The sequence below is a fragment of the Moschus berezovskii genome, chromosome 1, assembly GCF_049115385.1.
Source record: "Moschus berezovskii isolate FMDL1 chromosome 1, NW_MosBer_1.0, whole genome shotgun sequence".
Lineage (NCBI taxonomy): Eukaryota > Metazoa > Chordata > Mammalia > Artiodactyla > Moschidae > Moschus > Moschus berezovskii.
Window position 1 is genome coordinate 87,690 of NC_142460.1, and position 143,478 is coordinate 231,167.

Genomic DNA, 143,478 nt, shown 5'->3' on the forward strand with positions numbered 1-143,478 from the left:
CAGAGGTCAAGAAGCATGATTGCGAACTTCCATGCCTAAAATACCACTCATCGAGTGTATGGCTGTGCAGTGAGAGATTTATTTTTGGCCAAAGAGATGAATAATGGGGGTAGGATGGGGGAGATGGGAGGGAGCATTTTAATGACATCAACTGTGTTTTTGTGTTAGTCACCAAAAAGGAGAGGTTGATCTTGGGCAGCATATGGAAGCCTTAGCTTTCACAGACCTTACCTTCCCATAGGCACATAATCTTAGTTCACAGCCAGTACCGGATCCCCATTTTATCTTCTCTTTGGCAAGTACTCACACACTGAAACAAGGCAGTGCTTATTCTGGGGCCTCTTGGGAAGATCAGGAGGCCATATCATTTTCCATATAACCTTGAAATCAACACTGAACTCCTTGAGACTAGCATGGCAAATAGTTTTCTCAAGCTTGCTCATGGCAAATGTAACTAACATTTTAAAAATAATTGGGATTTAAGATATATAAAGACAAGTTGAAACATATAACATGCTTATTGTTTTGAGGGGGAAAAAACCAAAATTGGGTAGAAAATGAGTCCCTTGGGCTCCTTCTGCCACCTTTCTTTCAACTTCCTATCAACTCCGGAGTCTCAGCTACAGGAAGTTCAGCAGGCTTGGTGACTAACAGTCCACACCAGTCTAGTAATAAAACACACCAATTTCATTTCTTTAATCACCTGCTTGCTTCACTTGACAAATATTTATGGAGTGTCTGCCGCAGGCTCAGTGTTGGCCTCCTGAACTGGGGAGCCAGAGCCCACAGGGCCCTGCAGAGCCAGCCCCCAGCTGCAAGTAGATGGAGCCAAAGATTTGGGTCAGGGCTGGCTGGACTGGCTCGGCTGCTCCTCCAGATGTACTGGGGTCCTCATGTCTGCCACTCATCCCTCTCTGAGGGTCAGGTTTTTCATCTGTGAAAGGAAAACAGTTTCCTTTACATGAATTGTGAAGACAGGTGGGTTCTAGACCTTTTGGGGATATAGGAGAGTAATCTTTATTTATGTTAATGGTATTTATGTTAATGGAAGGTAAGGCTGATATTTCCAAACATGAAAGTAACTTACAAGCAAAAACAGACTCATATATACAGAGAGAGACCCAACTAGTGCTTACCAGTAGGGAGAGAGGCAGTATGGGTTAGGTGATTAAGTGTTAGTCTCTCAGTTTTGTCCAACTCTTTGCGACCCCATGGGCTGTAGCCTGCCTGGCTCCTCTGTCCATGGAATTCTCCAGGCAAGAATACTGGAATGGGTAGCCACCTCCTTCTCCAGAGGATCTTCCTGACCCCGGGATCGAACCCAGGGATCAAAGCCAGGTCTCCTGCATTGCAGGCAGATTCTTTACTGTCTGAGCCACCAGTGAAGCCCCTGTATGAGTTAAGCATATACAATTGAAATGCAAAAATTTTAATGTTAGATTTAAAATACAATAAACCTTATTAGAATATTACATAAGAAATGCATACTGGAGTGAATCTTCCATCTTAAAAGAGCTGTAGCGAGTTTCTTAATAAACAGAGAAACCTTATCTGTATTTTGTAAGCATTCATATTCAAGGAAATGATTGAACTCACTCCAGCTTCAATACTTTTTATATTACTGGGAACTTGTAATCAAAGCATCAAAACTTTCACTTTTAATACATTTTAGGTAAAAGTAGAAGTGGATTCGGAGAAGGCAATGGCAAGCAACTCCAGTACTCTTGCCTAGAAAATCCCATGGATGGAGGAGCCTGGTGGGCTGTAGTCTGTGGGGTCGCTAAGGGTCAGACACAACTGAGCGACTTCACTTTCATTTTTCACTTTCACACATTGGAGAAGGAAATGGCAACCCACTCCAGTGTTCTTGCCTGGAGAATCCCAGGGAAGGGGGAGCCTGGTGGGCTTCTGTCTATGGGGTCACACAGAGTCGGACACGACTGAAGTGACTTAGCAGCAGCAGAAGTGGATTGATTTAAAGAAAAATATTAAGTGGATAACAGTGCAAGCCTTGCATCTCACACTTGGCAAGTGGTGATCGTGAGGGTCCCTGCCACCGCATCTTCGCAGTGCCAGGGTACCCGATGCGGTAGGGAATCAGTCAGCCCAGACGGTGGGCGCCCCACGAGGGCACTGTGCCGGGCACATGGCAGGGGCTCCAGGTGGGAAGTTTTTTGTTAGCAGAGCCCCGAGGGCTTGATGTTCAGATAAGAGACAGCTGACCCGTCTGGGAGCCCAGCACGGGTGAGCAGGGGAGGGGCAGTGAGGAGGAAACGCACAGGAATGCTGCTGGTCCTTCTCGCTAAGAATTCGTAAATCCGCTTTCTCCTCCTCGGGTCCTCAGCCAGTAATCTCAATAGGCGGTCCCTTAGATTGTGCCGGGCTGCGAGGAGATGTCCCCTTCTCCACGTGGCCATTTAGCGCAGCGCGCTGACCCTGCGGGCCAGCCTGGGGTTGGGAACTGCCTCTGTCCCACCGTGGGGACAGGCGACCCTGCAGGCAAAGGACAAGCAGCTGCGAAGATTCTCCCAGGGCAGGGTCCCAGCGCCGCTCCTGTGGATGAGTTTGCGGCTCCCTGAAGTGTGGGTCCCTGCCTCAGGTTGGCAACGGTCTCCAGGGAGCGCTCATGGCAGATACTCGGTTATGGATAAACTGTGTCGGTTGCTTGCTACTTCTCAGCCATGTGTCGGCTCCGAGAACATACACCTGTTTTTGTCCTCCTTAGGGTCCCCGGAGCAGCGTGCCCTCTGACACGGCCTTCCCAGGCAAACGGCTCACTCAGGTCCTGGAGCCAAGCTGGGACTCACCGTGGTCCCCGGGCCCAGAAGGAAGCCGGAGCCGCTGACATCCTCCCCCTGGACCGGCCCACAGGGAGAGGGAAGTGGAGCCCGGGCCAGGCAGCAGCATCCTCCACACCCCGTAGCCCCTTCCCCTCCCCTCCCCCTCCCCTCCCCTCCCCTCCCCCTCCCTCTCCCCTCTTCCCCATCCTCCCCGCCCTCCCAGGGGCTTCTCCCGGACCTGCCCCTTCTCTGCCCCGAAGGCTCCTCCCTAGGAAGGTGTCCTTGTTCACCTGGAGCTGCAACTCCTGCAGCAACCTGCATGGCCACTTTTGAGAATTCCCTGCATGATTTGAAAGCTATTTGCAAAGAGAAGGTAACTTGTTCGCTGCTGGCAATTCTGCCTCCCTGAATTCTGAAAAAAAGTGATTTGGAAGAACGGGGCACCAGGAGCCAGATTCCTGGCAAGGATTTCCACAGCCTCCCCAAGGGTTGGGGAAGAAAGGAAGGAGGGGGAACTGACTCCCAATTTCTAGCTTTTCTCAGGCTACTGTGTTCTTTTTACCCCAACTCCCTTTGCAGAGACCACCTCCTCTGACCCTAGAGGTCCTGTGTATGTCCTCCCTCGGGTCTTCCTGTGAGGTCAGGGTCAACACCCTGGTTGGCCCTCGGGTGGAGTGCAACATTAAGCTCTTGTTTGTTGAATAACACTTGTGATAATTATATTACCAGCTCTGCCTGATGGTATTTAAGTGGTGGGCTCCGTCAAGCCCCATCCAGGCTCTCTTCTCCCTCACTGGATATTCCTCTCTTTATCCCTAGTCATCCAGTCCTCAGTTTCCATCTACTCAACAAAGACTCCTGTATGTAAAACTTCAGGCCAGACCTCTCCTCTGAGCCTCAGACCCCCAAATCCAGCATGGCACCCACACTGGAATGTCTTTAAGCCACCTCAACACATTTGAGATGAGCCTATAATTTTCACCCTCAGACTGGTTTTTCCACCCATCTCTGTGAATAAAATGCCTTATGTTCTGAAGGCCAGGAACAAAGAAGTGTGTGAGAATCTTATGCACCCTCCATCCTACAAGACCCAGTCCATCGTCAATAGCCCCACCCTACCCATGGACCACAGAGTTGCTCCAAAGGGCTCCTGTCTGCCCTTCTTGGGCCAGGAGAGGCTCACCCATTGACATCAAGCTCTGGGCACCTGTGACCTGAGAAGTCCCAGCCCAAATGTCCCCATGCCCACCCATCAGCCCCTGCATGGGTCGGTCTTCCAGAGAATGACTCTGCTGCTGAGATTTGCCAGCTGGACTTGGGCGCTCCAGGGCCTTGTGAATGTGGGTTTTTCAAAGCAGAAGGACAGAATACATTTTTTAAAATTATTTTATTTTCTTTTTTCTGCACTGGGTCTTCACTGTTGTGCAGGTTTTTCTCTGGCTGCAACAAGTGAGGGTTGCTCTCTACTTGTGCTGCACGGGCTTCTTATTGTGGTGGCTTTTCTTATTGTGGAGCACCGCTCCAGGGCATAAGGGCTTCAGTAGTTGCAGCTCCCAGGCTCTAAAGCACAGGCTCAGTAGTTGTGGCACATGGGCTTTGTTGTCCCATGGCACGTGCGATCTTCCCAGACCAGGGATCAAACCCACATCTCCCACATTGCAAGGCAGATTCTTAACCTATTCAGGGAAGCCACAGGATACATTTTATTTAGTATTTTGGTAGCTTGATTTATCATCTTCACCAGTTTAGACAACTAGCATGTAGATTTCAATCTGAACCTGTCCCTCGAAGAAATGTCAGCGTAGTCTGATCACTGACAGTAGCTCTTCCCTCCTGAGAATCTCCCAAGAGAACTCCTTTTCCCATACCAGCCCCTGAGCTATTTGGTTATTTCCCAGCAGGGTCATTACAATCCCTTCCTATCTTCACACTGTAGCTGATGTTTTGAAAACACAAATCCAGGACTTCCCTGGCAGCCAGTGGTTAAAACCAAGCCTTCCAACCCAGGGGGTACAGGTTTGACCCTTGGCTGGGGACTAAGATCCCACATGCCTTGCAGTCAAAAATCCAAAACATAAAAAGCAAGGGAACCAATATTGTAGCAAATTCAACAAAGACTTTTAAAATAGTCCACATCAAAAAAAAAAAAATCTTCAAAATAAAACCCAAACCCCAATCTCACGGACTGAGGAAGGAAATGAGCCTGCCCTTCTAGCTTCACCCTCTAGTTCCCCTGCTCTTGAACTTGGTGGCCCCTCCCCGACCCGGCTGCACCCAGGTCCCCTGACCCAGTCTCCCCAGGGCCTTTGCACAAGCTGTCCTGTCTGTCTGGAAAGTTCAGCTAATGCCTGCTTCACTCCCACTCAGCACATCTCTCTGTTTTCCCCGAGTCCCAGACTCGGTCACATGCTTCTGTTACAAGCTCATGGGGCATGTGGCTGGGTGTATCATTGTGTTTATTGGGGGGCTGCTGATTAATACCTGGCTCCTCCACTCTGGGCCCCATGGGGAGGCCCGTGTCTAACGCCACCCCACCCACTTGTGTGGGTTCACACTGACCACCACCCCCTCTCTGTCATGGCCACTGGGCCATTGGCAGGGGGGGCTCCAGGTTCCAGGCTGCTCTGGCCCTGATCCTCAGTGGGCCTAACCTGCCTTCACCTCTTTCTGTTCAGTATCACCTCCCCACTGAGGCCTTCCTGTCCACGAAAGCGCTGACCCACTCTGCCTGGATGGCACACCCTCGGAGCCACGGGGGATGCTGCAGACTTTGTCATCTCTCTGCTGACACTTGCCCTTAATGAGTTCAGTTACTCAGGAGTGAGTCCTGCTTACCTGGCCCCAAGCCTCTAGTTCCTGGATGATACAGCTCCCTAAGTCAGAGGCTCCCAAACTTCTTAATATCTCAGCGAGCCCCAAAGAAATGCCCTAAAGTTTTGTGTATTAAGCTTGCATCAAACAACTTAAAAAGTATTTATGGGAAAACCATATAATCTAGGAACTTCACTCCTAGGTATATACGCATAAGATTTGAAGATAGGAATTGGAAGAAAACTTGTACACAAAGGATCCTAGCCAGGAGGAGGCCACCTCCTGTCTCCACCACCCCCTGCCACACACACACACACACCAGGAGGAGGCCGCCTCCTGCCTTCACCCTCCCCCGCCCCCCGCCACACACACACACACACACACTCTCTCTCTCTCCCCCCACCCCAGGGCCCATATCCCGCGTTTGCTTTGCACCAGGGGCTGCTCCAGATCAGACCTCACCAGTCAAGGCTTTCCTCTCCAAGATATCTCCGTGGAAAGGAATTCTCCTTGGGTCCTGCTTCTCACACACACCCAGGTGACTTAGCCAAGTTCTGCAGGGAGCGTCCCGCAAGGTGGACGTCTGCCACCTGTGGGCCGAGCGCGGGAACTGCAGCGGCGGCCGCTTGGGACATCCTCGCAGTGCGCTGCTTGTGCCGGGCGCCGCTGTGGGCACGGGTGGCCGCGGCATCGCTTTGGCCGTCTGGATCTCTCAGCCTGGGCTGCAGCGGGCCGCAAGGGCTGCCCCCTGGTGTCCAGGCCTGCCTCGCCACCTCCCAGCAGGTGACAGAGTTTCTCCCTCTATAGGAGGAAGATGGAACTGCGCCTCAGGACTGAGAATTCAATAGACGTGACCCCAGGACAGTGTCAGCAAGAGTGTGGGCCCTGATTGTCTTTTTCTTTCAGTCTGGGCGGCTTTCAAGGGCTTTCAGTGATGCACTGAAAACCGCTGCTGTTAATTCCATCTGGTGTGTCTTCCCATTGAGAATGCTGCTGCTGCTAAGTCACTTCAGTCGTGTCCAATTCTGTGTGACCCCATAGACGGCAGCCCACCAGGCTCCCCCGTCCCTAGGATTCTCCAGGCAAGAACACTGGAGTGGGTTGCCATTTCCTTCTCCAATGCATGAAAGTGAAAAGTGAAAGTGAAGTCTCTCAGTCGTGTCTGACCCTCAGTGACCCCATGGACTGCAGCCTTCCTGGCTCCTCTGTCCATGGGATTTTCCAGGCAGGAGTACTGGAGTGGGGTGCCATTGCCTTCTCCCCTACTGAGAATAGATTTCTGTTAAAATATGATACAATTTGCAAAAGCAAAACATTGGAAGCAACCCAAGTCCTCACTGTTGGGCACTGTGAATTACTGTCACTCATCCCCTTGGATGGGGCTCCCCTGGAGGCTCAAACAGTAAAGGATCTGTCTTCAATGCAGGGGACCTGGCTTCAATTCCTGGGTCTGGAAGATCCCAAAGAGAAGGGAAAGGCTACCCACTCCAGTATTCTTGGGTTCCCTGGTGGCTCAGACAGTAAAGAATCCACCTGCAATGTAGGGGACCTGGGTTCAATCCCTGGGTTAGGAAGGACTGAATCCCCGGAGAAGAGAATGGCAACCTACTCTACTACTCTTGCCTGAAAAAATCACATGGACAGAGGAGCCTGGCAGGTTATAGTCCTTGGGGTCACAAAAAGTCGGACACAACTGAGGGACTAACACAAACTGGTCATAGCAAAGACCCTCTTCCAACAACACAAGAGAAGACTCTACACATGGACATCACCAGATGGTCAACACCGAAATCAGACTGATTATATTCTTTGCAGCCAAAGATGGAGAAGCTCTATACAGTCAGCAAACATAAGATCGGGAGCTGACTGTGGCTCAGATCATGAAATCCTTATTGCCAAATTCAGACTTAAATTGAAGAAAGTAGGGAAAACCACTAGACCATTCAAATCAAATCCCTTATGATTATTATACAGCGGAAGTGAGAAATAGATTTAAGGGACTAGACCTGATAGAGTGTCTGATGAACTATGGGTGGAGGTTCGTGACATTGTACAGGAGACAGGGACCAAGACCATCCCCATGGAAAAGAAATGCAAAAAGCAAAATGGCTGTCTGAGGAGGCCTTACAAATAGCTGTGAAAAGAAGAGAAGCCAAAGCAAAGGAGAAAAGGAAAGATATACCCATTTGAATGCAGAGTTCCAAAGAATAGCAAGGAGAGATAAGAAAGCCTTCCTCAGTGATCAGTGCAAAGAAATAGAGGAAAACAATAGAATGGGAAAGACTAGAGATCTCTTCAAGAAAATTAGAGATACCAAGGGAAAATTTCATGCAAAGATGGGCTCGATAAAGGACAGAAATGGTATGGACCTAACAGAAGCAGAAGATATTTAGAAGTGGCAAGAATACACAGAAGAACTGTACAAAAAAGATCTTCACGACCCAGATAATCACGATGGTGTGATCACTCACCTAGAGTAGACATCCAAATGTGAAGTCAAGTGGGCCTTAGGAAGCATCACTACGAACAAAGCTAGTGGAGGTGATAGAATTCCAGTTGAGCTATTTCAAAGCCTGAAAGATGATGCTGTGAAAGTGCTGCACTCACTATTCCAGAAAATTTGAAAAACTCAGCAGTAGCCACAGGACTGGAAAAGGTCAGTCTTCATTCCAATCCCAAAGAAAGGCAATGCCAAAGAATGCTCAAACTATTGCACAATTGCACTCATCTCACACTCTAGTAAAGTCATGCTCAAAATTCTCCAAGCCAGGTTTCAGCAATATGTGAACCGTGAACTCCCGGATGTTCAAGCAGGTTTTAGAAAAGGCAGAGGAACGAGAGATCAAATTGCCAACATCCGCTGGATCATTGATAAAGCAAGAGAGTTCCAGAAAAACATCTACCTCTGCTTTATTGTCTATGCCAAAGCCTTTGACTGTGTGGATCACAATAAACTGTGGAAAATTCTGAAGGAGATGGAAAAACCAGACCACCTGACCTGCCTCTTGAGAAACCTGTATGCAGGTCAGGAAGCAATAGTTAGAACTGGACGTGGAACAACAGACTGGTTCCAAATAGGAAAAGGAGTACGTCAAGGCTGTATATTGTCACCCTGCTTATTTAACGTCTATGCAGAGTACATCATGAGGAGCGCTGGGCTGGAAGAAACAACCTGGAATCAAGATTGCTAGGAGAAATATCAATAGCCTCAGATATGCAGATGACAGAACCCTTATGGCAGAAAGTGAAGAATTTCTTGATGAAAGTGAAAGAGGAGAGTGAAAAAGTTGGCTTAAAGCTCAACATTCAGAAAACTAAGAACATGGCATCTGGTCCCATCACTTCATGGCAAATAGATGGGGAAACAGTGGCAAACTTTATTTTGGGGGGCTCCAAAATCACTGCAGATGGTGACTGCAGCCATGAAATTTAAAGACACTTACTCCTTGGAATGAAAGTTATGACCAACCTAGACAGCATATTAAAAAGCAGAGACATTACTTTCCTGGCAAAGGTCCATCTAGTCAAGGCTATGGTTTTTCCAGTAGTCATGTATGGATATGAGAGTTGGACTATAAAGAAAGCTGAGTACTGAAGAATTGATGCTTTTGAACTGTGGTGTTGGAGAAGACTCTTGAGCATCCGTTGGACAGCTAGGAGATCCAACCGGACCATCCAAAAGGAAATCAGTCCTGAATATTCATTGGAAGGACTGATGCTGAAGCTGAAACTCCAATACCTTGGCCACCTGATGCGAAGAGCTGACTCATTCGAAAAGACGACTCATTTGAAAAGACCCTGATGCTGGGAAAGATTGAAGACAGGGGGAGAAGGGGACGACAGAGGATGAGATGGTTGGATGGCATCACCGACTCAATGGATATGAGTTTGAGTAAACTCTAGGATTTGGTGATGGGACACGGAGCCTGGTGTGCTGCAGTCCATGGAGTTGCAAAGAGTTGGACACGACTGAGCAACTGAACTGAACTGAACACTTCCATATCCCTGTGGAGGAGCAGCAGGCAGTGGGGAAGGAGGAGGAAGTCAGTTCTGAGAGGTGGCCCTGGGGTGATCACAGAGATCTGTAAAGAACAAGGGGAAGGAGCTAACGAAGCCCAAAGTGTACATCACACTTTTTCCAGGACAGGTGGGGACAGGAAGGCAGCCAGCTATCATCACAATACCTGTCTATCATCATCATATTCAATATATTCTTCATATCTTTTGTTCAGTGGCTAAGTCATGTCCAACTCTTTGTGACCCCATGAACTGCAGCATGCCAGGCTTCTCTGCCCTTCACTACCTCCTTGAGTTTGCTCAAATTCACGTCCATTGAGTCGGTGAGGTCATCCAACCATCTTGTCATCTGTCGTCCCTTTTTCCTCTTGCCCTCAGTCTTCCCCAGCGTCAGGGTCTTTTCTGGTGAGTCAGCATTTTGCATCAAGTGACCAAAGTATTTCAGCTTCAGCTTCAGCATAAATCATATAATCATTTCATATAATCATAACCATTTCAATCAGCTATGTTGTTGTTAAGCTTTAAGTCATGTCCCACTCTTTATGACCCCATAGACTGTAGCCCAGCAGGTTCCTCTGTCCGTGGGATTTCCCAGGCAAGAATATTAGATTGGGTTGCCATTTCCTTCTCCAATCAATCAACTATGCCTCAATTATTTATCATCTACCCATCAAGATTTATCAACTAACAGCTCTCAGCTATATATCATACTCTGTCAAGTATTTATCAACTTGTTATTGATATTATTCTGGTGTTATTATTCTGGGACTGGTATATGTCAAGGGATAAAACAAATGAGATACTCAGATTCTGTCAATACCTGTGATGTGGAGGTTTAAGTTTTGTGAGGGTGGAAGTTAAGGAGCACTGAACTTAAAAAAAAGGAATATTAGCACAGAGTCATCAGGAAAATTAATCAAAATGAATAATGGAAACACGCTCTAAATCAGGCTGGTTAGCCATCATAAAGTAGTGTATTGGGGAATCATTCCTTCATATAGCAAAGGGCTCTCCTCCTCTGCTCCTTGTGTTAACTGTTTATATACACATAAGACTCCCATTACTACCAAAATGAGAGGCACTGTTTACTGCAGTGAAACTTCAGGACATCCTAAGAATAAAAGGTGAAATAGATTATTCAGAGTTTACTTACAGTCTCAAAATGCCAAAACCCTCCCCACCTGATCGGTTACTTCTATCCACGATCAGCGATGAGATTATCATAATTTTTAATTTTTCACTATTAATTGTAAAAGTCAGCAAAACATTCACTTTCTAGAATAACATAGCATTTGAAAGCTATCAAACAACAGTAGGTTACATGCAACCACTAAAATCATTCTGCAGAAATCAGGGTTTTCATGCTTTCAGTAACTGACTCCCCTTTGGATCCGAATTTCTGGGAGGGGACTGGGGTGAAATTCTGCTGCTGATCCGAGAAGGCGGGTCATGTCCCTTTCCCACATGCTTACCTAGGGTGACACGTGCCGTTGTGAAGCTGGAGTGAACTCAGATGAAGGTCATTAATGCCATCCTTAAGTGATTCTCAGACTTACCTCTGCTTTATGACAAGTCATTTCATTTGTGATTTAAAGATTAAACAAATGCTGCCTGATTTAGATGCTCCTTTTTGATTTGCAGAGAGAAAAGTCAATATTAATTATTAAAAATGTGGCTGAGATACAAGTCCTGTCTAGTGGAAAAGAGAAAACATCAGATGTGTGCCTGCAGCATACATGACAAAATTAGTTAACTTTTATAAAACTTTATCCTTAAACTGCATTCCTTCCTAAGGTCTAGAGCACCTGACTGCCTCTATGTGCGCACATGTGTGTTTGTGTGTGTGAAGCTGAACCAAAGTCTCCCTGCTCAGCTTCCCCAGGAACCCCTCCCCAGGACACTGTCACCCAGACATGCCCGCACACCCACTCCCATCACACAGATGACCCCACATTCTACACACAGCCCTTGGGGCCTCTGGGAAGGCACTAAGGGAAGAGGCCCAGCTCACACCCAAAGAACCTTCCAGACTGGCAGAGATTTGAGAAAAGCCTCCTACGTGAAAGCAGTGAACAATTTTAAAAAGGGAACTCGGAAGAAATTGTTCAGTGACAACTGTGTGAAGTCCGGGGTGGGGAGTGGGGGGCTGGCTTAAAACTGGAGACTTGCATGTAACCTTAGGGGAACAAGATGTTTGCACCCATGAAGTTAGAAGATGGGGGTGGTAAGTAGAAAGATGACTAGGGAACCAGAAAGCACTCTTAGAAATTAAAAGCATTTTTAAAAGTCAAGGAAATCTTCTAGATATTTCAACAAAAGGCAGAGATAAGAGGTTGAAGGAGAAAGTAGAGTAGGTCGGCAGAAGAGGTCCAGTGTCTCACAGGAATTCCAAAATAGGAGCAGAGAGAAATGGAAGGACTGAAAGGTCATCAGAGAAAGAAGACAGAGAACTGTGAGGACTCAGTGGATATGAATTTGAGTGAACTCTGGGAGACAGTGAGGGACAGGGAAGACGCATGCTGCAGTCCTCGGGGTCAGAAAGAGTCGGACACGACTTAGCAACTGAACAACAGCAACAGCCAATAAGTTAGTCTTAACTAACAATCTAAAACTAGCATTTAAATTAAGTGACTACTGTTATTAACTGCACATTGAAAATAGATTTTTTTCACTTTAGGATCCATTTTTAAGTATTTTCACTTACTGTGGAAATTGTTTTTTTCTGCAACCAGCTAGTCTCCATCTACAAGTCAATAGCATGCAGAAGGCAAAGAGATGGGTGCATGGATGGGGGCCAGGAGCACCTTAACTCAGTAAGTATTGACAGGCTGGTGCCTAGAGGAGACGGAGAGACTGGCTGCAATTCCCTGAGAGCCCTGATACACCCTAGGTTTACGGTTCAAGGACAGGTCCCTGCCTTTCATGCCAAAGGCATCTGTAAGCTCTCCTTGGAGATAATTTTGAGTGTATTACATTAAAAAATACTCATTTTTTTAAGGTGTCTGGCATTAACATATACATACTACAATATAAGATAGGCGCTTCCCAGCTGACTCAGTGGTAAAGAATCTGCCTGCCAATGCAGGAAATGCGGGTTTGATCCCTGGGTTGAAAAGATCCCCTGGAGAAGGAAATAGCAAACCACTTCACTATTCTTGCCTGGGAAATCCCATGGACAGAGGAACCCCATGGGCTACAGTCCATGGGGTCCCAAAAGAGTCAGACACAACTTAGCAGGTAAACGACAACAGCAACAATATATAAGATAGATCATCAACAAGGACCTGAGCACAGGAAATGAAGCTCAACATTTTTTACTAATCTATAAGGGAAACGAATCTCAAAGAGTGCCAACTTCTTATATGTAACTGAATCACTGTGCAGTACACCTGAAATTAACACCACATTGTAAATCAACTATACTCCAATACAAAATAAAAATTAAATTAAAAAAGGTATGGCATCTAAAATAAATCATCATTATGTATGTTAGTGGAGAAAACATTGAATCATGTAGCCTTTTGCCTTTCTCTCTCCTGTTGGTTTTGTTCCATATCAATGTTAGATGTTCAGCAAAAACTTGATATTTTATTAATTTAGATTCATATGGTCATTTTATTACTTTAAGATTGCACAGTATAAATCAGAAACACTTTTAAACCTTTCCATCATATCTGAAACTTGAAGTGCTGAAGATCATTCTTTCCTTCATTCAGTAAAGTCTTATTGAATTAAAAAAAAAAACTATCCCATTTACTTTTCTTCAAGCTGGTAAGAATTTGTGTTATAATTGAGCAGATAACACCTCCCACGTGTATGTTTTCCTGGCTTGCCACCCATGTTCCCTGAGTACGGACATGGGTGCTAAGTCACTTCAGTCGTGTCCAGCTCTGTGTGATTCCATGGACTGTAGCCCACCAGGCTCCTCTGTTCGTGGGATTCTCCAGGCAAGAATACTGGAGTGGTTTGCCCTGATCTCTTCCAGGGGATCGTCCCTACCCAGGAATCAAACTGGCATCTCTTTTGCCTAACGTGTATTGGCAGGCAGGTTCCTTACCACTGGCACCACCTGCGAAGCCCTCAGTTCCTTTTGTCCAATTGTCTTCTCCTTGACTCTGTCTCATCACAGAAAACAGAATTCAAGAGTCATTTGTCTTAGAGATGAGACATTGACACAAACCACAGTGCACAACAGTCAGCTTGAGTAGCTGATGAAAAGAAATCAGTAGGAAAGTTAAAACAATCCAGTTTATGTGAGTCAACACCTTAATTCTTCGATTTGCAAAACAAAGCAAAAGGCTTTGCAAGCACCCGCCATGATGTTTGCCTTACTTATTAAAAGGTAATTTGTTAGCAAAGATGTTTAAAATAATGTCAACTGTCTTGAATAAATATATGTTCTGTATCCAACAAACCCCAACTACTTGTAGGGCACTGTGGCATGTTTTATTGGAGAAGGAAATGGCAACCCACTCCAGTGTTCTTGCCTGGAGAATCCCAGGGATGGTGGAGCCTGGTGGGCTGCCGTCTATGGGGTCGCACAGTCAGATACGACTGAAGCGACTTAGCAGCAGCAGCAGCAGTGGCATGTTTTACAGCAGTGGTTTAAAATACTTTAACCTACAGCCCCCGTGGACCAGCATTTCCAAGACAGTCTCTTGAACAATGATCAGGGGTGGGCTTCATACCTCCCTCCTGCCCCCCACGACCCCATGCTGGCTTCCTGTTCCATTGCTGACATTGACAAGGGAAGGCTGGACAGGATAGGTCCTGCTAGCTGCCAGGGGCTCTCCCTGGCAACTCAAAGCTACAGGGAGAATGAAGAGTCCCACACATTGTAAGGGATTGCAGATGGTCAGAGGTAGGGATTGAAAGAAATTGTAGTTGCTACGGAAACCATACATTTTTCTATGCTAAACTACTCAGCATCAAATCATGGCCAAGTGCCCCAAAATGAAAATCACCAGAAAAAAACCTCATTACAAGGAAATTCAGAATATAAAAGTTCCACTTGTTTCCTTGTATTTTTAAAGATGAATTTGTCATATGAATCTCTAAGGATTCATCTCCATTTTTCTTTCCTCAGCTTGGGTAGATTCTAATTAATCAAACTCCCAAACTTGGTTTTTGATCCTTTTCAGAATAGACTAGTATGTAATTTAAAAACAACATATCTTTTTTAGTGTAAATTTAGAAATCTCCATAAAGTGATCTGTGCATTATAAGAAAAATATGAACAAAGCTAATGGAGGTGATGGAATTCCAGTTGAGCTATTTCAAATCCTAAAAGATGACGCTGTGAAAGTGCTTCACTCATTATGCCAACAAATTTGGAAAACTCAGCAGTGGCCACAGAACTGGAAAATGTCAGTTTTCATTTCAATCCCAAAGAAAGGCAATGCCAAAGAATGCTCAAACTACCACACAATTGCACTCATCTCACACGCTAGCAAAGTAATGCTCAAAATTCTCCAAGCTAGGCTTCAACAATACATGAACTGTGAACTTCCAGATGTTCAAGCTGGTTTTAGAAAAGGCAGAGGAACCAGAGATCAAATTGCCAACATCTGCTGGATCATGGAAAAAGCAAGAGAGTTCCAGAAAAACATCTACTTCTGCTTTATTGACTACTCCAAAGCCTTTGACCGTGTGGATCACAACAAACTGGAAAATTCTTCAAGAGATGGGAATACCAGACCACCACACCTGCCTCTTGAGAAATCTGTATGCAGGTCAAGAAGCAACAGTTAGAACTAGACATGGAACAATGGACTGGTTCCAAATTGGGAAAGGAGTACATCAAAGCGATATATTGTCACCTTGCTTATTTAACTTATGCAGAGTACATCATACGAAATGCCGGGCTAGATGAAGCCCAAGCTGGAATCAAGACTGCTGGGAGATATGTCAATAACTGCAGATATGCAAATGATACCACCCTTATGGCAGTAAGTGAAGAGGAACTAAAGAGCCTCTTGATGAAAGTGAAAAAGCTGTCTTAAAACTCAACATTCAAAAAACAAAGATCACAGCATCCAATCCCATCACTTCAGGGCAAATAGATGGGGAAACAATGGAAACAGTGACAGACTATTTTGGAGGGCTCCAAAATCACTGCAGATGATGACTGCAGCCATGAAATTAAAAGACACTTGCTCCTTAGAAGAAAAGCTATGACCAACCTAGACAGTATACTAAAAAGCAGAGATATTACTTTGCTGGCAAAGGTCCGTCTACTCAAGGCTAGGTTTTTTCAGTAATCATGTATGGATATGAGAGTTGGACCATAAAGAAAGTTGAGTGCCAAAGAACTGATGCTTTTAAACTGTGGTGTTGGAGAAGACTCTTGAGAGTCCCTTGGACTGCAAGGACATCCAACCAATCAATCCTAAAGGAAATCAGTCCTGAATATTCATTGGATGGACTGATGCTGAAGCTGAAGCCACAATCCTTTAGCCACCTGATGCAGAGAACTGACTCACTAGAAAAGACCCTGATGCTGGGAAAGATTGAAGACAGGAGGAGAAGGGGACGACAGAGGATAAGATGGTTGGATGGCATCACTGACTTGATGGACATGAGTTTGAGCAAGCTCCAGGAGTTGGTGATGAATGGGGAAACCTGGCATGCTGCAATCCATGGGGTCGCAAAGAGTAGGACACGACTGAATGCCTGAACTGAACTAGGCTTCCCAGGTGGCTCAGCAGTGAAGAACTCATCTGCCAATTCAGGAGACGAGGGTTCGATCCCTGAGTTGAGCAGATCCCCTGGAGAAGGGAATGGCAACCCATCCAGTATTCTTGCCTGGGAAATCCCATGGACAGAGGAGCCTGACAGGTGACTGTCCATGGGGTAGGAAAGAGTCAGATGTGACTTACGATTAAACAGCAACAAAGCACTCTAACCACACATTCTAACCTGGCTCCATACTGATATTGATAAATATATGCTTTTAAGTTAAACATAGGCTCACCAAAAATGAGCCATAAACTTATTAGTAGAGTATGGTTTAATAAGTGAAAGTGATAGTCACTCAGTCGTGTCCGACTCTTTGAGACTCCATGGACTATACAGTCCATGGAATCCTCCAGGCCAGAATACTGGAGTGGGTAGCCTTTCCCTTCATGAGGGAATCTTCCCAACCCAGGGATCAAACAAACATCTCCCGTATCGCATGTGGAATCTTTACCAACTGAGCTACAAGGAAAGCCCAAGAATATGGGAGTTGGTAGCCTATCCCTTCTCCAGCTATATCTTCCGGAACCAGGAATCAAACCAGGGTCTCCTGCATTGCAGGTGAATTCTTTACCAATTGAGCTATGAGGGAAGCCCATGGTTTAATAAAAGATTCTTTAAAAAGACAATTCATAATTCATATTTTTCCTGAAAAGCTACATGAAATGAAAGTAAATACTGATCAGCCCACACAGAAAGGAGAGTTGAGCATAGAGAGAAATAATTAAAATAAAATCACAATGAAAACATTTTAAATGTAAACTATAATAATGATCAGCAAATATAAATATTTCAGAAGACATTTCTACCTACACTCTAAAGTACTTTTAAACACTCATTTGCAAAAACTTGCTAAATGAATATGAAAAATAAAAATGTATTCTAAAATGCTAACTGAAAATCTTGAACATGACTTGCATATATGAAAGTGTGTGTGACAACAGAAGAAAATGTTTTCTTACCACAGCTGTCATTTCTTGCAAGAAAAGCTTCCTGTGAGCAAGGCCTCAAATTTTTAAAGCAGAACTATGCCAGCAACAGATTTTATTATGGGTCATGAGAGCCTAGCCATATATTGCTGATCTTGTAATGTGCTCCATATGCTTGTCTCCATTTGTTGTTGCTATTCATTCACCCAGTGTGTCCAACTCTTTGTGACCCCATAGACTGCAGCACGCCAGGCCTACCTGTCCCTCATCATCTCCTGGAGATTGCCCAAGTTCATGTTCATTGCATCGGTGATGCCATCCAGCCATCTCATCCTCTGACGCCCTCTTCTCCTTTTACCCTTGATCTTTCCCAGCATCAAAGACTTTTTCAGTGAGCTGTCTGTTCGCATCAGATGACCAAAATACTGGAGCTTCAGTTTCAGCATCAGTCCTTCCAGTGAATATTCAGGGTTAATCTCCCTTGAGATTGACTGATTTGATGTCCTGGTAGTCCAAGGGACTTCCCATTTAGAAGTGGACATATCAGGACACTCCAGGACACTCTAATTCAATAGAGATATTTGGGGCCCAAGCAGTTTACAAGGGCCTCAAGCTGCCCCAATCCATACAAAATCAAGAAGGAAGGTTCCTAAGAGCTAGTGATTTATTTATCTAATTTTTCTTTCTTTTTTTTTTTTTGGCCACTTGAGTGTGGCATGTGGGATCTTAGTTCCCCAAGGAGAAACGGAACCTGTGTCCCCTGCGGTGGAAGCTCAGAGTCTTAACCATTGGACCACCAGGGAGGTCCCAAGAGTTAATGCTTTAGAAAAGTACTAAATTCTTTTCTTGCCCTTGAACCCAGAGAGCCCAATATGACCCTGATCCCTTACTTAATCTGAGACTGCACCCATCATACGTTTAACCTCTGGATTGAATCTGACTTTTGGAAAATATAATATTTGGCAAGAATATTTACTTTGTTATCAGAAAAAACAGCCATGGACTTACTGTCTTCTGGAACCTGTGATTTCACAAGATCAAAAGTTTACATTTGGGAAGAACATACCTGGACGAGCAGGACACGCCAGAACTTCCTCCTGAGGGTGTGTTCTGAGTGCCTGCTGGATTGGTGCCTCCTGTTCTCCTGGGCCCCTGCCTTAAAGGTATGTCCTTGTAGGTTGTAAAGAGATCTCCTTCATCTGGGTCATGTGATAAAAGTAACATTATTTTTTGCAAGGCATTCTAAAAGTGGAAGGGAGATGATTAACTTAAGCAATATTTTCAGCCGTTGTCTAGGGGAGAGCTCTATTTACATCCACTTGGAAGAAAATTACAAAGCACACATACAAAGTAATGTGATTCAAGTTACGGATCCTGAAAGCTTTATTCCCCGTCTAGTCAAGATGGGACACAAGGAACTGGATTGTCACTACTAGTACACGCCCTTTCAGAGAACAAGAGACTAGGAAAAGTGTGTAGCCTAGGGGCACACCAACCCTCAGTGTGGGCCAGCTCAGTTTAAGACATGACTCGGAAATACATCCAGATGTAACCACAATGCTTAGGGATGAGGGGTACATTAAAAAGCTAAATTCCCCCGTAAAACTGAAAAATAGATCATCAATGAAATTAGGTTCAGGGACTTTCCTGGTGGCCCAGTCGTTAAGACTCTGCACTTCCTCTGCAGGGTCCATGGGTTCAATCCTGAATGCTGCACACCTCGGTTTGAAGAAGTTAAGTTCAAAGTTTATATGGAGTACATGTTTGGATGAAAACGAAACCACAGGGGACTTCCCTAGCAGTCCAGTAGTTAAGACTCGATGCTTCCAACTCAGGGGGCCTGGATTCGATCCCTGGTTGGGGGACAAGGATCCCACGTGCCACGGGGTGTGGCCAGAAAAAAAAAGAGAGCGATATTACAGAAAGCAAAACCACAGAAATGCACAATAATGAACTGCTTCTGTTCAAGAAATGAAAATCAGATTGTACAAAAATGAGCACAAGCTTGATGCCCATGAACAAACAGAGCAACAGGTAGATTTCTGCTTGGCTTTATCATTATCCTTTTTATTAAGAATCATGTAAGGACTCTATTTCTTATTTTATCTTACTTACAACATTGTGTTAAGGGATCTGTTTTTGAGCAACATTCTTTGTACAAGACCTTTCCAAGACCAGCTGGGCTCTCCCGACAGTTACTCCTTATCACCTGAGCTAGACCCAAGCCCCTGGGGAGGGTCAACATGTTCAGTTTTACTTCTTCAGGTCACAGAAAAGTGATCCAAACTCATCATTGTTTTCACCCCTGAGGAAAGTGAGGATTTAAAAAAGGCTATCATCTCAGGAATGTCCTGCAAATTTCATCACCAAAGACAGAATAACAGTCAATCAATTCTACAAACTATCTATGTATTTTGTCGTTGTTTAGTTGCTAAGTCGTGTCCGACTCTCTGTGACCCCTTGGACTGTAGCCAGCCAAGTTTCTCCATCTATGGGATTTCCCAGGCAAGAACAGTGGAGTGGGCTGCCATTTCGTTCTCCAGGGGATCTTCCCAACCCAGGGATGGAACCTGTGCCTCCCGCATCTGCTGAACTAGCAGGCGGATCCTTTACTGCTGAGTACTCAAGTCAGGTTTAACTGAAGTAAAATGATTCAGAGTTGCTAATTCACTAGATATAGCCCTTGTCAGGAAGACCCTTAACTAGAATATGCAAAATAATACTTTTGGATTTACAGTCAAAAGTATTTGGAACCCTTGAAAAGAATATAGGTAAAACATTCTCTGACATAAGTCGTACCAATGTTTTCTTAAGTCAGTCTCCCAAAACAATAGAAATAAAATAAAAATAAACAAATGGGACCCATTCAAACTTACAAGCTTTTGTACAGCAAAGGAAACCATAAGCAACATGAAAAGACAACCCACGGACTGGGAGAAAATATTTGCAAACTAAGTGACCAAAAAGGGCTTAATTTCCAAAATACACAAACAGCTCATACAACTCAACACCAAAAAAATAACCTAATCAAAAATGGGCAGAAGATCTAAACAGACATTTCTCCAAAGGAGACACACAGATGGCCAACAGGCACATGAAAAGATGCTCAACATGCCTAATTATTAGAAAAATGTAAATCAAAACTACATGGAAATATCACCTCACATCAGTCGGAATGGCCATCACGAAGAAGTCTACAAACAATAAATCCTGGAGAGAGTGTGTAGAAAAGGGAACCCTCCTACACTGTTGGTGAGAATGTAAGTTGGTGCAACCATTATGGTGAATAGTATGGAGGTTCCTTATAAAACCAGAAATAGAGTTACCATATGATCCTGCATTCCCACTCCTGGGCATATCCAGATGAAACTCTAATCCAAAAAGATACATACTTCCCTATTTTTGCAGCAATACTATTCACAATAGCCCAGACATGGAAGCAACCTAAATGTCTATCGACAGATGAATGGATAAAGAAGATGTGGTGTATATAGTATATATACCATGAAGCATTAGTGAAGTGAGTGAAGTCGCTCAGTCGTGTTTGACTCTTTGCAACCCCATGGACTGTAGCCCACCAGGCTCCTCCCTCCATGGGATTCTCCAAGCAAGAGTACTGGAGTGGGTTGCCATTTCCTTCTCCAGGGGATCTTCCCAACCCAGGGATCGAACCCGGGTCTCCTGCATTCCAGGCAGACGCTTTAACCTCTGAGCCACCAGGGAAGCCCATGAAGCATTACTCAGCCATAGAAAAGAACCAAACAATGCCATTTGTAGCAACGTGGATGGACCTCGAGATTATCCATGCTGGGGCTTCCCTGGTGGCTCAGAGGTTAAAGCGTCTGCCTGGAATGCAGGAGACCCGGGTTCGATCCCTGGGTTGGGAAGATCCTCTGGAGAAGGAAATGGCAACCCACTCCAGTACTCTTGCTTGGAGAATCCCATGGAGGGAGGAGTCTGGTTGGCTACAGTCCATGGGGTTGCAAAGAGTCGGACACGACTGAGCGACTTCACTCACTCACTCAAGTGAAATTAAGTCAGGAAGAGAAATACAAGTTATCAGATCATATCATTCATATGTGGATGAATGAAACTATGACACAAATAAACCTATCTATGAAACAGAACTGTGGAGAACAGACTGGTGGTTGCCAAGGGGAAGGAGGTTGGGCAAAGGTTGGAGGGGGAGGTTGAGGTTAGCAGATGAAAGCTTTATAAACACAAGGGACAAACACAAGATCCTGCTGTACAGCACAGAGAACTATATGCAGTGTCCTGTGATAAATCATAATAGAAAAGAATATATATTAAAAAAGAACGTGTATATTTTTATAACTGAATCACTTTGCTCTACAGCAGTAATCAACACATTGTAAATCAACTATACTTTAATTTAAAAAAAATTGGAACCCTTCAAGGTTCCAGGGTAAATCGAAGAGGAGAAAACATCAAGAGAAAAGTCTGAAGAGCTAGAGCAGGTTATGGAGTTAGTTTGTGGGTTTAAGAAGTGAAAGGTTATTGGACAAAAACCTGTAATTGGCTCTTCTTGATCTTTACCACAAACAGAACAAGGGGGCCTACCCTCAATTATCTGACACAAGGATTTTTTTGCACAGAAACAACTGCATTATGAAATCTCTTCCACTCGCCTCATTAGCAATAAAATAAATCACGTCTGGGGGAGTTTAGTTGTGTTTCTATTCTTGGTTTGAAATGATGGTGCTGAGCAGCAGCTCAGGGCTATTAAAATCTGGGTTGTTGCAAGCTGAGGAAAAGGCTCTCTGCTGGGTGTGAGTCACCAGAGCCAGGGAAGTTCTCACAGTGATTCACACGGCAAGCCAGAGGTGACGGTAAGCTCTGGAGCGTCCCAAGTCTGACTGCGGCTAGTGATTAAGCAGTTAAAACATTTAGGCTGTGACTCCACTTGAAGGCAGGTGTGGGGTAGGGGTGGGGGCTAATTACAGCCTGAGTGGGAAAGCTGAGCCCTGTCTGATAAACTGTCAGATGGGAGCCAGTAAAGTCATTTAACATTTTTGTTGTTGCCTTTGCAGTTAAAAAGGGAAAAACATAGTATGGAGGTTCCTCAAAAAACCAAAAATAATGTTGCCATATGATTCGGCAATCCCATTCTTGACAATGCTAGAATTTGAAAAGATATATCAGCCCAACATTCATAGCAGCACTATTCATAATAGCCAAGACACAAAAGTAAGCACGGAACCATTGACAGACGAATGGATTAAGATGTGGTACATATATACAGAGGGATATAAGCCTTAGAAAAGTGAAATAATGCCATCTGCAGAAATGTGGGTGGACCTGGAGATTATCATACTAAGCAAAGTCAGTCAGAAAGAGAAGGACAGGTATCATATGGTATTGCTTTTATGTGGAATCTAAGATACGACACAAATAAACCTATCTGTTCCAAATAGGAAAAGGAGTACGTCAAGGTTGTATATTGTCACCCTGTTTATTTAACTTATATGCAGAGTGCATCTTGAGGAAAGCTGGGCTGGAAGAAGCACAAGCTGGAATCAAGATTGCTGGGAGAAATATCAATAACCTCAGATATGCAGATGATACCACCGTTATGGCAGAAAATGAAGAGGAACTAAAAAGTCTCTTGATGAAAGTGAAAGAGGAGAGTGAAAAGGTTAGCTTGAAGCTCAACATTCAGAAAACAAAGATCATGGCATCTGGTCCCATCACTTCATGGGAAATACATGGGGAAACAGTGTCAGACTTTATTTTTCTGGGCTCCAAAATCACTGCGGATGCTGACTGCAGCCATGAAATTAAAGGACACTTACTCCTTGGAAGGAAAGTTATGGCCAACTAAGATAGTATATTAAAAAGCAGAGACATTATTTTGCCAACAAAGGTCCATCTAGTCAAGGTTATGGTTTTTCCCGTGGTCATGTATGGATGTGAGAGTTGGACTGTGAAGAAAGCTGAGTGCCAAAGAATTGATGCTTTTGAACTGTGGTGTTGGAGAAGACTCTTGAGAATCCCTTGTACTGCAAGGAGATCCAACCAGTCCATTCTAAAGGAGATCGATCCTGGGTGTTCATTGGAAGGACTGATGCTAAAGCTGAAACTCCAATACTTTGGCCACCTCATGTGAAGAGTTGACTCACTGGAAAAGACTCTGATGCTGGTAATGATTGGGGGTGGGAGGAGAAGGGGACGACAGAGAATGAGATGGCTGGATGGCATCACCGACTCGATGGACATGAGTTGGAGTGAACTCCGGGAGTTGGTGATGGACAGGGAGGCCTGGCGTGCTGCGCTTCATGGGGTCGCAGGAGTCGGACATGACTGAGTGACTGAACTGAACTGAACTGATGACACAGAGATAGACTATTAAATTAGTTAGTTATTAAGCAAAGTTGAAGAACTAATTAATCATCTCATCAATAAGATTGAGTCATTGGAGACTAAGATTTCCAAGTCTCTCAAAGACTCAGAAGCTTCAAGTAATAATTCCAACCAGATACAATAAATTTCTGTTTTGGGGGGTTAGTGCTTCAAAGCTTTGGTGCTCAAGGAAGTATATTGTCTCCCTTGATGCTTAGGAAAAACACTTGCCTATTAATCTCTCCTGTGGGTCAGGCTTACTGCATGGGGCTGGGGGTGGCTCAGAGAAAATGATGAAATGATGAGAAAAAGCAGTTTCCGACTGAGCAACTAAGCACACACACCCTTTTGGAGCTTACCGAATGGCAGGGAGGCTCAAACATGAACAAAGTCATCTAGTGAGTAAATAGTGTAATTGCCAACTGATCAGTGCTGTGCTTGATTTCAGACGTGCTATGAGGGTGACTCCAAGAGGCTTCTCTGAGGAGGTGGCGTCTGAGCCGAGATCTGAAGGACAAGCAGATTTAATCAGCTGAGGGTTGGGTGCTAGGTGGGTGGAGACCTTGGGAGCGGGTGGGGGTGGGGGAGGGAGGCAGGGCAGCCACTGCAGCCTCGAGGCCACAGAAATGACCAGGGTGTGTCCAGAGACCTCTCAGAGTCTGCTGGAGGACACAGCATTGATGCATGGGTGACACACAGCCAACACCTCTACAAGGGCCACTAAGGCCGCCGTGTGGAGCAGGGGAACGCGGGGGCTGACTGGCCCCATAGGCGCTGTCCCCTGGAAACTTGGAGGGGGACAGTCACGGAGATGGTGGCACCCAGCCAGATCCAGAGGCGTGGGGGCTCTAAATGCGGCTCTGGGTTCTTGCCTGTGTGAGTAGGTGGAGGGCCAGGCTATTGGCTGTGAGTGGTGACGGTGGAGGGGAGGTGCCAGGTTTGGGGTCGGAGGTCATGGATTCCAGGGTCAGACGTGCAAGCCTGACAACCCTCGGGGACATCCAGGTGGAGGTGAGTTGGTGGACTTTTCGGGAACAAAGGATGGCGATGCAGGAGCCACACAGCGCCGCTCTCCCAAAGGCAGCCAGCCCCCCGCCCCCACCCTAGATCGTCTAGGAAAAGCAGCTGATGCCTGAGGACTTCTAAAACGGCTCCTGCAATGCAGCGCCCACTCCCTCTTGAAAGAGAGAATTTCTGGAGTAGGAGGCAAGCTCCATGCAAGGGCGTGACACACTAGCGCCCAGGAAGAGTTGAAAGTCCCAAGTGGAACAGACAGGGATCCCCGGGCACTGAGTCCCAGGTCCTGCATCCTTGCTCTTCCAGGGAGGTGTGCTAGGCCAGGCTTCCTGCAAAGACTCTAGTAGGTCTGTGTCCCATTGACGGGCCATCTTCCCACAGACTGGGTCCGCCTCCCTCCTTATGGAGCACATGTGGGCAGACACACCTGTCAACGGGGAAGAGCAGACGGCTTAGATCCAAGGCAGTCCGCAGGCAGGTGCCAACCCTCAGGTGTTGTCTGGATGCCAGCTGCCTGAACCTGGGACCATGGGAAGGAAGGAAAGCCTCAGATCCTGGGGCACTGGGGCTTGGCGGGTGGGGTGATCCCAGTCAGCTGGTTGTGTGGGTAACCCAGAGCGGCTTTCAGACAATTCTGTCACCTCCACCATCACGCAAGTCAGATCATTCGCTGTCATTCCAGAACCAGGACACTTCTGATGCAGAGGCGCTCAAGCTGGATAAAAACAGTAACAAGAAGAGCAGCCAGAGGCCCAACTGTCTCTCCCTTTCTATTGGAATTTGTTGGACATACAAGAATGTGCTGACAGCCTGCTGGATGCTGAGCAGGTGAATCCCACTCGCTGGCAGGAGGGTTAGCTGCTATCAGCTGTCCCCTAAGACAGAACTGAAGCATCTAAAACAAGGTTCTCCTAATTCAAATCCTTAAAAGGTCTGATGGCACACCAGGTGTTTTGTAAGTTTAAAATGACTGCTCCTAACAAATCAGAACAATTTGATCAATACAATTTAAAGCATCGTTCCAGACCACCTGCCCAAAGAAACAACTTGCTCGTTAAGGTCTCCCTTCTCTGGCTACTCATCTTTTTTGGATTTATTCTCTCTGTTTGAACTGTGGTGCTGAAGACTCTTGAGAGTCCCTTGAATGGCAAGATAAAACCAGTCAATCTTAAAGGAAATCAGCCTTGAATATTCACTGGAAGGACTGATGCTGAAACTCTAATACTTTGGCCACCTGATGGGAAGAGCCGACTCACTGGAAAAGACCCTGATGCTGGGAAAGCTTGAAGGCAGGAGAGAAGGGGGTGACAGAGGATGAGATGGTTGGGTGGTATAACCAACTCAATGGATATGGGTTTGAGTAAGCTCCAGGAGTTGGTGATAGACAGGGAAGCCTAGCATGCTACAGTCCATGGGGTTGCAAAGAGTTGGACATGACTAAACAAATGAACTGAACTGACTCTTTCCATTTAAGGGCTTACCTTGGTGTCTCAGACCACAAAGAATCTGCCTGCAATGCAGGAGACCCAGCTTTGATCCCTGGGTGGGGAAGATCCCCTGGAGAAGAGAATGGCAACCCACTCCAGTGTTCTTGCCTAGAGAACTCAATGGACAGAGGAGCCTGGCAGGCTACAGTCCACGGGGTCACAAAGAGTCGGACACAACTAAGTGACTAATACACATGCCTCCGTCTAAGCTTTACAAAAATTGCTACTACCGCTTGCTTTGTTTTTCAAAAAATTGATGGCTGCACTGTGGGACATGCAGGATCTTAGTTCTCTGACCAGGGATTGAACCATGTCCTCTGCATCTGCTCTGTTCCTTAAAAAAAAAAAAAAAAAAAAACAGTGAAAGCTTCTAATATTTTAATATCTTGTTTATTTTCAACGTTTGGGTCATTTAAAATAATCCAAACATTTCACAGGGTCTCAACTACACAGGAATTACAATCAATCTCAAAATACACCAAGTGTGTCCACCACTCGGGACGAGTAGTCTGAGCAGACTGTGAGCCACGGAAAAGCACAGCTCCTGGCAAATCCTGTCTTTGAACGAATTGATGGGGTTTGAAGGACATGTGACTTCTCAGCCTTGACACCTTTCAAAACCCAACAGGAAAGTGACTCACACAGCCCTGAGTTGGGAGTCATGAACTCTGGGCACCATGGCAATCAGGCCCACACATCTGCCTCCAGAGCCTGGAATCCTCCAAGCGGGGGTCACCCTTGGTCACATGGTCACAGAGGAGCAGCACCTGGCATGGGAATACACCCCCTGGGGGCGCCCTCCCATCCTTGCCTCACAGTCCACATCAGGCAGCGGGTCCTGGAGGCCAGCTCTGCGAGGCTCACAGCGTTGGGTGGCACAGAACGGCACCACCTCATGGGCCTAGATCAAGCGTCTTCTGTTTACTGATTTAGCGTAACTCAGAGGGATTCACAGAGCTCAGAGACCACAGTGATTTCACCCATTTCCTCCTACAGTTGGGCACCTGGGATCAATTAAAACACTAAATCCTCTCGACCAGGAAACAGGGATAAAGGTGCACAGCAGTCTAGAGATGGGCTGAGTAGGTTTTTTTTTTGCTCCCCAGTTCTTTTATATGGAAATTCATAGCAACTGTTTTATGACAGCACAAATCTATTTTGCCTCAGACAGCGATCCTATTAGAACAAATATTTCTACAGAAAACTCAGGAGTAAATCTGATTTTTATTTCGAGTTTTTGCTTATTATAACAAGAAGTATTATTACACATCTGTGTATTTAAATGAACAGTGGTAAGTACACTGGGGCCACGCAACCTAAATTAGGTTCTTTAAAAACACACGATGCATCCTTATCCTAGGCACAAAAACAACTTTTCTTAAAAAAATAAAATTGTGATTTAAAAGGCCTTTATTTCATAGGGAAGAGGAATAAAAGATAAATGCTACCGGGTGTTCCATCACATCTGGGTTTTTTTTCCCTTGGTCATTCGTCCTTTATCTTCTGAAAATGCAAAAGGAAATGGTCAGCGATGTTTAAAAAAATACCTTAGGGACCTTGGCGCGCTCGATGAATCCAAAGACACCTGGACCACTTACATTTGGAGAACAGAGACAAGGCTTAGAAAATAGATCACCCCTAGCCCAAGTTCATTTGATGAAACTATTATGTATAAAGCAGTTAATTATATACATAAATAACATAAAAATAACTATCATAAATTAAAAGTCAAACAATTGCCCACGACAAATTCAACGGAGAGGTGCAAGCTGGGAGTTAGGGACGAGTTGGGTGTGGAGGGTGAATTCTGCAGCCCCCTTTCACATGCTGCATGGGTGATGAACTTAGTTCACAAAGGCCTGTATTGCACACATCAAAACCTAGCTCTCTGCTCAACATCTTGTGACTTAGAACTACGTGAAGTGCTGAGAACGCTGCCTTTTGCATGACAGATTGCCCACAGCCTCACTGGCAGCACCAGGTGAGTCTGTCTCATTTATTTTCTCTTTACTGAAGGTCTCCCAACACACACAGGATCACAAAGAGTGATCGAGACAAAGCAAAGCAACCGCAGCTTTTCATTTTGGACAGGACAAAGGCATCACTCAAGCTTCTTCACCTGTCTCTTTGTTGGACTGGCTGCTGGCCACTACCTCGGTGGCCCTGAGCCTCACCCACCACCCCTGGAATGGGTGCACCCGTGTGACAGAGCTGCTGTCACTCAGCACAGTCATTCATCCATTCGGGGCGCTGATGCTTCTACCGCTCAGCTAATGACCTTTTCTGCTTTCATACTACTTGGCAGGACATAGCACTTACCTCTGTATTTCAGAAAAAACCTACCCCTTTCCCCGTAAGGAGCAAAGTTCATTCAACATTTTTATAGAAAACTGGTCTTGAAACACATCAACCTTTGGAATTACAGTTTAAACAGAAAAAAAGACATGAATTTCTTCCCTGTTCTCCAGTTCAGGGGACTCTATCCGAGTCTCAGCCACAGTAAATACATTTGGATGGCAGAGTCCTGAGACGGCCCCAGGGAGCCTCCAGAAGGGCCAGCGGGAGGCCCTCTTGATGCACGTTAACAGCGACCCCTGCCCTGGGGCAGCTATGTAAGCTGGACATAAGCCTACAGTGCAAACGACATCGCGTGTCAAAGGAAAACAGAGAAGAACGTGGTCTCCGCAGTTTCGAACACGCGAGATATGCTCAAGATAAAAGTTTAAAAAAAGAACCATACTGAAAATCCATTCACGAACCTTATTACTAAGATGCCGTGCCAAGCAACCTCACGTGACCACTTGCCTGTGACCAACGGGAAGGCCAGAGGAGGAGCGTCACCCCACAGAGCAGCTTCCCACATGGCTTCAGCCAACGACTTTGACTCAACTGGAATTTCAAAGAAGAAAATGTGACTTGAACTTCTATCTGTTCAAAGTCCAGGAGCCGGGAGAAAACTCTGTTCCCGCCCAGCACATTGCTACATTTTAACACAGCAGCTGAGCCCTCAAGGGACAAAGGAAACAAACCACTTTCCTTTTCCAAACCTCCAGTCCCTCCAGTTCTGGGAGGGAAGCCTGGGGGGCCAGCCTTATCTGGCAGAATGTCAAGGGCTGCTCCTGGGGACAACTGGCCTGCCCAGGGTCACTTCTGAGTTCAGCTGACATACTGCCATGGTTCCGGGCGCATTTGGAGATAATTCTGCAAAAGCTAAGTCAACCTTACTTACACTGAAATAATGTGTTTTTCTCTGTTTGGTATCCAGCCAACAAATCTTACGTGGAAACAAACCCCCACCTGTGGTTCTCTCCCTGGTCTCTGCAAGCCACCTCAGTAGCTGTACATTTGCGGCTGCTGCTCGGCTGGCACTGAGGGCTGGGCGGCTGGTGGGGCAGGCGCCGGCGGCGGCGGGGGCTGCCCATCCGTCTGGGGCACCGCCCGCCAGGTGAGCGGGTGCTGCTCGCCCAGCTGGCTCCCCAGGGGCGTGATGGAGTTGACCAGGGTGGTCAGGTTGATAAAGTGGGCCACAGATTGCGGGTTCGAGGCTTCCGGCTGTGGGTGGATCTGGAGGTCGTTCTGGCGGTTGTGCAGCATGGCGGAGCCGCTGACAGTGTCAAAGGTCACAGTCAGGATGGAGTTGTCCAGCTGGAGCTGGCGCTCCGGAGTGGTCAGGTGCCCGACAGCCACCGGCTGGAGGTTGGTAAACTGGGTCCCAGCCGTGGTGGTGATGGGGGTCACGGTGATGTTGGTCAGGCCGACGGAGCTGGACGGGGTGGTTACGCTGGGGTCGCCCAGAGTCACCACCACCTGGAAGAGTCACGCACGACATGAGACCATCAGCTTCTGAAGAACTAAGAACAAGAGCAGCTTCCTGTGCTGTGCCTTGTGAGGATCCCCCGTGATGCGGGGGTTGTCTCACGCTCGGACCAAAGGGAGCAGGTGAAACACGTTCCGGTGAAAGACTAAACCACGCTAGCCTTTCCCGGAGAAAGAATTCCAGGGAAAAAGAGAAACGAGATACAGATGTGGTCACTGAGACCATCAGCTGGAACTGAGCAATACATGATTTCAGCGTCGAGAAAAAAACAGAACAGTAATCACAAGAGGAGCTAACTTGAGAAGAGGAACTCAAGAGCCTCTTGATGAGGGTGAAAGAGGAGAGTGAAAAAGCGGGCTTAAAACTCAGCATTCAAAATACTAAGATCATGGCATCTGATCCCAGCACTTAATGGCAAATAGATGGGGAAAAAGTGGAAGCAGCGACAGATTTTATTTTCTTGGGCTCCAAAATCACTGCAGGTGGTGACTGCAGAAGGTGAAATTAAAAGACGCTTGCTCCTTGGAAGAAAAGCCGTGACAAACCTAGACAGTGTGTTAAAAAGCAGAGACATCACTTTGCTGACAAAGATCCATCTAGTCAAAGCTATGGTTTTTCCAGTAGTCACGTATGGATGTGAGAGTTGGATCATAAAAAAGGCTGAGCACCGAAGAATTGATGCTTTTGAACTGCAGTGTTGGATATGACTCTTGAGAGTCCCTTGTACAGCAAGATCAAACCAGTCAATCCTAAAGGAAATCAACCCTGACTAGTCACTGGAAAGACTGATGCTAAAGCGGAAGCTTCAATATTTTGGCCATCTGATGCGAAGAGCTGACTCATTGGAAAAGACCCTGATGCTGGGAAAGATTGAGGGCAGGAGAAGGGGACGACAGAGGATGAGATGGTTGGATGGCATCACCAACTCAAGGAACGTGAGTTTGAGCAAGCTCTGGGAGACAGTGAAGAACAAGGAAGCCTGTCATGCTGCCATCCACAAGGCCGCAATGAATCAGACATGACTCAGCAACTGAACAACAATCATGAGACCAACAGAGAACATTCCTCGTCGTCTCTTAACACACCGCAAAGCTCAGAAGGACAACAAACCGAGTGCAGCGCCAAGAGCTAATGAACAAAAAGACAGCACCGCTCTCCCCAAGAAGAGGGACAGGAGGCCAGAGAAACACAGGAACACCTGCAACCAGGATGACCAGCGCCACTCAAGAGAGGTGTGGCGCCCAGCACATGCTGACAGAGCGGGGGCCTCGACACCCAAGCAGGGAACGGTCGGCAAAGGGGACATTCTGGCTAAAAGCAGAGGCTGGACACATGCCCTGCGGTGCAGGATCGGATCCCCCCGCCTGACCAGCACACTCAGGCCCCTGAGAACCTCCCCATCTGGTCCCGGCCAGTTCCCAACCATGGGGGGTATGGCTGCTTTTCACCACGATGGCGATGACCTCTGGGTCTGCACTGGGAAATGCTTATGGGGAAACAGGGCACAGGCTGACGGTGGTCAGGGTCCAAGTCCCCATGGGGAGAAGGGTAACAGGCCGGCTCCCCACACCCAGGCCGGACTCCGCACAAGTGTCACCTGCTGGATGCTCTGCACAGCCGAGTCCGTCTCATCCCCGACACTGCCCGAGAACGTGCCCTCCTTCTCTGAGAACTCGCTGAAGGTGGCGTCCTCAGGCCCCGTGGCCCCAGCCTCCTCCTCCGGCTTCTGCTTCCTCTTGGGAGCTCTCCTGGTGGCTTTCACGTGCTTCCCTTCGGCCAGCTCCTCCTGCTCCAGACTCAGCTCAGGCTGCACGAGCAGAGGGTGAGACAATGACAGGTCACTGCGTCATGTCCCTGAGGGGCCTGGCACCATTCCCAGACACCAGGTGACCAGGCCCATCTGCTGATGTGCACGTCTAAGGACGGCAGCAAGTTCCTGCCGGTCTCCGCTGCTTTTCTTTGAAGTGAAGGAAGTTGGATACAAGTCATGCTTTGTGCTGAAATAGAAATATCTCTGAAAACAGAGGTTTTGAACCTGTTTCAGCCCTGTTGAGCTCTGCCTGAGGCTGCAAAGGCTTTCACGTCGGGCTCTCTACCCCAGGTTGACACAGGTTGACTGTGGACATAATCTTGGATCAAGGATGAGTCTGACTGCAAGAACCGTGTGGTCATTGTTTTTAGGGACAGCAGATAAGGGCCCAGCGGTAATGCTGACCCCAGATGGGTGCCCGGCATACTTCTTTCCCTCCTGCTGACCCACAGCTGGCCCAGCCCAGGATCACAGAGGCCACTGGGCAGTGGTGGCCGCAAGGCTCTCCGCCCTGGTCACCCACCACCCCTCCTGTTCTTGGTGCCATCCCATGAGGTGTGGTCCCGCCCGGTGGCAGACAGACCCCAAGGAGGCCTGCCAGGACATGGCCACGAGGGGCTGCCCATGTCAGGGGTGGACGTGGTCCTGCGCCTCTGGGGCCTGGCTGTTCAGTGCAACCCAGCCACTGAGCCCTGCACTCAAAGCTCTGCTGCAAAACAGAGAGGAGTAAATGCAATTTTAAAGTAACTGAGCATGAAATGTTCCCTTTGAAAATAAGAGAAAAACTTTATATAAAGGCACTGACTACAAATTCCTTATGAAATTAAGTTTACCTAACACGTTTAAGGTTGTTTTGCTTATAACAGTCTAATCACACTAAGCTCTTCTGGGTGATACTTGTGATCGTTAACTAAAGTATCATCTTTGCTAGGTTGGAGCGCCCAGTCGTGTGGCCAAACACCAGTCCAGATGCTGTCCTGAAGGTGTTTTTCAGATGTGATTAACACTGAAGCCAGTAGGTGTTGAGTAAAACAGCACCTGCTGAAATGCGGGAGGGCCTGGACCAATCAGGTGAAGGCCTTGAGAGCCGACAAAGTTCCCAGAGGACAAGGGAATTCTGCCTCCAGCATCAGCTCCTCCTGGGTGTCCAGCCTCCGGCCCTCCCAGCAGATTCTGGACCTGCCAGACCCACAACTGAGTGAGCCAACTCCTTACAATAAATCTAATTCTCTCTGCCCATGCGTGCACACACACACACACTTTACTGTTTTCTCAGAAAACTGAGAAACTTTTTATCAAGAAAGTTCCCAGTTTATTAAGACTGCAAACTCAGTCTTAATAAACAATCTATTCTCTAAAAAGACACACATCTGTTTTCAGAGAACTGAAATTCTAGAAATGTTCACAGGAACTAGAAGGCTCCTGGGGTGACGACCGATTAACAAAGCAGAGGGAAGTGAGTCTGACACGTGGGGGTTTCCCCAAGGCTGCTCCTGACACCTGCTGGGCTCCTGGGGGGGAGGCCCTGCCCCGCGTGCTCCACGCTCACCTGGACGATGCCGATGGAGGAGGCGTCGATGGTGGTGGTCTCCGGGAGGTGGTCCAGGTCATCAATCCTCACGGCCAGGACCTAGGAGTGGGCGCGGGGCCGTGAGCCCGGGACACGGCACCTGAAGGTCAGCCCAGGGCAGGTGGGGCCAAGCACACGGCCGCCGGGCCGTCTCCCTCGAGGCCCCCGCGTGCCCACCGGCCCTGCTCGGCATTCAGAAGCCCGGGATCCAGAGTCCTGCCCGGCTCTCCTTCCCTCCTCCCAGGTCCCCTCTCAAGTGCCGCGATCCCACACACGCGGGGGTCACCCCGCCCGTCTGGGTGTCATCGCACTGTCCGCTGCCCCAGGCGGAGGCCCTGCTTCCCTTCCCTTCCTGTCCACGCTGTCCGCTCTCTCAGTGAGTGCGTCCTCACACGATCTCAGTATGTCTCACTAAGAGCAGAGCAGGACAAGACACAGGACAGCAAAGCCGTCACACAATGAGTCACCAAGAGTGAGACGCGGACACGTCACACACCTTACTTTCCTCCCTGCAACCCGCAGCCCCCGTGAGCCACTCCGGCCTGTCCTCAGCAGGAGGCAGACCCTCACACCGGGACACATGCTCGAGGTTCACGCGGCTCCTCCCTCACCCCGAACCGGGTCCACACACCGCTGACGCTGGCTCCACAGGTGACTGTGGTCACCGAAGTGAACAAGTCACAGGTGGTTCGGCGAGCATGTAGGACACCTGGGGAGGGAGGCTGTGATGGGGAGTCGCCAAGGGACAGAGACGGCAATGGCAAAACTAAACGGAACCAGGGATAGCACAGCAGTCTGTCCAAACGGCTCTGCAAGCATCTTTCCATTTTTGTTCCAAAATAAATAAATTAAGAACAAAACTATAGGCTATATATCATGGGTGTGGCTTATTTAAGAAAGATGACAGACCACTGTATTTCTGGGCTTAGGATCCAAGACCATCCAGGACGGGGCACCCTCTGAGAGGATGGCTAGCAAGGCGGTCATGTGTGTTTTAACAGAAACGCTGATGTGGTGGCGAGAACCCAAGTGTGACTGAGGCTGCAAAGCTGAGTCAGAGCAGCTGGAGGCTGCTGACTGTTCTCTCCCACCACACCACCTCCACCTGTTACCACGACCACCGCCACCTCTGTCACCACCACCCTATCGCTGCCACCACCACCTCCATCATCACCAACGACATCATCAGTGTCCTAGTCACACCATCCGGAAGCCACAGAGAACAACCACAGCAGCACTTGTTGACTTTACTCTCGTTAGGAGACTAGACAACACGTGAAAAGTGCTTTTTGTGTTCGAATTTTCCTCAAGGTAACATTCATTCAAAGCAGTGGGAAAGACGGTAAGCAGAAGTCACAAAACAGCATCAATTCTGAAAGATCCTGAATATGTGAAAGCAGTTTATGCTTAACACCCTAACATGCTGGCCAGCCTTCACCAGACCCCCACGCCTGAGTCTGCGCCCAGCACACCTGCACAGCCTGGCCGCGGGGGGTGCCCCCAGCGCAGCAGAGCCTCCCCTGCCTCACTCCTGCAGCCTGGAGACGTTTCCTCCATTCCCTCTGCTCTCCTCTGTGTGACGTGTCTGCATCCTTCCCCTCCTTCCATCTACCACCCTAGACCGTCAGGCCCAAGAGGACAGGGCACACCTGACCCAGCCGGTCACCAGCGCTCATCCCCGCAGGCACTTAACTATTTGTCTAAACGCACAGAAGGAAACAACAGAGAAACATCAAAGGATCCAAGGAAAGCAGCCCAGGGGAGAGAGGCTGAAAGTGCCCGAGACAGAAGGGACTGAGAACAGAGCCCCAAAAGAGGAGCCCAAGTCTGCTGAGGGCCCCTCCAGAGCACTCTGCAGCCCAGCGAGGTGGGCTTGAGAGGAAGAGGTGCCAAGAGGTGGCCGTGCAGATGGACCGAACAGGCAAGTGATCGTTAACCAGAGGAAAACGTCTGCTGAGCTGCTCCGTGTCTGCAAGGCCCCTGCACCACACATCACACATGCCATAAGCAAAAACCGCCATGCACACTCTTGGTGCATGGAGCTACAAACACCCGTGTGCCGAGAAATCACTCACTCCCACCCACCACGAGCCCCCGGGGGAGTCTGCAGCGCCTGCCCTGGGCCCCAAGACTTAGAGGGGGCCCCACTGACACTGGCAGCTGGATGGATGCTGACACACCAGGCTCCTGCTCCCAACTGTGTTTCTCTAGGTGGAGACACTAGCAGACCACTAGGTGAAAAAGGCTGAAGTGAAGGGAGCAAAGCTGGTGGAATCCCAGCTCCTCATGCTAAGCAGAAAGAACCTGAGGTCCATGCGTCAGGGACCTGTGCAGGCTGTGGAGGATACAGAGAGGTGATGGGAGAAAAAGACACACTTTTAGCCAAATGAAGCAGAAGGTACTTTTATAATTGCAAACATAACCCATGTTCATCAGAGGCAATTATTTGAAATAGAGAAAAATATAAAGATAAGAAATAGCCAAAACTTCAGTGCCAGAAGACCACAGAGCAGTGCTTTCACCCTTTGTTTTACCAGCTTGTTTATGTCACACAGGTGAGTATCCTGTAAATACACAATGTGAATGACACGCTGTGGGTACACCTGTAGTCTATGCAAGGTGTATACTGCTTTCTGACAATGAGCATTCACAATCTGACTCAGAACTGTCTGCAAATACGCTGGAGTCACGCACATCACTGAACCACCACTAATGTAGTGGCATTCCTTTTACTGGACACTCAGGGTCCAAACAGTCATTTATTAAAACACTGGGGAGATGGTCACACCACCCTCAGGAAGACATGCAATTGTGCATGTCCTGGAATCAGGTGCAATTCCAGTCATTTTGAATCTCAGACCCTCCCCTAATTCAATGGAGGAAGGATGACACCTTCTACTGTTAAGGGCTTTCTCTCATGTCTCAACCACATGTATTTCCTTTTGTGAATCTCCTCTCCCCAGACACAGTGGGTTCCCTGTTCTTCTCGCGGAAGGCGTGCTATCTTTACTATTAATGCCAGTATCTGTTACTGACACTGATGCATTTTTCAGTTTTCCCTTTGCGTGCTCTCTTGACCCACAGAAACTCTAAATGTTATGCTGTTTACTTAGTCAAATCGTTTGTTCAGAATTTTCACTGCTTCTGCGCTTATAAAGCCTCTAGGTTTGTTTTCAGTCTACTGCTTTTTCAAACACAATGACATATTCAATGCCCTGGACCTGCCTTTAGCTCCAGATTCTGGCTGTCAGGGTATACCTAACTTCCCTCGATACACGTTTTTCTCCATCTCAGTCCTCAGGGCCACTTTCTAAGCAGCCCCCAACACCGTGTGGAGCCCCTGGTTCTGCACATGTTTTAGCTACTCTAAAGGGAAGAATGGGGGAGAGGGAGGGGGCGCCCATGTCCTGCTGTGATTCCAGGGAGGGTGCAACTGATCACTTCAGCAAAAAGCCCATTTGGGTCTTTCCTGTTCACTCATCCATTAGGTGCCTCCTACCCGCAGGCAGAGGGAAGCATTGGATCCCAGGCCCTGGGAATCCCAGGGATGGTGACCCTGCGCGGTGGGTCTCGGAGCGGGGAGGCCAGCGGGCCGAGGACAGAGGCGCCGGCCGCCCGGGGGAGGGGGCGCGGGAGGGGGCAGCCCCGCCCCAGCACATGCTCACCTCAGGGTGCTTGCGCCGCATGTGTCTGCTCATGGAGGCCCTGGTGGATACCTTGGTCCCACACAGCTGGCAGCTCTGCGCCTCCACCTTGTCGTGGGTGAGCTGCACGTGCTTCTGTAGCATGTACTCGGTGACGTACTTCTTGTCGCACACGGAGCATGTCCACTGCTTGCCCACTGCCCGCGCGCACGGGTAGGGAGAGACGAGCGGGGTGGTGAGGGGGTCAGCCCCGAGGTTACGGACCCAGTCACCCACCCCGAGGTCAGGCCTCAGAAAGACCCTCCTCCCACCCAGGAATGCGTCAATCAACATCTGACAACGCGAGCATGAATATTTGAAGGTTTTGTGGCTGAATTTTAGGGGGCAAGGGGCCACCATTAAGGCTCAATAGTGCCAGATATTCTGAAAAAGTCCACATAAAGCCTCACAGCCAAGCTTTCCACACCCTGCACACCCAAACAGCCCCAGCAGAGACCACGGCGGCTGGCCGGACGGTCCCCAGGCACCCCCGGCTTACCCGTGTGGATGAGCTTGTGCGTCTCCATCGTATTTCTCTCACTGAACGTTTTCCCGCATAGTTCACACATGAAATCTTTAATCCCTGCAGGAAAAGGCACATTTAACTTCACGTTTCATGAGTGCTTTAACTGTACACCGCATCGGTCTTGTCCATGACACATTTCTGTATTTGTAAAGACTGTGGCGGCTGGTAAGTTACCCGGAGACGACAGACAGTAAAAGCCTTCATTCCCCTACTCAACCGGCAAACTGTGGCTTGAAAACCATCCTACGGCAGGTGTCTGAGTGTTCAGATCAGTGACTCGGTCTGGGGTGGTCACCCTGCCCGCCTGCAACCTGGTAATACGGAAGCATAGAGCCATCAGACTGTCGCACTCCCCAAGCTGACAAAAAAGGTGGGCCCTCTGCCTCTTAAATAAACATTTCCCCCAAATGTAAAGCAAGGCAAGTGACTTTCAAGGTCTGATTATCTCGGTCCTGTATTTGCTGGGGCCCTGGTACTCGGGACCCCATGTTCATGTGGCTCCTGGAGGTGAGAAGGACAGAGGCCACTACACCCCAGTGGGTGGAGTGTTATGAGACCCCCAAGAAGGCGGAGGACCCAGTCCCAGGAGGTGAGTGCTTCCCAGAAAAGGGCAAACAAGAAACGGATGGACTTCCCCAGGAAAAGGAGCTGCTGCTGCTGAGTCACTTCAGTTGTGTCCCACTGTGTGTGACCCCATGGACTGCAGCCCACCAGGCTCCTCTATCCATGGGATTTTCCAGACAAGAGTACTGGAGTGGGGTGCCATCGCCTTGTCCGCAGGAAAAGGAGAATGGCATGCTTTTGTGAAAGCCCAGTATCCTGGGGGCTGGCATGCCAGGGGGACCCAAAGCAGACCTATGTGGTGGCCTGGCCAGCCCTGGGGGCAGTGAGAGAGGTGGGCACACAGGTAAGCTGGGCCAGGCAGTGGCAAGACTCAAGTTCACTTTAGAGAGGATATGAACCAACCAGATGCTCCTGCTAGAAACTTCACACATAGCTCTACCACCCAGGGAGGACTGTCTCTCAATCTGCTGTTGATCTGATTCTGTATTATACACGTTTACCCATAGACAACCATTTATAAGAAATGAGCTCATGAATGTTGATGAAAGTTAACATGCATATCTCATCACTTGAAGAATGCACTGTCCTTTAAGGTGGACACACCACAATTCAGCCTCTGCCCTGCTGACAGACACTTAAGGTGGTCCAGTTTCCTGTCCAGACATGACGATCACTGTACACACACACCAGGTCTTTGTCTGATGGTTTACTCCTGGCTGAATGGGAAGGCAGCGCACTGAGGGCACTGAGGGCGGTGAATAGGACCCTGTGTGTCTGGGGGGACCCAGGGGGCTTGTTGCAGGGACGGGGGAGCTTCTGGGAAACTGGCTACTTATCCAGCTCCCTAAAGCTTGACCAGCAGAGAAGGCAACGGCAACCCACTCCAGTACTCTTGCCTGGAAAATCCCGTGGACGGAGGAGCCGGGTAGGCTGCAGTTCATTTGGTCGCACAGAGTCGGACACGACTAAGCGACTTCACTTTTACTTTTCACTTTCACACATTGGAGAAGGAAATGGCAACCCACTCCAGTGTTCTTGCCTGGAGAATCCCAGGGACGGGGGAGCCTGGTGGGCTGCCGTCTATGGGGTCGCACAGAGTCGGACACGACTGCAGCGACTTAGCAGCATCAAAGCTTGACCAGAGAGCCTGGGGCCTCTTGGGAGCTAAGCAGGCTGGCCCCTCTACGCCAGAGCGCTGCGGACCCACCCGTGTGCCTCTTGTAGTGCTTGAGCATGTTGACCTTCTGCGCGAACTTGCGGTGGCACTCTCTGCACTCGTACTCCTTGATGCCCTTGTGCAGCTTCATGTGGTGGCGCAGCGCGTGCTTGGTCTTCATGCCTGCGGGACACAGCGGGTTGGTGCCCCCCTGCCCCGAGGGTCCATGCCTCACCCCATCCCCATGGCCTGCCCTGCCCCCATGCCCCACCTCCAGTGCCCATGCCCACCCACAAGCACCATGCCCACCCCTCACACTGCCCTCCCCATGCCCATGCCCACCCTGAGGAAATGTATGCAGTACAAGATGGGAGAACAGACCCCAGCACCTGCCCTGGGCACCCCTCCCCATCCAGCCAGGCCCACTGGGCAGCACTCAGGGTCCAGCTGTGGTTGTCCCTGCCTACCTGGGGGCAGGGCCCACCACCTGTCCCCTCCAGCTCTCCCCACCTCTCTGCAGCTCCAGCCTGGTGGGAATGGGGCTGGAAGAACTGGGGCAAAGATGGGGCTGGGGCTGCACCCACTACGGCCAGGGCTAAGACACGGGTATAAACTTCTAGAAACGACTGTGTGCAACATTTACATGCTGCTTTTGAAGCATATAACTGAGTCCTGAGGTGGGAAAACTATTTTGCATAACTATTAGAGTTACTTAAAAATCAATTTTTTTGGTTAGGTGCTTGTGTTACTTTTTCAATAGAACAATCTACACTGCTGCACACAGTCACTCTGGAGAACAGACATGAAACTGTCACCTCTGGGGAGACGGACTGGGGCCAGCCAGGATGAGGAGCTTCTTAACTTTCTGCTCTTCTCTGGTTGGTTAACTCTTTTAGTCTTCTACATGTAATCTTATTTTACGAGGCTAATAGGGGTTGATCCAGTGAGTAGAATTATGGGACATTTGTGTTTGCTTTATACTTTCCTGTTTAATTTTAAAAATCAAGGAAAAATAAAAACTTCACGAAATATTACATTTTGAGTTGGACAGTGAAGAAGGCTGATCGCCGAAGAATCGATGCTTTTGAACAGTGGTGTTGGAGAAGACTCTTGAGAGTCCCTTATACTGCAAGGAGATCCAACCAGTCCATTCTAAAGGAGATCAACCCTGGATGTTCATTGGAAGGACTGATGCTAAAGCTGAAACTGCAATACTTTGGCCACCTCATGCGACGAGTTGACTCACTGGAAAAGACTGTGATGCTGGGAAAGGTTGGGGGCGGGAGAAGGGGACGACGGAGAATGAGATGGCTGGATGGCATCACCGACTCTGTGGACATGAGTTTGAGTGTACTCCGGGGGTTGGTGATGGACAGGGAGGCCTGGCATGCTGTGATTCATGGGGTCGCGGAGAGTCGGACACGACTGAGCAACTGAACTGAACTGAACTGAATGGCATCAAGACAAACTTTTAAATCAAGACAAACTTGATTTGTCCTGTATCTGAAGGAGGGTGGCCCTGCCACTCTTCCACCACACATAGCACTGGCAGCCGCTTGAAACCACCAAAGATCCACAGCTCCAAGCCTTCCTCACAGTTTTGGTTTGTTTTTAAACAGAAATGGGTTAAAATTTTACCATGGACTGGGATTATCTCCTTCTATCTGATTATACTTAAGCAATATGAGCTATTTTACTAAGAGGTTCATTTAACTAATTTCACCTGATTAAAATAAAGGTCATCGTCAACACCGGCCACAGAAAGTCAGTCTTAATACACAGCTGGTCCTTGTAAGCAGCTGAGGGTTCTGCACCTCCACTGAAGCCACATGGTGACTCTGAGCGTATTCTATACATCACACAGTCATGCAACACTATCTCTCTGCTCTTAAAACAGCTTACCTATGCCTTGGTTTTACCCCCCACCTTTGGACTGATTTTTCTTCTTGACCTGCAGTTAAATACTCCGGGTCTTATCTTTCTTGAGTAGATGACTCAGGTCTGGGCGACCCCCGACTCTCGCTCGGCCTGCTGCCCCTTCCGGACGGCGGCCAGGCCCCCACCTGCCCTCACCTTTCCCACACTCCGCACACAGGTACTCCCGGATGTTGTCATGGACACGCATGTGCTCTTTCAGCATGTCCTTCCTGGCAAAGGACTTCCCACACTGCTCACAGGCATGGCTTTTCACACCTACAAGCAAACATGGCAGGCTGTCACCACAGGGAATCCTGACCCAAGTCACTGCATGAGGGCAGCACCGGGAAGACGCACATCCTCCCCCACCCACCCCTTGCAGCTGGAGCCCTGACCACTGAGCCCTCCTTCCTCGGCCACTACAAGGACCCAGAGGGGGACTGGGCAAGGAGGGGCTGAGCTGGGAGGAGTAGCAAGTACGGAAGGAGAAGGTCCAGCCGGGAGATGAGGATGACCCCCCGGGGCAGGAAGCACACAGAGGGGCCTGGCCCACTCGGCACCGCATCCTCCCGGGCCCCGCTACCTGTGTGGATCAGTTTGTGCCGCTCCAGGTTCCCGATGCTGTTGAAGATCCGCCCGCAGATCTCGCAGGGGTGGATGTACCTGAAAGCAGACACAGGCTCAGGACGGCACTCAGCCTCGGCGGACCGGAGTACACTTGCATAAGCGCCTTTATCAGGTGGGGTAAAAAAAAAAAAAAAGGTGCTATGGGGGTGACAAGGGGTCCGAGACTTAGCCTCCATCTGGGCTGAGTTGTCCCCCTCGAAGTTCATATGCTGGCATCCTGACTCTGCACCTCAGAACGTGGCTTGCCTGGAGATGGGGGTCTCTGCAGAGGTCCTCAAATAAAAGATGAGGTCACTGGACAGGCCCTAACCCAGTAACTGGTGTCCTTTCAAGCAGTGACACAGAGACACGCACAGAGGAAAGGACACACACTGACGCCAAGAAGAGGGCTGGAACTGACACTCTCCCGTGGCCACAGGGGGACCCAGAGCTCCGGCCTCAGCATCAACATAACACATCACTGTTGTTCAAGGCTGCTACATCGGGGCCCCAGTGGAGGACTTGGCTTTAAACAAGGCTATAGCCTGATTCACCTGGACACGCAGTGTTGATTATTGGGGGAGCTGATGTTCACAAAAACTAATTACTCTGGGGAAAAGGGTCTCTGGTCGAATATTGGCAGGTTTGCAATGCCGCCCACTGCTGTGGGTCCCAGAGACTGTGGGAGCTGATAACCAAGCAAGGAGCAAGGCCAGCGCATCCCCCAGGCCAGCCCAGGGCTCTCTGAGGAGACAGGTTGCTCCGTGCTCACCAGCCCTCTGCGGAAAGCCAGCCCTCCCTCCGCACCACCCTAGAGTCCCAGGATCCTCACTTCTGCACGTTGGGGTCGGGCAGGTTCTCGCGGTGGATGACCATGTGGGCGTGGTAGGTGGCCTTTAGGGCAAAGCGCCGATGGCAGATGCTGCAGCCGTAGCCCTTCTCCTTGTGCACCTCCATGATGTGCTTCAGGTACTCCTTCCCGCGGCCGAAGGTGAGCTACGGACACACAGGCTGTTTACCTGCGCACGCAGCCCATGCCCGCGGCTAACGATGCGCCGCCTCCACGCAGGCGCCCGGGCCACAGGGGGAGAACCCGCCTCCACGCAGCAGAGCGGAACTCCAGGGGGCAGGGCAGCGCCGGGCAAAACCACGAAGCAGGGGGGGACCTAAGAGGCGGACCCCAGGTCCTGCTGTAACTCTCACAGCAGGTCCCGTCCCCCACCCCCCAAGGCAGCTTCTAGAACTCCTCTCCTCTACACTCAACCGACCCCATCTCTCCTGCACGCCCAAAGGTCCTGACAAGTGCAGGGCCAGGTGCGGGTGCCCAGCACACAGGTACCGATGCCCTGGAAGAACACACAGACCTACTTCGTGAAGCCACAGGGTCTACCAATTGCTGCAAGATGGAAACCTCCCCCTGACCCCCGCTCCCCAGCCTCTAAGCAAGGCCCTCTGCTGTGTGGGAGGGCACAGCCAAGGGGAGAAGCCCCAGCGCACAGGTCCACGCTGGTCAGCCACACAGGCACGGGTGGACCAGACTGGTTCGGAGACGGTGGTCCCTGTGATGGTGATAAGACCCATAACCATCATCCCTGAGAAGCATCGAGACCTGGGGTCTCTGCAGAGGTCTGCGAGGGCCCCCACCCATGCCTGAGCCTCTGTGGGCCAGCTGCCCCGCTACCCCATGCACTCGCAGCCGTGATCCGGTTACCTGACACCTTTTGCAGCTGTACTTGTGAGGCTCTGAGTCTGCACTCTCGTCTGAATGGTCATCGTTTTCTTCTGACGAGATCCCAATCTTGCCAATAAACTCCTCTCTCTGGTGGTCATCCATCAGCGCGATGTCCTGGAAGACAATCACCATGTTCTGCTTCTAACCTGCTTGGCAGAAGCTTTAACCGGTGGCCTGTACACTAGGTGCAGAAACTGTGTCCTCGGGTCCCCTGGAACACCCCACCCGCTGACGATGGTACCATCAGGTCCTGCTTGCGTTCAGACGACTCTGCACGCCAGGGCTAGAGCTCCCAGGAACAGTCCCTGAGTCGTGTTCTCCATCCTCACTTGGGCACCGACCACTCTTTCGATTTTCCTGGATCAGCACTTCTCCCCAGAGAGCAACCCCGAATCCTCACTACCCTGCACATTGGCAAGCTTTCATCTCACGTTCCTCAAAGGTAGGGAGAGAAGCAAAAGCCCCGGGCCTAACCCTAAGTCTTCTCCCAGGAGGTACCTAGCGGGGAGGGTTTTTAACGTGAGCCCTTCAGGTGGGCGTGAAACACAGCAAATACTCAAGAGAGTTCACGTGGAGAACAGCAAGATCCCTCAGACCCAGAGGGCTGGCCCCGCCCCTCCCCGCGCGCCCAGCCCCGCCCCGCCCCGCGCCAGGACCATGACTCACCTTGAAGTGGACGTGGATGTGGTCCCTGAGCACGTCCACACGGAAGAACTTGCGCCCGCAGATCTCACAGGTGTACTTCTTGTCGCCGTGGGTCAGCAGGTGCTTGTTCATGTTGCTCCTGCAGGAGAACACCTGCGGGCAGGAGAGCGGGGGCGGAGATGTCTGTTACCACGCATGTAGGGCCTCACTGAGAGATCATAATCCGGCACAAAAATGCAGTAGTTTCCTCCCAAAATATAAGTTGCAACAAATCCTCAGTGTTCGAGAGAAATAATCGCGTGGTGCTGCAATCATGATCGTTTAACCATTTACACTGGTGCTAAATTATAATACAGTAATAACCGTTCTCTAGTCTTCACCATAAACTGCTCACAATTTTACTCAAATATTTCACTAAAATGGGGCCTACCAAGAAGAGTAAGTCACACAAACAGCTGCAGTTTTCTCAAAGTGGGTATCAGAGTTAAAGTTTGTGTTCCCTATTTCATGCATAACTATTATCACCTCCCTCAATTTCTCTATTTCCTGTCTAAAGTGATGAGTGTGGGGACTCAGCCATTCACCCAATACATACTAATCCAGATGTGGCTGCAGAGACCACCCCCACGACCCCACTGATCTAAAGTCTCTGGCCACATGGCTTTCCCCCTAACGGTCAAGTAACCAGAGGAGCAGGTCTCCTTAGAGCTGTTCTCAGAAAGACACCAAAACCTGATGGTTCACAAGGAACAGAAGCAAATGTTTTTGAGGGACATTTCCATTCAAGATCTGCAGGTGACTTGGGGCTGACAGCCCTGAGACCACAGCCCACGGAGGCCGGGCGGGAAGTCAAGTCAGCAGAGCAGGAAGACGGGCACCTCTGGGGAGGGACAGAAGCCCTGGGTGTCCCCCAGCACCTGTCTTCTCCAGGCAGACAGGCCTGGAGACAAGGTATAGTTGGAGGCAGTGAAGAAGTCAGTTCTGGAGACATTCAGGTTCCTTTGTTGCCGGCGTCCCTCTGTGAGCATCCAGTGAACATCTCACAGAATAGAATGTGTCTAAGTGTGAGTCACATAGATGGCTGGTTCATGCACAGGGTCTCCCAAGGACACAGGAGGGACATGGTGTTGTCACTCCTCAAAGCCAGTGGTCAGTGGGCAGGATGAGCAGGATATGGGGACACAGGGCAGCCTCACCCACCCCTGCCTGGACACCTGGGCTCAGGTGTGCATTCTGTGGCACCAGCTTCCCCTGCCCCTCCAGCCCCTAAACCCACACTGAGTCAGGGCCTGCACCATGGGTCCACAGGCCACATAACCCAGCTGATCTGTTTGCTTTGTGGTTTGAAAAAAAAATCAGGAAATTTCCCATAAAAACATGGATTTCCGTTTTCTCTTGAAAAGGTCAAAAGATCTGGCGATGTGGCCACGTGCCAACAGGTTGGGCCACATCATAGCTGGCCGATGGCCTGGGGTTTCACTTTTCCACCGTCTGGACCTGATGTCTGCTGATGGTGCACCGACGCTCCAGGGCCACGTGGCTCCCACGGGATTGTGGGACTAAGAGCCTGGGCTTCCCGAGTGGTGGGCAAGTCGAAGGATGGAGCAACTGCGAGGGGAGCATGCAGAAAGACCACCACCATTTCCCGTGGTAAGCTGAGGTGGCCTGGACGGCAGCATATGGGCAGGGTTCCCCACACGGGGCTGATCAATGCCCTTGCTGGACGTGGCCCGGGGCTGTTCAGATGGTCAGTGCACTCTGGAAGTTTAGGGTTTGCCGAGCAGTCGGGCCTCTCTGACCACCAGCTCAGAGACACCAGCACTGATTTGCTTACTTGGGGCACCAGCATCCAGGGACACGCACAGCGTGTGTGGCCGTGGCTGGGTCAGTGTCTCACTTGGAAATAGTGCGGGAGGCTCACCACTGACCAAGATATAAACCTAGAACGTCCGGCCCCCTCCACCACACGCGCCCGGATCCAGGCACTGGAGATGGAGCATGCGCACTCTGGCGGCATCGGTGGAAAATCGTAGCCGAGCGGAGACAAGGCTGAGCTCCTTCACTGGAGACCCACCTCGACGGCAAGAGAGCAGATGACCGCAGCACCGAGGGAGGGGACCCCGTGGCTCGGGACACCCAAGTATCCACTCGACCCTAAACCTTCTCCCCCATCCCCGTCCCCACGTGCAGTGGGTAGAGCGCTGAGGTTTCCCATAGAAAAGGGTGAGCTGGGTCCCGGGCCCCGCACCAACTCGTGTTACCTTGCCGCACACCGGGCATCCAGACGGCTCCTTCCTGTAGCGCACCAGGTTCTCACCGCCGCCGGCCTCCACGTCTTCCCTCTTCACCCGCCGCACTCCTGAAACCCCCGCCCGCGAGAGTCAGAGTCAGTGCGCACCGCACGCAGGAGCCCTGGTCCCTTCCGCCATCCGCCAGGGGCTCGCCCAGCCAGCGGAGGTCAGGGCTGCCCACGGGTGGGTCCAAGGAGCCAGCACGGTCTCTTGTCCCTGACGCACTAGCGCCACCTGCCGCTCGGAGACGGAGCCCGGGCGATGGGGCGGGAGCCCAGGCCACAGGCTCCTTACCACCGGCCGCACCTGAAACTTGCAAATCCAAGGGCAGCCAATTTTACAACGCAGAGGAGTCAGAATGCTTTACCGGTAAGAAAGGCATTTATGCTCAACCTAAAGGCTCAAGTGGAGAAGGAAATGGCAAGCCACTCCAGTACTCTTGCCTATAAAATCCCCTGGATGGAGGAGCCTGGTAGGCTGCAGTCCGTGGGGTCACTAAGGGTAGGACACGACTGAGCGACTTCACTTTCACTTTTCACTTTCCATTTTCACACATTGGAGAAGGAAATGGCAACCCACTCTAGTGTTCTTGCCTGGAGAATCCCAGGGAAGGGGGAGCCTGGTGGGCTTCCATCTATGGGGTCACACAGAGTTGGACACGACTGAAGTGACTTAGCAGCAGCAGCAAAGGCTCAAGACAAAGGTGGGATTCTTTGAGGCAGCTGAGAGTAGGCGGGCATATTTATTAAAAAGATAGTAATATTCATACTTCACATTAAATCAGCCCAATCAGGATCAAGGTAAACAGTCAGACAATTAAAAAATTTAAGGCATAAGTGTTCATGTGTGCGTGCTCAGTCACTTCACTGTCTGACTCTTCAACCCCATGGACTGGAGCCTGCCAGGATCCTCTGTCCATGGGATTCTCCAGGTAAAAATACTGGAGTGGGTTGCCATGCTGTCCTCCAAGGAATCTTCCCCACTCAGGGATCAAACCCTGGCCTCTTATACCTCCTGCATTGGCAGGCAGGTTCTTTACCACTAGCACTACCTGGGAAGCCCAAGTGTTCATAATTGGGATCAAAACAGACTGAGAAGTTCTCAGGAAACAAGGAATTTTTGGATACAAACAAGAAAGAGGTTCCTTCTCAAGGTCTCTTAATAACCACTGACTTGTCTTTCTGGGGCATTCTTGCATAAACCATGTGAACAAAGAGCCAGGCTCAAACATGGCTGGCAAGGTGATCTGGAGACAAATAGTTCCTAGTGGGTAAAGCATGCAGGTGTGAAGCGGGTGTGGTTTACACTTCTATATAGAGGGGAAGGCCATGAACAGCCACAACGTATTCGCTCATTCCCAAGGAAAATGATCTGAGCTGTGTCAGCTGTAAAACGTTGTGAGACAAAAGTTGTAAAATGCAACCCACACATCTGTCGATCAGGAAACACCTGACTTCTCCAGGTAATGTTGGCTCTTAGGGGCCCACCTGGGGCTTGATAATCAGGGTCCAATTCAACGAGGCCAGCGGGTCAGCGCAGTGGTCATCCCCACCGCAGATGGTGAGGAGACAGGCCCAGGGGCGTGCCCAAGGCCACCCAGTCACCAAGTGGACACCAGGCCCTCGGAGCAGCCCCACATCACAGAGGGAGTGGTGGAGCTTATGAACCAGGTGAGGAAGGGCCAGGTAAAAAGGCAGGATGCAAACATGGGGCAGGACATGATCAGGAAGTATTAAAAGCCATGATGACACGTGTACATACACAGCTGTGTGCAGACTTCATGTTCAAGTTTGTTATGTGACTTTTCCCCCCAACAGGTATATATTCCATTCATAATTCTTTGTAAAGTGATTTTTTTTTTTTAATAAGAAGGTGCTTTGCTCAGTGAGTGCTGCTTACAGAGGCCGGTTGGCAAGAGAGCAATGACCTGTAGAATAAAAATTAGGATTGTGCTGTGCTGTGCTTAGTCATTCAGTCATGTCCGACTCTCTGTGACCCATGGTCTGTAGTCCGCCAGGCTCCTCTGTCCATGGGGATTCTCCAGACAAGAATACTGCAGTGGGTTGCCATGCCCTCCTCCAAGGGATCTTCCCAAAACAGGGATCAAACTTGGGTCTCCCGCATCGCGGGTGTATTCACTAAAGCTGAAATGCCACTTAAAAAGAGGGTCTGTCAGGCCAGGTTCCTGGAGAAAGCCTCAGGTGAGGTGCGTGCTCAGGACACACCTGTGGCCCAGGGGCCCAGGTCTCCTCTCTGGTGCCCTGGCCTTCCCATTGGATCTGCCCTGCGGGGTACCCCGCACACACACCTCACTTCCTGTCTTACCTCCTTCCCTCAATTGCCCTGCCACGTCCCACCCCATTACTGACCCCACTTAAGTCCATCTTTGTCTTGCGCTGGCCTCTCATGAACCCACCACACGAAGGGCAGCCCCAGGCCCATTGGACTTGGCAAGGGTCATCAGGGCCCCTCGACAAAGAGGGGGATGAGGGGGAGTCACTCGTGGCCCCAACAGCATCCTCCTGCAACGCTCTGTTCCACCCACATGGCTGAAAGCACACCCCATGTGACATTTCATACACTGTCTCTTCCCTACTTATATCGGAAGCATTTCCTCAATATTAAACTCCTTGGAAAACTGTTTTGGGTGACTGAGAATGTGCAGTCCCACAAGGAGTCCAGTTTCCCTAACATCCTCCCCGTGCCCCAGGGAATGTTCGGCATCCCATGGAGTGTTCAGGACGGCTCCGAGTCCCACTGACACATGATGTGACAGTTCCCAGCAGGATCTCTGAGGCTGTGCCAGTTCCTGTCAGGCAGCGCCTTACAGCAGGCACCCACGGAGATGGGGTGGCGTCACCCCATGCCCACAGGTGCGCTCACCTTCCAGGTGCCGCCTCTGGTGGTCGAGCATGACGTCCTTGCGGTAGAACATCTTGTTGCAGACCTCACAGGCGAACTTCTTGTCCCCGTGCTTCTTCTTGTGCTTGGAGAGGTTGCTGTTGGTGGAGAAGAACCGGAAGCACATCTCACACTGGAACGTCTTGTCGTCTGTCGAGGAGGTAGGGAAAGGAAGCAGCTTTTAGGTACGTTGACACCGAGCGCATGCTCCCCTGGGGCCGGCAACGAGGCCCGGGGAAGGGCAGAGCCAGGAAAAGGCACCGCCGCCACCACCTGACCTGAGAAGACACCCCGCCCAGCCAGACCTGAGCGATGTGCAGAGCAGACAGCGCTCCACCCAGCCCAGCCCTCACCCCCAGGACACACATCGACCGCATCTGGGGATTCCCAGTGAGGCAAGAGGCCTGAGCCCTCAACCCTAACCTGACCGCAGCCCCCACCCCACCCTAGGCTCAGCCCCCCACTGCTCCCCCAGAGCCCAGCTATCACCTGGCCCTTCTCTCCCACTTGGCCCTCCACGGGCTCCTCCCCCATCGCACATAGACATCCCCCATTTCTCCCACCTGTAAACAGATTGCCTTGTTCCTAGGGCCCCTTTAGGAGACATATACCTTCCATCTCCACCCCAGTGAAGCCTCTGGAAATACCGACAGCTGGTATCCCAGGCTCACCCCCGGTTCCTCCCCAAAGGTGGCCAAACTGCCCACCAGGGCCTGACAGTCCCCACCCTGCTTTCTCCTTCCAGGCAAGCAGGGCACCCCCTCAGCCCTCCTGCCCAGCCCCATGGCCCTGAGGATCTGCCCCCCATGAGCGCAAGCAGAGGGGCCATCCAGGGACCTGCGAGGCCCTGGCCTCTCTTGAGCTGTCCACCTTGGTCCCACATACCTGGGCCCTGCCAGGGGGGCTCGGCCAGCACTCTCCTCTCAGACTGGTCCCCTGTTTCCACCTCTCATGTCGCCCCCTAACCCCATACCTCACCGTGCTCCCACCAGGACGCGTACCTGCCAGGGTCTATCACCTAAACCAGCCCCTGAAGAGAGTCCCCACTACCCACTGCCCCTCCTGCAGCCCAGGAGCCCTGTCCTGTGTCGCCCGTGCAGGTGGGCGTGACAGTGTGCTTCCTGCTCCGGAGCGAGGGCCAGAGGATGCTCTGCATCGCACTCATTTCTGGATCCTTGGTTACAGCCCACTGACCACTTCCCGTGGTCAGTCAGCGTGTGCTGAGTGCACCAATCCCAGAGTTAGTTTCATTTTCTACACTGATTCTGACTGGGGTTCTCATTCTGCTTCACAATGGACCTGCAGCCCAGAATCAGCCTGTGCGCTGCAGACACTTGGGCCGGATCACAGTGGAGGGGATGAGGGGTGGGGGTGTCCCATGGCCCGCATGCTGAGCAGCATCCCTGGCCTCCCCTGCCCCAGATGCCGGCAGCACCCCCAGTTGTTACAACCCAATCAGCTCCAGACTCTGCCCAGTGTCCCTGGGGCCTCAGGCCTCAGCAGTTAGCTTCTCTCCTGACCCCAGTGTACAGCCCAGGAGAGGCCTGGGGGTGTCCAAAAACAATGCCCTGTACACGGGTTTGAGGTGTGTGCACAGCACATGCACTTAACATGCACAGATTTCCAGACTTATGTTAATGGCTACATAATATTCCACTCAGTTCACGTATCACAATTTTCTTCATTATTTTCGATATTGCAGACAATTTAGTAGTTCGTGGTAACATTTTTTCCCCCGACTAGATTTCCCTAGCGTTGATTCTTAGGAACAAGACCACCAGAGACAAGAGCATCTGCCCTCTTGCTTGGTGAAGGGCCACACCTTACAGTGCGCTGCAGCTTACGCTCCAGCACTTTGGCCACCTGATGTGAAGAGCCGACTCACTGGAAAAGACCCTGAAGCTGGGACAGATTGAAGGCAGGAGGAGAAGGGGAGGACAGAGGATGAGATGGGTGGATGGCACCACCGACTCAGTGTACGTGAGTTTGAGCAACCCTTGGGAAATAGTGAAGAACAGGAAGGCCTAGTGTGCTGCAGTCCATGGGGTCGCAAAGGGTCAGACACGACTGAGTGACTGAACAACAACACTTTACAGTGCTATCCCATCAGCTTCCTGGACGCCCCACCCATCCTGGGCCTTCCAAACCACACAGGTGAGTCTCCCTCCTGGCCCCACGAGCCCCAGATGGAACCCGACAGCCGTGGAAAGTGCAGTGCAGCCCTTGGACTTCAGCTCCCTCTCTCCCTAACGAGTCCCTCCCAGCTAATGGAGACGACCCATTTCCAACCTTTCCCAACCCACGGAGGTGGCCTCTGCCCGGTGACAGTGGAGCTGGAGTAGCTGTCAGGAGAGGCTGTCAGCTCAGGCAGCTTTTCTCGCCGTGGCATCCACATGTCACCAGGTCAGGAATCCAGACAGGCGCTCAAGGACAACCTTCTCCCACCCATAATCCTGCTGCCCTCGAGGTCTACACTGGTTTTGACAAAATGCAGCAACAGAACAAACACCTATTATGTGGCGTGTGGTCAGGCCACGCGGGACGGCCGTCCTCTGGCCCTCTGTCCGGCTGATGCTTGAAAAGCATCTGTCTCACCTCCACTCACATGAACCGCTTGCCCTCTGCCTCAGCTAGGGACTATCCTAATCCTTAGGCCAGAAAGACTCCACCTGCCAGTTCATTAAAGGGAAATGCCTGCCCTCATGCTAGTCCTGGCTGTTAACCTGAGGGGCTGGAAGGGGTGTGCCCCAGCTGCTGGACTCCCTGGTAACTGACAAGCCAGCCTGAAGGCAATCCCCTATAAATGGAGTGTGTGTGTGTGTGTGTGTGTAGCAGAGGCAGCTGTGGCTTCAGAACCTATGTTTCTGACATGTAAGGTAATGTCTCTGTTGCTGTCTCTGGACTCTTTCTTTGGTCTCAAGGACAGGCAACTCCAAGGCTTTCAAGCCTGGGAGTGCAGCTTGACACGCAGGCTCTGGTGAAGGGTAGGTGTGCAGGAGATGGGATGGGGGATTTCCAGGGAGCTGGCTGCACGGGAACCCAGGTGGCTCTGTCTTGCCCGATGGCCTAGACGTGAACCTCAGCTCTTCTCTACCTCCCTCAGAAAGGTTGAGAGCAGATGAGGGCCACTTACAAGACTCTTGAGAGTCCCTTGGACTGCAGGGAGATCCAACCAGTCCATTCTAGAGGAGATCAATCCTGGGTGTTCATTGGAAGGACGGATGCTAAAACTGAAACTACAATACTTTGGCCACTTCATGTGACAAGTTGACTCACTTGAAAAGACTCTGATGCTGGGAGGGATTGGGGCGGGAGGAGACGGGGACGACAGAGAATGAGCTGGATGGATAGCATCACCAACTCGATGGACATGAGTTTGAGTGAACTCCGGGAGCTGGTGATGGACAGGGAGGCCTGGCATGCTGTGATTCATGGGGTCGCAAATAGTCGGACACGACTGAGCGACTGAACTGAACTGAACTGAACTGACACTCATGCCTCCTCACACCCAGGACAGGCTCCGCCAAGCAAAACCTTGAGAAAAACACAAGAGATCATCATTTCAAAGCTCACACAAATCCCTGACTTAACAACCTATGGAAGAAACATTCTCCTACTGTGAGTACTATAAAAAGACATCACCAGAAGGTCAACACTGAAATCAGATTGATTATATTCTTTGCAGCCAAAGGTGGAGAAGCTCTATACAGTTAGCAAAAACAAGACCAGGAGCTGACTATGGCTCAGATCATGAACTCCTTATTGCCAAATTCAGACTTAAATTGAAGAAAGTAGGGAAAACCACTAAACCATTCGGATATGACCTAAATCAAATCCCTTATGATTATAGAGTGGAAGTGAGAAATAGATTTAAGGACTAGATCTGATAGACAGAGTGCCTGATGAACTATGGATGGAGGTTTGTGACACTGTACAGGAGACAGGGACCAAGACCATTCCCATGGAAAAGAAATGCAAAAAAGCAAAATGGCTGTCTGAGGAGGCCTTACAAATAGCTGTGAAAAGAAGAGAAGTGAAAAGCAAAGGAGAAAAGGAAAGATATAAGCATCTGAATGCAGAGTTCCAAAGAATAGCAAGGAGAGATAAGAAAGACTTCCTCAGTGATGAATGCAAAGAAATAGAGGAAAACAACAGAATAGGAAAAACAAGAGATCTCTTCAAGAAAATTAGAGATAACAAGGGAACATTTCATGCAAAGATGGGCTCGATAAAGGACAGAAATGGTATGGACCTAACAGAAGCAGAAGACATTAAGAAGAGGTGGCAAGAATACACAGAAGAACTGTACAAAAAGGATCTTCACAACCCAGATAATCACGATGGTGTGATCACTCACCTAGAGTCAGACATCCTGGAATGTGAAGTCAAGTGGGCCTTAGAAAGCATCACTACGAACAAAGCTAGTGGAGGTGATGGAGTTCCAGTTGAGCTATTTCAAATCCTGAAACATGATGATGTGAAAGTGCTGCACTCAATATGCCAGCAAATTTGGAAAACTCAGCAGTGGCCACAGGACTGGAAAAGGTCAGTCTTCATCCCAATCCCAAAGAAAGGCAATGCCAAAGAATGCTCAAACTACTGCACAATTGCACTCATCTCACACGCTAGTAAAGTCATGCTCAAAATTCTCCAAGCCAGGCTTCAGCAATACGTGAACCGTGTACTTCCAGATGTTCAAGCTGGATTTAGAAAAGGCAGAGGAACCAGAGATCAGATTGCCAACATCCGCTGGATCATGGAAAGAGCAAGAGAGTTCCAGAAAACCATCTATTTCTGCTTCATTGACTATGCCAAAGCCTTTGACCGTGTGGATCACAACAAACTGGAAAATTCTGAAAGAGATGGGTATACCAGACCACCTGACCTGCCTCTTGAGAAACCTGTATGCAGGTCAGGAAGAAACAGTTAGAACCGGACATGGAACAACAGACTGGTTCCAAACAGAAAAAGGAGTACGTCAAGGTTGTACATTGTCACCCTGCTTATTTAACTTCTATGCAGAGTACATCATGAGGAACGCTGGGATGGAAGAAGCACAAGCTGGAATCAAGATTGCCGGGAGAAATATCAATAACCTCAGATATGCAGATGACACCACCCTTATGGCAGAAAGTGAAGAGGAACTCAAAAGCCTCTTGATGAAAGTGAAAGAGGAGAGTGAAAAGGTTGGCTTGAAGCTCAACATTCAGAAAACAAAGATCATGGCATCTGGTCACATCACTTCATGGGAAATATATAAGGAAACTGTGGAAACAGTGTCAGACTTTATTTTTTTGGGCTCCAAAATCACTGCGGGTGCTGATTGCATCCATGAAATTAAAAGACGCTTACTCCTTGGAAGGAAAGTTATGACCAACATAGATAGCATATTAAAAAGTAGAGACATTACTTTGCCAACCAAAGTCTGCCTAGTCAAGGCTATGGTTTTTCCAGTGGTCATGTATGGATGTGAGAGTTGGACTGTGAAGAAAGCTGATTGCTGAAGAATTGATGCTTTTGAACTGTGGTGTTGGAGAAGACTCTTGAGAGTCCCTTGGACCGCAAGGAGATCCAACCAGTCCATTCTAAAGGAGATCAGTCCTGGGTGTTCACTGGAAGGACTGATGCTAAAGCTGAAACTCCAATACTTTGGCCACTTCATGTGAAGAGTTGACTCACTGGAAAAGACTCTGATGTTGGGAGGGATTCAGGGCAGGAGGAGACGGGGACGACAGAGAATAAGACGGCTGGATGGTATCACCGACTCGATGGACATGAGTTTGAATGAATTCCGGGAGTTGGTGATGGACAGGGAGGCCTGGCGTGCTGTGATTCATGGGGTCGCAAAGCGTCAGACATGACTGAGCGACTGAACTGAATTCAACTGAACTGATACAAAAGTATAATGGTGCAAATAAATATTACAGAAATCAGTTCAGTTCCCAGTTTATCCTTTGTTTTCCATTCAAAACTTCTAACATTTGAAATTACAGAAAAATTACACTTCAATTCACTGTTGCTCTGTTACTTCTATATAACAAAGAACCTCAAACGTCTGTTTTAACAGAATTCTCTGCTGATGTGTAGCAACTGCTGCTTTGTCTTCATACATTCCGTTTCATTTGTGTCCAGAGAAATAAAGATTAAAAAAGGACAACTTCTCTTCCTCGGCTTTGAGCCAGCCTCACCAAACACCCAGGACAGGACCTGTATCACCCTCCACTCGGACCCACCCACCCAGTGCACTCATGCAGAACCGAGCGTGGCCACACGGGGCGCCATCGTGCCACTGGGCACCAAGGTCAGCTGAGGCCCATCTGACTGTTGCTTAGTCGCTAAGGCTAAGAGGTGTCCCACTCTTTGCGACCCTATGAACTGCAGCACACCAGGCTTCCCTGTACTTCAGTATCTCCCAGAGTTTGCTCAAACTCATGTCCACTGACTCCTGCAGTAATGCCATCCAACCATCTCATCCTCTGTCATCCCCTTCTCCCGCCTTCAATCTTTCCCAGCATCAGGGTCTCTTCCAATGAGTCAGTTCTTTGAATCAGGTAGCCAAAGTACTGGAGCTTCAGATTCAGCATCAGTTCTTCCAATGAATATTCAGGACTGATTTCCTTTAGGAATGACCAGTTGGATCTCTTTGCAGTCCAAGAGACTCTCAAAAGTCTTCTCCAACACCACAGTTTGAAAGCATCCATTTTTGGCACTCAGCCTTCTCTATACTCCAAATCTCACATCCATACATGACTACTAGAAAAACCATAGCTTTGACTAGATGGACCTTTGTAAGAAAAGTAATCTCTCTGCTTTTTAATACACTGTCTAGGTTTGTCATAGCTATTCTTCCAAGGATCAGGTGTCTTTTAATTTCATGGCCGCAGTCACCATCCGCATAGATTCTGGAGCCCAAGAAAATGAAATCGGACAGTTTCCACGTTTTCCCCATCCTGTCATGTGACAGGACCGAATGCCAAGATCTTAGTTTTTTGAATGCTGTTTTAAGCCAGCTTTTCTCAGTCTCCTCTTTCACCTACATCAAGAGGCTCTTTAATTTCTCTTCACTTTCTGCCATTAGACTGGTAACATCTTCATATCTGAGGTTATTGATCTTTCTCCCAGCAATCTTGATTCCAGCTTGTGCTTCATCCAGCTCGGCATTTCACATGATTTACTCTGCGTATAAGTTAAGTATGCAGGGTGACAGTATACAGCCTTGATGTACACCTTTCCCAATTTGGAACCAGTCTGTGGTTCCATGTCTGGTTCTAACTGCTGCTTTTTGTCCTGCATACAGGTTTCACAAGAGACAGGTAAGATGGCCTGGTATTCCTATCTCATTAAGAATATTCTTCAGTTTGTTGTGATCCACACAGTCAAAGGCTTCAATGAAGCAGATTTTTTTTTTGAGTTACCTTGCTTTTTCTATGATCCGGCATATGTTGGCAATTTGATCTCTGGTTCCTCTGCCTTTTCTAAATCTAGCTTGTACATCTGGAAGTTCTCAGTTCACATACTGTTCAAGCCTCACTTGAAGGATTTTGAGCATAATCTTGCTCGCTTGTGAAATGAGTGCAATTGTATGGTAGTTTGAGCATTCTTTGGCATTGTTCTTCTTTGGGATTGGAATGAAAACTGACGTTTTCCAGTGCTGTGGCCACTGCCAAGTTTTCCAAATTTGCTAGCATACTGAGTCCAGCACTTTCACAGCACTATCTTTTAGGATGTGAAATAGCTTAGCTGGAATTCCATCACCTCTACTAGCTTTGTTCGTAGTGATGCTTCCTAATGCTCACCTGACTTCACATTCCAGGATGTCTGACTCTAGGTGAGTGATCACACCATCTGGTTATCTGGGTTGTTAAGACCTTTTTTCTACAGTTCTTCTGTGTATTCTTGCCACCTCTTCTTAATATCTTCTGCTCCTGTTAGGTCCTTGCTGATTTTGTCCTTTATTGTGCCCATCTGTGCATGAAATGTTCCCTTGATCTCTCCAATTTTCTTGAAGAGATCTCTAGTCTTTCGCATTGTATTGTTTTCCCCTCTTTCTTTGCATTGTTCATATAGTCAGCAAAAACAAGACCTAGAGTTGACTGTGGCTCAGATCATCAGCTCCTTACTGCAAAATTCAGGCTCAAATTGAAGAGGGGAAAACCACTAGGCCATTCAGATATGACCTAAATCAAATCCCTTATGATTATGCAGTGGAGGTGACGAATAGACTGAAGGGAATAGATCTGGTGCATAGAATGACAGATAGAACTATAGATAGATAGAGAGTGATAGGTAGATCCTGGAAAATCCCATGGACGGAGGGGTCTGGTAGACTGCAGTCCATGGGGTTGATAAGAGTCAGACACGACTGAGCGACTTCACTTTCATTTTTCACTTTCCTGCATTGGAGAAGGAAATGGCAACCCACTCCAGTGTTCTTGCCTGGAGGATCCCAGGGACGGGGGGAGCCTGGTGGGCTGCCGTCTATGGGGTCGCACAGAGTCGGACACGACTGAAGTGACTTAGCAGCAGCAGACAGAACAATGGACAGTTTGTAACATTGTGCAGGAGGTGGTGACCAAAACCATCCCCAAGAAAAAGAAATGCAAGAAGGCAAAGCAGTTGTCTGAGAAGGCCTTACAAATATCTGAGAAAGGAAGAACAGTGAAAGGCAAAGGAGAAAGGGAAAGATATTCCTAGGTGAATGCAGAGTTCCAGAGAATAGCAAGAAAGCCATCCTAAGTGAACAATTTGACTGATATGATATCAAAAATTGGTGGGTTTCCCCAGGTTTGGGGCACACTGGACTGCAGACTGCAGCTGGCAGGGCACATTATATGGATCCACCTGGAAGCTTCCGAGTCCACTTCACCCCGTGACTGACACTGCAGAGCAGCCTGAGCTCAAGTGAGACAAGACTCCCCTGCCAGTTCAGAAAAGCCCCACTGTGGGCGGAGGAAACAGCCCTGGTTTCCAACAGAAGCCCGCAGAGCGGAACAAGCACGTCAATCAAACAAAGGGGCGGAGGAGAGCCTGCAGGAGCAGGCACCGGCAGGGAGGGCAGCGACGTGGATGCGATGGGTAAGGACGCCCCAAGAAGGGCTGGCCGGCACCTTAGCACGAACCAGCACAGAGTCACCGAGTGAACAGGGACCCGCATGGACAGTCAGGGAGGGGAGTTCGGAATTAACTGCTAACGGGAACTGTCTGAGCCGCTGCCGCAAGTGCCCCCTCCCAACCCCCGCCCAGGTGCCAAGATTCCTAGAGGAGGGGCCGAAAAGACAACAGTGACCCTCCCCGGTGCCCATCCTCCCAGGGTGGGGGCGGGGGCATGGAGCCTTCACCCCCAGGGCACCAGACAGAGGCCATCCCAACCGGCTGAGCTCCGCACAACTGTCCCCTGGCCATCCTCAGGGATTTATGTATATCATGTGCACTCACCAGCTGTGAGCTGGCCAGATACTGAGCTCAGGATGCTTGGCTAGACCCAGAAACCCATCCTGGCCACAGGCTGGTCTGAGCATATGGCTTCAGCCACACACAAGCAGACGAAGGTCCAGGTCATGAGCGGAGACCAGGGACAGAGGCAGGCTCAGAGAAAAACCAGGCGGTGAGAGGGAGCAGCCAGGCCTTTGCTGGACACAGGTGGGTCCATGGAGGGAGGAGGGTGGACGGCTGAGGAAGGTCCTACCAATAAGGAGGCAGAGGCCCACTCCTCCAGCCGTGACCCCACCTCTGCACGTACTTCTCCCTTGATCCCCGAACAAACCCTCCACGGCCGCTCAACATTCTTCGTGAGGGTGAAACCTCCCCAGTCTCAAATGCAGCCATGTGCATGCTCAGTTGCTCAATCGTCTCCAACTCTTTGTGACCCCATGGACTGTAGCCCATCAGGCTCCTCTGTCCATAGGATTCTCCAAGCAAGAATACTGGAGTGGGTTGCCAGGCCCTCCTCCAGGGGATCTTCCTGACCCGTGGATGGAACCTGCATCTCCTGCATTGGCAGGAGGGTTTTCTACCACTAGTGCCACCAGGGAAGCTGCAAATGCAACCATATGTAGTTGCTTTTGATGAATAGTAGGAAATAAAATAAATTCTCTTTTAAATGGGAACTCTCCATCTGCATGTCTTAGCGTAACAGCTGCTTGAAAGTAAACCAAATGGAGCAGAATCTTAAAGGTGAGCTGCTGCTGCTGCTAAGTTGCGTCAGTTGTGTCTAATTCTGTGCAACCCCAGAGATGGCAGCCCACGAGGCTCCCCCATCCCTGGGATTCCCCAGGCAAGAACACCGGAGTGGGTTGCCATTGCCTTCTCCAACACATGGAAGTGAAAAGTGAAAGTGAAGTCGCTCAGTCGTGTCCGACTCTTCGCGACCCCATGGACTGCAGCCCACCAGGCTCCTCTATCCATGGGATTTTCCAGGCAAGAGTACTGGAGTGGGGTGCCACTGCCTTCTCCTTAAAGGTGAGGTTACCAGTTAAATTCACCTTCAGCCCCTGATGAAGCACCTGGTTCCCACCCTGCCAGGTACCTGAGCCTCAGCGCCGGGCAGGGCCGCTCACCTGTGCGGCAGTTGTGAAACTCCAGCGCGCTCTGGATGCGGAAGGTCTTCTCACAGGTGCCACACCGGTACCTGTACTCGCTGTCCACCTGATGGGGAGGGGGGTCAGTAGTGGGGCAGCTGGGACACCCTCTCCTCAAGGGAGCTGCTCCAGCAATGTCCTGTGTCTCACAGCCCCTCCCTCTGCTACCCTCGCGCCCAGCTTAGAAACACGAACCGTGCCTGGCTGACCCATTGCCCTGGAAAGAGAAGCATCCAGGTGACCTCAGTGCCCACACTGGCCTCCGGCTCCTCCCCGATCCCCGCAGGTCCCGGCCTACCTCGGCCCCTCTGGCTCCCTCTCCGCACTCCCCTCGCCCCGGACTCTCCGGTTATCAATCCTCTGCTTTCCTCCGTCACCCACCTCATTCCTGCTGTGCTTGTACGAGACGTGCTGCTTCAGGCTCTCCTTGCGGCTGAACAACTTGGCACATTCCTCGCATTTAAAGAGCTTGTCACCTAAGGACCAGCCAGTGATGAGCGTGTCACTCCTCCGGGCGCACCGAGGCCGCGGTGCCCACCTGGGGCCGCCGCCTGGCCCCCGGGGCAGACTCACCGTGCGAGCGCACGTGCCTGCTCAGGTTGCTGCTGTTCTGGAAGACCTTGCTGCAGATGCTGCACTGGTACACCCGCCTGTGCTCGCCCAGCTGCCGCACCACCTTCCGCCGGATGCCGTGCCGGCTCGAGAGGATCAGGCTCCTCTTGAGAGTGATGGTGCCGCTCTGGTGATGTGGGAACCTGCGGGACAGACGCACAGGCTGGTGAAGCCAGTGGGAGGCAGGGTCGTTAGGGAGAAAAGTTCAAGGTTACAGTCATCCTGGAAAGAGCACCTGTCGAATCCTCCTAGCTCAACGCTGGAGGGGAGTGTTGGGCTCAGGTGTCCCCCAGCTTTGGGACTTCTGGATAAGGGGGGACACCCTGAATGTCTCTGGAAGGGAGACACCCTGAATGGGCAGTGGCATCACTCAGCTTTTTCCACACCAGCCACTCATCTCCCTCGGCATTAACTCTGGTCACCAGAAGCCTGGAGCTCAGTTGGTGCGTTGGCCAGAGTGACCCCATCTCTTCTGCTTTCTCCACTTGCCTCTACCCTGTTTCATATCTTCCCCGAACCTGATGTTTTCAAACTTCTTCTCCCTATTAAATGTGTTTCTCACAGTAAGTTACCAAAATCCTCTGGGCAACAAAATGGAGCATGAATAAGTAGGTCACGTTCACCATTTCTGAAACTGCTCTGCTCTGTTGTTTTTGCACAGCTTCCTGGACTGTCTAGGACCAGGCATGCTTTGACACTAAGGATGCACTTCAAAAAGGACCTGAAAAACTGTCACAGGTTTATTCAACTTCAGGGCAAAAAATTACCAAGAATAATAGCTAAAATATAAACATTTTCTCATTCATAAAAAGAAGAGAAATGCAGAATATTAAATTTACAGAAGTTCAGATACAAACTGTTCTATCATAGCAGCCTTGTGAGACACAACACAAGTATCAGCTGGTGGACGAGTGGGTGGACCAACTGTGGTCCTCCCACACGATGGAGTAGTATTTCGACTTAAACCAGAAGGACACTCCAATACCTGCTGCAACACGGATGGACCCCGAGGGCATTCCGCTAAGTGAAGTAAACCAGTCACTAAAGGACAAACATGTGCGATCCATTTATACGAGGTCCTGAGAGACACGAGTACCTCCTGTAAGGTCTTCACAGAGATAGAAAGCAGAATAGTGGGTGCCAGGGGCTGGACAGGGAGAGATGGGGAGTGAGTATTTCATAAGAATGGAGTTTCATTTTGGGGAAGATGAAAAAATTCTGGAGATGGATTGGAGGTTGCACAAAGACGTGAATGTATTTGAAACCACTGAACCGTACACTTAAAAATGGCCAAGATGATAAATTGTATACTATGTGTATTTTACTACAATAAAAAGACTTTTTCATCTATTTTCACAGAGGCTGCACTATTAACTCCCTGAGCTCCAGGACATTACTGCTGCTCCCATGCACGTGCATTTCCCATAAGAAGTAAATCATCCCCTCGTCAGGCTTTCCCTCTGAAATGGATTAGCCACCACACGCCTTTGCCCATGGCGCCAGGCCGAGTGCCACGCTGGGACTTACTTTGGCACTGAGCTGGTGTCGCTGGGGGTGGCAGCTAGTTTTCCCAGAACCAGCTCCATGATCCGCTCGTCTGGTGTCGCAGTAACGGGCTCAACCTCAGTCATGATCTCTGTCACTTGCTCTGCAAGGAGGGGACGAGACAAGCTGTGTCACTGCCGGGGCCGTGGACAGAACACAGCTGAACCCAGATGACAGGCCTAAGGGGCCGCAGCCAGGCCGATGCTGTAGACACAGGTCACAGGATTGACAGAGAAAAACCAGCAATACTTTAGAATCCACACATTTGCTGCAGCTTGAAAAGAGCAAAATGTTATTAACTCAAAACTGGAGTTTGAATCGGTGATTCTTTTTAAAACCACAGGAGTCATGACTCTTTTTCAATCCCTTTTCATACCACCTAAAACAAAACACTTTGATATACAGTAAGGTCTTATAACTTATTAAATTCATTCTGACAGAGATTTAGGGATATTAATTTCTGTAATTACACAAGTCATGGTATGTTCAAAAGCAAATAATCATTTTCTATGAGTTAAAAATCAAATGACCACAGTAATAGGGACCCAGGACTGACAAATGAAATATGGAAAGATTACACAAAAAGATTTATCTACTTCACCTACTATGATGTGTCTTCTTAATGCAACTAATAGTTAGTGAAATAATCACTTAATAAGCTTTTCACTTCTGTCTGTCTTTTCTTCTTGTTTATAGAGAAGTAGGGAGACTGTCCAGGGGAAGCTTAAACCATTTCTCCTGAGAATACTATCTGAGGGCTGCTCCTCTGAATTCTCTTTAATTCTGAGAGAGAACAGGAATTTCTTGTCACTCACAAAGAAATCCTGGGCTACGGCAGACAACAAGAAGAAAAACTGCCCAGTGGGTGGTCAGTGAGGAAGGTAGTAAGGGGACTCATGAGTGTCTGAGCGTCAAATCTGGTCCTTATGAGCCAGACCTGCCAGGAAGCCACTGGTGCCAGCACTTCTGGTGAGGCCGTGAGGGCTGAGAGGACGTGGCCTCGTGGGGACCCCTCACCCGAGAGACCAAGTTCCCTCCAAACTCAAGTGAAGCTACTACAGAGTCAGAGAAACACCTTTAGCCATGGCCCGGAGCGCAGCCGCACGCCCGTCCACAGGAGACAGGGAGCAGACGCTGGAGCACCCACATGGTGGACCGACATGGTTCGGCACCGAAGGAGAGTGGGAAGCCCAACGTGGGCGAGTCTTCACATGTGGCCTGGAAGATGCTGAGCACAGAGCTCCCAGGATGGGCGGCTGAGAAGGCAATGTTCTGTCCAGACGACCACCTATATTGGGGAACCTGCTGATCTAAGTTCACGGCCCACGCACTCTACCAACCGCACTGGGAGTAAGCTGTACTCAAAAGAGACGGGCTTAGACAGCACCTCCAGGTAGGCTATGGACCAAGTTTTCCTGCCTGGCCCGGAAGCAATGTGGCCTCAGGACCCTCCCTACTATCATCGCTCCTCCCCAGGACCACGCCCCACTCTGGCTCCTCCCCCAAGACCACGCCCCCAAACTGGCTCCTCCCCAGGACCACGCCCCAAGATGGCTCCTCCCCAGGACCACGCCCCCAAGCTGGCTCCTCCCCCAGGACCACGCCCCCAAGCTGGCTCCTCCCCCAGGACCGCCCTCACCTGCTGGTTCCTTGCCTTCAACAATGACTAGAGGTTGCTCTGGTTTGGATGCTTTGGGTTTTCTTCCCCTTCGAGGCTTTTTCTTCTGCTCTTTGGTGGCACTGACAGTCTTGGGAACCTCAGCAGGTTCCCCCCGGGGCACATCTGCTTCCTTCTCCGGAGCTGACTCCTGCTGGCCAGCTGGGGCACCGTTCTTGGATTGTTCCAAGTGGCCCAACAGGTGCTCTGCAGAAGATGCTTGTAAGTCCACCAGGCTGAAAACACTTAGGCCACAAAAACAGAGACAGCCCCCGCTACCCTCCTCCCCAACTGAACTACTCTGCTGAGCTGGCGCAAAGAAAACAAGATCCCTCAGTGCCAGACACGCAGAGGACTTCAAGCCAAAGCACAGATCCCTGCGAGGAGGCCCGCGGGACACAGGCCAGGAGCGGAGCCCGGGGAGTCCTGACATCCTCCCCGATGGAAGCGACAGTGCGCGTCTGGGTGAACGCATCCGGGGACGCCCTGGCGTCTGGCCCAGGAGGTGCCTGCCCCTTACCATTCAGCAGCTGCAACTCCAGGAAGGTGGCTGAACACACCTTGCACACCCACTGGCTGGGCTCTGCCTCCACCGGGGTGCTGTTCTCTGGGGTGCCTGCAGCTTCAAAAGACAAGGTGGGGGGAGAAGGTCCAGAAGTTCCTCTCTGTGCTGCCCCGCCCAGTGGAGGGCACACCTACCCCATAGGAGGTGACAATGACAGTGGTGACAACCGCCATCTCTTGGGAGCAAATCCAACCCTCCAAACACAGTTCTCAGAGTTTTACCCCAGGGATTCGTTCATGCCCGTGAGCATCCCCATTTCACAGATGGGGAAACTGCTCACAGAGAACTGGAACCAGTCTGACGCAGGGCTGGCACCAGTCAAGGAAATGTGTTCTCTTCACAGAAGCCAGTCCAGTGGGATCAGATGCACACCCCTCCAAAAAAGGCATCCTACAGCCCACAGCAAATTCTCTACTCTCTCACTGGCTCACGTGACAAGAAGGGGTGAACCCATGACCGTCAGGCCCCATGCCCTGAGCCCAGTTTTGCCATGGCTCCTGCCCAAGCACTGTCAACAAAACTTTTGCAATGACAGAAATGTTCTGTAACTGCCTTCCAGGTGGCAGCCACGTGTGCTGAGTGTCCCTGAGGAACTGGACTTCTGCTTTTACTGCATTTGAATTTAGGATTAAATAGCCACCCAGGGGCAGGTGCTTGCTCTGGGGGGCAGTGCCTCTAGCCCTCCTGGTACCCCCACCAGAGTCTGGGGCAGAGGAAGATGACCAGGGTCCATGGAACACAGAAGGAGATCCTGGCTGCACAGACTCTTTAAAAAAAATACTGATGCTCTTGTGAGTCCTCAGAGTTAGGGATATAATAGAGAAGAACCTTTGTTTTCTATTACAGGTGGCACTAATGGTCAAGAATCCACCTGCAATGCAGGAGACGTGAAGAGACACGGGTCTGATCCCTGGGTTGGGAAGATACCCTGCAGTAGGAAATGGCAACCCACTCCAGTATTCTTGCCTGGAAAATCCCATGGACAGAGGAGCCTGGGGGCTGCAGCCCACTGGGTTTCAGAGTCAGACATGACTAAAGCGACTTAGCACACAAGCACCCACAAGTTAATCACTAAAGGGGTGTTGCCTCTAAGCTTAAATTACACATCATGGTCCATCCCTGGGAACCCTGCCTCTCACGTTATGAACATTAAGTTGAAATACCTTTGTTTAGCTCACAGGAAACATACTGACCAGGCTCACCTGTGAATGGCTGCGGGAAGGAAAAAATTAACACATCCCCTCTGGAGGCTGACTGGAACCAGGAAATGCTTACCTTCATTCCCTCCCCTTTTAGTACAAAAGAGGCCTGAATTCTAACTCAGAGAAGACGGTTCTTTGGGACACTGGTCCACTATTTTCTCGACCTACTGGCTTTCCAAATAAAGTGGCTATTCCTGCCCCAACGACTGTCTCTTGATTGACTTGCTCATGCAGCGAGCAGTATGAGCCTGGATTCTGTAACATGGACATTCAAAGCAAATGGATGTTCATGATATCCCAGCCTAGGAGACTGATTTCTCTAAACCCCACGTGGCAGCCTGTCAGGGCTGGACAGGGGCCACCAGCTCTCACCGCCACCTCCACTCCTGTCTCTCTGCAGCTTGTGCTGACACTCAGGACCCATCACAACACCCATCAATACACGCTGGGGCCACCCACAAAGCAAGACCTTCCAGGACTGTGATTTCCACATGCCTTCAGTTACTAGCGGGAAAAAAGCACACCTCTTTCTGTATCAAAAACCAGCAATAAGGCTGCAAAAGATGGGAGGAAAATCGAAGACCACCGCTACAAGTATTTGCGTGCATTTTCTGAGTCTTCGTCGGATAACACGAGATTAGAAATGTAAGTGGATGTGAAATTTTCAGCTATACCAAAACTAGAACAGAAAAGGCGGAGAGCGAGCAGCACGGAAGCAGGGTATGGTCTCAGGACCTGCCCTCCGGCTCAGCCTCTGTTCTCGCCCGCACCTGCTTTCTGGGGAATCCACGGAAGAGCATCAGGAAAAGACGGGGACAACTGAAACCAAAACCCCATATCTCACTCACCTTCCCCAACACACATGGTCTAAAGAGGGCGGAGTACTCTTGCACAGGAGAGTTTCAGAGAAGGAGGCTGAAGAGGGGTGAGCGGGCAGCTCCTTCTAACCCAAATGAGTTGCGGTCACTGCACCACGAGGTCCCCGCCCGGGGGTGGAATTCACGCTGACCTGACCTGGGGCAGGAAACCTTTCTCTTCAGCCTGATGTCCAGAAGCGGGGCTGACAGGACCAACTAGAAGAACCAGTCATGACTGCTCTCCTCTCACTGAGGGCAGTGTTCTATTTCACAAAAACTATCTTAAAAGGTAAAAATTCTAAGAAAAAAAAAAATATTAGCCAACGATCAGGAGGCAACTCCTGATCACAACTGCGCATGTCCAACAAGAGAGACGCATCTATGCAAAATGAAACGGTGCTGTGGGAGAGACAGCGATGACACGGAAGGCTCCCAGCAGAGAGTCACCGAACAAGTGATGAAGATTGAGCACGCGGTGTGTCAGCATGCTCGGCAGGGCCTCAGCCACGCAGAAACGCACGGCTGCTTAAACAATGGAAGAGAAATGGCATGAGAACAGGGACAGGATGGATGCTGGTCGCCAGGGGATGGGGTCATACGAGGGACCTTCGGGGGTGATGAGAACATTCTGTATCTTTTTAAAAAAAATGAGTTTGAATGTTTATGTTTTAATTTCTTTGGCTGTGCCGGGTCTTAGTTGCAGCATGTGGGATCTAGTTTCCTGACCAGAGATTGAACCCAGGCCCCCTGCATTGGAAGCAAGGACGCTTGACTGCTGGACCACCAGGAAAGTCCTAGACCATTCTCTATCTTGATTGCAATGGAGCTCACGCAACTGTGGACATTTGTCCAAACTCTTAATACTGCCCACTAAAATCACTAATGTATTGTTTGAAAACTATATGCCCACTGTGCAGGTTTTTAAAAACTGCTAGAAAATGCCAAGCAAAAATGCCAAGAGTCGTTAAGATGGTGATGTTATATGTAATTAAGAAGTTCTCAAGTGTTAGGAAATGTACTTATAGCTCATCTCTTTCACTGGGAAAGTGATTTTGAAAATCTGACGCTGACAGCTGAGTCTAAACCCTACACACCTGCTGGCTGAGACCGTGAGGTTTCCTGGGCCGCCTCCTTCATCGGCCAATGGGCTCAGGTGTGTGTAAAGAAGAGAAATTAACCTTCATGGACATTCAATGAAAACATGTGATTAGGAAAGTAAATCCAATACCAGGGAAAATATATATATATAGATTAAGTTTTGAAAGAAGTGTGTGTCTCTGCTCTTTCAGGTGGAAGGAAAAATACTTCCTTCCGTATTTAAATGTCTATTCTGCAAACTGGCATAACATCTGTGTAATTATTAATAGCGCCCAATGTTCTTAGAAGCCCAGAGGTGGAGTCACGGCTACCCTGGTGTTCCTGAACAAAAGCAGTCAGGACAGGGTGGGGAGGCAGATGTTCTGGATGACATGGTTCCAGGGTGATTTCATTAAGATCTGTTCTATCAAACTCAGCCCCCGATTAAGGAGCTCTCCTACAGGTAAAAAAAGCCAACAGCACAACTGTCACTCTGATTGTTGTTGTTCAGTTGCTAAGTTGGATCTGACTCTTTGCAACCCCATGGACTGCAGCACGCCAGGCTTCCCTGTCCTTCACTATCTCCTGGAATTTGCTCAAATTCGTGTCCATTGAGTCAGTGATACTACCTAACCATCTCATCCTCTGCCACCCTCTTCTCCTTTTGCCCTCAATCTTTTCCAGAATCAGCATTTTTTTCCAATGAGGTGACTCTTCCCATCAGGTGGTCAAAGTACCTGAGCTTCAGCTTTAGCATCACTCCTTCCAATGAATATACAGGGCTGATTTCCTTTAGGATTGACTGATTTGATATCCTTGCAGTCCAAGGGACTCTCAAGAATCTTCTCCAGTAGCACAATTTTAAAGCATCAATTCTTTGGCACTCAAGTCTTCTTTATGGTTCAACTCTCACATCCAGACTGGAAATACCATAGCTTTGACCATACAGACCTTCACCAGCAAAGTGATATCTCTGCTTATTAATAGGCTGTCTAGTTTTGTCATAGCTTTCTTTCCAAGGAGCAAGCACCTTTTAATTTCATGGCTGCAATCACCATCCGCAGTGATTTTAGAGCCCCAAAATATAAAATCTGTCAATGCTTCCACATTTTCCCTTTCTATTTGCCAGGAAGTGATGGGACCAAATGTCATGATCTTAAGTCTTTTGAATGCTGAATTTTAAGCCAGCTTTGTCGTTCTCCCCTTTCACCTTCACCAAGAGGCTCTTTAGTTCCTCTTCACTTTCTGCCATTAGAGTGGTATCATCTGCATTTATCTACGGTTGTTGATATTTCTGCTGGCAATCTTGAGTCCAGCTTGTGCTTCATCCAGCCTGGCATTTCACATGAAACACTCTGCATAGAAGTTAAATAAGCAGGGTGAAAATATACAGCCTTGTCACACTTACTTCCCAAATTTGAACCAATTTGTTGTTCCATGTCTGGTTCTAACTGTTGCTTCTTGACCTGCATACAGGTTTCTCAGGAGACAGGTTAGGTGGTCTGGTATTCCCATCTCTTAAGGAATTTTCCAGTTTACTGTGATCCACATAGTCAAAGGCTTGAGCACAGTCAATGAAGCAGAAGCAGATGTTTTTCTGGAATTCCCTTGCTTTTTCTATGATCCAACACATGTTGGCAATTTGATCTCTGGTTCCTCTGCTTTTTCTAAATCCAGCTTGTACATCTGGAAGTTCTTGGTTCATGTACTGCTGAAGCTTAGCTTGAAGGAATTTGAGCATTATTTGCTAGCATGTGAAATTAGTACAATTGTGTGGTAGTTTGAACATTCTTTGGCACCACCCTTCTTTGGAATTGTAATGAAAACTGACCTCTTCCAGTCCTATGGCCACTGCTGAGTTTTCCAAATGTTCTGGCATATTGAGTGCAGCACTTTCACAGTATCATCTTTTAGGATTTGAAATAGCTCAGCTGGAATTCCATCACCCACACTAGCTTTGTTTGTAGTCATGCTTCCTAAATAGCCCACTTGACTTCACATTCCAGCATCTCTGGCTCTAGGTAAGTGACCATACCATCATGGTTATCTGGGTCATTAAGACCGTTTTTGTACAGCTCTTGAGTGTATTTTTGCCACCTCTTCTTAACCGCTTCCGCTTCTGTAAGGTCCTTAGTATTTCTGTCCTTTATGGCTCCCATCTTTGCATGAACTGTTCCCTTGATCTCTCCAATTTTCTTAAAGAAATCTCTAGTCTTTCCGATTCTATTATTTTCACTACTTCTTTGCACTGTTCCCTTGAGAAGGCCTTCTTACCTCTCCTTGCTATTCTCTGGAACTCTGCACTCAGTTGGGTATATCTTTCCCTTTCTCCCTTGCTTTTCGCTTCTCTTTTCTCAGCTACTTGTAAAGCCTCTGCAGACAACCACTAGGCCTTCTTGCATTTCTTTTCTTTGGGATGGTTTTGGTCACTGCCTCCTGTACAATATTACGAACCTCTGTCCATAGTTCTTCACTAGCACTGGCACTCCATCTACTAGATCTAGTCCCTTGAATCCATTTGTCACTTCTACTGTATAATCATGAGAGATGTAATTTAGGTCATATCTGAAAGGTCTAGTGGTTTTCCCTACATTCTTCACTTTAAACCTGAATTTTGCAGTAAGGAGATCATGATCTGAGCTACAGCTCCTGGTCTTGTTTTGCTGACTGAATAAAGCTTCTCCATCTTTGGCTGCAAAGAACATAATCAATCTGATTTCGGCACTAACCATTTGGTGATGTCTATTTCTGAAAGATGATGCTGTGAAAGTGCTGCACTGAATATGCCAGCAAATTTGGAAAACTCAGCAGTGGCCACAGGACTGGAAAGGGTCAGTTTTCATTCCAATCCCGAAGAAAGGCAATGCCAAAGAATGCTCAAACTACCGCACAACTGCACTCATCTCACACGCTAGCAAAGTCATGCTCAAAATTCTCCAAGCCAGGCTTCAGCAATACGTGAACTGTGAACTTCCAGATGTTCAAGCTGGTTTTAGAAGAGGCAGAGGAACCAGAGATCAAATTGCCAACATCCGCTGGATCATGGAAAAAAGCAAGAGAGTTCCAGAAAAAACATCTATTTCTGTTTCATTGACTATGCCAAAGCCTTTGACTGTGTGGATCACAATAAGCTGTGGAAAATCCTGAAAGAGATGGGAATACCAGACCACCTGACCTGCCTCTTGAGAAACCTGTATGCAGGTCAGGAAGCAACAGTTAGAACTGGACATGGAACAACAGACTGGTTTCAAATAGGAAAAGGAGTACATCAAGGCTGTATATTGTCACCCTGCTTATTTAACTTATATGCAGAGTACATCATGAGAAACGCTGGGCTGGATGAAGCACAAGCTGGAATCAAGATTGCCGGGAGAAATATCAATAACCTCAGGTATGCAGATGACACCACCCTTAAGGCAAAAAGTGAAAAGGAACTCTTGATGAAAGTGAAAGAGGAGAGTGAAAAAGTTGGCTTAAAGCTCAACATTCAGAAAACTAACATCATGGCATCCGGTCCCATCACTTCATGGCAAATAGATGGGGAAACAGTGGAAACAGTGTCAGACTTTATTTATTTGGGGTAGGGGCTCTAAAATCACTGCAGATGGTGATTGCACCCATGAAATTAAAAGACTCTTACTCTTTGGAAGGAAAGTTATGACCAACCTAGACAGCACATTAAAAAGCAGAGACATTACTTTGCCAACCAAGGTCCGTCTAGTCAAGGCTATGGTTTTTCCTGTGGTCATGTATGGATGTGAGAGTTGGACTGCGAAGAAAGCTGAGCACCAAAGAATTGATGCTTTTGAACTGTGGTGTTGGAGAAGACTCTTGAGAGTCCCTTGGACTGCAAGGAGATCCAACCAGTCCATTCTAAAGGAGGTCAGTCCTGGGTGTTCATTGGAAGGACTGATGCTGAAGCTGAAACTCCAATACTTTGGCCACCTCATGCGAAGAGTTGACTCATTGGAGACTCTGATGCTGGGAGGGATTGGGGGCAGGAGGAGAAGGGGACGACAGAGGATGAGATGGCTGGATGGCATCACTGACTCGATGCATATGAGTTTGGGTGAACTTCGGGAGTTGGTGATGGACAGGGAGTCCTGGTGTGCTGCAATTCATGGGGTCGCAAAGAGTCGGATACGACTAAGCTACTGAACTGAACTGATGTTTAGAATTGTCTCTTGTGTTGTTGGAAAAGGGTGTTTGCTATGACCAGCGTGTTCTCTTGGCAAAACTCTGTTATCCTTTGCCCTGCTTCATTTTATACTTTAAGGCCAAACCTGCCTGTGCTCCAGGTATCTTATGACTTCCTACTTTGGCATTCCAATCCTCTATGATGCAAAAGGTATCTTTTTTTTGGTGTTAGTTCTAGAAGATCTTGTAGGTCTTCACAGAACCTATGAAGAACCTTCAGCTTCTTCAGCGTTATTGGTTGGGGGACAGACTTGGATTACTGTGATATTGAATGGTTTGCCATGGAAATGAACAGAGATCATTCTGTCGTTTTTGAGATTGCACGCAAGTACTACATTTCAGACTCCTGCTGATTATGAGGGCTACTCCACTTCTTCTAAGAGACTGCTGCCCACAGCAGTAGATATATATAATGGTCATCTGAATTAAGTTCGCCCATTCCCATCCATTTTAGTTTACTGATTCCAAAGATGTCAATGATCACTCTTGCCATCTCCTGTTTGACAACACCTAATTTACCTTTATCCATGGATCTAACATTTCAGGTTCCTATGCAATATTGTTCTTTATAGCACTGGACTTTACTTTCATCATGAGACAGATCCACAACTGAGTGTTGTTTCCACCTGGCCTAGCCGCTTCATTCTTTCTGGAGCTATTAGTAATTGCCCTCCACTCTTCCCCAGTACCATATTGGACACCTTCTGACCTGGGGTCTCATCTTCCAGTGTCATATCCTTTTGCCTTTTCATACTGTGCATAGGGTTCTTGTGGCAAGAATACGGGAGTGGTTTGCCATTCCCTCCTCCAGTGGACCACCTTTTAGTCAGAACTCTACTATAACACATCCATCTTGGGTGGCCCTGCACAGCATGGCTCATACCTCCAATGAGTTACACATGCTCCTCTGCACTGACAAGGCTGTGATCGATGAAGGAGAAACTCAAATATGGGGCAATAACCTCTGTGCTGGCTTTGACTTTGAGAGTCATGAGGCATGTGCCAACCTCCAGGACACAACCAATAGGTCAGACCCTAACAACTGAACCCTGACGTGCAGTCTAGGCTGGTCACATGGAATACAGAATCCAGGACATGAGGAAACCAGGTCAGTAAGATGCTGGCGACCCTGGAAGCAATGGGGGAGCTGGCTTCATCCCACCCACTTCGGGTGCCTCTGGGGGGCAGGGCCAGGTACCCAGTTTTAGCAAATTCAGAGGGTGGGTCTAGGAGCAGTCTGGTGAAAAACCAAGGGTCTCTCCAAATTCCTTCTGTCCCCTTTCCTATCAAAATAAAGAAAGGCCCATCAAGTCCAATGTCCCTCTGCAAATATCCCTGTGAAGATATAAACCCTCTGCTGCCATCAGGTCCCATGTGCAGCTGTCTTTCCTGGGGGACCCCCCAGAAGCTCAGCACACCACCACCTGCACCCAGCCTGTAGTGACTGAAGAAAGGCCCTGGAAATTCACATCTACCCAGAGGCTCTCGGTAAGGGCTCTGAAGAAGTAACCAAGGCAAGGCAGGTGAGACTGGATTTGGGTGGTCCTAAATCCAGTGGCTGGTGTCCTCATAGGGAGAGGACCCAGAGACCCAGGGAGCGATCCCCGCAGGGACGAGGTGATGCAGCGACCAGCCAAGGATGGCCAAGGGCCATCAGCAATACCAGAGCTGGAACAGGGGCCAGGAAAGGACCCTCCCTCCCAACCTCCAGAGGAACCAGCCCTACCCACACCTGGATCCTGGACTTCAGGCTTCCAGACTGTGAGACAGTACACTTCTCTCATTTAAGCCCTGGTCTGTGGTGCTCTGACCAACCATGTGGGCCGCCTCATGGACCCCTCCCTCCTTGATACTGCTGGGCAAGTCCACCTGGAGTGGCTCCCAAACATCAGCTACGATGCAAGGGTCATGGGATAGCCCAGAGCCCCCCAAACTTGTTACCCCTCTTGCCCTACCAAGCCATCTGTAACCCACAGTGCTCAAAACAAAAGAGATCATTTCCTTGTTAGAATCCTGTGGTTTGGGGTCAGGAGGAAAGTCAGTGTCTGCTTCTCCCCCAGAGGAATTCATCTTAGAGGCAGCCACAAGCGTGTCCGCCCCAGGCTGTCCCAGGTGGGGTGTGTGAAATCCCATTCACCCAGGTCACAGCACCACATGGAAGCCATTCACAAGGTCAGGTGGGAAGGACATGCACCCAAAGGACCTACAATGGGGGTGGAAAAGACTTTTTAAGTCCACTGGCCCCCTCACAAGGTCAGATGCCCCAGTTCGGGGTGGCAAGCCCTGCATCTGATTTGCTTCTCCAGTTCGATGCAGGTGAACCACAGGTGTCCACTAAGTCTGTCTCTGACCCCACCCACACATACACATGTGTACACATGCGTGGATGTGCATACACACACACACACACACACACATACACAGCCCAACCTCTAGGAGAAGGCTACTGGAGCCAGAATCCGGGTTCAAATCCTGATTCCTTCACTCTCTGCTCTGTGACTCAAAGCAGGTTTCTTAACCTCTCTGCTCCATTCCCTCTGCCCAAAACCCTGGGACCATAACCTGACCCCAGAGGATGGGCAGGTGAGTGAAGTGGGAAGCCAGAGGACGAGCTGGGAATGGAGCTGCCGCCAGCAAGTCTGGCCTGGGGGGAGCTCTTCTAACAGCCTCTCAGGCCGGGCAATCAACATGCAGCCCAACCAACCCATCTACATTCCTCGCCCCCGCAGGCCTGCCCAGCCAGATGCCTCTCACTAAAATCAGGTTGCTGTGCGAGGCAGGGGAAGAGGGACAGCGGGCACGCTGGGGGCAGGGGGCCACCACATACCCTGGAGCCCAGGGCAGGCCTGCCTCAGCATGGGCTTGTCCATCCTCTTGGCGTAGAAGGCTGCGTACCACACGCGCAGCTCGGTGCCCGGGGGGATGTCCCGGGAGGTGGTGAAGTACACGTCGCTGCCGTGCTGGAAGGCGGTCAGGTTCTGGTGTCCCGGCTCCGCTGCCGGCCGCACCAGCATCATCCAGTTGCAGTCGTCCTCGTTGGAGGTGTCGAAGCACACGGGGTGCCCGTCCTTCTGGAACACCTAGCGGGGAGCGCAGCCCAGCGCAGGGCCGGGTGGGGGCTGGTTATCCACCAGTGTGTGTGTCAGCATGCACACGTGTGTGTGTGTGTGTGTCTGCCCAAGGGGCTGCTGAGTGACCAGTCTAGACACTGCCACATCAGTGGCCAAACAGAGCACTGAATGGACCTGTTCTAGGTTGATGGGTGTCCACACAGATGGGAGGGCAGGGGAAGACCCCCGAAACAGGGCAGGCTGGTCACAGGCAAAAGGGAAGCAGGAGGCACAGCTAAAGGTCAGGTGTCACTGGGAGACCTGAGTTCTCAGGTGGGTACTGGGACACCTCATCTCCACCTGTGGTCCAGGCGGGTACCTGGTCACGTGTGCTCTGCTCCTGTTCCAGGATGCACGAGGAAGCCTGAGTTCTACTCCCAGGTCAGGAGTTCTCAGGAGCCCTGAGTGCTATGCATGGTCCTGTTGGGAATGAGGACACCCAAGGTCTACCTGTGGTCCAGGTGTAGAACCTGGACACTCAGTTCTAATCAGTTTTCAAGTGGGCATGAATACACCTGGGTTCTACTCCTGGCCCAGGGTGTCATTGGAACACCTGAACTCTATACCTGGGCCAGGTCTATCAGGTCACCTGAGTTCTTCTCCCAGTTCTGTTGCAAGTATGTTCAATGACTTTGGCAAAGCTCCTCAATCCTTTTTAAAAAATTTTAGTTATGTATTCGTTTATTTATTGACTTTTTGGCCATTCCAGATGGCATGCGGGATCTTAGTTCCCAGACCAGGGATTGACCTGTGCATCCTTCAGTGGAAGTGCGGAGTCTTAACCACTGGACCATGGAAGTCCCATTCCTTGATCTTTATAAGCTGTGCCCTCGTCTAAAAAGCAGCACCATAACTTTATGGATGGAATGCAGGCAGGGATGAGGGGGAGAAGCTTGAATATTTTGAAGTTCAAAGTAACCACATGGAATACAGCGCTCCCTTCCCCAATTTTCTGACGCAATTGTTGCTTGCTCATTATAGGAAGAAATCTCCCTTGTTCTCTAGGCTTTTCATGTAGGGGATCCCCACTGCTAAGAGCTAGAGAACCCCCTCTGAGGCTGGAGCCCTCAGAAGCGAGGGGAGGGCGTGGAGGGGGCTGCCAGGTGCCTAATGCCCCCCAGTCGGTATGGGGGCTGCTTCCAGTTGGCCTTAGCCTCCTTCTGTGGGCATAAGGGGCCCCCAGCACCCAGGTACCCAACACTGAGCCTGTGCTGGAACAACTCAATACCAGACACAGACCTTCAGAATCTTGAGTCACCGAAAAAAACCAAAACAGGCACAAAGGCCGTGGCCAACCACGGGCCCACAGCCATTACGCCCATCAGCCCCAGGTCTCTTGACATCACTCCTGCACATAAAACAGCCTTTCTTTCTTTGTAAACAAATCAAGTCCCTTTCCTTTCTCTCCGCCATACTAGAACCTGCCTTGTAAACTCAGTTCTCCGAGGACTGTAGAGTCCCCACAGTCAGCTGGATCATCTCTGTCCCAAAACACTTGGGTCTCTGCTCAGGGTCTCCAGGAAAGCTTACCTCTGGGGCTCCCTGCTGCCCCACAGCGCCTGTTCCTCTCAGTTTATTTCATGGGTGTTTCTGAAGGCTGGCCGCGGCATGGGCCCTTTGGGCATGGGGCCAGAGCTGTGACCCATACTCACAATGCCAGCCTCACGGTGCCTCTGGGGGTCTCACTTTAAGTGATCAAGTCCTCCCTGTGATTTTCTTCCATTTTCTTTTTCTCATTATCACATAGAAGCCATCATCCCCCCCATCTGATGTGTTTTTCAGGGCTGCCAAATTTTGCACTGGTCTCTCATCAACACAAAACACCTTCCTTTCGAAAGAGCCTTGCAAAGTTCCCTACACTCCGCACAGGTGTGAAATCCAGACATGGTCCTGCAGATTCCACAGAAAGCCACTCCTACAGCCTGCACGGGGTGGCTGGGTGGGGTCCACGCTAGCCTATGTTTTAAATACACTCTTCTGAGTTTTGCAAAATACTAACTTAGCTCATTCTCTTGTGATATAAAAATAAACTAAAAAAAAAAGAAAAAGAAACACTGTCTTTGAAATTCAGCAGAATTACAACACCTAGAGCTGTCTCTATGACGTTCATAAATCGCTGAACTCTGCAGTGAGCACTACCCTCACCCACCCACACGCAAGGGAGGCCACACACATGGGTGCTGCAGCCCCCACCAGCCCAGCCTGTACCTTCAGTGGAAACGCGGACTCCTTCTCCCATTTGGCAACGCGTCGCGACTCAAATGGGCCAAACTGTGTGCGCTTGACGAGCTGGGTCACGGCAAACACCCCCTCAGCTCCATCTTCCAGACGTCTGATCTCCAGGTTGGAGGGAAGGGATGACCTAGAGATGGAACCACGTAAGAGAATCTCGGCCCCGAGTGCCCACTGGCCAGGGTGCCACCCTCACCAGAGGGTTAGGACGATGGAGAAGGTTGCTCCCGCTGGCCCCAGAACAGCTGATGGAAAGGCAGTGACTTGAAGATGTGTTTATACTCCCCAGCCAGGAGACAGAGCCAGTGCTCACATGCATGCATACACACACACACACACACACACACACACACACACACACACACACACCAGGAGACAGAGCCAGTGCTCACATGCATACACACACGCACACCCCCCCCCAAATGGGCATGCGTGTGCACACACACACACACACACACCCCACCCCACCCCCCAAATGGGCCCATAGAGAGGGAGGGAGGACCAGAGACAGACCACGAAGAGGTGCCACACGCAAAGGACCACGGGAATGACAAGAAGAGCCAAAGACAGTGCATTTCAAAGACCAGAAGAGGGTTTCCCGCGAGGCTGCACTGGGCTGGGTTCATCATGAATGCGGCCTTTTTAAGGCAACTCAGGCAATGTTAAGGAGAGGACACGTGTATCCTGGGGGGAGAGGAAGGGAGGCATGTTGGTGGGGACCTAGCGCAAGCCAAGACCAGGGCACGCCTGACCCACGTCTGGGGTGGGGCATGGACCCCTTACAGGAGGAGCAGGAGGCTGGTTGAGACGAGGAACCCATCGGGAAGGACCAATGGCTCCCACTGGAGCTTTGTGGGCAACGGGCAACCGCTGAAGGGTCTGGAAGGGGCTGGTCAGATCTGTGCTCCGGGCCAAAATAGGAATCTCTTTGCTCTGCACAGGTAAGTCACAGTCAAACCAGTGGGGAGGCTTCTGGGAACAGCAGTGATAAGATGACAGCTTGAGTGCCAGCCCATTCCTAAAGCAGATGTCATGGTGACAGCCACGTCCGAGGGGCCACCCTCTCCTCTTTACAGATGAGGCAACCGAAGTGCAGACAGGGGCACATCTCGTCCAAACAGCTACTATGTGGCTGCGACCTGGGGACCCCACAGGGGACACAGTCCCCCGCCCCCAGGGAAAAGTGGACTGGCAGAGCCACGGAGCCCCTGCACAGATCGAGGTGCTCGTCCAGCAGTGATTCCCCCTGTGCCTGGCTACCTGCACTCACTGCCCACAGCTCCAGCCCCCAACCAGGCGTGTGTCAGACGGCAAGCCTGGGTTCGAAGCGCAGGGCAGACTGAATGAGCAGACCTACAGCCTCAGCCGTGGTCGCTTGGTGTGTAAACCAACTCAGTGCCCCAGCTGGACCAGGAACTAGATAAAAGACATTGACCCGGACGCCTCCTCGACATGCCCTGGCTCATTCCAGGGGCAGGTAAGCAGAGTGCAGTGGATGGAGATCTCGGATGGCCTCAAACAAGACGACAATCCCTCTCCTCATTTGCTGTCTCCTCCCTTTGTGTAGACACTGAGGGGGCCAGGCTCTCGTCACATGAGATAAACAGACAACCCTGTTTGACAGGCAGGATGGTAAAGACAGCTGGAGGGGGTCACTCACCTGGCCCTGCTTAACACAAAGGAGTCTTTGACCATGACCACCGGGCCTAGCTCAGGACATTCAGAGTCGTGGTACTGGCTGCAGTCCTCACACCCTGCAAACAGACATCCTGGTATGGGGGCGAGCATCAAGAGGGGAGGGAGAGGCCCACAGAGCATCCCGCAGCCTGGGGGTGACCCACAGCGCTCCCCACAAGTGCAAAAAGAGAGCAACCCAGGAGAAAAACCCAGCTCCACGGCACGCAGCAAGGCTGACGGAGTCAGCTTTATGGGGATGGAGGACAGGGTCTTCGTGAATGAGAGTAAATGAAAATTCACCAACGTAACCTGTTTCTCATAAATCGAACATGTCAGAAACCCTTCTAAAGCCCGGGATGACCTTTCTGAGTCTGCTGCCACCCCTGCCCCAGTGCCCTTTGCCGGGAATTCTGGGAAAGAAGATTCTTTTAAAATCGGACCCACACGGTAGCACAATTCATGTCATACACGGTGTTCTTAGTAACAGGGAAAATCCCACGTAAAGGGAGACAGCTTTTCTCTGCACAAAGACCAGGAGAGCACGTGGCTCTGCCTCCTGGTCAAGGTGGGCCCCGGGCCCCGGAACACTTACAGATGAACATGATCTCTTCATTCCCGTCCTCAGCCATCGCCGCAACCTGTCAGGACACAGCGCCGCATTAGTGAGCAACTCTGGGCCCAAGGCATTTTTTAAAAATTTATTGAGTAAACTTGATTTACAAAGCGGTGTTAATTTCTGCTACACGGCGAAGTGATTCAGTTACACATGCATGCGTGCCGAGTCACTTCCGTCGTGTCCAGCTCTTTGTGATCCTGTGCACCGTGCCCACCAGGCTCCTCTGTCCACGGGACTCTCCAGGCAAGAACACGGGAGAGGGCTGCCGTGCCCTTCTCCATCAGTTATATATACAATTCTTCCTTACATTCTTTCCCACTGGCATTTTTGATGATTAATATTTTTTAATTGGAGGATAATTACGAGGTTGTGTTAGTTTCCGCTGTACAATGAAGTGAATCAGCTACATGTATGCCTATGTCCCCTCCCTCGTGGATCTCCCTCCCACCCCCATCTCACACCTCGACGTCTCCGCAGAGCACCGAGCTGAGCTCCCTGTGCTTCTGAACCTAGAGTCTGTCATACAGAGTAAAGATAGGAACAGAAAAATTTCACATATGAAGGCATATATGTGAAATCCAGAAAAAAAATGATACAAATGAACCTATTTCCAAGGGAGGAATAGAGACACATATGTAGAGACATGTGAACACAGTGGGGGAAGGGGAGGGTGGGATGTATTGGGAGATTGGGATTGACATATATACATTACTGTGTGTAAAATAGCTACCAAGTGGGAAGCTGCTATAAAGCCAGGAAGCTCAGCTCAGTGCTCCACTGGCATTTTTTTTTTCCAGTATTTATTTATTTGATTGCACCAGGCATGTGGGATCTAGCTCCCTGACCACAGATTGAACATAGGCCCCCTGCATTGGGAGCATGGAGTCTTAGCCACTGGACTGCCAGGGAGGTCCCCCTCCATTGGCATTTTTAAAGACAGTTCCTGCTCCCATGGACGGAGGAGCCTGGTAGGCTGTGGTCCATGGGGTCACTAACAGTCGGACATGACTGAGCGACTTCACTTTCACGTTTCACTTTCATGCATTGGAGAAGGAAATGGCAACCCACTCCAGTGTTCGTGCCTGGAGAATCCCAGGGACGGGGGAGCCTGGTGGGCTGCCATCTATGGGGTTGCACAGAGTCAGACACGACTGAAGCGACTTAGCAGCAGCAGCAGCTAACAGCCCCCTAAACCATGTACAGAGACTGACTTTGTGACTAGAAAAAAAATTTTTTTTCCATTTTGCTTTTTTGGTCACACCATGTGGCTTGCAGAATCTTAGTTCCCTGATCAGGGATAGAACCCGGCTCTCGCAGTGGACGCACAGAGCCCTAACCACTGCACAGCCAGGGAATTCCCTGACTTTGTGCTCCAAAGGCAACATGCAGTACGGTCCTCTTTATTGTGGGATGGGTTTGGGCCTTGAAATGTTTCCTCACCCAGAACGATGTTGTTTTTAACAAGCCACGCGTGTCCATGGCTCTGGATTTAGGACACTGTGGTGAACTCTGGCTTTAACCTTTCCCTAGCAGCCATCCGCTTCCATTTGTAAAATAAATGTTGTTGTTATTGTTGTTGAATCGCTCAGTTGTATCCGACTCTTTGTGACTGCGTGGACTGCAGCACGCCAGGCTTCCCTGTCCTACACTATCTCTCGGAGCTTGCTCAAATTCATGTCCATTGAGTCAGTGATGCCATCCAACCATCTCAACCTCTGCTGCCCCTTTCTTCTCCTGCTTTCTATCTTTCCCAGCATCAGGGTCTTTTCCAATGAGTCCACTCTTCACATGAGGTGGCCAAAGTACTGGAGTTTCAGCTTCAGCATCAGTCCTTCCAATGAACACCCAGGACTGATTTCCTTTAGGATGGACTGGTTGGATATCCTTTCAGTCCAAGGGACTCTTAAGAGTCTTCTCCAAAACCACAGTTCAAAAGCATCAATTCTTCAGCACTCCCATCAAAGTGAAAGAGGAGATTGAAAAAGTTGGCTTAAAGCTCAACATTCAGAAAACTAAGATCATGGCATCTGGTCCCATCACTTCAAGGGAAATAGACAGGGAAACAGTGGAAACAGTGGCTGACTTTATTTTTCTGGGCTCCAAAATCACTGCAGATATTGAATGCAGCCATGAAATTAAAAGACGCTTACTCCTTGGAAGGAAAGTTATGAACAACCTAGACAGCATATTAAAAAGCAGAGACACTACTTTTTCAATAAAGGTCCATCTAGTCAAGGCTATGGTTTTTCCAGTGGTCATGTATGGATGTGAGAGTTGGACTGTGAAGAAAGCTGATCACCGAAGAATTGATGCTTTTGAACTGTGGTGGTAGAGAAGACCCTGGAGAGTCCCTTGGACTGCAAGGAGATCCAACCAGTCCATCTTAAAGGAGATCAGTCCTGGGTGTTCATTGGAAGGACTGATGTTGAAGCTGAAACTCCAATACTTTGGCCACCTGATGTGAAGAGCTGACTCATTTGAAAAGACCCTGATGCTGGGAAAGATTGAGAGCAGGAGCAGAAGGGGACGACAGATGGTTGGATGGCATCACCGACTCAAGGGACACGGGTGTGGGTGAACTCCGGGAGTTGGTGATGGACAGGGAGGCCAGGCCTGCTGCAGTTCATGGGGTCGCAGAGAGTCGGACACGACTGAGCGACTGAACGGCTTTCTTTACAGTCGAACTCTCACATCCATACATGACTGTTGGTAAAACTGCATCTTTGACTATACGGACCTTTGTCAGCAAAGTGATGTTTCCGCGTTTTAACACACCAGTCTGTCATCGCTTTCCTTCCAAGGAACAAGTGTCTTTTAATCTCACGGCTGTAGTCACTCTCCACAGTGATTGCGGGGCCGAAGAGAATAGCCTGTCACTGTTTCCACTGTTTCCCCGTCTATTTGCCATGAAGTGATGGGACCGGATGCCATGATCTCAGTCTTTTTAATGTACTGCCATTTAAAGAAAGTCAGTTTTCACATGGCCACTTCCATTCTCCCTCCCTCACAGGACTGTGAACGCCTCCAGGGCAGCCTCGTCTCACACGGCCTCTATTTTTCTCCACCTGCTAACCTCTGCGTAACACCACATTTCTCACACTTCTCTCAGGGACTAAGGCACCACCTAACATCATGGAGGGGAGCCCCCCTGCTTTCCACAAAACCTTTATCACATCCAGTCACTTCTATTTCCAGTTCAACCTTGAGGTTCACCTCCACAGCAGGCAGTCGCACCCAGCCCCACTACCTATATATTTGTGGGCAATCTGAACATGTTCATTCTGGGGTCTCAGACTCCAGACCCATAAAAGGGAAATTAAGATGCCCACCCCATATAGTTTTGGGGGGAGTATAAAGGGAGATACACCTGGTGTGTGCCACTCAATAACAGTTCCTCTTTCCTCTCACCCCTCCATCCCCAATTAAGTCAACCCAGTACATCCTTCCTGTATCCCACTCCTGGCCAAGACCATCTGTGGTACCATTTTGGGGAAGAATGCGGGCTGGCATACTTCCTGAATGCTGATTCCACATGCCCTCTGCCCCATTCCCATCCCCAGGAGCTATTAAAGGATGAACAGCAGACAATGCAAAGTCCAAATGAAAATGCAGATTTGCTGAGCACATAATTTCATGAGCAGAGTAGAAGACAGAGTTGAAAATTCCACCACGGAAGGCAATTAGTTACAAGGAAACAAGGCAGAGAGACGGGATTTCCAATTTCCCCTTAAAATGCCAAGGATCCATAACCAGGGCATATTTTCCCCCAAACACAGCACAGTATCTTCTGTTCCTGGGAGCACTCCTTTCCATTACAAGATGGCTCAGGTGGCTCAGCATGTTTAACTTGGGGCTTCCTGCCTGATGGCCTGCACGGGCAGGGTCAGAGGTCAGTCTGGAATGTGGGTACCAGCTGGTCACAGAGCAAAAGAGGAAGAAACACGTGGAAACCCACTTTCATGAGCTGCCGAGGTGCCTCCAGGGGCCTGAGAACCGTCTGCCCATTGGCAGGAGCCCCCTCCACTGGTCAAAACCCGCTCATGTTCAAGGAAGTTCTCAAGAACACTCCCCAAACTGCAGCCAGATCGTCGCAGAATACAGGGTTCCCACAGAGCTGGCAGCATCAGAGGGTGCAAATGACGGGAGCCACTCTAGCCTTTCTCGAGGCCTGGTGTGGCCACCTGCCTCTGGTCTGGCCTCTCAAGGAGTGCACTTCCTGGCTATTATAAGTAGTCCTTCTAAATTCAGTCCTTTCTGAATTACAGTTTTCTCCCAGGGATATACCCAGGGATTGCTGGATCATATGCGAGTTCTTAGTTTTTTAAGGAACCTCCATAGTTTTTTCCATAGTGGCTGTACCAACCGACATTCCCTCCAACAGCATAGAAGGGTCCCCTTGTCTCTACACCCTCTCCATCACTTGTTATCTGTAGACTTTTCAGTGATGGCCATACTGACCAGTATGAAGTAATACTTCCCCGTAGTTTTGATCTGCATTTCTCTAACAATTAGTGATGCTGAGCATCCTTTCACATGCCCATTGGCCATCCCTGGGCTTCCCTGGTGGCTCAGATGGTAAAGAATCTGCCTGCAGTGCAGAAGACCCAGGTTCGATCCCTGGCTTAGGATGATTCCCTGGAGAAGGGAATGGCTACCCACTCCAGTATTCTCACCTGGAGAATCCCAGGGATGGGGGAGCCTGGCGGGCTGGCGTCTATGGGGTCGCACAGAGTCGGACACGACTGAAGTGACTTAGCAGCAGCAGCATATTTTGGAAATTAAGCCCTTGTCAACTGCATCATTTGCAAATATTTTCTCCCACTCCATAGGTTATCTTTTCATTGTGGTTTCCTTTGCTGTGCAAAAGCTTATGAGTTTGATTAGATCCCATTCATTCAGTTTTGCTTTTATTTCTATTGCCTTGGGAGACTAAGAAAACATCAGTACGATTTACGTCAAAAAGTGTTTGAGCTATATTCTCTTCTAGTTTTCTGGTGTCTTGTCTTTATGCCATTTTGAGTTTATTTTCATGTGCAGTGAGAGACCATGGTCTAACGTCATTGTTTTACATGTAGCCATCCAGCTTTCCCAATGCCAGTTGCTAAAGAGACTGCCTTCTCTCCATTGTACATTCTTGCCTCCTTTGTTGAAAATTAATTGACCATAGATACTTGGGTTTATTTCTGGGCTTTCTACTCTGTTTCACTGATCCACAGGTTTCTTTCTGTGCCATACCAAGCTGTTTTGATTAGTATGCTGCTGCTGCTGCTAAGCCACTTCAGTCGTGTCCGACTCTGTGCGACCCCATAGCTCTTCCCATCAGGTGGCCAAAGTATTAGAGCTTCAGCATCAGTCCTTCCAATGAATATTCAGGGTTGATGGCCTTGAGGGTCGACTGCTTTGATCTTCTTGCAGTCCAAGGGACTCTCAAGAGTCTTCTTCTCCACCACAATTTGAAAGTATCAGTTCTTGAGCCTTCTTTATGGTTCAGCGCTCACACCCATACACGACTACAGGAAAAACCGTAGCTTTGACTATATGAACCTTTGTTGGCAAAGAGATGTCTCTGCTTTTTAATCTGTTATCTAGGTTTGTCATTTAAAAAAAAAAAACAGAGACATCACTTTGCCAACAAAGGTTTGTTGTGATTTTGGAGCCCGAGAAAATAAGGTCTTTCACTGCTTCCACTTTTTCTTCCTCTATTTGCCATGAAGTGATGACACCAGATGCCATGATCTGAGTTCAAAAATACTGGAATGGGTTGCTGTTCCCTCCTCCAGTGGACCATGTTTTGTCAGAACACTTCAGTGTTACCTGCCCATTTTGGGTGGCCCTGCATGGCATGGCTCATAGCGTCACTGAGTTACACAAGCCCCTTTGCCAAGACAAGGCTGTGATCCATGAAGAAGTGGCATCTTTAGGTTTTCCTATATATAGTATCATGTCACTTGCATATAAAGACAATTTTACCTCTTCCTTCCAGTCTGGACACCTTTTCTTTTTCTTGTCTGATTGCTGTGGCCTGCACTTCCAATAACTATGTTGAACGGAAGTGGTGAGAGTGGACACACTTGTTCCAGATTTTAGCAAGGAGGCCTTCAGCTTTGCACTGTTGCAGATTACATCAGTGATGTGTATGTCATAATTAGGTTTTATAAAGAAGCCTCCTGAAGTCTGTGCTATCCTGGAAAAATCCCTTTGGTGCGTGGAATGCTCCTTTGTAGAAGGGAAGTTCAGATTCCAGACTTCTCCAGCATGAAAGAAATCCTAGAATAAGGGACTGTAGATAGTACTGTTGTAGGGAAAAATGGCAGAAAAATTCACAAAGTGTGCGATTTAGCCATTTTAACTACTGATCCTGGAGATACGTACCTTACACCAGTGGTTCTGAAAGTGTGGTCCCTGGACTAGCAAACAGTAACACCAGCACCACCGGGGAATTTCTTGAAAAGGCAGATTCTTGGGTCCCTCCCCAGACCTGCTGGAGCAGCCTCTCTGGGCTGGGATCTCCATACTCTGCAAACCTTAAGGTATTTGCGAACCTTTAGGTTATTCTGATGTAACTCAAATCTGAGAACAGTTGCTTAACCTTAAATCTTTTTAAAACTTACATGGCTGCCAAAAGAAAACAAACAACAACTGTGATCACTGGAGGACCACAGTAATTGTCCGGAAACCAGATTCATCCTGAGTGTCAGTTAGGCTGACCTGTTACAGGTCAGGATGACCTGTAACTTGGTGAGAAACGGTTTGAAAGGAGGGGTGATGTGGGGCAGATGTTCTCTGCGACAACTGAGGTTTATAAGGCAGCCCCCGTAATGACAACTGTGAGAAAATGATTCTGAAAAGGAAGATCAGAGTGGGAGGAATCACCCTGCCTGATTCAAACTTAATTATAAAGCAACAGCAATGAGGACTCGGGTTTAGTTGGAGGGACAGAAGCATAGGTCAATGGAAATGGAGAACAGAGTCACACAAATATGCTCAACTGATTTTGAACAAAGGGTAGAAGCAGCTCAACGGAAGAAAGATGGTCTTTTCAACAGTGCTGGAGCAACAGGACATGCAGAGGCAAAAAAAAGAAAGAAAAAGAAAAGAACTGTGACCTTACGTCTTACACAAGGATTAATTCCTAATATATAAGAAACTAAAAAGGATAAAATTTTTTTTTATTTTTAGAAAAATAGGAGAAAATCTTTGGAAACTAGGGCTAGCCAGATTTTAGACTTGTTACCAAAAGCACAGTTTACTAAAGGAAAACTGATAAATGGGACTTCACCAAAATTTAAAGATTTTGCTTTACAGAATTCACTGTTAAGAGGATGAACAAAGTAAAGACCCAGAGACATTTTAACAAACCATGTATCCATATGTAAGATACGCAAAGAACTCTTAAAACCCAAGGATAAAAATGCAAGCAACCCATTTATAAAGTGAGCAAAAGACATAACAGACATTTCACCAACCAAAACACTGGAATGACAAACAAGCACATGAAAAGATGTCCAACATCATTAGCCTCCAAGTACAAACCACAATGAGACACCACTACATATCTCTCAGATCAGTGGGGATGAGGAGACTGGGGTGCCCATGTGCCCTGGTGGGAACGGAATTCCATTCGGCAATTTCTGATAAATCAACATGGCCTATGACCCAGCAATAGCACTGGGTGGGTGGTCATCCCAGAGAAATGGAAAGTTACAGCCGTATAAAAGCCTGTACATGACTGTTGGGGGCAGCTTTATTCCTAACAGCCCCAGCTGGAGAGAACCCAGAGTGCCTCACTGAGTGACTGGTTCTGGAGCCCATCTACAGTCTGGAATACTAGTCAGCAACTGAAAACATGGAATTCCTGACACACGACAGACCCTGATGAGTCTCCAGAATGCTGCTGGGTGAAAACAGCCGATCCCCAGCAGTTACATAGTGTGTGATCCTGTTCATGTTCTTGGAATGGCAAAATCAGCGAGAAGGGAACTAGAGCACTGAGTGGTTGGTGGCGGTCCAGGAGGGGTTGGGGTGGACAGAGGGCACGAGGCTACAAGAGGGCTCCAACAGGGCTGGTGTGTCCTGTGTCTGGACCCCATCAAGGACACCATTCCTGCTGTCAGCCGGTACCGGAGCTGTGCACGGTGGTACCACCCGTGGGAAGTGGATGAAGCAAACACGGATCTCTGCCTTCTTTTTCACAGCCGCCTGGGTAGCCACAGTGATCTCCAAATCACGGTGGTTTAAAAGCGACTTCCAGCACAGTGGGTGGGAGTGGTCTGGATCCCAGTGGAAATAAAGCACAGATGACTTTGACTGGACAGCTGGATATCTGAACACCGAGTGGGTATCTGGCCAGATTTTGACCACGTTAAGGTGCCAGGTTTTAGGTGCTGCGGTTATTTTTAGAGTCCTTCTCCTGGACAGACACAGACTGAAATGTTTACAGATGCAACGATATGACCAGGGTTTGCCTCCAGGTCCGATCAGCGGCAAGTCCTGGACGGGGTGGAGGGGGCAACGGCAGCTGGGCTGGTGATGGACACATGCCTGTTGCCAGCCTGTTTCCTGTGTTCACTTTTTCACATCAAAACTCCTTGTGAGTGGCACCCGTACACACCGCCCCTGTCCTCTTCTTCCGCTGACTTTGAGTCCTGCCCCCAGAGCTGACTGAAAACCATGTCAAGTCAAGACGCACATCACTAAACATCCTTTTCTTCACCCCACTTGAGCTCTGGGTCACGCCAGACGTGGCTGACCAGCTTCTTCTCCCCACAGTCACTCGCCAGCACCTCCCACGCCCGAGTCCACCCAGGCCCCGACCCCACCTGACGCTTGGGTCCAGGCATGACTTCCTCTTTGCCGATGGTCCCACAAAAGTGTTGTGCGAAATGCTATTTCCTGCCCTTCGCCTGACAGTATAAGTGGCTCAGCCTTACTTGAAACCGCTGTGAGGGACGTAATTTCCCGCATATTATAAATATGTACTTCTTAAAATAGTTATGTGGCTCTTTAAGCATGTCTATTGGAATCGAAGCACCAGGGCGTGACATCCGGTCACGGGGTATGTGGACAAGCTCTTCTCCCCGCTCAGGAGGCGCTTCTGTCTCTACCAGCGTTTGTTTCCATCACTGCAGATGTCAAACCCCACGTGTTACACCGGTGCTTGAAGTGACTACGGATCACCTTTTACGCACATAGATCAAACCGGTCTTGATTTTCTAGGGCCCTTAGTCTGTGGTAACTTCTCCTGGACTGAGCTGTCGTTCCAATAACTGGGACACCACTGATCAAAATGGAAATGCTGCCCACAGCGATGACCAGTCACCTGATATACAAGCTGGGTTTAATGAGGTAAATGGGGCTTTCTCCCCAGTCCACTCACGTATGGTGGGATTTGATTCAGCTCTGCTCCTATCCTCTGCTCTCACAGATGTTAGTGCAGAAGGCTCTACTCCAGAGACAAGCAATTTTGAGGGCAGGAACTCTGTCACTACTTAGCGACCACAAGTGCCTGAGGTCTCCCAGACACTGTGATGCCCACACACCTGTGCACTGACCACAGCCCACACCGAGACGGGGGCTGGGGGTCGCCATGTCCTGGATGACGGGAGGGACCTTTCTTAAGCTGGGAGCACTTCAGGAAGGTGAGCACCAGGGCTGGGCGCGCAGGGCAAGTGTCTCTCCCACCTTGAGGGGCAGTTTAAAAATGCTGCTGGTCTACTGGGCCCTGATCCCCCCACCACGCCCCAGCCTGAACACCTGTCACCCTCTGCACACTCCCCACCAGTCCAGCAGCAAGGTCTGCCTCACTCTAGAAACACTACTTGTCCTGTCCTGACACCTCATTTCCCCTCTGCCTCCACCTGGTTTCTAGGGGAAAGACAGATTTGCTGGACCCCTGCCCAAAGCCCCAGGGGTGAAATGGCTCTCAGGGTGAATTCTGAGTAGAGTACAGCCTGTGTTGCCCTGACTCGGCCATACAAAGCTTGCGGCCACCCCAGGGCGTTTGCACTTGCCCTCACCCCAGATCTCCACTGAGGAACACTGGTTTCCATTCAGCCATCCCCTCCCCAGATAGACCTTCTGCGTGCCCACTGCCCAAGTGCGCCCACCCCTACCCAAACTCCCACCTCCACCTGCCACCCTTCCTGCCTTCTCCTCCAGGCTCCAACCACTATCCATCTCCTCCCCTCCAGAACATTCGATCCATGGGGCAGGGCCTTCTCTCTCCTTCTCTGCAGCACCCAGCAAGGGACAGCAGCTTGATGGATGGTTGATGAATGCAGGCATACATGAACTGTGTGAGATGAACTCAGCAAGTATTGTCATGGGTCACAACCGTGAAAAGGAGGCTGAGAAAGCATTTGAGTCCCTGCTCACAATCTCAGCCTCTCAAATCCCATGTCCAAGAAACAGCTGCCTTCATTCTCTCTTAAATCTGCAGAATGGGTGCAGTGTTCTCCTGGCCTTCTACACAGACAATGGTATGTGAGACGTATATGCCAAGCTAATGGAGTTCTTTCTCAAATACAATTATTCCCAGAAAAGCTATTAGCCTTGCAGTTGAGGTTTTTTTTTTTTTTAATGGGTGTTCTGGAAAAATATGTTTTTTTCTGTTTACAAAATAGAACATATTACTCCTTCATTCTTTGTTGGCAACTTTTCTGCAAAAATATGAATCAAATATAGGAGAAAAAAACTACATAGGATAAATCCGACGATTTTTCCTCTTCAAATTCAAACTGCAGTTTTCTTAACCATTCACCACCATAAGGTAGTGATGTCAAGGAAATGCAGAGAAGCAGAGTGAAGCAGTGAAAATGTGGAAAATGTGAAAATATACAGGTTTGAAACAAAATATGGTAGTGATGTGTGTGTATTGGGGCAGAGAGAGAAAGGGGGAGTCTGACTTATAAAAACAAAGTGTCCACATCATTACAGGTTCCAGGGAGAGCTCACACTGTTGCCTCTTAAGATTTGTCACAAAACCAGTTGCTCATTTACTTTTCATCCTTAAAAATACTTCCAGGAACTTAACAGTGTTCTCCAAATTGATCTGATGAGTCCAGATTTTATGAGAGTGGCTTAGGCAAACGTGGTATTCGTGGGCTGGCTGCTTGAACTATGTACACGGGTCCACGTGTCTCTGATCACACACTTTTTTCTACCATTTTAATCTACCCATGGTGTACCCAGTGGTGGGGAAGGGGCAATTTCTGAGCGTTTGTGGATTAAAAAAAAATCTCATCCACTACATTACGAGCTTAATAAACACATAATAACTGTAACCATCAGGTAGGTGGATATTTCCATAGGGTGGTTCCACTTGTCCCCTCAAAGCTGACCCTCAGCCATCCGACATCCTCTCCAGAGGCCACACGTCCTGCTGGTCCACCTGTCCGCGCCAGGGCGGGGCCAGCGCGCCCCTTCCCAGCACGGCCACCCACCCGGAGAGCGGGCACATGTCACCTGTCCATGGGTTTCACTATCTTGCCTCTGCCACGCAAGGGTTTCCACAAACGGGATGCAGGGTGCTCTTGAGGGTGGGGGTGCGGTGGGCAGCCCCATCGCCCAAATTCAGGGGTCTGCCTTTGTAATCGCAGGAGCCAGGGCTCCAGGGACCCTCCCCGTGCGCCCCCGGAGGCTGGGCCCAGGACAGGGGAGCGTGACATCACGAGGGGCCGTCGGCGACGAGGGCGCCCGGGGGCGGGACCGCGGGCCGGGGGCCGGGGGCGGCGGACCCCCGCGCCGCGCCCACGGGCGAGCGCGGCCCCGGCCCCGCGCCGGGAGCCGGCCGGCCGGGCTGCGGGGGGCGGCGGGGGGCGGCGCGCGGCGGGGCCCGCGGCGGGGCCGGCGGCGGCGGCGGCCGGGCGGGCGGGCGGCGCGCAGGGCGATCCCGGAGCGGCTCCGGGAAATCCAGCCGGGTTTTGACTCCGATCGCCCACGGTGCCCGCAGCCGGCGAATGTAACAAAGAACAGGCGGCATGGCGGATGGACCGGGGCGGGCGGCGGGCCGGGCGGGGCCGGGGGCGGCAGGCCGGGCCGGGGCGCGCGGGGGCGGCCGGCCGGGGGCGGCCGGCCGGGGCGGCGCGCGCGGGGGCGGGCGGCGGGCGCGGGGCCCGTGCTTTACCTGCCTTTGGAATGTGCAGAGCGGGATCGGATCCGGACTCCGGGTTGCGATCCGCTCCGGAAACTGCGCAGCACCGGAAGCCGGGGGGCGGCAGCGGGGCATTGTGGGAGTTGTAGTCCTCGGGGGGCGCGGGCGGCGTGGACGCGAGAGCATGGACAGGAGAGCGGGAGCGGGCGGCTTGGGCCCGGACTGGGCGGTGTGGCCGCGGAGCGGGTGGTCTGAGCTGGGGAGCGGGCAGGGCGGGCCGGGAGCGGGTGGCGTGGACGGGGCAGCGGGCGGCGTGGACTGCAGAGCCTGGGAGTAGGCGGAGTGGACGCGGAAGCGGGCGGCATGGACCAGCGAGCAGCAGGGCGCGGGTCGTGTGGACCGAGGGGAGGTGGCACAGACCGGCGGACGGGGCAGGGACTGCGGACCGCATGGACGCGGGGACCCGGAGCGGCGTGGACTGGACCGTGGCTGGGCGCGGGCGAGGCGTGGACCGGCCGCTGGGTGAACGGGCGGTGTGGATCCGGATCGGCCGGCAGACGCGTGGCGGATTCCGGCTGCCCTTTCCCCGGGGCCGGAGGGGGCGTCAAGCGGCCGCGCGCGCCCCCTCGCCCGTGGCGCGGCGGGTCCAGATACCCACGACGGGCCTGCGGGGTCGCCTGGCAGCTCGCACACCCCCACCCCGCGCGGACCTTTCTTCTGACGGCTCCCTCGAGACTTAATTTCCTGGGGGTGGGGGGAGGGGAGGTGAAAGAGAGTCAAACTTTCTTTTTTTCTAATTTATTTATTTTTTAATTGAAGGGTAGTTGCTTTACAGAGTTTTGTTTTCTGTCAAACATCAGCAAGAGTCAGCCACTGGTGCACCCATGTCCCCTCCCTCCAGAACCTCCCTCCCGTCTCCTTCCGCATGCCGCTCTTCTAGGTTCTTACACAGCCCCTGTTTTGAGTTCCCTGGTCACACAGCACATTTTTCCATGTTACTCTCCATCCATCTCAACCTCCCCACCCCCACCCCCACCCCGCCGGTGTCCATAAGTCTGTCTGCTGCCCAGGAATAACGATTTCTGAATTTAGCCCACGGAGCTGCTTGCTACCCTTCTTGGTCATCTTTCTGTCCACTAGGTAAAAGCTTAGAGGCTCTTGACCTGCCCGCCAAGCTCATAAGTTAGAGCAGCTCACTGGTGAGTGGAGATCCTGCCTTTTCAGTCCAGGCCCTGGGAGTCCCCAGAGTTCTGCCTTAACCACTGCCCCACACTGGCTTGTGCCAAGTACCTACAGGCACCCCAGATGCTGCAAACTTGAGGCCAGAGCACCACTGCCTGGCACTGTTTCTGTCCCCTCTGCCTTCCACCCAGGCTTGGGGGAGGGATGGGGCTTGTATGGTCTCAACCCCTATCATTCACTGAACAAACGGTCACCAAGGAATAGAAACAGAAGAGACCAGAGGGATCCTTCATCTAGTCCTGGGCACTCAGATTTGGCAGTGCAGCTGCCTTGTACATTTCTGCCTGGCAAAAACTCATTAATAAAGTCAAAAGGGAGGGACTGAACTGAGAGCAATGATTTGAAATTGATATTAGAAAGGACTCCTTCCCCTAATATATATAAAGCTCTTAAGAACCAATAAGAAAAAGATAAAGAACCCAAGAGAAAAATGAACAGGCTATGGACAGTTCACAGAAAATACAATGACTCCTATGTATGTTAGTCACTCAGTCATGTCCAACTCTTTTTCAACCATATGACTGTAGCCCTCCAGGCTCCCCTGTCCATGGGATGCTCCAGGCAAGAATACTGGAGTGGGTTGCCATGCCCTCCTACAGGGGATCTTTCCAACCCAGGGATCGAACCCAGGTCTCCCACATTGCAGGCAGATGTCTGAGCCACTAAGGAAACCCATAGGAAATGCTAACCAACTATATTATTGCAGCTATGTATGTAAGCAAATGGAGAAGGCAATGGCACCCCACTTCAGTACTCTTGCCTGGAAAATCCCATGGATGGAGGAGCCTGGTAGGCTTCGGTTCATGGGGTCACTAAGAGTCGGACACGACTGAGCAACTTCACTTTCCCTTTTCCCTTTCATGCATTGGAGAAGGAAATGACAACCCACTCCAGTGTTCTTGCCTGGAGAATCCCAGGGACGGGGGAGCCTGGTGGGCTGCCGTCTATGGGGTCGCACAGAGTCGGACACGACTGAAGTGACTTAGCAGCAGCAGCATGTAAGCAAATTTACAGTGAGATCATTTTTATCTCTTACATTAGCAAAGATTTTCAACGTTTAATAGCATGATTTTGAAGAGATGGAGAGAAACAAACGGTCTTATCCTTTCCAGGTTCAGATGTAATCAGCACAGCCTCCATCTGGGCCGTCTGTTAATATCCACAGAAATCCTCGATGCACAGAACCTTTGGCCCACTAGTCCCACCTGCAGGAATTTATCCTTCAGCTGGACTCACTTGTACAAATTGATCTGTGTACGAGGTTGATCATTTTTTTCTTTGGCCACACCTTTAGGCTTGTGGGACCTTAATTCCCTGACTAGGTATTGAACCCATGCCCTGGGCGGTGAAGCTGATCTTAATTTCCCATCAGCAGGGCATGTCCATAGGGACGGGGGAGGAAGTGCTGCTGGGGCTCCTTTCTCTGCCCCTTCCCACCCTTGCCTCCCTGACTTTGACAGACAGCCTTCCCCAGTGGCTGCCCGGTGGCACTCTCAGTAGGTCCCCATCATGGCCTCCCACACCTGGATCACCTCACCTGTGCCTCCTCAGCTCCACCCTGCTGAGCCCCACTCAGTGGTGAGATTCCAGCCTTCTGTTCCTTGAACACTTTGCCAGGGTCTACACTCACCCCTATATCTTGGAACGTGTTCCCAGGTTCTCCCCATCATTCAGGTATTTGCCCAAGTGCGCCCCAACTCCCAAGAGCCCTGAACTGACCGCAGCAGATAACGTGCAACCCCCACCAACACAGCCACCCCTCTTGAAACATCACTCCCAGGTCTCACCCCCAATGACTGGTTCTCTGCTTTCTGCACACCAAATAAGTGCTGGTATATATGCACAGAGAAGGTTGCTTGCAGAAAACGAAAATGACCCAAAGGCATTCCTCAGAGTGATGCATACTGGGATCCACATTCCCCAAGGTCATTGCATTTTCACAAGAATTCTCAGCCTGTTCAGTATATTCCATCTATGAGGGCTGGAAAGAATTCATTTAAAGGCAGATTTGTATCCAAAATGATAAAGTTTAGGGGAAAAAAAAGTTTTGTTGCTGGAAGTATCACACTCTAATTGTTAATGACTAATTGAATAACAGGTCTTCCCTGAATCCAAGACAGGAAAAAAAAAAAAACACCTATAAAGGATGTCATGGAGGCAATCAGGAAATGTGAATGTGGACTGTGATACTAAATCGCAGTATTGCATCAATGTTAAGCTTCCCTGGCATGATCATGTTAATGATATGAAGATGCCCCTGTCCTTAGAACCAGACATGAAACAACGGGCTGTGATAGCTTACGGTGAACGGTGTCGGATTCGTGATCTCCGAAGAAGATTTAACTTTGGGACCAGGGACCAGGCTTGATCACTCAAAAGCTTTTGTGTAGCAGAGTCTTATTAAAGTGAGAAAGCTTCTGACACAGACATCAGAGGGGGATGGAGAGTGCCCGCCGCGAGTCTTTAGCTGGGTGTTTTCTGTCTGTTAGAAAGCTATGAATCAGGTAAGAGAGACGCCGCAAGGCTGACGGAGCTTCACCAGGCTCCTCTCCCACAATACGCTTTTTTGAGATAGGATGGCACAAGCTGTGTCATCTCCCAGCCATAAAACAATTGAATGAATACTGCTTTGTTGAGCTATTACCAGCCCAAGGTTTGAGAAAAGAGAAAATAGTCTTAGGTGGAACCATTTTGAAGAAAGGTAAATTCCAAAGCAAATACATAGTTTCATTACATAGCTTAAGAAAAACATTTCCATAAGAAAAATGCATTGGTTAGCTCAAGGTTTGAGAAAAATTAAGTTCTGGTGAAACCAGCTGTCATCATGGTAACACAGAATTTTAAAAGACACTTGTAATCTATTTCCTCCATTTGGAGACCCCTGGCCTTCCTGCCTGTTACCCTCTCAGCTGGTTCAAAATTGCGAAAGGAGTACGTCAAGGCTGTATACTGTTACCCTGCTTATTTAACTTCTATACAGAGTACATCATGCAAAATGCCAGGCTGGATGAAGCACAAGCTGGAATCAAGATTGCTGGGAGAAATATCAATAACCTCAGATATGCAGATGACAACCCCCCCGCCCTGGCTTATGGCAGAAGAGAAGAGGAATTAAAGAGCCTCTTGATGAAAGTGAAAGAGGAGAGTGAAAAAGCTTGCTTAAAAACAACATTCAATAAACTAAGATCACGGCTTCTGGTCCCATCACTTCATGGCAAATAGATGGGGAAAGAGTGGAAACAGTGTCAGACTTTTTTTTTTGGGCTCCAAAATCACTGCTGATGCTGACTAGAGCCATGAAATTAAAAGATGCTTGCTCCTTGGAAGAAAAGCTATGATCAACCTAGATAGTATATTAAAAAGCAGAGACATTACTTTGCCGACAAAGTCTATCTAGTCAATGCTATGGTTTTTCCAGTAGTCATGTATGGATGTGAGAGTTGGGGCTATAAAGAACGCTGAGCACTGAAGAATAGATGCTTTTGAACCCTGGTGTTGAAGAAGACTCTTGAGAGTTCCTTAGACAGCAAGGAGATCAAACCAGTCTATCCTAAAGAAAATGAGTCCTGAACATTCATTGGAAGGACTGTTGCTGAAGCTGAAGCTCCAATACTTTGGCCATCTGATGTGAAGAGCCAACTCATTGGATGCTGGGAAAGATTGAGGGCAAGAGGAGAAGGGGGTGACAGAGGATGAGATGGTTGGATGGCATCACCAACTCAATGGACATGAGTTTGAGCAAGCTCCAGCAGATGGTGAAGGACAGGGAAGCCCAGAGTGCTGCAGTCCATGGGGTCGCAGAGTTGGACACGACTGAGTGACAGAATATGTTCTTAGAAAATGCTTTCTGAAGAATTTAGGGTGAAACATGATGTCCTCAAACAATAATTGATCAATTGAGCACTAGATCCTGGATCAAACAAATGGAGCAAAACCAGTGAATCTAGGTGAAGGATACATAGGTTATTCTATAGGTTGGAATTTAAAAAAAATAAATTGGGAGAATTAAAAACACACAAGGCCTTCCCTTGTGTGTTTGAGTGGCTAAGTCTCCACGCTCCCCATGTAGGGGGCCGAGGTTAGTTCCCTGGTGGGAACTGAATCCCACATGCTACAATTAAAGATCCTATATGCCACAAAGAAGATTTAAGATCCTGTGTGCCAGGAACAGCCAAATAAATAAATATGTATAAAACCCCACGTAAACAGAGAAATGCTTCCCGCACTATCAGTGGATTTTCCTTCTTGAAAAGATACTGTGCAACACCAGATTGGGGCTCATGCTCTCAGCCTGCCTGATACATGTCTCATAGCTCTTGTTTTTTGTTCATTTAAACATAAAGCTCCTTTGCTAGGGGGATATTGTGGACATACATTCTCCACACCACCTTTAGCTTCGGCTTTCGATCTGGCTAATTCTTCCCATCCAGATATAGAGAACTAACCAGCAAGTAGTCTCACGCCTACTATCTGTCAAGCAGTGCATCTCATGTTCCATCATTCTCACTCATAACATAAAGTTCAGGAAAGACCACGTGGGGCCGCAAGTCCTTGGTCTCTTCAGCTGACACAAGGTAGTGGAGACTAGTGGTCATAAAAACGGGTTCGGCAGCCAGGCAGCCTCGGCTTAAATGCTGGTCCTGCCAGTTACCAGCTGTGCGATCTTGAGCAAGTGACTTAAACTCTCTCTGCCTCAGTTTCCTGAGATCGTAACTCACAGGGTTGCTTCAAAAAACATAGAAGTCAGTGTCTAGTAAATATTTTGCAAAATCCTGGCACATGGCAAGCGCTTAATTAGTTTTGGCAATAATTACTGTGATCTCAAGTCCTCCCCTCGTATTGTTCTAAAATATCAAGCAGCCCAGTACACCTATACAAGCATCCAACTTGATGAATACTGACAGCATCAGTATCATGAATAGTTCTGAATGCCTGGCACAAGCAAGGCACAGCTTGGCCATTTGCATTAGGGACAGTTACGGTTCAGAGCGGAGGTGAGCTGTGGACAGCTGTGGAGGGTGATGCCCCTGGCTCACCTTGGGAAGGGGGCCTGGCCTGGCAGCTTTCTCTTGAGGGCGGGCACTGTGCTAGGTCATTCATGCTGGTATCCAGCCCTCTATGGTGAGCGAGCTGCCTTTCTTTTGATAAACGATTTACTGACACATACACACAGCACCCTACATTTGTGAGGGACCAAGGTCAAGAGCAGCACTCTTGGTCACGCACATCCCCTCCACATCCGCTCCGCCCCCGGACCCTGGTGAGTGGGGTAGGGGTGGGTAAGCAGAATTCCTGTATGAGCTGATACAAAGCTGTCAACTGATGTCCATCATCACCCTTTGTGGGCACCATTCTGAACCCAGGGGATATGGGCACCCACATTCTTTCGGGCTTCACGTCCAGGACAGGTGAGAGGGGCCCAAGTGACAGGGCTGAAGGATGCTGACAGAGTGCTCTGGGGCAGGCACTTCACGCAGAATGCAGGACTTGTTTGGTTAGACCGTAAGAACGGGGAGAGGGGTGTCCTGGGGCTGAGGGGTGCGCGCTCCACAACGAACGTGCTGAAGTGGCTGATCTGGGTCCCTCTGCTGTGTAGACGGGACTGGCAAGGACACGGCGTGCACCTGCCAGTGGCTGCCCAGAGACCAGTGTAGGACAGCTGGTCACCCAGCACCTCCATCCAGACTCCTCCTGGAGTGCCAGAGCAGAACAGACCGCTGGTCACGCAGGAAGCAGCTGTTTAATAGAGGGCCTGGGATGCCTTGATCCCAAACCAGACTCAGCGCCATCGCCACCTGCCATGTCCAGAGCAAAGAAGCCAGAGCCGAGCCTGCAATGCTAGGGCTTTATGTAGGCGGACTCTTCCTCTGAAATGCAGGGCTGAGTCAGTCTTGGCCCTCAAGTGACCACTCCATACCCTAGAGGACGTTCAGGGTTAGGACAGCTGAGAAGAAGGGTGGGGGATGGGGATGGGGGCTGAACTGGGAACCAGTTTTCTTAGGGCTTAGGCAGAGCTGGGGGGCAGGAAACTGACACAAACAGGGAAGCTGATAAGCAGCAAAGATGTGAGGCCTGGAGGGCTGGCACAGGATTCTCTTTCTGTGCGCCCCTCCCAGCCCCTGCCCTACCCTTACCCCCAGAACCTACAGCCTGGATCCCAGCCATCCTGGGGCCCCAGCTGACATCTACCCCTCCAACTCTCAGGCAGCTGGGGCAGGGTGATGATGGCGGCATGGTGGATGGATAGCGGTTTCATCCCAAGGGAACAGTGCTCCCCAAAAAGTCCCTGGGGATAACACAGGGTCACCTAGCCACTGGGGGACCCAGACCAAGAGACCCTGAGTGGCAGACAGCACCTACAATTCACCAGGGCGCTAAAGTTCACTGGAGATGCTGTCGTTCCAGTAAATGATTTTAGCCCTAGGCTTAAAGCAGGTGCTTAGTGACATATGAATCATTTATGAAGAATGTTAGGACAGCTCCTCCTCCAACCACCTGACCAGGGTCACACCTGATGAGAGAAATACCAGGATTCCCAGACCCTCGGAGAAGTTGTGGGACACTGGGGCAGCACAGGACTCAGCAAAGACAACTCAGTGTTTAGTGTTCTGTGGGCCCGTTTATTTCCTTCCAAGACCATTTGCGTTCCAGCCACATCTTCCCGGAATGAACCCAACCACACAAGGTCAGTACGAGACCGCAGTCTGTTTTTAAAGTGCTACCCAGGAATACAATCACGGTCCGGTAAATTCATCACCATGCTTGGTCATCAAGTCAAACCTCTCCGCATACCTGGAAACCCTTTTGTTTTCTTCTTTAAAAAAAAAAAAAAATTGTAGCTTTGATACAACACTGGGGAGGGGGGAACTATAAGCCTAAATTATAAATAGCACGTTACTGGTCATTTGAAAGCTGGGGGAACGGGGCTGTGCTGTGCTCAGTCATGTCCAACCCTCTGCGACCCCATGGACTGTAGCCTGTCAAGCTCCTCTGTCCATGGGATTTCCCAGGCAAGAACACTGGAGTGGGTTGCCATTTCCTCCTCCAGGGTGAATGGGGCAGTTTTTTGCATTTTGACTGCTTCCTCATCTGGAAGGAAGGAATGTCAAAAAATAAAAAAAAAAAAATAGAAGGAAGCAGAGAGGTGTAACCTGAGTTTGCTTCGTGGGACTAGCAGCACTGACGGCCCCGGGCCGCTTGCTTTGGTCATCACGCCTTTGCAGGTTTGGGGTGGTGGTGGCAGGACCTGGCAACAAGGTCTAAGCTGGTACCGAGACCTGTTTTTCATCCGATGGAGTTAAGTGTTCCGACTTCCAACAGCCACCAATTTGTATTTCAAGTTTCAAGACTGAGGGCCATGAGAACATTGCTCAGAAAACATTTGAATTGAGTGGCAGCAGTGTAAATTAACCTTTCCCTTTCTGTTCAAGAAGAAAATGTACAGCATTCTTCTACAGATGTGACCAGTAATACCAATCAAACATCTGGACAGGCACCCAGCTTGTGATTGACTGGCAGCGGCAGGCCAGGTAGTCATCTCTAGAAATCCAGGGATGCTTGTGGACTTAAACTTGAGACCTGAATGAAATAAAGTGCTCAGTCTAAACCGTCTTCCTCACAGCAGGTTTTCAGCCAGAATGATGAGATGGGTACTTCTGCTGATGCTACATGAAAACAGACACACACCTAACGGTCCATCTCATTCCTCAGGAAATAACACAGGCTCGTCCTTAAACAAATCCAACAGAAGTATTGACAACTTATTAAAACCGACATGAGCAGCTGGTTCCAGACATACAGATACACATTAATATTAGTGTTCACGAGAAACTGCTTTCAAAGCACCACTCTGCAAGAATTTCATCAAAACAATATCAAAAGCCCCCACACCACTCTCACGTGTGGAAAAGGTAAACAGAATGAAGTGATTTACAATAAGTAGGTTTTGCATTTGGTGTATAATCTTAATTGATGTTTGGTGTCAATGACATTTAACATAAATATCCTACACTATTAAAAAATACACCTGGATAAACAGCTTGGAAATGATTCACAGTATCAATACAGCCCATGTTTTCACGGCACTACCCTGACCCTACCTTTCATTTTTCTTGTCTTATTCCTATGTCAGTGTCCTCTGTCACTTCAGAAAAATCCATTTGCTGGAGACTAATGTATGTGCATCCGGAGGGTGGGCTCCTGGAGTGACTTAAATGTACCAGGTTCTTGATGTGCGTCTAATAGACACCAGCAGACACACATCTCGCCAGCACACACTCCCACTTGTGTTAATCCATGTGCTTCTCCCTCACACGTTGGACGGAAAGCCCCTGACACTTCCCCAGGACCCTGAAAAGGTTTCAGGTCTTAAGGAAGTTGAGAAGCAGAGCCCTGGATGAAGGTAAGGAGCAGTGAACAGGATGCTCGTGGGGTTGTTCAGGAATGGGGATGGCTATGACTTCTTTTACAGCGAGAAAGCTGAAACTAAAACTCTGACACCTTCACAGTTAAGTCAGTTGAGTTCAAATCAAATAAAAAATTGTACTAACAACTTCTGATCGGGGCCTGACATTCTGACACACACAATACCCTCTTAGAATTAATTATGAAATGTCACAGGTTCTGCCGACCACATTAGAAAGGACAAGAATCCCTCAAGTAAAACAGAACATTAATGAGACCATCGGTTCCAAAAGACTAGTAGTGATTTCTAGCCTGTGGGGACTAACTTGGTATGAACATACTAGACTTTGGAATGCCAGGTGCTAATTTACAGTGATAACAATTGGAGTATAATCTTTACAAGCAACGTATGCTAAAAAGTCATTTTGCAGTCAGTTGATAATTCTTGGGACACCTAAGGATTTTGAAAAGTGCATTTTAAAACAAAATTCCTGGTTTTTAAGTTTTTTTGATGAACCCTTTTTAAAGTATTTATTGAACAACCTGTTTCAATATTAGTTCTGTTGTTTATATTCTAGATTTTGGCCACAAGGCATGTGGGATCTCACCTCTCTGGCCAGGGATTGAACCCATACCTCCTACACTGGGAGGTGAAGTCTTAATCACTGGACCACCAGGTAAGTTGCTAAAATAAAATTCTTAATGTTATTTTCTAATCTCATCTTCAAAAAGAAAAAAAGGAGGAAAGAATTCTATAAACTTGATTTTTATAAAGGTTTCGGCTCATCCCTGGCTCTCTTACCCCTGAAGTTTATGTTGAAGGAGTTACAAAAGCACCTCTAGAAAGGGACTCACCCAATTTCATATCTATGACAGAAGCCAAGTTTTCATAATTGCCTTTGAGTCTAACAAAGAAAAATGGATCTTATGCAAAACCTGTCATCAGGATGACAGGTGCTCCTTAATAAGCATTTCTCCTAAAAGTGCCTCATCCAGAAGGAGTGAAAACCTGTGACTGGTCCCAAGGGAAGGGCGCATGGATGAGGGACGTGGTTTCCCCCAGGGGAAAGGCGAATTGATGAGGAAGATGGTTTGGAAGATCCATAGGGTACTAATATCGTGTGCCAAGCTCACTGTTTTTCCCACTGGAAATTAAAATAAGGGCCTCCCAAGAGCAGCTGAGAACCGTTCACAGTAGCATTCTGAAGAGCTCATAAAAGAAATCTGATGTGTTTGGCTCATTTCTTATTAAACTTCCATTCCTAAGATTCACACCTAAGACATAAAATGATTTCCTCCTTTGCCCTGATAGTACTTTGTTTCAGCTGTTGGCAATATTTGGCAAAACCTTGAACTAAAGAAAAACCACGTATGTATGGTGAACACAACCTTGTGTCTGTGGCTTATTGCTCCCGACTTCATCTGACGGGCTGGCTGCTCTCCTGTGTCCCTGGACGGCAGCCGGCAGGGAAAACATTCCGTGTGTTGACTGCTCTGTTGGTATTATTATAGCTTTTGACGCTATTCAGAAAAATGTAAAACCACATAAGGATTTACATATCTCCTACTTGCAAATAGGCTCAAAGTATACTTAGAAAAGTGTTCAGCATAATATGCATAGGATATATTTAGTATTTGCATAATTTTTCAAGTTATATGGCTAATATCAAAGGCAGTGTCTTCCCACGTTTGTCTAGTGTTTCCATTACTGCAGTGATTTGTTTGCCTGTGTCCCACCTCTCAGTCCGCAGGGGCAGCTGCACGTTTTATTCTGAGTAGCCAATCAGGAGAGGTGACCCATCCATCCCATTCACAGTGACAGCACGGAGGGACCGTCCCCTTTGCTATGTGGTCCAGGCACCAACCAAGGTTAGAGCATGGAGGACCGAGCTTGTTTCCCCAGCTGCCCACGCACAGCCCCTTACAGTGAGTTCCACAGCTCACACGGGAAGCATCCTCCCCTTTAACTTCAATCCTCAGCTGTGAGCAGAGACAGACCATGGAGTCTTCGAGTCCCCTGGCTTCTGGGGGCAAACTGGGCTTTCAGGTTCTCTTCAGGGAAACCTCCTGGATGAGACTGTTTTGTTTTTTTTCCCTTTAAAAGACAAAACGGTTGGAAAAAACCCAGCTAGATGGTGGACAGGGCGGCCGTCCAGCAGCTCGCTGGCCCTCTGGCTGCATCCCGGCAGGTGATGATGATGGGTCCGCACTGGCAGCATCCCCGGGGAGGGGGCGCCAGCCTACGGGCAGGGGTCCGAGGGAGCGCCATTCAGGGTGCCCTGGCCCCGGTGCCTGGAGAGCAGCTTCTTGTTCAGGATCCGGGAGAGCGTCGCCCCCTTCCTCCGCGCCCCATCAGGCTGCTGCAGGAACACGAGGTCGTTGTGCGACTGGCTCAGGCCGGGGTCTTTCTGCTGGTGCCGCCGGCGGAAGAAGAGCTTGGCACCCTTCCTTAAAATTCCTCCTGAAAGAGCAAGGCACAGGGTCAGGGGGCTGGGGGGGCAGGCTGGGATGTGTCCAGGAGGAAAGGAGAGAAGACAGCTCGAGTGACTAACACGGGCAGCCTGTGACTGCAAGTGCAGAAAGGCAGCTGGGTCAGGCCTGTGCGCAACACAAGAGCAGAGCAGCTTAAAATATGAGAGTAGGGGCAGCGGGCTGGACTGTCCCTTGGAATCCATTCCCAGGGAAGGCACTTAGATTAGATCCCTGACTTTTAGGGATCCCCCAGCCCTACCCACTCCACGTCATGAGGAACAGTATAAGTAGCAGAGCAGGGCTCTAATGACCCAGAAAGGATGCTCCGATATTAAAACCAAATTAAGGATTCTGACGGAAATGATTTTCACCTTCTTAGGAAAGTTGTTGTTTAGTCCCTGAGTCATGTCTGACTCTTTGCGACCCTGTCGACTGTAGCCCGACAGGCTCCTGTGTCCATGGGATTTCCCAGGCAAGAATACTAGAGTGGGTTGTCATTTCCTTCTACAGGGGGTCTTCCCGACCCAGGGATCAAACCTGCATCTCCTGAACTGGCAGGTGGATTCTTTACCACTGAGCCACCTGGGAAGCCCCTTGAGTTCAGTTCAGTTCAGTTGAGTCGCTCAGTCGTGTCCGAGTCTTTGCAACCCCATGAATCACAGCAGGCCAGGCCTCCCTGTCCATCACCAACTCCCGGAGTTCACTCAAACTCACCTCCATCGAGTTGGTGATGCCATCCAGCCATCTCATTCTCTGTCGTCCCCTTCTCCTCCTGCCCCCAATCCCTCCCAACATCAGGGTCTTTTCCAGTGAGTCAACTCTTTGCATGAGGTGGCCAAAGTATTGGAGTTTCAGCTTTAGCATCAGTCCTTCCAGTGAACACCCAGGACTGATCTCCTTTAGAATGGACTGGTTGGATCTCCTTGCCGTCCAAGGGACTCTCAAGAGTCTTCTCCAACACCATACTTCAAAAACATCGATACTTCGGCACTCAGCTTTCTTCACAGTCCAACTCTCACATCCATATATGACCACGGGAAAAACCATAGCCTTGACTAGATGGACCTTGGTTGGCAAAGTAATGTCTCTGCTTTTTAATATGCTGTCTAGGTTGGTCATAACTTTCCTTCCAAGGAGTAAGCATCTTTTAATTTCATGGCTGCAATCAGCATCTGCAGTGATTTTGGAGCCCCAAAAAATAAAGTCTGACACTTTTCCACTGTTTCCCCATCTATTTCCCATGAAGTGATGGGACCAGATGCCATGATCTTCGTTTTCTGAATGTTGAGTTTCAAGCCAACTTTTTCATTCTCCTCTTTCACTTTCATCAAGAGGCTTTTTAGTTCCTCTTCACTTTCTGCCATAAGGGTAGTGTCATCTGCATATCTGAGGTTATTGATATTTCTCCCGGCAATCTTGATTCCAGCTCTTGCTTCTTCCAGTCCAGCGTTCCTCATGATGTACTCTGCATATAAGTTAAATAAGCAGGGTAATATACAGTCTTGACGTACTCCTTTTCCTATTTGGAACCAGTCCGTTGTTCCATGTCCAGTTCTAACTGTTGCTTCCTGACCTACATACAGGTTTCTCAAGAAGCAGGTCAGGTGGTCTGGTATTCCCATCTCTTTCAGAATTTTCCACAGTTTATTGTGATTGACACAGTCAAAGGCTTTGGCATAGTCAATGAAGCAGAAATAGATGTTTCTCTGGAACTCTCTTGCTTTTTCCATGATCCAGTGGATGTTGGCAATTTGATCTCTGGTTCCTCTGCCTTTTCTAAAACCAGCTTGAACATCTGGAAGTTCACGGTTCACGTATTGCTGAAGCCTGTCCTGGAGAACTTTGAGCATGACTTTACTAGCGTGTGAGATGAGTGCAATTGTGTGGTAGTTTGAGCATTCTTTGGCATTGCCTTTCTTTGGGATTGGAACGAAGACTGACTTTTCCAGTCCTGTGGCCACTGCTGAGTTTTCCAAATTTGCTAGCATATTGAGTGCAGCACTTTCACAGCATCATCTTTCCGGATTTGAAATAGCTCAACTGGAATTCCATCACCTCCACTAGCTTTGTTCGTAGTGATGCTTTCTAAGGCCCACTTGACTTCACATTCCAGGATGTCTGACTCTAGGTGAATGATCACGCCATCGTGATTATCTGGGTTGTGAAGATCTTTTTTGTATAGTTCTTCTGTGTATTCTTGCCACCTCTTCTTAATATCTTCTGCTTCTGTTAGGTCCACACCATTTCTGTCCTTTATCAAGCCCATCTTTGCATGAAATGTTCCCTTGTTATCTCTAATTTTCTTGAAGAGATCTCTTGTCTTTCCTATTCTGTTGTTTTCCTCTATTTCTTTGCATTGATCACTGAGGAAGGCTTTCTTATCTCTCCTTGCTATTCTTTGGAACTCTGCATTCAGATGCTTATATCTTTCCTTTTCTCCTTTGCTTTTTCGCTTCTCTTCTTTTCACAGCTATTTGTAAGGCCTCCTCAGACAGCCATTTTGCTTTTTTGCATTTCTTTTCCATGGGGATGGTCTTGGTCCCTGTCTCCTGTACAGTGTCACAAACCTCCATCCATAGTTCATCAGGCACTCTATCTATCAGATCTAGTCCCTTAAATCTATTTCTCACTTCCACTGTTAATCATAAGGGATTTGATTTAGGTCATATCTGAATGATCTAGTGGTTTTCCCTACTTTCTTCTATTTCAGCCTGAATTTGGAAATAAAGAGTTCATGATCTGAGCCACAGTCAGCTCCTGGTCTTGTTTTTGCTGACTATATAGAGCTTCTCCATCTTTGGCTGCAAAGAATATAATCAGTCTGATTTCAGTGTTGACCATCTGGTGATGTCCATGTGTAGAGTCTTCTCTTGTGTTGTTGGAAGAGAGTGTTTGCTATGACCAGTGCGTTCTCTTGGCAAAACTCTATTAGCCTCTGCCCTGCTTCATTCCGTGCTCCAAGGCCAAATTTGCCTGTTACTCCAGGTGTTTCTTGACTTCCTACTTTTGCATTCCAGTCCCCTATAATGAAAAGGACATCTTTTTTGGGTGTTAGTTCTAAAAGGTCTTGTAGGTCTTCATAGAACCATTCAACTTCGGCTTCTTCAGTGTTACTGGTTGGGGCATAGGCTTGGATTACTGTAATATTGAATGATTTGCCTTGGAAACGAACAGAGATCATTCTGTCATTTTTAAGATTGTATCCAAGTACTGCATTTCAGACTCTTTTGTTGACCATGATGGCTACTCCATTTCTTCTAAGGGATTCCTGCCCACATTAGTAGATATAATGGTCATCTGAGTTAAATTTACCCACTCCAGTCCATTTTAGTTCACTGATTCCTAGAATGTCTATGTTCACTCTTGCCATCTCCGGTTTGACCACCCCTTGCTGCTGCTGCTAAGTCACTTCCGTTCCATTCCGTTCCATTCAGTCGCTCAGTCGTGTCCGACTCTTTGCGACTCCATGGACTGTAGCCTACCAGGCTTCTCTGTCCATGGGATTCTCCAGGCAAGAATACTGGAGTGGGTTACCATCTCCTTCTCCAGGGGATCTTCCCGACCCAGGGATCGAACCCGGGTCTCCCGCATTGGAGGCAGACACTTTAACCTCTGAGCCACCAGGGAAGCCCGCTAAGTCACTTCAGTCGTGTCCAACTCTGTGCGACCCCACTGACGGCAGCCCACCAGGCTCCCCCGTCCCTGCGATTCTCTAGGCAAGAACACTGGAGTGGGTTGCCATTTCCTTCTCCAATATGTGAAACTGAAGTTGCTCAGTCTTGTCTGACCCTTAGCGACCCCACGGACTGCAGCCTACCAGGCTCCTCCATCCATGGGATTTTCTATGCAAGAGTACTGGAGTGGCTTGCCATTGCCTTCTCCGTGACCACCCCTTAGGAAAGTTAAATAACACTTATTCTTTTAGGGAAGAAGAGCTTTTATAACTGCAGATCCAGCACGTGTCTATCAAGCTAAGTCACATGAAATGTCTGTTACTTGATCACTTTTGATCTACAAAACCTCAATTTTACTTGTTTCACCCTATGCAGATTCTACGTAAAATGATGGAACATGAAATAGAAAAAATATAGCAGCAGCAATGATTTCAATGGCGATGGTTCCTTAAAGGTTAACGGCCAGCTACCATAACAATGGGACAGAGCCCACTAAACTGTTTTCACTTCCACAAACTAGTTTAACATCCTGTGAACAAGGCCCAACAGGGTCCTTTTCAGTCAGGCTGTGAAACCCATAACCATTTGCATGTAGGAGTTAAGGACTTTGAAAGAAGAATGGCTTGACCTTCCCAATAAGGAGCTTTATAGCTAATCTGGCAATTCATTCTTTTCATGACAGATCCATCGAGTACTTCAAAAGCCATGACATATGCAGAAACCGTCAGGCTTTATCCAAAGGGGAGGCCCGAGGGCAACACTTTGCTCTTCTAGCTGAAATGTACAAATAATTGTGGAATCTGACCCAGCCTTGTCCACAGACCTTTGCAGGATCAGCACTGACTGTGGGGAAGGCAGCAATCCCGCCCATTTCAGAGGCCACACCCGAGACCTGAACTTAAGGATGCCCGGCCTACTTGTGCTGCCCAGAATGGATGGGTCTCCTCTCCTGATTGGCTGCTCCAAACACAAAGTGCAGCCACCCCTGAGGACTGAGAGGTGGGACAGAGAAATAGAGAAGCCACCACGGGAACGAAAACACTATGACAAACGTAGGAAGATGTTTGCCTTTGATATCAGCCATACAACTTGAAAGCCTGTGAGCTTCTGTGCGGAAGCTCAAGAGAAACGGGCTGAATTTCACTGGGTCAAAGCTGCCCCCAAAGACTTGTTTTGATTTTCTCTTTGGATACAATCATCTTTCAAGAAGGCTGAATAGGATATACATACATACATCAGTCAGTTCAGTTCAGTCGCTCAGTCATATCTGACTCTGCGACCCCATGAATCACAGCACACCAGGCCTCCCTGTCCATCACCAGCTCCCGGAGTTCACTCAAACTCATGTCCATCGAGTCGGTGATGCTATCCAGCCATCTCATCTTCTGTGTGTGTATACATATATACATATTTACAATTATGTATATATTTACAATTATATGTATATGTATTATATGTATATATTTACAATTATTATAAATATATATATAATTGCAAATATATTAAAATATATATATAATTGTAAATATATGTATATACAGAGGATGAGATGGTGGGATGGCATCACCAACTCAACGGACATGAGTTTGAGAAATGGCAACCCACTCCAGTATTCTTGCCTGGAAAATCCCACGGACAGAGGAGCCTGGCGGGCTACAGTCCATGGGTCACAAGAGTCAGACACGACTTAGTGACTAAACCACCACCAGCACCAAAGTTGGGAGGTGGTGTGTGAGGGCTTGAAGAAGGCTGGAAGGGGGACAAAGCAGAAAGGTGAATGTAAGTCTCAGTGGCTTTACTCCTGTCAACGAGCCTGACTGGCTGCTCCCTGCACCTCAGAGGTCCATTCCCAGATCCATTCTAATCCCTGGAAGATGCTGCTGCTGCTGCTGCTGAGTCACTTCAGTCGTGTCCGACTCTGTGTGACCCCCATAGACGGAAGCCCACCAGGCTCCCCTGTCCCTGGGATTCTCCAGGCAAGAACACTGGAGTGGGTTGCCATTTCCTTCTCCAATGTGTGAAAGCAGAAAGTGAAAAGTGAAAGTGAAGTTGCTCAGTCGTGTCCGACCCTTAGCGACCCCACGGACTACAGCCTACCAGGCTCCTCCATCCATAGGATTTTCTAGGCAAGAGTACTGGAGTGGCTTGCCATTGCCTTCTCCACTGGAAGATGCAGCATATCTCAAAAACACCACCAGGCAGGGTGCGTGATGGCAGGAGTCACCACAACCCACGGGGCCTGACGCTGGAGTCTGGACAGTGGGGTCGATCCAGTGATGCCTGATGGTTAATGACCTAGGGACTCAAATGTCCCGGAGGCTCCCAACCTGGCCAGGTTCCCTTGGGTTGGGGTGGGCGGGGGTGGGAGGCACGTTCGAGGGGTTTCTGGTCTACAGGTTCCCGCCCTGGGTTAAGCTTTGTTGTTGGTGCACAGTCACTCAGTCATGTCCGACTCTTTGTGACCCCATGGACCGCAGCACGCAGGCTTCAGCCCCTCAAACAGCATGCACATGTGGGGCTGTCACATTAGAACAGAGGAGAGAGAGGGAGGTCCGAGGGACCCATCTGCTTAACCTAGACTCTAACCCCACTTCCCATTCCCATCTCCCTGGGGTGGGGGACAGGGACTGGAAGTGTGGGGAGGGGAGCAGACAGGTCTGTCCCCCAGGCCAGCTGCAGACCTAGGGATGTGGAAGCCAGCAGTAAGAGAACCTCCCCTCGAACATTCCATCCACAAAGCCCATTTCACATGTGTCCCTGTGCTGAAATCCCATCCGGGGTTTGGAGTCAGGGTCTGAGGTGTGAGTGGGGGCAGTGTCATGGTTTGGATCTTGTCCATCCAGAATTCTTATGTTGGGGTCCTAACCCCAGGTCCTCAGAATGTGACCTTCTTTAGAGATATGGTCATGACATTGGCAATTCAGTTATAGCAAAGTCATTAGGACAGGTGCTAATCAAGTGTGACTGGGGAAGTTTGAGCAGAGGCACACTGGGAAACGCCACGTGAAGATGAAGGCAGAGATCAAAGTGATGCATTTACAAGCCAAGAGGCAATGTGCTGTGTTGTTAGCAATCCCCTCACCCCAAAGCTGGGGGAGTGGCTGGGACAGACCCTCCCTCCTAGCCTCAGGAGCAACCAGCCCTGCCCACACCTTGATCTTGGACTTCCAGCCTCTGGAACTCAGAGAGGAAATCTCCTGTTTAAAGCACCTCCCCTGTGGAGCTCTGTTTCAGCCACCCCCAGGATCTAACACAGAGGAGACGGGCAAGGGGAAGATCTGACTTAAGATGAGGATCCTGAAACACCAGCCACGTCCTCCTGTATCCTTGAGCCCTGGACACCATGTGGAAGGTCGCGCTTTGTTTTGGCTGTGGATACGCGCTGCCCTCCCTGCCAGGCACACGCGCGGCTTCTGTTCTTCATGCTCAGGCCCACCCCCTGGAGCAGGTGTGCTGTGTTGTTAACTTTGCCTGTTCAGCGTCAGTGCAGAACGGGATGCTGCCACGTGTACTCTGGTGCAGACTGACCCCTAACTTGAGAGGACTTGTCGCAGCTTCTATGGGGACGTCGGCTTTTTGGACAGAGGATGGTCATGTGAGGGGCGAGACTGAGGTTTGCACATTTACAGGCTGCAGCCCTGGTTACATTTCCCAGCCACCTCCGAGGGTGCTCTCATCTCTTGCTTACAAATAAGGAAGTAGAGACTCAGAGAGGGACATGCTCTGTCCTGCAAAGCTTGGCTCCTCTGTGCTGCTGAGGATGCATCTGAGCTGGAGGTGGCCGGCGGGCATCTGGAGGGCTGGTCTGTCAAGTTGCCGCTGGGGAGTTCTCTGGAGGGTGGGATTGAGCAACTCTCAGAGGAAGTGCAAAGCAGAGCCCTGCTCTTTGGCAGGGACTTGGATAGGCTTCCAGGTGTGATGAAAGGCATGCTGGTGGCCTGGAGGGGACAGAATATTCCAGCGATGTGAGCCCTTCTCCAGGCTCCACCGTTTAACTCATCACACGTGAAGAAGGACCAGTACAAGCCGAGGTTATTCCATTTTCATCACTAAATAAAAACGTGATCGTCTGTTTAAACTTGGTCACTCAAGCACAGTGAGCTTCGGGGCACATAACTGGGGATGGACACAGCCACAGGTGTGCTTGGTGGGCGCTGATAATCAGACGAGCAAGGGCACTCTTCTCTGCAGGGAGGCAGTACCACACAGAGCCACCAGGACCAGGACCCTGGCACCCGGTGTTCTGTGTCAGTTTGCCCAGCGTGCCCAGCGACTCCATCCGGCACTGAGCTGAGTGTTGCTGGGAACCCCTGTCCGTGTGGTCCAGGTCTCCCATCTGTGTCTGAGCCCTAGGAGATACCCCAGGTGACATGCATGGCCTTCATCCAATCAACTGAGAACAAAAAGGAAGGATCCCTGGGCAGAGATTCTGCCTCAAGGCTGCGGCATCAGCTCCTGTCTGCCCTGTACGTTTCAGACTCACTCACACAAACCAGATCCTTGAAATCTAGATTCTGTTTCCCTGGAGAACCCTGATGACATAGGAACTCTAGTTTGGAAAGTCACACTTTCCCCGGGCCCCAGAATCTGTCACTCTTTGCTGATGGGGGAACTCACAACCATGGGGCAACAGAGTAGGGCTGTTCGGATTTAACAAGCCCACCTCATTAACCTGACAGGCAAGAAACAAAGCTCAGACCTCACTTCCGATCTTAAAGATGCCTGAAGGTCAAATGTGAAAATGGGTTACATGAAATTTAGGGCAAATAGCCAAAATCTTAGATGGCACCAGGAAGAGAAAAAAAAAAATCTTTCCCTGGTTTCAGCAAGGTTGTTGCTGTTAAGTCGCTTCAGTCGTGTCCGACTCTTAGCAACCCCATGGACTGCAGCCCACCAGGCTCCTCCATCCATGGGATTTTCCAGGCACGAGTACTGGAGTGGGGTGCCATTGCCTTCTCCACCAGCAAGGTTAATAATATATATATATATATATGGCTCAAGTATAAACAGGTTGTTGTTGTTTAGTTGCTCAGTTGTATCCAACTCTTTTGCGACCCTATGGACTGTAGCCTACCAAGCTCCTCTGTCCATGGGATTTTCCATGCAAGAATACTGGAGTGGGTTGCCATTCCCTTCTTCAAGGGATCTTCCCGACCCAGGGATTGAACCTGTGTCTCCTACATTGGCAGGTGTTTTACCACTGCCCCCGCCACCGAGAAACCCCATAAACTCATATATGAAGGAATTAAAAATAATTATTCTATTTAATGTTGCAGATACTCCCCACTTTATTTCTGGTTGTTTCCACAGTTTCACAGACATAAATCGCTCATGGAAAAATGTGTCCCAACATCCTACAGACAGGACAACGGCAACCAAAAACAAACTTGTAAGTTGCAGCTTGCTACCCAAAGGACAGCTTTAGATTTCAAGGAGAACCATGGACAGCCCATTTATAGAAATGACTACCGTTTAGAACCAAGGACAGCGATGGAAGCCAGTCTGTCTGTATTTCTTGGTGAGGCGGTTCTGTCACATCAGCTAACACAGTTCTCTTTCCCTGAGATGCTGGTCCTCTACCACCTGACCAGGGCACTTTGAAGGAGGAAGGTGGGAAAACTAGCATCCTGGGAAGGTCAAATTGGGAAGGGATGGGAGGAATAAGGAAGTGGGGAGGTTATTTAACTTCCAGCTCAGTTAGGATATCTGCTTTCCTCATAGCAAGACTATTCTTAATTTAAAAAAATATATAAAACAAAAATAACTTACTGTGGAGGCAATTAACTCTGGCTGGCATAGCGATCCTCTTAAGTTAAAGGGGATGAGCAGGAGATGGAGAAAAGGAAGAAGTGGAAAGAAAAGTTTGCAACAGCAGAATCAGAAAACGAGACGGTAAGAGTCTGAAGCATTTACATCACACAACATAGGACGCTACTGTGCAGGACACTGGTTTGGTTCTCTTTGTCCTACTTTTGAATATTTTTCAAAGTCTCCACCAATGCTTTTGTTCTTACTCGTGGTAAAACAGACATAAAATGTACCATCTTAGCCACTTCTAAGTTTGGTTTGTCTTAAGCGCATTCGCAGTGTGGTTTAAGCATACCAGGGCTTTGTTGAGTTAAAAATAAAACTAATTTGAGGAATGCATTTCCTGTCTTGGTTGCATCATCACAGTAAGTAGATTTCCAATCAGCAGAATTCCAGGGGAATTCTAACAGGCAGGCAGGTCTCAGAAAGCTAACTTTGTCCTATGACAGGAGACACAGGTGGTTCTTACTCTGAAAACTGGTTTTTAGTTTAAAAAGGAGAGCTGCCTCCTGATCACCAGTTTTGGTGGAAAACAACAACCATCTGCATAATGCAGAATCATCTAAGGTTCTGACAACGAATCTCTCAGATAGCACTGGAATATAAAGCTATGTTTTTAAGTGCTACCAAATGGGTCCCTTTAAAAAATCCCAGGTCTATGAAGCCCTAGGAGTGAGGTGCGTCCTGTGAGCCCAGCGCCATCCGTGGGGGCTCAGGATGGAGAACCAGCAGCCCTGTGGGCACCAGGCCCCCAAGAGTGAGGGTGTCATCCATCCCGCTGGCCACGGGAGAGAAGCAGGGTGGCCAGGACACAGCAAGGACACAACCCGCAGGGAGAGAACTCCCTGGGAGGACCGGCAGAGGGCAGGCGGGAGGAGGGAGCAGCGGCCTCCGAATGCACCCCACTTGGCTTGGCGAAGCTCAGCCTTTCAGAATGGACTGAGGGTGGGAGGCAGGGCCAGCTTCTGTGAGGAGAGGCGACGGCTGCTGGTCTGTTGGGCACAGAAGGGGCGCACCCACCTGTTCCCCACCCTGCCCAGCGCCCACCCACCTGCTTAGGTCCAGGAGAGCCCCCTTGGGCGGCTCTGGCCCCAAGATGCCGGGGGCGGGGGGTGGGGAGTGGTGCATGCCAGGCTGTGGACCAACAGCCAGGCCATCTTTTCCACAACAGAAGCCAGGAAGCCACCACCGAGCCAGTGCTCAGGTCACCACTCCCCACGCCCCCTCCTGGCCACCCGACGGGACCCTGGGGATAAGGTCTCAACACTGGGCAGCGGGCAGATGGAGTCTGATCTTCATCTCAGGGTCTGGAACCACACCCAGGAATCCTCTCCTCTCTCCTCCTCTAACTTCTGCCTCCCCCCATCTGTCCCGATCTGCTGGGGTGGGTCAAAGGGGAGAGGCAGGAATCGAATGGGGAGGGCTCTGAGCTCCATCCCAAGGACACCGGGGCTGTCCTGTGCCCAAGGTGTGATGAGCGGCACCCCTGGCCTCAACCTGGCTGAAGCCAGCAGCACCCCCCACTCCCAGCTATGACAATTGAAACTCGCCAGCCACGGCCTCCTCCTGGGGAGGGGACAAGACTGCCCCAAGCAGGAACCACTGCACTGGTCCGTGGCACCAAGGACAAAGGAGCAGGAGGCAGAGCTGCGACGGTTCCCAACCTGTGAGATTCCTAATGTCTACCCTCGCCAAGGAGCCAGGATGTAGCACAGAGCTGTACCCAGGACTGCTGGCTTGGCCCTGGCTGCTGCCTCGGCTCTCCTGTCCCATGCTCTGCACTGGGACCTCCTATAACCACCCGGGGAGGCGGGCACCTGCAGTAGGTACTTCCCGTACATGGAGGAGGGAGCTGAGACTCAGTGAGTCTTGAAGCCTCACGTCTAGAGCTGGCCGAACCTCTGGGCTAAATTCTCTTGGCAAGTATCTTCAGGGCCCCATCCTGCCAAGGCACTGTCTGGGTTAAACTGCACATTGAAGAAATGTACAGATTTAAAGCCCTGTTTTAGTGCTAATGCAAAAGAGTCGCTTATTCTAACACAATGATTACCTCACCTCCACACATGTATTAAGTTAATTGGCTAATTTTCTAGGGAGCTCTCTCCCTGTGGGTCCTGTTAGGGCTGAGTGGGGAGGTCTGGTTTGGTTTCAGGTGGGAAGAGTCTGAGAGGCATGCAAGCGCAGGGCAGCCCATCCGTGCAGCTGAGGGAACCCTGGTCTCTGCCCAGCTGGTCTCCTTGGCTCCATCGTGGTTTGTGGCTCCTGGTGGCCCCCTCCATGCTCTGGATGGTTCTACTCCCAGGAGGAGGGTGCACAGACAGAGAACAGGGTGCCTCTAGCCATGAACACCACGTGGCCCAAGAGCACAAAGAGATGACCTGGCCGCTCACACTCAGGAGGGTTCTGAATGTGCCCCCAGCCCTGCCCATGAGCTCGAAATGGGCTCAAACATTGAGTGCAGGTGTCTTTGTAGGCATGGGGGTGCAAGGGTAGGGTGCCCTTGTAGAGGAGAAGGGAAAGAGAGCAGAGGGTGAGAACTGAATTTTAGTCTGGAAACTAGCAGGAGACCAAAGCCATGGACTGGCGGAGGGGAGTGATGGGGAGGAGGGCCAGGGTGGGCAGGACGGGTTGGGGAGGGGCTGGTACCTTTATGCTTCTTGGCAGCGGCTGGCTCCAACTCCGACACACTCAGGGAGCTCTCAGACAACTCGTCCCCCTCGGGGTCATGCAGGGCCTGGCCACCCCACGCCCCAGCCGGTGGCTCCTTCTCCAAGTCCCAGGAGTCTAGCTCTATCTCCTGGGGCTCCAGGGCCGGTCGGGTCCCCACTGGGGCCTCCTCCTCCTCCTCGGGTGGGGCAGAGGTCACAGCTGCCTCCGGCTGGTCCTGGGGGGCTTCCTCTTGGCGGGCACCATCCATAGAGGCTGCATAGTCCAGCATCAGGGCGGCGTCACTGTCCTGAGATAGCGAGGTCTGTCCGGGGGTGAGAGGCAAAGTCAGGGTAAGGAAGATGCAAGGATACTCGGGAGGAGCAGTGAGCTGGAGAAGCCTCGACAGCCCCCCACACACAGCCGTGGGGGTGGTTTCGGCGTCCGAAGGGGCCCGACCCTCCAAGGAGACAGCTAAGGAAGCTGAGAATCAGTGGACGCAGGTCTCCCAAGGCAGAGGGTCGGCCTGAGGTGCCAGGCTGGGGGAGTCTGGGAAAGAGCACCCTGTCCGGGTGCAGAGGTGGCACACAGTCTGCTCAGTGGCCGCGGACAACCGCCTTTTCTGACCCAAGTCAGAAATGCCCACTGATTCAACCTGGGACAATTTGACCTTCAGTAAAAATGGGGCTTTCTAGATGGCTCAGCAGTAAAGAATCCGCCTGCCAGTGCTGGAGGTGTGAGTTCAACCCCTGGGTTGCAAACATCTTCTAGAGGAATCCACTCCAGGATTCTTGCCTGGAGAATCCCATGGACAGAGGAGCCTGGTGGGCTACAGTCCAGGGGTCACAGAGTTGGACGTGACTTAGCGACTAAACAACCACCACAACAAAAATGGTAAGTCAGCTGCACTGAATGATCTAGAATAAAACCTTAGAGAAGGCACAGAGGAGATGAGACAGTCACAAGTCTTGTCCGTATTTGTTCTTTTTTGAAGCATCTGGTGCCTCAGACAGTAAATGCAGGAGACCTGGGTTCTATCCATGGGTCGGGAAGATCCCCTGGAGAAGGGAATGGCTACCCACTCCAGTGTTCTTGCCTGGAGAATCCATGGACAGAGGACCCTGGCGGGCTACAGTCCACGGGGTCACAGAGGGTCAGACACGACTGAGCGACTAACACTACTTCCACTCTCATTCTTATTTTTTGGTTTTTAGTTTAGTATAGTTTTGTTTTTAGTCACACTGCTTGGCATGTGGGATCTTAATTCCCTGATTAGGGGATGGAACCCCTGCCCCCTGCAGTGTAAACTCGGAGTCCTAACCACTGGGCCACCAGGGAAGTCCATTCACTCATTTTTTCATCCTAAAGGAACGGAAGGGAACGGAACGGAACAGAAAGGAAACCCAACTAGTGAACGGAGCCGGGTGCTTCCAGAGATGCTATCGCCCCCTCCTGGCTGCTTCTGGAAGTGCATGCAGGAAACCCAGAGGCATCACCTGGCTCTTGGAAGATGGTTTCCAAGGCCACCCACACCCTGGGCACAACTGCAACATTGGTGACTCGCCCCTAGCACCTCCCAGGACCTGTTATGGCCCCTTTCCCAAGAGCCAGGGGCTCAGTTCTCAGCATGCCCTCCTGTCCACTCTCTCATGCTATCAAGAAATCAAGCCACCCGCCGTGTCCAAAAATTCATCTTCCTCCTTGTCCCCTACCAACTACTCAATTTCCTACCTGCCCCTCCATCACTCACATTTTCTGCGCTCATTCTGAAAGGTTAAAAAGAGTAAGGGACTGTCACCTGGGCCCTTGCCCTAAGGGGCTGGCCTCTCCAGGAGCCTGGCCTGCCCACTGTCCACACAGGAGGCCTCAAGCCTGCCATTCGCCCTGGACTAAGGCCACAGAATGGCACAAGGAAGGCATGGGATGCGGATGTGTTTTAAACAAGCTTCATTTTCTGACTGCAGGAGGCGTAAACGTTCATTGCAAAAGGAAGAGTTTGGAAATGAGTCATGTGTAAAGTGAAAGTTCCCCAAGACGGCTTGGTGATCGGGGTGGAGGTCCTGTCCCGAAGGGGAGCTGACCTCATCTCGGTCTTTCTCTTTCAGTAATTTTTCTTCAAATGATTCACCAATCTCTCAATACCCAAAGCATCCCAGGCCAGAAACCGTCAAGTTCCTTCCTCAATAGTACAAGCTGCGTAAACAAAAATGCCACAAGTAATCCCTTGTTTGGGGAACACAACCTTACATTTCCCAGGTGGTGCTAGAGGTAAAGAACCTGCCTGTAATGCAGGACACCTAAGAGATGCAGGTTTGATCCCTGGGTCAGGAAGATCGCCTGGAGGAGGACACGGCAACCCACTCCAGTATTCTTCCCTGGAGAATCCCAAGGAGAGAGGAGCCTGGCGAGCTCCAGTTCATGGGGTTTCAAGGAGTTGGACATGACTGAAGCCACATAGCAAGCATGCAGGCATCCTGACATTCCGGGAGGCGGGGGAACTTTCCGGAGTTAAGTGGAGAGCCGGGGCGGGGCGGGATGGTCGTGGGAGGAGGAGAGGCTCACCTTGGAGACCCCGGATATAATGATCGTGCTCTTCTTCCTCGGGGACTTGAGCTTCAGCTTCGAGGACTCACTGAGCTGTCGGATAGCGACTTCTGCCACCGGGTCAGCCCCGTTCAGCACCAGCAGCTCTGCCGGGGGAAGAGCCAGGTCGGGCACATTAGCAAAACCTGAAACTTTGACAGGAACTTCAAAGACTCGGCAACAGATCTGGTCGTTAAGGAGGGGCTGGCAAACATTTTCGGTAAAGGGCCAGAGAGTGACTAGCTTGGGCTGTGTGGGCAGCTGGCCTGTCACAAGTTACTCCACGCTGTCTCAGAAGTGGGTAAGCAGAGGCTGGATGTAAGAGCGCGCACCGGGGACTTCACCCCTGAATGTGGTCCAGTGAATAAGAAGCTGCCTGTCAATGCAGGGGACATCAGTTTGATCCTTGGTCTTGGAAGATTCCACGTGCCTCGGGCCAACTGAGCTTGTGTGCCACAACTATTGAGCCCAGATTCTAGAGCCCATGCTCTGCAACAAGGGAAGCCACGGCAACAAAAAGCCTGTGCAACGCATCTACAGAAAGCCCGTGTGTAGCATCGAAGACCCAGTGCAGTCAATAAAATAAATAATAAAATAATTTAAAAATTTATAAATAATTTTTTTTACAGTGTGCATGGCAGGTTCTGGGGAAACTTCATGAGCAGGACAAGCAATGTTCCTAGTCTACAGTTGATGCTCTGGGCTTACACACACTCACCAAGCTGTATGCTTCACATCATGCACTTAAAAAAATAATAATAATTTTGTTTATTTATGTTTGGCTTTGCTGCTGCTTGGCCTTTTCGCCAGGTGCGGCAAGTAGGGGATCGTCTCCAGCACAGGCTGTAGAGCACAGGCTCAGTAGCTGCAGTGCACAGGCTTAGTTGCTCTGCAGCGTGTGGGATCTTCCCAGATCAGGGATCGAACCGGCATCTCCTGATTGGCAGGGGGATTCTTTACCACTGGGCCACCAGGGAGGCCCTCACATCATACATTTTAATGTACGGAAGTGATGCCTCAGTGGAGGTGATAAATGAGCCATGTAAGGAAACGGAAACCTCTGAGCTTTGGGGAGATGTGAACTCTGAAGGGCAATGCAGCCACTCCCTGGCCCTCCCAGGAGGTTCAGACACACAAGCTAGTGTTCAGGGTGTTGAGGGACCGTTCACGGAAGCTGTTCCTCCCCAGGACTGAGCCCGCACCCTGGCCAACATCCAGGGAATGCTTAACTTGGACCCAAGCCCTGCAAAGAGCTCAGTGCGTGTTATTTCAGGTAAATACCCGCAAGGTCTCGGGGACGGGGGGAGCTTTTTCAGTCTCCATTTGAGGAATGGCGAAGACAGGAGACCGCCAGGTGGGCGGCAGGACTGGGACCCCAGCAGCCAGGTCTCTCCTGCTCTGAGATGCTGCTGGACCTCACAGATAATCGCTGCTGTGGGGCAATTAAAAGGACACAGGTGAAGGGGCAGGATGTCAATAGAACTCTTTTTCAGTTTGGCCTCAGTCTGTGGGCCACAGACGCTCCACTTCCATGGCAGCTGTGAAGGACCAAGTGGTGGACAGCGGTGTGGCCACTGACCGCCCCCGACCCCCGACCCCAGGGGAGAGCGGAACATGGCAAGGGCTCCCGGGAGACGGCTGCGCTGTCAGTCCCAAGTCTCAGGACGGAGGTGGCGTCACCAAGCCCAGGGCTTCCATCCATCCTCAGAGAGTCCGTCTGGGTGTCAGCTATGCTTGAGAAAGCTTCCAGGGTCCCTGGCTGCAGAGCGGACTGGGGATACCACCCTTGGGCCAGCGGGGGATCCACAGAGGGGACCCCTGCTCAGGATGAAGGTGCCCCCATGCTACAAGGCAGCGCTGAGCAAGGACTCTCAGGAGCAGCCAAAGGAGGGGTATTGCTTCCGCCGAGGATTCTGCAGTTGGGCAGGGGGGTACCCTGCAGCTCCCATAGAACCAGGGAAACTCCCACGGGGAAGAGGCAATTTTCCACTCCTGCCAGGCTCTGAGAACACCCAGCCATCCCAAGACAGCACCCATCAAAGAAGTGCTGCCTGCCCATTGCCCACCCCTCCCATCCCATCAGCGACCTTAACAAGGAAAGAAAAACAGGACTCGGTGGACGGGGGCTGGTGGGCGAGCTGGAGAGAAGTGGCCTGCTCCATCCTTCTCAAAGTGCAGGTCACATGTGATGAACAAAGGGAGGAAATTTAACCCCAAATTTAGATTGTGCTTTGACTCCAACGGCAGTGACACAAGTGACCAGGAAGTGAGAACCCGCATCCAGAGTTCTGGGGACACTACCCCAGGGAGGCCTGGCGTGCTGTGATTCATGGGGTCGCGGAGAGTTGGACACGACTGAGCGACTCAACTGACCCCAGTTACAGGGGCTTCCCAGGTGGCGTTAGTGATAAAGAACCCACCTGCCAACGCAGGAGATGTAAGAGACCCAGGTTCCATCCCTAGGCAGGAAGATCCCCTGGAGGAGGGCATGGCAACCCACTCCAGTACTCTTGCCTGCAGAATCCCCATGGACAGAGGAGCCTGGCGGGCTACAGTCCAAGGGGTTGCAAAGAGTCGGACACGACTGAGTGACTTAGCATGCCACCTTATTACAGAGGTTTCCAGAGACAAAAAATAAAGAAATCTTTACAATTACATCCCTGAGTCCTGCTTATTTTATGATATCCAGGTAATTGGCACGTTGAACAAGAGGAAAAATAACAGCCATAAATTTTTCATAATGAGGCATGAGCTGGGTTTTGTGCTTCTTCTGTCCAAGTTCCCTAAAACTTAGGGCAGGGATGCCAATGCCACTCTCAGGCTTCCACTGACTTCCACTTCCCTCGTGTTCTCCCAGTTCCTCACTTATCCTTGAAAAAACAACTCTTCCCCAAACTCTAACAAGGAAATGCGTCTTCTCACCAGGTGAGAGCTCGCAAGCAGAGCCTGAAGGAGCCAACTGGGGACTGTCTTGAGTGGTCTCACGTTACCTGTGTCTGAGGAAGAGAATGTTTTGCTGACAGGGGCACCGTGGCAGGAGATGGCCTGGACCGAGATGTCCTTCTCGATGACCTTCACCTTGACAGGTGTCCTCAGGGGAGACTCTGCCGGGAGAAATCCTGGTTATAGAGGCCCTCTGAAAGCTGTCTGACTCTGCAGTCAACAGAAAGTGAAATCATGTCTCATTTCAGCTCTACTTCAAGCAGCCTGGGGGGCTTCCCTGGTGGTCCAGAGGCTAAGGCTCTACACTCCCAAAGCAGGAGGCCTGGGATCGAGCCTTGGTTAGGGAACTAGATGCCACATGCCGCAACAAAAGATTCCCCGTGCCACAACCGAGGTCCAGCGCAGCCAAATAAGTAACTATTACCAACTGTAACGACCTGGAGTGGGGGGATGGGGAGGCAGGTGGGAGGGAGGGTCAAGAGCAAGGGGACATGTGTATGTCTACAGCTGATTCATAACAATTCTGTAAAGCGATTACCCTTTAATTAAAAAATAAATAAATTTAAAAAATGTATTACTGAATATTCATGCAGCTGGAAAAGGTAAGAGGAAAACCTTAAGATATTTTTGACACACTCTCTTATTCTTTTTGGTGGGGAGGGGAGGAATGCCCCCAAAGGGGCATTGGAAACCTAGGTTTAAATAAAATTTCAGAAACCTTTGAATTAAGCCAGAATTTCACTGTCTATTTTTCATTCAAGAACTGAGCCAAGTGATTTATTCTGGCATGATAATACTTCTATATGGGCAGGAACACAGGACAAATTAAAAAGTAATAATTAATCATACACTTCTACAGAAGTTGTCTCCAAGGCGGTGGGTGTGGGGACAGGAACAGAATTTGGCTAGATCCGAAACCACTATGCGTCAAGCCTCCAAATGAATGATTTTTAACATGAGAAAATACCCTGGCTGCTCACATCTAATGTTTTAAGATAAAGTGCTGCCCCATGTAAATGTCATGGCGTACTTAATTTAATGAGGTACTTCATCTAGTATCTTGACTTTGGTATCAGAATACACTGCAGGGTTGAATCTTGCTTTCTCTTGTCCTGCGTCTGACAAGATAGAAAGATAACTGTCTTAAAAAAAGAAACCTATGCAAAAGCCTTGCCAATTACCACTCTTCCTGTGCCAGGAGATTTTTCTTACGAATAATCCTGCAGCCTACAGGGCTCGGCAGTTTATAGATGCAAGACATTTACCGGGGAAATGTTGATTTCAGACTTTCTGTGGGGAGGAGCCTCACCAGAGCCCAGTGGGGATGCCCGCCCTGCGTCGAAGCGAGGCTTGGTTTTCACGGCAGTAACAGTAGTCACCACGGTCCCGCACGGCATCACAGTGCGGTCTTTTTCTATCTTTGCAGCAGGAACAGGTGGAGGCATTTGCCAGGGTTTGACCTCACCGGGTTCTATATAAAAAAACTGCAGAGAAGGCTGGTTACCTGCTTTGTGGTCCGTGCCGACGGACTCCTCGCTACAGCACACTGCCTGCCTTTGCAATAACCTCTGATATCTTTAACTATCACTTAGTATCATAATTAATGGGTAAGAATTCTGATTTTCCCAGAATTGACATAGGAGGATGAGACCCAGGCTCAGACCCAGCCACTCAGCTTGCAAACATGGGAACGCAGGCTGAAGAACCAAACAAAATAAGATAGTCCTTTCTGAGCTAGGCCTGAGTGAAAGGATATCACGGGCAGTTATGTTGGGCAGATGATGCAATGTAACCCTGGGCAAGAAGCATCCCACTCATGTCTAGACACGTGTGGGAGGAAACATCAGCTCTTCCTGGACGAGCTTCTTGTTTCAAGGTGAACGAGAGCAGGAGTCTGACAGATATAAATTGTGGCGCCCTACACCAAGGTCACAGGCGTGGAGCCCTATACCAAGGTCACAGGTGTGGAGCCCTATATTGTGGTCACAGCTTTGGCACCCTACACTAAGGTCACAGGATAAAAATTTCCAGAATTAACCAAGCCCCACAGCAACTGTTTACCATGAACCTCTGGATCTAAACCTGCCAGTTCCCTGGCATATTAGGCAAAATACCCACCCTTTTACCCACTTGATAGCATCCTAACCAATCACCTAATACCACCATTCTAGCATGAATTTCCAGAGAAGGCAATGGCATCCCACTCTAGTACTCTTGCCTGGAAAATCCCATGGACGGAGGAGCCTGGTAGGCTGCAGTCCATGGGGTCGCCAAGAGTCAGACACGACTGAGTGACTTCACTTTCACTTTTCACTTTCATTCATTGGAGAAGGAAATGGCAACCCACTCCAGTGTTCTTGCCTGGAGAATCCCAGGGATGGGGGAGACTGGTGGGCTTCCGTCTATGGGGTCGCACAGAGTCAGACACAACTGAAGTGACTTAGCAGCAGCAGCAGCATGAATTTCCTCTGTCTTGAGGCTGTAAAAACTGGCCAATAGTCCTCGAAAGAGGTTGGCTCTCCCTTGAGCCTTTCCGCTGTTCTAACGGTGTCTCCCACTCTAATAAATTCTATTCTCTTCTCATTCTGCCTCATGTCTGGAAATTCTTTTTCAACTTGTGCTCAGACAAAGACGTCCCTTTGCTCAAGTGGGTAGAGCCAGACATTGGCCTCATAGAGGGCGTCATACCTCTGCAGTAACTGAACCCAACGCCGAGCTGCCCGAGGAGGCCGTGCTGGTTAGCGTAAAGCTCTGAGGCCCGGAAGGCTGCTTCTTGAACAAATCCAAGGGGACAGTCGTCATCGCCGACAGAGCTAAAGAGACAGGGGATGAGTGGGGAGAACCATGGGTGTCTGCAGGGGAGCAGGATGGACCCAGAGCAGCTGCACCCAGAAGCAACCCGGACGCGCCCCCGCACCCCACCCCACCCTCCTGCCTTGCTCAGTGGGGAACACTCCCATCTCAGGACAGTTTAGAAAAGTTAGTGTTGTAGAAGATACAAGAAGGCTGTGGAAACACCCCAAACCAAGGGGGTTACAGAGTTGTGATGATCAGAGGCGGTATGTGATCCTATCCCGGACTGGGAAATACTACTAGGAAGGACCTTAGGGGATCGGCTAATGGGAAATGAAAATTCTGGTTGGTAGATTAACAAAGTGAATCAGTGTGACTCAGGAAGCTGATAACTACACTGTAGACAAAGAAGTTCAGTTCAGTTCAGTCTCTCAGTCGTGTCCGATTCTTTGCAACCCTGTGAATCACAGCACGCCAGGCCTCCCTGTCCATCACCAACTCCCGGAGTTCATTTGAACTCATGTCCATCGAGTCGGTGATGCCATCCAGCCATCTCATTCTCTGTCGTCCCCTTCTCTTCCTGCCCCCAATCCCTCCCAGCATCAGAGTCTTTTCCAGTGAGTCAACACTTTGCATCAGGTGGCCAAAGTATTGGAGTTTCAGCTTTAGCATCAGTCCTTCCAATAAACACCCTGGACTGACCTCCTTTAGAATGGACTGGTTGGATCTCCTTGCAGTCCAAGGGACTCTCAAGAGTCTTCTCCAGCACCACAGTTCAAAAGCATCAATTCTTCGGCGATCAACTTTCTTGACAGTCCAACTCACATCCATACATGACCACGGGAAAAACCATAGCCTTGACTAGACGGACCTTGGTTGGCAAAGTAATGTCTCTGCTTTTTAATATGCTATCTAGGTTGGTCATAACTTTCCTTCCAAGGAGTAAGCGTCTTTTAATTTCATGGCTGCAATCAGCATCTGCAGTGATTTTGGAGCCCAAAAAAATAGTCTGACGCTGTTTCCACTGTTTCCCCATCTATTTCCCATGAAGTGATGGGACCAGATGCCATGATCTTTGTTTTCTGACAAAGAAGAGAATGCCCCTATTCTTAGGAAGCACATACTAAAGAATTTAGGAGCAAAGGGCCAGGATGCCCAATACTTAAATGCACATGGTTTACCCTGAGAGAGAGAGAGAGTGTGTGTGTGTGTGCGTGTGGTGAGAGAGACAGACCAACTGACAGCAACCGCCATGTCTGAGCACAAACAGTGAAGGAAATGGGAAAAATGTTTAAAATATTTGAGTTCAAGTAAAGGTTATATGTTGTTCTTTGTTCTGGTTTTTGTTTTTTCTTAAATTAGAAATTTCACAAATCTCATCAGGCTGGACTGGAATGAAATTCCCACATGGCCAGCAGAGGCGGTGCCCTGGGCGTGGATGAGCAAACAGCAGTTCCACCCAGTGTTTAGACCATACACCCTCTCTTGGAATGTCAGTTCTTATCTCTGGAGCATCCCAGTTATCTCCAGACTGCAGAGCTGAGGAAACTGACTCAAAATTATGGCCAATTAACTAGGGAGCTTGAATTGCTTTTTCTTACATCTCGGTAACTTTAGGAGATAAACAGATGGCTTAGTTTCACAGTTTAATCAGCCAGGCAAGGGTCATCTCTCCATTTTGTTCATAAAGATTTTATGAAACCTAATAAATACTGAAACTATGGATTTACACACATACATACAGAGGTCCCGGAGAAGGCAACAGCAAGCCACTCCAGTACTCTTGCCTAGAAAATCCCATGGATGGAGGAGCCTGGTAGGCTGCAGTCCGTGGGGTCGCTAAGGGTCGGACACGACTGAGCAACTTCACTTTCACTTTTCACTTTCACACATTGGAGAAGGAAATGGCAACCCACTCCAGTGTTCTTGCCTGGAGAATCCCAGGGACAGGGGAGCCTGGTGGGCTTCCGTCTATGGGGTCGCACAGAGTCGGACACGACTGGAGTGACTTAGCAGCAGCAGCAACAGCAGCATACAGAGATCCACACTCAGTCTAGGGAGTTTACCTCTGATTCTTGCTTTCTTGTATCTAAAGCATGTGCCCAGTTTTGGAGAAGGAAATGGCAACCCACTCCAATATTCTTGCCTGGAGAATTCAATGGATAGAGGAGTCTGGAGGGCTACAGTCCATGGGGTCACAAAGACTCGGACGCGACTGAGCCAACTAACACTTTACTTCAAAGCATGTGCTCAGTTTAAGCTGCCGGGGCTTCTTTTACAAGGAAAAGCCAGTTGTAATTCATGGAGACAGAAAGCAGAAGGGTGTGTGCCAGAGGCTACGGGAGAGGCATGGGGAGTGAGTGTAAGTTGTGTAACATGAAGGGCTGAGCTGAAGCGGAAGCTCCAATCCTTTGGCACCTGATGCAAAGAGTGGACTCACTGGAAAAGATCCTGACACTGGGAAAGACTGAGGGCAGGAGGGGAAGGGGGCGACAGAGGATGAGATGATTGGATGGTATCACTGACTCAAAGGATGTGAGTTTGAGCAAGCTCTGAGAGATGGTGAAGGACAGGGAAGCCTGGTGTGCTGCAGTCCATGGGGTCGCAAACAGTTGGACAAGACTGAGTGAATGAACCACAACAAAGATCCATTTTGGAGATGGATGGTGGTGACGGCTGTACAACCATGTGAATGCACTTAATGCTACTGAACTTTACACTCAAAGACGGTTAAAATGGCAACGTTTATATATGTTTTACCACAATTAAAAACTGAGCCCAAGAAGGCTGAGAACTGCTTCTCAAGCCAAAAATTGTTGAATAAAAGATTTTGGATATTTGTTTTAAAAAATGAAAACAACCAATTGAATATACTCTTTCTCAGAATGTTTTACCTTGCTAATGACCTAAATCAAATCCCTTATGATTATACAGTGGAAGTGAGAAATAGATTTAAGGGACTAGATCTGATAGATAGAGTGCCTGATGAACTCTGGACGGAGGTTCGTGACATTGTACAGGAGACAGGAACCAAGACCATCCCCATGGAAAAGAAATGCAAAAAAGCAAAATGGCTGTCTGAGGAGGCCTTACAGGTAGCTGTGAAAAGAAGAGAAGTGAAAAGCAAAGGAGAAAAGGAAAGATATAAGCATCTGAATGCAGAGTTCCAAAGAATAGCAAGGAGAGATAAGAAAGCCTTCCTCAGCGATCAATGCAAAGAAATAGAGGAAAACAACAGAACAGGAAAAACAAGAGATCTCTTCAAGAAAATTAGAGATAACAAGGGAACATTTCATGCAAAGATGGGCTCGATAAAGGACAGAAATGGTATGGACCTAACAGAAGCAGATTAAGAAGAGGTGGCAAGAATACACAGAAAAACTGTACAAAAAAGATCTTCATGACCAAGATAATCATGATGGCGTGATCACTCACCTGGAGCCAGACATCCTGGAATGTGAAGTCAAGTGGGCCTTAGAGAGCATCACTACGAATAAAGCTAGTGGAGGTGATGGAATTCCAGTTGAACTATTTCAAATCCTGAAAGATGATGCTGTGAAAGTGCTGCACTCAATATGCCAGCAAGTTTGGAAAACTCAGCAGTGGCCACAGGACTGGAAAAGGTCAGTCTTCATTCCAATCCCAAAGAAAGGCAATGGCAAAGAATGCTCAAACTACCGCACAGTTGCACCCATCTCACACGCTAGTAAAGTCATGCTCAAAATTCTCCAAGCCAGGCTTCAGCAATATGTGAACCGTGAACTTCCAGATGGTCAAGCTGGTTTTAAAAAAGGCAGAGGAACCAGAGATCAAATTGCCAACATCCGCTGGATCATGGAGAAAGCAAGAGAGTTCCAGAAAAACATCTATTTCTGCTTCATCGACTATGCCAAAGCCTTTGACTGTGTGGATCACAATAAGCTGTGGAAAATTCTGAAAGAGATGGGAATACCAGGCCACCTGACCTGCCTCTTGAGAAACCTGTATGTAGGTCAGGAAGCAACAGTCAGAACTGGGCATGGAACAACAGACGGTTTCCAAATAGGAAAAGGAGTATGTCAAGGTTGTACATTGTCACCCTGCTTATTTAACTTATATGCAGAGTACATCATGAGGAACGCTGGGATGGAAGAAGCACAAGCTGGAATCAAGATTGCCGGGAGAAATATCAATAACCTCAGATATGCAGATGACACTACCCTTATGGCAGAAAGTGAAGAGGAACTCAAAAGCCTCTTGATGAAAGTGAAAGAGGAGAGTGAAAAGGTTGGCTTGAAGCTCAACATTCAGAAAACAAAGATCATGGCATCTGGTCCCATCACTTCATGGGAAACAGATGGGGAAACAGTGGAAACAGCGTCAGACTTTATTTTTAGGGGCTCCAAAATCACTGCGGATGCTGACTGCAGCCATGAAGTTAAAAGACGCTTACTCCTTGGAAGGAAAGTTATGACCAACCTAGATATCATATTAAAAAGCAGAGACATTACTTTGCCAACCAAGGTCCGTCTAGTCAAGGCTATGGTTTTTCCCGTGGTCATGTATGGATGTGAGAGTTGGACTGTCAAGAAAGCTGATCGCCGAAGAATTGATGCTTTTGAACTGTGGTGCTGGAGAAGACTCTTGAGAGTCCCTTGGACTGCAAGGAGATCCAACCAGTCCATTCTAAAGGAGATCAATCCTGGGTGTTCATTGGAAGGACTGAAGCTAAAGCTGAAACTCCAATACTTTGGCCACCTCATGCGACGAGTTGACTCACTGGTAAAGACCCTTATGCTGGGAGGGATTGGGGGCGGGAGGAGACGGGGATGACAGAGAATGAGATGGCTGGATGGCATCACCGACTCGATGGACATGAGTTTGATTGAACTCCGGGAGTTGGTGATGGACAGGCCGGCCTGGCGTGCTGTGATTCATGGGGTCGCAAAGAGTCGGACACAACTGAGCGACTGAACTGAACTGAACTGAACTGAATAACTAGAGTAACTGCTGACAAAGGTCCATATAGTCAAAGCTATGGTTTTTCCAGTAGTCATGTATGGATGGTGAGAGTTGGACCATAAAGAAGGCTAACCACAGAAAAATTCATGCTTTCGAACTGTGGTGCTAGAGAAGACTCTTGAGAGTCCCTCGGACTGCAAGGAGATCAAAGTGATCAACCCTAAAGGAACTCTTAAGGGTTTCCATCAGGCCACCTGATGGAAAGAGATGACTCACTGGAAAAGGCCCTGATGTTGGGAAAGATTGAGAGCAGGAGGATAAAGGGACAACAAAGGATGAGACAGTAGGATGTCATCACTGACTTGAGGGACACGAGTTTGAGCAAACTCGGGGGATAGTGAAGGATAGAGGAGCCTGGTGTGCTGTGGTCCATGGGATCGCAATGAATCAGAACAATAACAACAACATCAATAACTGGAATGGACTTTTGACTAAACATTCCCTTGGGAAGACCTGGAGTGGCTTAGCGGGCAGGGCCGATCCTTCTGCTGAATCTCCCAACCTCCCTGCCCCAAGACCCTGGTCAGGGCTGCTGTATGACCCTCCCGGAGAGCAGGTCTCCTTCTGTCTGCTTAACACCCACCTTCTGAGGACTGCCCGTCATCTGAAATCTGCAGGTGCAACTCCCTCGACTTGGCATTCAACTCACTGTGGAAAGAAGGGCAGTGAGTCCTTAAAGATGCTTTACTATTTTCTTGAAATAGTAATTTTTTTCTGATTTGACAGAAAGGAATGCAAATCACCATCAATATTTAAGAAACTACAGAGACATATAAACCAAGTAAATACAAAGATTGTCAGCAACTTCACTAACCAGAAATAGTTACTGTTAATATTTGGTGACTAGTCTCCTAGGATTAGGATTCCCAGGTGACTCAGTGGTAAAGAATTCGCTTGCCAATGCAGGAGATGTAGGTTCAGTCCCTGGGGAGGGCATATTCCCTGGCATAGGAAATGGCAACCCACTCCAGTATTCTTGCCTGGAAAATCCCATGCCCAGAGGAGCCTGGTGGGCTACAGTCCATGGGGTCACAGAACCAGACATGACTTAGCAACTGGGCCCACCTGCACGTTCCTAGGATTATCCAGTGGAACTTAATGAACGATGATGCAAAGGTTCTGTAGAATTGCCATCAGACTTGGTGGCCACCAGCGACACTTGGCTATTGAGAAATTTATTTCATTTTTGTCCGCACGGGTTCTTCATTGCTGTGCATGGACTTTCTCTAATTGCAAAGAGTGGGGGCTACTCTTTGTTGGGGTGAGCAGGCTTCCCCAACAGTGGCTTCTCTTGTTGCAGAGCATGGATTGTAGGCATAATATAATTCCCCACTCCTTTAGGCACATGGGCTCAGGCACACAGGCTCAGGAGTTGTGGCTCATGGCTAAGCAGTTCTATGGCAGGTGGAATTTTCCTGCACCAGGGATTGAACCTGTGTTCCCTTGCATTGCAAGGCAAATTCTTAACCACTGGACCACCAGGGAATCCCAGCTACTGAGAACTTTAAATGTGGCCAGTGTAAACTGAGGAACTGGGTTTCATTTTGTTAATTTTAATTAATTGAAATTTAAAACGCTATATGTGGTTAGTAGTTCCTGTATTAAAAGGTACAGCTGTATAACTATTTGAAAACAAATATAGAACATAATATTCCTCCATACTCCTTTATAATCTACTGTTTCACTTAAGATTTCATGGACATCTTCCCATGTCAATAGCTATAGAGCAACATCCTTTTTCACAGGCATCTAGTACTCCACTATCTGGCCCTATGAGATTTTATTCAGCCAACTCATTAATAACCAAGCCTTAATAATGGTTTGCCTGCAATATTTCATAATCATAAACAAGCTGAGATCAACATCTTCATATGTATATCTTTCACTCACGTGTGATTATTTCCTTAGAAAAAGAGCAATTGCCAATCAAAAGGTATATGCATATAAAAGATTTTGCTTTTTTATATATATTGATGACTTCCAGAATAATTATTCCAATATATATATATCCACTGGCCACTTTCAGTTTTTCTCTACCCACTTGTAAGGGGAAAAATAATCTTTGCTTAAGTGTGCATTACTTTAGCTATTTCTGAGATTGAATATCTTTTCAGATGTTTCCAGCTATCTATAATTCTTACTTTTTTATTTCTAGTTGAGATATTTTGCCCAATTTTCTATGAGAATCTCATATTTCTATTAATAATTTATAAAAAAACCCTTTATATTATACATGGGACACCTTCTTCCATTACTTTTCTAATTATTTACTGTTTAACAGTAGAAAGTGATTTCTATATTTTTGTAGTCAGCTACTTTGCCGAAATATAATTTATATTAATTTTTGTGTTATTGTTTCTATCCTATAGCCATTATTTCTATTTTTTTCCCTTTCTTTTTTTTTTCTTTTTTTTATCCATTATTTCTAATAGTTTCAACTGATTTTGTTGAGCAATCTGTGTGTGTCAGTCACTCAGTTGTGTCCAATCATTTGTGACCCCATGGACTAGCCCGCCAGGTTCCTCTGTCCATGGGATTTCCCAGGCAAGAATCCTGAAGTGGGTTGCCATTTCCTTCTCCAGGGGATCTTTCCGACCCAGGGATCAAACCATGGCCTCCTGCATTGCAGGCAGACTCTTTACTGCCTGAGCCGCCAGGGAAACCCTGAGCAGGCTACATATGCAATAACATCATCTCCAAGTAATGACTCGTTTTGCCTCTTCCTCTCTCCTACTTGCATACTATTTCTTTTTCTTATCTAATTGCATTAACCAGTACTTCTGGAACAAAACAATCGGGATCCTTCTCTTGACTTTAGTGGGACTGCTTCTAATATTTATCACTAACGTGATTTTTTAAAAACCTTTTGAAAAAAAGTGAACATAAATCTTGTTCTAAATAAGTTTTAACAATTAGAAATGGGTATTAAATGTCACTGATTGTCTTTTGGGCCTATATAGAGATAATTACTTTGTGTTCTCCTTTGATCTAGTGACACAATGGATTTCATTAATAGATCTCACATTAAACCATACTTGCACTTTTGGTATGAACTCAGCCTCAGTGTAGTATCCTTTTTTATCTTTTAAATTCAGTAGTTGCAGTATGATGCTCAGTAGCTGTGGCTCACAGGCTTAGCTGCTCCATGGCATGTGGAATCTTCCCAGACCAGGGATCGAACCCATGTCCCCTGTACTGGGAGGAGGACTCCCACCCATTGCACCACCAGGAAAGTCCTTGGTATATTATTCCTTATGTGCTACTGGATTCTATTTGGTAATACATTAGTTCCTACACCATAATTATGATGTAATTCCTACATCATAATTTATAAGTGGTCTACACTTTTCCTTTTTTCCATTCTCCTTGTCAGATTTTGGTATTGAGAGAGTTAACTCTTGGGTGGGTTGATAAGGAGTCTGGGGTCCTCAAGGAAGAGTAAAGGACAAGCATTTTTTTTTTTCTATATTGCTTTGTATTAGTCACATAAGAGGTTAAGCCCAGAGCCAATGATGACACAACAAAACTCATCTTGCTCAAGGATATGTTTTTCCTTAAGTTCTGTACTAATGATTATTTATCAACAATGTATCTTGCTCGAGGACATGCTTCTTCTTCTTAACAAGAACATTCTGACTAATCTTGTTATCTGAAGATTTATGTTGTAGGAGGGGGTCTCTGGTAAAAGTATATAAGGCCTTGATAAGACTAGCAAGTGTGGCATTCTTTTTCCCCCTTCTGATGTCTATGTCAGAAGCTTTCTCTTGTCCCTTTTCTTACTTTAATAAAACTCTGCTACACAAAAGCTCTTGCGTGATCAAGCCTGGTCTCTGGTCCCGAAGCTAAATCTTCTTCTTCGGAGATCACGAATCCAACATTGTTCACTGTAAGCTATCAGCATCAATCAGAAGTTTCCTTCCATTCTGCTCTGGATGGCATGTGTTTCTAAGGCAAGTGGGAGGCCCAACAACACACCTCTCTTGTCACAGCGGGGATGGGAGTGGGTGAGGAGTGAACCGATGCTAAGGGCTGCCTTCACAAAGAAATCCACGTCTGACTTAAAGCCACCCTTCCTGTCTTCCTTTCCTTTCTTCCTTCCTTTTGTGCTACGGGTTGGTTTCAGAATTTGGCAGCATCGAGTAGGTGAGGCCATGGAAACCCAAGTCCACGACAGCCAGCTGTACTCACAAGGTGAATTCTTCTTCCCAAGTGAGGGCAGTAGTGTTTCTCGCAAGGGTGCTGGAGAACTTCTGAACAGGATCATTCAGCCGAACTATACACACTGGGTTAACGTTGCCTGTAATCAGACAGAAGGCCACCGTATTAGCCTTTATTTCTCTCTTCTAGTTGGATCAAGACATTTTGCATATAAGAGAAAGGCTGAATTCAATGTCTGTGGTCTTGGCTCTCCTACTTCTGAGTGTCCATTTACAACCTCTCAAAGCACGTACTCTGGGGTGACAGATTCTATACTCGCTGGATGTCCACAGCTCTAGACTGCCTCCAAGTCACACTCCTCCCCCATCAACTCTGACTGCAGGCACTGCCCCCCAGGGGGGTGCCCTCCCTGGGGTGACATTACAGCAGAGATGTGGGCCCCACTTTGGATAAGACTAACTGCTTGGAAAAGTCAGGGCATCTGGAATAACTGCGAAATTTGGGGGTACCTCACATAGAACTTGCTTCCCTCTTACAAAGATGTATGTTTTTACAGTTGACTCAGCTCAGCCAAAAATTTTTGAGGTATTTGATCCAGGTAATAGGACATTTCACTAGTTAAGACTTTTGTCTGTTTCAAGGCTATGCTTGCCCTATGGCATAAAGCTGTGACTATATCGTGTAATCAGTGATCAATGGTAAGGCTTCCTTGGTGGCTCACTGGTAAAGAATCTACTTGTCAACGCAGGGGATGCAGGTTTGATCCCTGGTCTGGGAAGATTCCACATGCCGCAGAGCAACAAAGCCCATGAGCCAACAACTAGTGAGCCCCTGTTCTAGAGCCTGGAAGCTGTAGCTGCTGAGCCTGTACACCCTAGAGCCCGTGCTCCACAAGAGAAGCCACTGCACACCACAGCTGGAGGGCAGCCCCCGCTCCCCGTAACTAGAGAAAAGCCTGCACAGCAACAACCCAGCGTAGCCAAAATTAAATAAATAAAGTTATACATGGATATAAAAATCAATGGTGAAGGACCGGACGGTGTGGACTCTTTACCATGTACCAGGGGGTGTTCAGTGTTCCATGCACATCACCTTACTAATCACCGCAATCACATTCAAGAGGAGACTCAGACCCAGATGGGGACCTACTGGCAGAGGTGAGAAACGGGCCCCTAGTCCCTGCCAACTGGGTCCTGGATGGCCCCTCCCACCTGCTAAGCCGTGTGGCCTCCAGAGGCGACCTTTGAATTACCAAAACAGCCACCTATGCCCAGCTTCACAGAGCCTTGGCTGTCAAATGTGCTTTGCCTGCATGTCTGGAACTGGGTGAATCTCCTCAGAAATAAACACAAGTAACCCCTGACGTTCTCAGACAATAAAAAAGAACTCATTGCTATTCTTGGCAAAAACCACATGGCAGTGGAAAGACATGTCCGGTCCCAGGCTCCTCGGCATCTGGAGTCTCGGCAGTGACTGAGTCACCCGTCCTGCAGTGTTTCTGTCCTCCTCCAAAGCAGCCTCTCCTGGCAACACAGGGGCCCCCGGGGGCCCGACACCTTCATGACACCCATAATCCCAAGCAGCACCTCCTCTCCCAGGAAGAAAGGAATGCGCTGGTCAGGGATGCTTAACATGTATTTACAGCGTCACTAGGAAAAGATAAAAATAGAAAGGTGGCTTCCAGGCTAGAGAAAAGGACAAAGCAAAACAGCATCTTCCTTCTTCCTTCAGCCTCATGTGTGGAAAATCAGGACTGTGTTTTCACTGTCCTGCATCATTACCACGGTGTTCAGGAGGCGCTCTCTGATGAAAGGCAGAGATCACACTGCACACCCAATTGCCGGAAGCCACAGAAGGGAGCAAAGACCACAGGCAACCCATGAGGCACCCCGGCCCCTCTGCTCACACTGCAGACAGTCACGTCCACAGCCCGCCGGCACCCTGCCCTCACCAGGGTGCCTTCTGCAGCCCCATCACCTACCGGAAGCACCAGGATGGCTCAGGAGCGAGACTCGGATGTTCTTCACCAACAGTTTGAGTTCATGAGCCCTTGGAGGTTTGGGGGGGCAGGATTCCTGAGTGGATGAAGTGCGCTGCAGATGCTGCAGAGGAAAACGGAAAGCAGTGACTCCTGGGGACAAGGCAATGACCACCGGGCACCTGTTCCAGGGAAGGGATCTTCAAGAAGACCTGTAGAGGGAGCCTGGCCCTCACGCCAGCTCTGGAACAATGTTCCCTTCTCAGGAGGGTGGAGGGTACCAGTCACTCACAGCTGCTTCCCACAGAAAGCAAGTGGAAGAGCAAAGTGTTCACCCAGAGAGGGCGCCCCAGAGTCCCACTGTGGGTGGAGATGGGATCAAACCCAAGCCAGTCAAGGAGCTAAAGACAGTGTGGGACAAGCTCCATGGGCTGCAGGCACCCACTGCCCACCGGCAGCAAGCAGAACACCAACCAGGACACGAAAGGCTGCTTCCCACCTCCAGGCAGACCCGCCATCCACGTGGGGAGGAGCTAAGTGTCATCCAGGTGTCACGCTGGGGACAAAGCAGAGGCAGGTGCCCCTGGGGCAGCTTTGTCCCCTCATCCTCAAATCAGCATCGAGGCATTTCCAATGGAGCGCCTCCCTGAACCTGGGGGACCCCACCTTCAGACCATTCTTTCCAAGCTAACTTCTGCCTCCCACTCACGGCTCTGAGTGTACTTTAAGAGAAGCTCTTTAGGCACAAAAGTTTGGGAGTCCTGAAAGGCTTCTCAGAGACATCACGGGCCTCTGCCCAGTGAGGTCTTCTAGGAAGGATCCTTAAAGCTGATCTGACCTCACAGTACTTTTCAGGGGGACACTAACTAACATCTCAAGGACTGTAGTCTCCTTTAGGTCACTACCTAGAAAACACTATTGCTGACTGTGAGCTGAAGGGGTTGGGTGACCAAGAAGTCATCACAGAATCCTTAAGATCCACGTCCCTAAGCACTGGGGACAGAGTAACCCACATGTCTGGGGTGGAGATGCAATGTTTTCTCAATTCTGTGTGTGCTAAGATCATGGCATCTGGTCCCATCACTTCATGGGAAATAGATGGAAAAACAGTGGAAACAGTGTCAGACTTTATTTTTTTGGGCTCCAAAATCACTGCAGATGCTGATTGCAGCCATGAAATTAAAAGACACTTGCTCCTTGGAAGGAAAGTTATGACTAACCTTGATAGTATATTAAAAAGCAGAGACATTACTTTGCCAACCAAGGTCCATCTAGTCAAGGCTATGGTTTTTCCCGTGGTCATGTATGGATGTGAGAGTTGGACTGTGAAGAAAGCTGATCGCCGAAGAATTGATGCTTTTGAACTGTGGTGTTGGAGAAGACTCTTGAGAGTCCCTTGGACTGCAAGGAGATCCAACCAGTCCATTCTAAAGGAGATCAATCCTGGGTGTTCATTGGAAAGACTGATGCTAAAGCTGAAACTGCAATACTTTGGCCACCTCATGTGACAAGTTGACTCACTGGAAAAGACTCTGATGCTGGGAAAGGTTGGGGGCGGGAGGAGAAGGGGACGACAGAGAATGAGATGGCTGGATGGCATCACCGACTCTGTGGACATGAGTTTGAGTGAACTCCAGGAGTTGGTGATGGACAGGGAGGCGTGGCATGCTGTGATTCATGGGGTCGCGGAGAGTCGTACATGACTGAGCGACTAAACTGAACTGATGGCTAATTTTATGTGTCAACCTGACTGGACCGTGGGGGTGCCCGGGCATGTAGCCCACGACTAAGCAAATAGGCACGCATATACATTATGCAATTATATGTATATAATTGGCTCACACAATTACAGAGACTCTAGTGTACATAAATATATGCACACACATATCCCTTAGTTCTGTTTCCCTACAGAATCCTAGTATAGTAGGTATGCTATTTTGATACATAAACTCTGCAAATGTATTTAAAAGCATTATAGAATACATTACAGAAGCAGGCAAGAATACTGGAGTGGGTTGCTGTTCCCTTCTTCAGAGGATCTTCCTGATCCAGGGATCAAACCCAGGTCTCCCGCATTGCAGGCTGATTCTTTACTCTCTGAGCCACCAGGGAAGCATGTATAGTCATATTCCAAACAGGCAGCTTTGATGAACCGGGAAACCTGCACAAACACCCATAAAGCCCTCACTCTGCCTGTCTGCTTACTCAGCGGCTCCTTCTGCTTCGTCAGGAGGGTGAAGCCTACTTCTTATATTCTGATAACCCTCAGTGCCCAGAGGGAATGACACGACACTGTGATCCATTGGTATGCGTCCAGGGAATCAGGGAGATTTTTGTCTCCAGACTCTACACACTCACAGCTGCTGATGCCCCAAGAGGAACCAGAGCCCAAGAGCCTGCATCAAAGTCAAATTAAGGTTATACTACCATACTGCCTTTTTTTTTTATACAGTTCATGGGGTTCTCACAGCAAGAATACTGCAGTGGCTTGCCATTCCCTCCTCCTTCAGCATTCCCTCCTGATGCTGAAGCTGAAGCTCCAATACTTTCGCCACCTGATGTGAAGAGCTGACTCATTGGAAAAGACCCTGATGCTGGGAAAGACTGAAGGCACGAGGAGAAGGGGATGACAGAGGATAAGATGTTTGTATCACCGATTCAATGAGATGAACTTGGGCAAACTCCAGGAGATGGTGAGGGACAGGGAGGCCTGGCGTGTTGCAGTCCATGGGGTCGAAAAGAGTTGGACATGACTGGGACCGAGCAACTTCGTCACATCATATAATAATGGTGGCTCTTCTACCATGCCACATAAAAATACTGGAAACATGTATGAAAAATCACTTTAGGGACTGTCCATGCCTGTTTTGCATAACCATCATAAGAAGATCTGCTCATAATTGGGAGAATTAATTCAACCCAAGCAAAGATTTTTAGATGTGCTGCCAATAAAGATGTGAGAGGCCAAGCCCAGGGGCTGGCCTGGATAAATGTTGTGAATGCAAATTTAGCCAAAGAGTTATTAGCACCTAATCAGGCAGTGGTGAGGGTCCCAGGACGGGGAGGGAGGGCAGGCAGCATGGGGAGGGACCCACAGAGAGGAGACAGCCTCGTGTGTCTGCTCTACCCAAGGGAGGCAGAACTCCGAGAGGTGGTACTGTGGGAGGCAGGGCCTGGCCACCAGTCTGTCCCTGGCCTGGGCCAAAAACCTGTGGATACAGTGTGCTGGCTCCGTCTGTCTCAGGGCAAGTTCCCAGGTACTTCGATCCTAGGAGGATAAAGTCTCAGGTAATAGGCTCTGGGTGGACAGTGAAAAGTCACGTACTGGTCCCTGAAAATGACTGTTTCTGGGCTACTTAGACACGGGCTATGCTGAGTGGTCCAGACGCCTCCTCCTTCCTTCCCACGGGGCCCTGGAAGCCCGTGCCCTGAACTCAAAGCTGCCCCAGACTGCAGTCATCACCCACCAGCAGTCGTGCAATCTTGCTCTACCCTGGGGCGGGCAGAGGGATGGGAAGTACTACTTATTCTCCAAGAGAGGATGACCATGGTCCCTCACGGGGTTGCGAAGCACCCGCACACCGAGAGCCGGCTTACCTGAACTTCTCTCAGGTCTGCAGGCTTGGTGCTCAGAACTACCGATGGGGAGGCAGAGCTAACCAGGTGCTTCAGAATGTCCTTGAGGCTCTCAGAGACTGCCTCTGTCCCAGCTACCAGGTCCTGTCGAAAGAGGAGGTTGTCTGTCACCAGACCATCTCTGAACCGGGAAGAGGGCAGGCCAACACATGGCTTTCCTGATGCCCTCGACATGAAACAAACTCCATGTTGTCAGGACTCTGAAAGGTTCATGCTAGGAAAGACTCACTCGTTCTCATCTTTACTGACCTCAGAAGTCACTTATGCTGCTTATTTTTTAAAGTGGTTAAAAATAAGACATGCACAACATAGAAATATGTCAGCATTTCTGTGTATGTTCTTTCAGTCTCTTTTCCCAAATACACAGATGTGTATTTTTTCTTTCTTGACTGACATCTGATTTTTTTTTTTTTTAATTAAAACGTATTCAAGGGACTTCCCTGGAGGTCCAACAGTTAGGACTCTGTGCTTCCAATGCATAGGATATGGGTTCGATCCCTGGTTGGGGAAATAGGATCCCACATGCTGTACGTGGCCAAAAAAAAAAAAAGGACAGAAATCACGTGCTCACAATAGTGGAACAACAGAGATTAGGGGCCTGGATCCCAAATGATACAGAGAAGCCACTACACAAGCCCTGACCTCCCTACTTCTGAGAAATACACTTTTGTATTAAAAAAATAATTTAAAAAGTCCAAAAAGTTGAAAAGCCCTAGAATGAAGGGAAGTTTGTAGAAGAACAAAGCAGGATGACGTGCACCAGCAGGTATCAAGCTCTATTAGGTGACAATAATTAATACCCAAAAGAAATGTGTCTATGTTCTAGAATGTTCACACCAACTAAAAAACAGAACTACCAGAGACCAAACCCGTACCCCCTGCATTGGAAGTTTGGCGTCTTAACCACTGGACTGCTGGGGAAGTCCCTGGAAGAATTTTAAAATACACATGTTTCAGCTGTGGTGGTAGCTTTGCAACAGAGTAAGAGTCTGAAATAGAGTGAAATTTCAAGAAAATATCGTAAAAGTCACTGCAAAGGAACAGCGTGACAACCTCAGCCTTCGGTGTGCATGATTTTGCATGGTCTTTCCAGCGACTGAAAGTGACAGCACCTACATGCCTTAGCAGCCTGCCCCACACCCCCAATCCTGCTTCCAAAGTCACTTCCTCACACACCCAAGGCCACGGGAGCAGGCGGATGACCTTCAGATTTGAGACGCAGCTTTGAAAGAGCTGTGAGTGAAGGGAGGTGGTGGCCTCGGGAGCCAGGTCTCGGACCCAGCCCGAGACGGAGGTGAGTGAAGTGCCCTCACAGGGAAGGAAGCAACTGAGGGGCAGGAGTGACAGAAGGCCGAGGAAAGCCTCGATGCTACCGCCGCAGTGGCTCTCAGCCTCCACTGCACAGGAGGGCTTTAACAGCTTTCCGGCCCAATCAAACCTGCCTGGGGAGGCGGGGCCATCTTTGGGAATTTTTAAAAACTGCTAGGTGATTACCGGAGAAGGCAATGGCAAGCCACTCCAGTACTATTGCCTAGAAAATCCCATGGATGGAGGAGCCTGGTAGGCTGCAGTCCGTGGGGTCGCTAAGGGTTGGACACGACTGAGCGACTTCACTTTCACTTTTCACTTTCCACTTTCACACATTGGAGAAGGAAATGGCAACCCACTCCAGTGTTCTTGCCTGGAGAATCCCAGGGACAGGGGAGCCTGGTGGGCTTCCGTCTATGGGGTCACACAGAGTCGGACACGACTGAAGTGACTTAGCAGCAGCAGCAACAGCTAGGTGATTACAGGTGCAGCCCAGGTGAGAGCCTGGCATTAAGTCCATGGAAGCTACCCCCCACCCACCCACCATGCTGCCCTGTCTCTGCCCTGCCTGCCCAACCGCCAGGTTCACACACTAGAGACCCCGCCGATCAGAGGCTCCATCTCCCAGAGCTGGTAGTCACAGCGCGCCCACATTCACATATTCATGGTGGGGGAATCACAAAACCTCACAAACTGACCTCCCCTAGGACTTTGGGCTGGACTGTGATGGCCATCTCTGGGGCACTGATGAAGGACCACTTGATCTGAATGTCCTCCTTCTTCTCCTTCATGTGGAGCTCCAGCTGTTTAAAAAGAAAAAGAAAAAAAGATTACTGGAGGGCTGCTCTCTCCAATGGAGCCTCGATGTATGTCTCTGTGTTTATTTCTTTTCTTAGACAGTCGTTTATCCCCTGCCTTGGCATCCTGTGTGCTTTCAAAATCGCAAGGAGGGTCCCCAGTCCCTGACTGCTCCTCCCCTGTCATGTAGCCTACCCCATCCCCGTGAGCCCCTTCCTCTGCCTCAACCAACCACTCAGAGAGGAACATCAGGGTCGGGGCTGAACACCAGATGTCATGAAAACCCTGCGACCTCTGCTGTGCAGCTCTCTTCTGAGAGCATCACCAAGTCATACGGGAGCCGGAGGGACAGAGAAGGGAGCCGGGATGCCGTGTCCATTCCCACACACTCACACGGCCTGCTCCCCTCACCCCGCCCATGATTGTAAGCATGGGCTCATCAGCATTCTTAGCCTCTCTTGCCTGGGCCACTGCACAACCTCCACATGGACTCCAATCTCTCCCAGGGCCCCATCCAGCCCTGCCTGTAAATCATGGCAGAACCATGCACCCCCCCACCCCCAGCAAAGACAAGCCTGCTCCTTGGAACCTGTGAATAGATTTCCTCACATGGCAAAAGGGACTCTGCACGTGTGATCAGGGTAGGACACTGAGGTGCGGAAACAATCCTACATGATTCCAGGGAGCCCACAGAGGCATAGGAGCCCTGAAAGATGGAAGAGGAAGTCAGAAGAGCATGCAGAGAGAGGTGACTTTAAGACAGAGGAGGATGCCAGAAGCCCAAGGGTAAGGCTGCCTCTAGAAACTGGGACCTGCCCTCAACTGACAGCCAGCCAGAAACTGGACCCTCAGTCCAACAACCATAAGGAGCTGAATTCTGCCAACAGTGGGTGAGCAAGGAAAGAGATTCCCTCCAGAGCTCCCAGAAAGGAAGGCAGCCCACCAGAACCAGAATTTTAGCCCATGTTGGACATCATACCTCCAGAATGGTGACTGATAAATGTGTGCCATCTTCAGCTAAGATGTGGTGACTTGCTTCAGCAGCCACAGCAAGCTAAGCTACCATCCCTCCTTCTTCAGCAGGCAGCTCCTTCTAAAGCCAAAGTTTTGACCCTTCCCATCTCCAGGCTTCCTCCCACCACCCAGAGAAAGGGAAGGAAAGGATGGCTGTAGAATTGTTTTCTCAATACTGGGTCCTCCCACTCATGCTAGCAACCAGGGAAGACAAAGGATGCTCCTGTTGCCCTGTGATTCTGGGTGACTCTAGCAAAATCGCACTTCAATTTCATTGCCACAGTCCCTGAGTTCTTCCACCAGGGTGGGGACACAGCGTGCCTGCTGGTCTCTATGCAGTTTTTTATCTGAAGAACAGAGGAGGGAATGCCTCCTGCCATGAGCATTAATAATTCACCAACCTCTAGCAGCTGCTTCTGCTCTGAGAGATAACCCACAGGCTGCCTTTAAACTGTGTTAAGAGATCAAAGACACAATTGAATTACCTGTGTCTGAGCTGTGTAAAATGGCACATCAACAGCATCTCAGAAAACATGTTTCCCTGGTGAATTTTTGTGGTCCTTGCTGAACTCACCCCATCCTGAACACATCCCAGACTTTAAAATTATCTTCTAACCACACTGTCCAAAAAACTAGGGGAAGCAGGAGGGCTTTAACATCTGACAAGTCCATGAGGTCAACTTAAATTCCCTGACTCTTGAAAATGGATGGGGGTAGGGGATGGGTTTCAGAAAAAAAGCCATTTAGGTTGCCGGAAATTTTTGTCTGTCCTGGTTGTTTAAAACCATGTCTTTTAAGGAAACCAAATGTAATACAATCTCTTCTTGTGGTTGAGAATCTTGAAAGATTTGGGATCACCCCCAAAATTAGCAGCCAAGCACAAGTTGAATTGGCAGTGACCCCTAAAACAGACCCAGAAATTCACAATTTCTACGTGTCAGCTAAACAAAAGCATCAGTGAACTTCTGCTCCATGTGTGACATACACAGTTATCTGACGGGTTAGTCACCCAGAAACTTCACTAAGTCTATTGTAATTATTATCTCTATTTATAATCATTCAATGTATAAAAATATGTTATAAAAATTACATATTATGTGTCTATTACAATTATTATAATAACGTCGACTATCCAAAAATAATGGTGATACTCATTTTCTAACATAAAAATAATGAGCCTTTTAAAGTGATTTTTTTCAAACACTAAAAGGAAGAATGCTAAGTCCAGACCTTGAGCTGTTTTTCCAAGCTGCAGGGGACTTTTGAGGTCCAGCATCTGAGTCTAAATTATTAATAGAACCACTTCCTCACCTCAGATGCCATCATCTTCAATAACAGTCAACAACATCTTGGACATGTGCCTTGAAAAATACCATGTCTCCCATATTTGATAGATGGAAACTCTGAATTCATTGTATATATGTATCCATACGTGTGTACATATGGTGGTTTTGGTGGTTTAGTCACTAAGTCGTGTCCGACTCTTGCAACCCCATGGACTGTAGCCCGCCAGGCTCCTTTGTCCATGGGGATTCTCCAGGCAAGAATACTGGAGTGGATTTCCATTCCCTTCTCCAGGTGTGTATATATGTGTGTGTGTGTATGCGTGTGTATACACCTATGTGTGTATATATGTGTGTGCATATACCTGT

At 49.2% G+C, this 143,478-nt stretch overlaps 2 protein-coding genes and 2 non-coding genes across 7 annotated transcripts in view; 1 reads left to right on the forward strand and 3 right to left on the reverse strand.

The window, feature by feature from the left end:
• Positions 1 to 20,923: 20,923 nt before the first annotated feature.
• TRNAS-GGA (transfer RNA serine (anticodon GGA)) lies at positions 20,924 to 20,995 on the reverse strand. The gene has a single exon. It is a non-coding gene; the product is annotated as a tRNA-Ser (tRNA).
• Positions 20,996 to 21,087: 92 nt separating this feature from the next.
• On the forward strand, positions 21,088 to 21,159 carry TRNAS-GGA (transfer RNA serine (anticodon GGA)). The gene has a single exon. It is a non-coding gene; the product is annotated as a tRNA-Ser (tRNA).
• Positions 21,160 to 26,530: 5,371 nt separating this feature from the next.
• On the reverse strand, positions 26,531 to 91,515 carry PRDM15 (PR/SET domain 15). Of its 3 annotated transcripts, none has more exons than XM_055414357.2 (24): positions 91,407 to 91,515; positions 79,255 to 79,300; positions 78,646 to 78,739; positions 76,962 to 77,115; positions 74,471 to 74,723; positions 64,266 to 64,367; positions 63,728 to 63,952; positions 62,071 to 62,191; positions 60,505 to 60,686; positions 60,313 to 60,407; positions 59,911 to 59,998; positions 49,337 to 49,504; positions 46,424 to 46,521; positions 44,184 to 44,315; positions 43,497 to 43,631; positions 42,618 to 42,781; positions 41,763 to 41,842; positions 41,336 to 41,455; positions 39,314 to 39,445; positions 37,516 to 37,599; positions 36,999 to 37,174; positions 33,313 to 33,393; positions 31,551 to 31,760; positions 26,531 to 29,943 (listed from the first exon to the last, which is right to left on the reverse strand). In XM_055414357.2, the coding sequence occupies exons 2-24, from the start codon at positions 79,289 to 79,291 to the stop codon at positions 29,467 to 29,469; spliced, it is 3,408 nt and encodes a 1,135-aa protein (XP_055270332.2). In that variant the 5' UTR covers positions 79,292 to 79,300; positions 91,407 to 91,515; the 3' UTR covers positions 26,531 to 29,466. The 3 variants fall into 3 exon arrangements, with proteins under 3 accessions (XP_055270332.2, XP_055270337.2, XP_055270345.2); XM_055414362.2 differs by having other exon boundaries at positions 91,403 to 91,504; XM_055414370.2 differs by lacking the exons at positions 74,471 to 74,723; positions 76,962 to 77,115; positions 78,646 to 78,739; positions 79,255 to 79,300; positions 91,407 to 91,515 and adding an exon at positions 66,361 to 67,127.
• A 7,916-nt stretch (positions 91,516 to 99,431) lies between these two features.
• Positions 99,432 to 143,478, reverse strand: part of C2CD2 (C2 calcium dependent domain containing 2) — a 70,761-nt gene continuing 26,714 nt past the window's right edge. Inside the window, exons 4-14 of one of the 2 annotated variants that reach the window (XM_055414382.2) lie at positions 140,713 to 140,817; positions 138,668 to 138,790; positions 135,074 to 135,194; positions 133,123 to 133,231; positions 129,518 to 129,582; positions 123,829 to 123,953; positions 122,450 to 122,624; positions 121,188 to 121,301; positions 118,177 to 118,304; positions 115,615 to 115,939; positions 99,432 to 103,475 (exon numbers count right to left, since the gene is read on the reverse strand). In XM_055414382.2, the coding sequence (XP_055270357.2) occupies positions 103,255 to 103,475; positions 115,615 to 115,939; positions 118,177 to 118,304; positions 121,188 to 121,301; positions 122,450 to 122,624; positions 123,829 to 123,953; positions 129,518 to 129,582; positions 133,123 to 133,231; positions 135,074 to 135,194; positions 138,668 to 138,790; positions 140,713 to 140,817 (1,611 nt within the window). In that variant the 3' untranslated portion in view covers positions 99,432 to 103,254. Of the gene's footprint in view, positions 103,476 to 109,213; positions 112,967 to 115,614; positions 115,940 to 118,176; positions 118,305 to 121,187; positions 121,302 to 122,449; positions 122,625 to 123,828; positions 123,954 to 129,517; positions 129,583 to 133,122; positions 133,232 to 135,073; positions 135,195 to 138,667; positions 138,791 to 140,712; positions 140,818 to 143,478 lie in introns of those variants that run through there. The other variant, XM_088834603.1, reaches the window with a different exon arrangement.

Coding starts and splice junctions, on each gene's coding strand:
- PRDM15 (XM_055414362.2), bottom strand. CDS start 91,504: ATGCCCCGCTGCCGCCCCCCGGCTTCCGGTGCTGCGCAGTTTCCGGAG. Junction 78,740..79,254: donor TGAAGAGATCATGTTCATCT/GTAAGTGTTCCG, acceptor GTCTGTTTGCAG/GGTGTGAGGACTGCAGCCAG. Junction 62,192..63,727: donor TGAAGGCAAGGAACCAGCAG/GTGAGGGCGGTC, acceptor CCCTCCTTGCAG/AGCAAGTGACAGAGATCATG.